The sequence below is a fragment of the Diadema antillarum genome, unplaced genomic scaffold (genome assembly GCF_040938485.1).
Source record: "Diadema antillarum isolate AM-2024a unplaced genomic scaffold, OU_Dant_1.0 scf00000032, whole genome shotgun sequence".
NCBI classification, from domain to species: Eukaryota; Metazoa; Echinodermata; class Echinoidea; order Diadematoida; family Diadematidae; genus Diadema; species Diadema antillarum.
Genome location: NW_027270921.1, coordinates 3,183,702 through 3,327,880, shown reverse-complemented (window position 1 = coordinate 3,327,880; position 144,179 = coordinate 3,183,702). Strand labels below are relative to the sequence as shown.

Sequence of the window (144,179 nt, the reverse complement as noted above, 5' to 3'; positions counted from 1 at the left end):
ATTTATGATTACTGGGAAGAATAGTATTCTCATGTATGCCAGTATTCTGTGCACGTCAGATCGTATAGCAGCGTACGTTTAGGTCAGAAAACTTTAACAAAAGATTCCGGAATGCCACCAGAGACGATGTCACGACATGCCATGATAACAAAAGTGAATCTTATCTAATGTTATATCAGCGACTTCTGCTTGGTAAAAAGACAGATATGAATAGTTTTAATGTATCAAATTCACTGGTTTGGCTGTCAATGGAGTACTCGGCACTACCGTGATAGAACATTTCATTTCACTGATTGCCTGTTTTCCCCGAGTATAATCAAAAGAAGACAGCATGCTGTAAAGCGGAAGTGGTTCAAGATGTGACCAAGAGGCATGTTGTTGTGCACTTTACGCTCAAAGAGTGAGTGACTCTATGAACACGACGTCGTCACTGAGAAGGGCGTCCAATCAGAGCGAAGTATTCCTGATGTAACCATTGTGTCACGTAATCAGATCGGGCGTAGATTTATATACAGTTTCGTAACAACAGATATCAGAGCGCAGTAAAAGGCTGTTGAGTCCATCCTGAGTACCCATTACATTTTAATACAATCAATTTCATAAACTGTGCAACGAAATGAAATACAATCAAACAATTAGAACGGCATAAGTTTTAACAAATACTTCAATAGAGAAAGTTCTCAGATATTCAAATTCAATCGTCTTCACAAGACAAATGATATCTGTAGCATTCGCATGCGCAAATGATATCATTTTATGATGCAATCACGTAATAATTATCCTATTGAGCTGCATACAAATTTTGATTTAATTTCTTTACGGGGGCGGGGTGGGGAGGCACGAAATCGTTAAAAAAAACCTTAGATATTGCCCTTGAAATTTTGCCGCGTTGCAATGGCCGAAACCAACGACGTATATAGAGGAGAATATTGATGGTTGTAGTTTTGATTATCGACCAAGACGTAGTTTTCGTAATGTTTTTTTTTTTCTTGAACGGAAAGTAATGGGCTTGATATAATAGTTCTGAATTTCCACGGACATCACTCTTCGACGGAAACGCGCAAAATCTTAAAATCCATAACTTTATGGGGTTTTTTTTATATTTCAAATCCAATTCTATGATGTTGAAACTTCCATGATTCTTTTAGTCTAATTTAATCCGTTAAAGTCACGGTGAGGATGATGTGAGATTCCAATAGCAGAAAACAACAACAATAATGCTTACGTGATGTGAATTTGGAATACGTAACCAGAAAGTTTTCGTTAGGTACTGATGACGTGCTGTGTGGATAGATGTGATATAATAGTAGCTTGACCCTTCCAAATTGGTCCGATGACACCGTATAATTATGACCGCCGTGACGCCTCATGAAGGTGGGCTGTCTCGGTGGAAGGCAAATGACACCTAATCGTGAGGTTTGAAGAGGCGGGTTATATTACACTCTAATTAAAAACCCCAATATCTGGTATGAAACCAAACCAAATAGCAGAGAAAATATCGCTGCCGTGACATTTCATGCGGTTAAGCCAATTGTCTGAACAAAAGCTGGTCAATATCGGCGGCTAATCCCCCGCATTCGGAGTCTGTTGGCAAAAGGATCTCATGTTTGCCTACGACGCTCTTATTAATTTCAGTGTGGACTGTCAGTCACGTGAGAACATGGTGTTATTTATCTGAAGTGGGTCTTGTTGGCCGCTTGTCTCAGGGATGTATATATATAACGTATAGGTGTGCGCATGCGTATAATCGCAGAAACTTTTTCGGCTACATTATCATGGACGTAAACTGTCATACCGAACAAAGAAGCATGTTTTTCTTTCCTTGAAACTGTTCTCATCAACACCGCTGCTGTTATTATCCTTGTCATCTTACACATGCATGATGCTGCTAGATACGGTATGTTTGAACTTACAGAACATTTCGCAACACCCTGATTTGATCGTAGTGTCATATATATATATATATATATATATATATATATATATATATATATATATATCTTTTCTGTTGTAGAGTCGGTTCCATGCGTTCAGGCAAGTGACTGAAATCTAAAAGCAAGGTCAAATTGTGATAATGAAACAGTTTGATACAACATCATGACTACGGACTCTTGACTAAATGTAGTAACACCTGCAGCTTATTTTCTCTTTTAGAGCAAGCCTACTAATACGCCTATTATCTATACATTAGTCCTATATAGCTTCTCTGAATCTATATACGCCTTGAGATATAAGGAAATTCTTCTTATGTACGTTCCTCATATTTTACATGTTCATGTACTGATTCTTTCAACAATTTTACACATTCAATTTCTCGATTTCTTTGTGATTTACTAGTAAAATCCTGAGTATTGAATTCTGAAACAACACATGCAAACAATACAAAAAATAAATGTTGTTTTATGTTTAAGTGATCGAAGTCCTTCGTGGATGCCGTACATTAATCGTTTGTCTTGAGATGAGTGTAGAATTGTACCTGTATAATATGCAGTACGTTATTCTTTGGAGCTCCAACCAACCATTTTTTCCTTAAACGGAATTTGAGTATCAATATTGGAGGAATTCGGTGTATCTGTAAACGATGAATTTCAAGAAAAATATCACTGCAGCCCCATCTTCACAGATTAAGCACACAAAAATCTGAGAAAAAAAAACACCCAAAGACATTGTCGGTGGACACTCATACAGCTTCATCCATTCTTTTTCTCCTCATCTCTACTTTCATATCATTAAATGGTACAGCATAAATCCAAACACGTTACAAGTTCATCAATGCGTCCCCAAAGAAAACAATTTCTTTCAAAACGTAGTCGGGGGCAATGACGTCATTTCCTCCAAAATTATTACCTTCCGACGTAATATTGAGCTGTATCTTGAAATAGCAACGCCTTAAAATCACTCGTATTCTTTATTTTTTCATCTGTGATTAGCCTTTATTTACTGTCGTAATAGATTTTTGATTTATTATTAGCTTTTGCTTGCTCATAGTTTGGCAGATATCGCTGTTGGACCAGCAGAGCGATAAATTAGAGCCATTGTACAACAGTACGAGTCACTTTGCACCGAACACGTCTTTGTGTGAGTGTGTGTGCGCGCGCCTTTATCTACTTCTTCTTCCGCCCTCTCTCTCTATGTCTCTCCGTCTCCCTCTCTTGCTCGATAGCAGTAAGGCTGTGTTATGATCATGCCTTCTCTATCTCTCTCTCTCTCTCTCTCTCTCACGTGCTCTGCATGTATTACTAGTATCTATTTTCGCTGCAAATGAAAGGATATTCCTGATTCCGTCACGTGACAGAGGTCATTTGCATGGTTATGACACACGAGGTATTATCATATTGAAAATGATGATACATAATTATGTACCACAACCACATTTGGTGTGTCTTTCAAGTAAAGCGTGGCCATGTCTTTCTCTTCGTCTGTTATATATATTTAATCTACATAGTCATCCAGTATTTCTGGTTATTCTTTAGAGAGCGTGGAGTCATTTTTTCTGTTACCTTCACTACAAGTCTTGTATTTTCGTTGTGTTATTCATAAACGATATTATTGAGGAATGAATTCCTGAGTTTGGTCTTTTACTTTAAAGATACGCTGAATAAGTTGGCACAGTGAATCCATTTGATATCTACATCGTATATGTCAGCAAATAAGCGCATCCTTGAATTCAGATAATTCAGAAGTTAGTCAGCTGGAGAAGAACCTTATACCTCGTCTAAAGATAGGTGGCGACCCATTGAAGAGCCATAGATACTTTACATGCAGTGCGATTTTGTGTCACATATATTGCTTGTTCCGGGGGTCAATCAATTATATATACACCATTAACGTCTGTTATTCTCCAGATTAACGGTTTCTGGAAGGAGACGATAATTATTGCATTAATGTCAGTGAATTACTGTCAGTGAAGGGTTCCATGTTTTAGCGTAAGCGTTTATCAAGTTAGTTTCATCTGTGGACTGTGCACACTCCGACTTGTCACGATTACAGTACTAGTCATAGTGGTGATCATGATAGCACTGTCAGTAATGAGCGGGGGAAAAACTGCTATACAGATGAAACCATGAAAATGATAATTATCATACATTTGAATTCATGACGACCAAAATGTTAATGATAGTTGTGATAATGTCAATGATATCACTGATCATGATAATGATAATGAGAACATTTGTGTTTATAGGCGAGTTTTTTTTTAAATTCCTTAATAACGTGGTAGGCCCTACTCAAAACGCTTTAAAACATACTGCTCTCGTGGTCTAGTCTCATGCAGTCTCTTCACACGTAGGGGAGTATTCCACTTAGGCTGCCACTTGATGGTCGGTGTGCGCATAATGATCAGTCCTCTTCTTAATACATGGTACAAATCCGTGCACCTGTTTGGAATAGAACGCTGTGGAGAACTTGTCTTGCTCGAGGATGCAAGTGCCGCGGCAAGATTTGAACCCTGATCCTTCTCGTTGAAAGCGCTGCGTTGCGCAGTCCACTGGACACACAAACTTTCATTGCAATGTTCCATTTTTGTTCATGACTGTTTGCAGCAGACCCCACGTGGGATAGCCGGGCCCACACTATCGGCCAGGCATGCCAGGGGCTGTGGAATGTTCGGAATAATGTCTTTAATAATTTTAAAGCCATCCTGCAAGCACACCCTAGTGTATTCTCCTCTTCCCCACCTCCTATTCTCCACCGTTATTGATACCAATCGATTACGGGCAGCAATTATTGGTCAGCGTCTTAGGAGACCCATTAGCTAATACTGATCGGGAAGTTTAATCTTTTGCTCGATAAGTGGCTGTCACACCTCCCTTTATCCAGTGTATCAATTACCACTAAAAAAAAGAAGTCTTTGCATCTTCTCTATTTTCCCTTCCTCATTCTTTTTATTTATTTTTACTGGAATGAAAAAGTGCACGTTTTCTTGCCCTAGCACCGCGCCCCGTAATGGGACGAAACCTATATCCACAATCGACTTGAAAAAGTGGACTTCGAAAGGTTACATCATACGATGCATGAGGTTTGATACTATCGTCTCTCATCTCACTTGCTCCATATACGGGAGACGGGTGCAAAGTTACATACTTTGTTGAATTGTTGTGTTGCTGTTAATTCATCTTCTGTGCGAAGTTAATAATTGTCTACTCAAATTCTCCATCATCAATATTCTTTTACCGGTGTAATGTTTTTTTTTTTTAAGTATTCTGCATGGATTCTTTTAGGTATAATATTTTTGAAGAGAAATAGAACATGAATTTGCTCTGTTTCGAAACCATAACACCATGGAGTTTAATTTTAGATTTACCATGTCATGCTCTCTGCAATCAGCAAACAAGCAAAGTGAACACCTTCCAACCTTCGTGACATTAGTCGTGTCTTATTTTTGCATTGCATGTCACTTGGAATGCATGATTTTTTATAAAAGAAAAACAAACAAAATTTTTCCTAGAAAGTTCAATCATTAATGCCAAAAAGTGACACTTTTCGAGATAATTGTTGATGATGATCAACAAAGTCCGAATGAGAAACATGACCAGAATCTGAACTGAATCAGAATAAGAAACAGATCTCGAATCAGAACCGAAATCAGAAGCATAATCAGAATTTCAAATATCAGAACCTGGATGTGAGTCAGGTCTACAAACATAATCAGAATGAGAAACGAAATCAAAATCTGAATTCAAATCAGAATTTGATTCATAAACGGAAACCGTATCAGGATCAGGGAAGCACCAGGGTTAATTTTGGACTCTTTCTTGATTAAATAGTAGTCTATGTAGTTGATAGTGTCACCTCTTGTGTGGCTCGTTCTTACAATTTCGCCAGAGGACGTGCTCTAGATGATTAAAAATTGTGTTGGCCAAATGATAAGAGGCACACTTACGGCATTCAATTCATATTTTGTGATTACATTCATATACATATTTTCACATGCAATATTCACTTGCTAGTACATTTTTCTACATCATGTGCATTAAGCATGTTCCGGGTTACTTCGTGAGAACGTCAGCAAACCGTGGGTATAGTCAACAACACAACTCTGACCCGTGCGAATAAGTCTTTCTTCCATCAATACCTAGAAATCTGGGCAGTTCAGCCTGTGACATTACGTTTGCATTGACAAGAACTCGTTGTTGTTGTTGTTGTTTTTGTTACTGGAATAGACTTCCTTTTTTATGTTATCCTACGTTTATAATCAATATAATTGTTTAAAAAAAGGAATCGATCCAGGTTTTGGTCAACTCTCACGGGTGCACGTCATGAGCTGGACACCCAGGATTCATACAGCCTACGAGCTAGACAGTAAGTGAACAAGGCCCATGAGCTCAACATCAAGTAAAATAGGCCCAAGAGCTATACCGTCCACCAGCTCGACACTATAGGCAAACTAGGCCCAATAGCTCGACACTATATAATATTATAAGCAGAAAAGGGGGTCCTACAACATGTACGAGACCGACATTAATTATACATCACTGGGCTTCATGTACGCAGTGTCGGTCTCGTAAACCTTTATTCGTCTATAGCGTCGAGCTTGTGGTCCTTATTTGCCTAGTGTCAAGCTCATGGGCCTCCTTTGCCTAGTGTCAGACTGGTGTGCCTTTTTGTCTAGCGTTGAGCTCTTGGACTATAATGACTCGTGGGCTCCAAAGTATGACTCGTGGACCTGTTTTCATTGTCAAACTCGTGGGATGACCCCCTCCCACAGCTCTCAGTAGACGGATGGACAAGATAAAGTAATAAAGAGGTATTAAAGTCAAAAGTCAAGTGCCATTTCGTAGATGACCATTCTTTCTTTTTTTTTAAATGAGAGAGTTGTTGATAATAATACACGTAATAATAAGGTCTTATTTATCAAGGGTAGCCTCTTCAGTGTTGCCATTGGTCTACCAGACGGCCCTGCCATTATTATAACCCTAGCGTTGCCAAGTACCCATTTGTACACCTGGGTCGAGAGGGACATGGTGGGTAAAAATATCTTGTCCAAGGACGTAAGCACTGGGCGGGATTCGAACTCGGGTCCTCCGATTGGGAGTCGGGAGTCGTATCCATGCCACAGCGCCCCCCCCCCCCCCCAACCAAAGATGAAAATCATACAAAACATTCTAGCTGAAAAAAAGTAGAGGCAATTGTCCTCCATCTGTTTTTATTGATATTAAAAACCGTTTTGATTTCTGCTTTTTAATAACGATGGATTTGCAAAACCAACTGTAGTGGCCGTCTCACATCGAGGTGGTGTTTGCCGTAAATATCTATGACGCGTGGTGTAGACCGCTAACTGACAGATACGTAAGTCATCCCACATCTGTTTGGTATAGCAGAGATTACTTTTCCATGAATTCATCTCAAAATATTCTGTGTACATTTCAATTATTTGCTCGTCTAGGAAAGTGAACGTTATCGGCCGCTATCCCACTGTCTGTTTATACCTTCCTTTATTTCTTGGTGGATACAGCTAGTTTCAATTAAACCAGCGGAAATTGTAATTTCTCACGTTTTATTTCGGCATAGATTGGACGGATCGTGTTGCCACAAAACGAGGGCGTGTAAGCATAACGTGACAATCACAATTTTATCCGCAGATCCCACACAAATAAATCTCCGTGAAACGATGATCGTATGTTCAACCTTCGACTTGGTGCTCTTATAGTGCACAACTGTTGATATAACCTATCAGCCCCGATCGTTGCCGAGTCCTTCTCGAGCGTGTCACGCGTAGACAGGAAGTGTTATTTCCTTCTCCTTCCGATTCGCGTCAGCTCGCGTCCCTTGCGACTTTTGACGCTTCGTGTATGCGTCCCGATTTGTGACAGTGGGAAGCTGCCATGCTCTCCGGCCGAACCATATTTCAGGTGCGCCTTTCAGTGAAACCAGCAGGGTGGAAGGACGGTGATCGATTTTCGTCAGGTTTCGTCAGTACAACTGTATTTCATGTTTTCCACTTTCCTTCTCTTTCCTTTTCTGTGTGTATGAGTATAAGTTTCTGTGTGTTCATGTATGTGTGTGGTGTCTGTGTATGTCTATGATGTCACGCACTATAACTTGGGCCATGGAAGCGTAGGGGATCGATCGTTATCAGTGAAAGTGATGACGATGAGGCGGCTCGGTGTAGGATTATTGGTTGTGACATCACGGCGTGTGAGTTGGAGTGGCAACTACTCCAGATGACGTCACAATACATTAATCATCTTGTTACATTTTCTCTACGAAGCACTTTTGTACCATGTTAACATCGTTTCTCAAGGCTCTGTATGAGTTTGTACCTTTTTCCATTCTTAATTTCGTGTTATCACTCCACATTTTGTAATATTTCCCTTCCCTCGGAAGCATTCTTTGTGTGTATGTGGTTATTTTCTTTTTACATCACCAGCGCTTCTGCGACGTAAGAAAAATTGGATATAATGTATTTTAGGTCTCCTTTTATTTACCTGGATGAAGAAAGGCATTGTCATTTTTTTTTCCCACTTTCATAAGTTGTCATTAACAAAATACTAGTGACGGCTGAACCTGAACCTACAAAATGTGCAGTCTAATTTCAATAATGATAAGCGCTTCTCAGCTTTTCGTGTCTTGCAATATTGCTTATTCTTTCGCTTTTGATTTCATCTATTATCTTCTTTCTTTCTTTCTTTTTTATGGTTAGCTTTGGAATTACACAGCTCTTCGGGTTATCTCTAAAAGTTTTGACCAAGTCATATAAAACAGCTTTCGTGTATGAATATCATACACGAAACATCAATATCGCACACACACACACACACACACACACACACACACACACACACACACTCATTCACATTCACACAAACCAAAAGGGAGCACACGTTGAAGATGAGTATTATAATTGATTAAAAGTTCGGATCATGTACCCGCGTATCAATATTTCATACTTTGTTTTGGTCAGCAAGGGAATTTGGTATTAATATTCTAATCAATAAACCAAAAATGATAATTTGCATTATCATTTGGTCAGCAAACGATAAGTTTTTCTAACGATCCTTGTTTTCTTCTAAAAAACTACCATATGAAATTAATTATTATGTATATATATGTTATATATATTCCCTCACAAATTTACGCCAATCGATTTCTTTATTCCTATTAATAATTTTCTCTCAATCAAATCGTGATATCCAAGCAAGCTAAAAAGAGGGACAAAAAAATGATGCATACATAAAAGCAGGTGCATTGCATCTGATTTGGGCAATATCTTATCTGTGATTGGTAATTATAGAGCTCGGCCAGCTTCCGAGTCTTAAAAACTACACAAATATCATAGACTGCAGGCAGGGACCTTGACTAAAATGAAGGAGGCTTTTGCTCATAGCAGATATTTGCTTTTTAGTTGATCGGGCTGGGAAAATTGCTATCGATCTTGTTTGCTTTATATCATGTTTCAGCAGGGCGTGAAACAGACAGAGGGTGATGAGAAAGACAGGGGTAGATGGAGAGGAGAGAGAGAGAGAGAGGAGTGGGGGGGGGGGGGAGGTTATTGCAGCATCCTTCCCAAGCCTATTACCGACTAATAAACATTCAGGACGTGTGCTTGGCATTCCTTTCATAGCCTTGTGTAAATGTTAATGATGAAGATGTTATGTTGTTTATGAACTTCGCTATGATTATGTGTACCAGAAGAGCCAATAGTTCAGGCAGTATATGCGTATTAACCGTGCATATCGATACGCCAAACCACGGCAAGCATAACTAGGGGTATATCAGATAGAGCACAATCACTTATGTAAGTTTAAATTGCAGGTCATCCGCTTTTAAAGGTTAACTTTATACGCTTACCATCTTTACCGAGCAAAATTGATGTATGCCATTATTGATATTTCGGGAATAGCGGTTAGCGAACGTTTTTCCCCCAATTGTCTGGCCGCTTGTTTTCTGGTCTTTGCCGAAAACAGATAATGAAAACAAAACAAAAACGTAAAAGCTGTTTTGTATTCTATCTGGCTTTGTGAGCTACTGACCGGTAAATGTCTCTTTTGATGTATGCACTCCAGTTATGCAATTTTTCTTTTCGCCGAAGTGGCGGCGTTCTACAATCGCAACACATGAAATGCCATATGCAACATAAGTTGGTTCGTCGCGCATTATAAGTTCTAAAGCTGTATTCAGCCAACGGCTATGGTTATACAGCTTTAAAGGCAAAGTTTTTTGTTTGTTTATTTTTGTTTGTTTGTTTGTTTGTGTGTTCTGTTTTGTTTTTATCTGTTGTTTTTGTTTTCCTGACAGTGACTTACAAGAGGAGATGAAGCTTGCTGCAGTAGAGCTTCATGTCAGAAGTTACCTCTTGATACATTCGCATATCGGCGGCATTTGATTTCATGCGATAATTTCCCGTTACCCACCTTTTCAAACACACACACACAAACACACACACACACACACACACACACACACACACACACACACACACACACAGAGCAACAGAGTGAAAGAGAGAGAGAAAGAAAGACAAGCAGACTGACAGACCGACAGAAAGAGACAGACAGACAGACAGAGACAGAGAGACAGGAAAAAAAATCACTCCTCGCAGATGGCGCCAAAACTCTTCCTGGCGTGGCGTAGCAACGTCTTGCAGCGCACACCCATAAGGTATACAGTGGGAAGCCCGCCCCGCGATCAACGTGAGACGTCAAACCTCAGGCGAAGCTAAGAACAGGAAACGATCTCGCGGAGGCCCACGCCCATTTATTTCACAACAAACTCCAATCTCCTTCTGGAGTAAGCCTTGCCTTTGTTTCCCTCATTTTCCTCGTCTGGTACTCTCTCTCTCTCTCTCTCTCCTTCTCTTTCTCCATATTACTGCCCTAGCTTTTACTAATTTAAGTGGGCGCTTGCACGCGCGTGTGTGTACGTTTGTTTCTCCGTACAAGCAAGCGGAGAACGCGCGCACTAGGGCAATGTTGAATAAGGATTTTTTTTTTTGCCTCTTGTCTTTTCTCCGCCACGGAAAGCTTACCACCGTGCAGCCCATTTGAAAGCCGTGTGCCGATTGTATGCGCTCTGCGCTGTTCAGGGGAAGTTTTGATCGAAACACCCAGATTTTGTGGAGGGCAGCCGATGGGAGGATCGGGTGAGTGGCAAAATTGTTCTCTTGCGGGAGTGAAATCGAAAAAGAAAGAGGACGTTATCAGATGGAATTACTTTCTTCATCGCGATTCGGTTTTTGGCTGTTAAGAGTGACTGACGGAGAATATCGATAAGTGCATAAACTTGAAATCGAATGTTTTAAAGTGGAAAGACAGAAATGACGGAATAACTGAGCGCTGTGTTCTTGGAACAAACGAAAATAGCGGATTCCTCTGTGTGGATATTAGAAAGTTAGAGTATCGCCAGTGAGGGGTAAGTCCTTTTTTTTTTTTAAACCAGATAGAGATATTGGTATTCCTCCTTCCCCGTCTTTTGACCTATCTACACTTTTAGAACAAAGGAAAAGATACAGTGTATTGTCTTTCAATAATACATTTTACTGCCGTTTTGTAACATTACGTCATTTTGTTTCAATCAAAATCACAGCTGAAAATAGTTGGGTATTGCTTTACTGTTGTGTCAGTGACGATTACAAAATCTCATGATTTCGTGATGGAAAGCTGAAATACGTTATTTCAACGAACTTATCACGCAGATTTTTGTTTTGTCCTGTTAGAAAATCGTAATTGCTCTTGTGTAAGTCGACTTTACATACATAAATTAATTCTTTTCAGTATGAACATGATATCGACGTGTTTGTGCCAGTGTGTGTCTATACGCCTGCAGAATATCATGTTTCATAACTCTAATTCACATTCTTTTATGACATATTCTCAATCAAGCAACTGATATTGGGTGATCTATACCAATTTTGTTGCTCTCATCTCTACAAAAAAAGAGTTACATTGACGCACGGATTATTGATAAGAGAAAGGCAGTGTTATTCACGACCCGCTAACGGCATTTTCATTAAAAAAAATCACAATCACTGGAAGTAACATGCACGGGGTGTCACGTGAAAAACTCGCTCACTTTATTTCAAACATCAATGACGTGTAGATGGATGTTCATCACTTGTTATCGAGGAACCATTATCCTTGTAATGGCAATCGTGTTTGTTTGAAAAGATTAATAATTGTGAATTATTGATTTCGCTGCATTCTCACGTCATGCGCATACCCTGTTATTTTTTGTTTGAAAAATGAAATGCATTTTGAATTGAATTGAATCGAATTGAATTGAATTGAATTGAGTTGAATTGATTTGAATTGATTTGAATGGTATGTTCAAAGATTTCACACAGGATGTCACAGAGCTGCCGTGGTCACAAATCAAATGTTGAAATGGAAGTAATTAACACGAAATACACAGATTATGAATTTTAATTCCAGTTAAGTGCATTGTTTTTTTTATATAAACAGCCTATTAATACATGCCGAGTTTAATGTGAAGTGGCCATCGATGTGCCATTGTTTTCGACTTTTTCATTTTCTTTTCTTCTGTGATTTGTATAAGAATGACTGTTTTTTTTTTAAAGCTGTATAGATTTTTGGTTGAAGTACCTCTTTTTTCGAGGAGGGGGGCATTCGTCAATTCGTCAAAGCTCTTTATGTCACTTGCAATCACCATCAAGGCGAACTGTTGCCTGACAAGCAAAGTTTTATAATGCGGGTTTGCTTCTTCTCTGCTTCGTTTAGTTCAATAGAATTCGCTTCAAATCTGTGTTTTACACGCGGTCACATCGTAGAGATATGCGCGTTTATGATATAAGTACGTATAAGTTACGTTATGTTTGTGGAGATGTGTATGCCATTGTATAATATTTATGTACTGATATCGATAAACGTATATATGAAGACCTTCAAAGCTGAAATACCTTCGTTTCGTTAGGCTCGTTCATTGTGCTCTGTTATTGAAACACTAAGAAAGAAAATGTCACTTGCTCATAGTATACCTTCGCGTCTATCCGCTGTTTGAATTTGTTTCAATGCTTAGTCGAGTAAAGTGTAATCTATGTGTGTTACGTGTGCTTTAATCAAGACTTTATCAATGACTTTATTTATGTAGGCTCTAATCAAAGTGGGCAGGAAACCATTGCACATCATTCAGCAGTATCAGTATGTGTTTGTTGCTTAGTTCATGTCGCTATAGCATTCCCACGAAATAAAGGGAAAATTTGATGATGAGATATTTATGCAACGTTCTGCGATCCGAAAAGTTATTTATTTTCTTTCCCTTTTGTCTATTCCTACTGGAAAAAAGAAGCACAGTTGTGTCGTCTTGTAGTGTGTTCACAATTAATTGTATTCACATAGTCGACTTTGTGAAAACGCTCGGATTTAACAGTGTAAAGAGGTTTTCACACTGTGGTGTGGTTTCTAACAGAGGGTATATAATTTTATAGTAATGTTTTTGTTTCACACCGTGAATCGATTATTCACAATGTGTTCACATTGTTTAAACGCTAGAGTTTAACAGTGTGAAGAGATTTCACACAGAGTTCAAAATATGTTCACACTGTGTTTCACAGTGTGTTTCACACTGTGAGATGCTGTGTTTTTTCCAGCAGGGATGGCTATACTTGTGTTGCTGTAGGTCCACATACCGATATTGATGATTATCGTTGTTAAGTAAGATCTCATTTTGCAAAGGAATTTCAAGCGAAAGGAAGGTATTGAGTCTCCGAGACATGAATATTCGACAAACGTGCATTGTTTCCGGTTCCAGACATATCGGTTATACGATCACGCCCACAAGAGAGATCGTGCAGCCCACACTCTACGTTCATGTACTTGAACTTGCCCTTAGGTAAAAAAGAGGTAGAGAAAAGAGAAAGGGAAGCTGAGGTAGGAGAAAAAAAAATCTGCGTAGTGCTGAGCTATTAACTCAATAACGCTCCAACCCGATAATCAGAACGGAACGGTGTGGGGACAATGCGAGCATATCATTTGGCTGCGAGCGTTTTCCCTCTAATTTTGTCGGAAAGATTGGATTTATCATAGCAGTCTGTTTGCGATCGCTCGAATTAAGGAGTATAAACATTGGGTGGAAAATGCTAAGGCTGGCCTAACTCGTTGACTGATAGCAGGGAGCAAGCGACAGATGTGCTGACAAAAAGATACACAAACGGGAAGGAGTCTCATGGAAGGGAAGAGGGGACTGGAGAAACGCGCCTGAAATGTTCCTTTCGGCTCACCCGATCTTTCTGTCAAATCAAATTGTTTTCTTTACGGTGAAACAAAAATCAGACCACTGGAGAGAAAGATTAAGAAAGCATTTCACGTCCCAGATATTCGATGAAATGAGACAATAAGAAGACAATCCTCATGTCTTCTAGGCAAAATGTCAGTTAACCTGGGAGTATGTGATATACTTTCATTGTATGTTTGAAATAGTTGTTCTTCAGACACTTAACGTTTTCCATAAGAACCTCAAAAATTTTCTCTCGCTTTATATAATGTCTGGTGTAATTAGACAAAATCAAATCAAATGTGTGCATATCATATATATATATATATATATATATATATATATACGTATATATGTATATATATATATTTATGTATTCCATCAAAAAGATGAAAATACACCCAGGGTACGTTTTGAGGTATGCAGTTAAGTATCCATTTGATACAAAATCTGCCAAGTTTTGACTGAAAGAATCGGTTCTAATTTGCTCTTATGTCAAAAGCTAAAGAAGCTAATCGCATGAATTAACTTGCAACTCAAATGTATGGGCATTGATAATCACCATATTTAGTTTAATTCGGACTGAATGAACATATATCGCATAATATATTCTTCTAGATCTAGATCCACATATCCTGGCGAATGTGACCTCTCACGAGCATTGATTAAAATCACTGTACCGTCTTTCAGTCATGGCCTAGAAAAATGACGAGCAATATAGCATATCTCCCCCCCCCCCATCCCACTTGCATCTTCGATAACCTACTGCCATTGACACTTGATTTATACCGTCATGATATCACAATTATGAACAATAATTATCGCCACAAAAATTATTATGGACCAAAAGTTTCATTACTCTGCTGTTGTGTCGAATTAGTATTGGATCTGAAACGGATGAGTGATTGGTAGATTGAAACCAATCTAAAGTTTGCTCGCCGAACTGAAACCCAGTCCGAATACAGGAGTAAACCACACCCATCGCAGTAGAATCAAGTGAAGGCACTCCCCCATAGGGTAATTTGCTACTCCGTAGTATTTATCGCACCGTCGACTCCTTTCTGCGTAACTAATAGGGCGAGGGTAATTGCACCATTAGTTCTGTCTTGGGAATAATATTGATTTATAAAATAGAACCACAATTCAGTTTTGATTAAGCAAAACGTTCATATAACCCTTAATATACCATCACTCAATTTATGCCTGATTCATATTCCACAAAATGCCCCGCGTCAGTTTAATAGTAAGATTTTCGAATACTGTATTCGACTTGCCTCTAGTTGCGTGAGATTCATTCCGAATTCAGTTGAAAACAAACATGTGTAAGCTCAGACACCAAGAGAGGTGTTATTTTAACATTTTGATGACATTTGGGTCTCATATAGGTTGCCAGAATTGAAAAGGAAATTTTGCGGAAGTTGTAGGCGTACGCTGCTGGCGAACAGTAAGTCGCTTGTTGAAAAAAAAAATGTTGATAGGCTACAGCAAATTGGATTCCATGAACGAATCTAACCTCGTGAATCAATCGCTGTGAATTCATGGCTATTTTCGTGGGTGTCACTGCACTCAAAACGAGCAATAAAGGCAGCATCACATCCAATGTGGCACTGTGTGTCTGCACGCAAAGTAACCGACACGTTACCAAACCCGAATGAACTCGTTTCGTTTGAGGTTCCGAAATCTCCGTAAACTTTATCATAGTATCTAGAAGCTTTGTACAGACTAGGGGCTAAGAATGTTGTACGCTGGAACATACACCGCATTTCCCGCCCCTTATTCATCGCCCCTGATATTACTGCGTCGCAAAAACAGAACCCTGCAATTGAGAGCATTTTCGTCTATTTCATCTATTTGTCGGTGAGAATAGCTGTGGTGATAAGTCATGAAACATAACACAACGTTAGGCGGTGTATCTTCCCTTAAAACATGTTTCTGTCCTCGACGGATGCTTTATTTTTCTTAAAGTCGTCACATTAACTGGATGTTATTCAACTCTATAAAGATGCCTTGTGGTGTTGACATAATCTCGTTGTTGAAACACGTCTATCTTGTGGTAGATATCAGGATGGAATACTCGAGTTTGCTTTCCTTACCAAGTCTAAATCCGTCTGTATCAATATTCAAACCACAATTTCAACCGACTAATCGTTGCGTTGAACCACTAAAAAAATCAACAAATGAAGATCAGAAATCTATCAGTATCTTTTGTTGGCTTTATTATGATTAAGATATATAGAAAAGACTATCACTACGTTCTTCCATTCAAATTACATTTTGTAGTACATGTAATTTCAAAACCAATATAATGTTATCCAAATTACCGTCAGAGCACTTGTAAGAAAGCAAAAGATGAAATTGTTATCAATTCCACATATAACGCAGAAATGAATAAAGAGAGGAAAAAAAAAACCTTTGTGGTTATTTCTTCTTCTTTATCCACATTACGATATTACAAAATTAAGTTTACTTACTGGGTCACCATGTGCACGTGTATACCTAAAACACCACTAACAGCAACAACGCCAAAATGGCAATTTAGTGACACAAATATATCCTTTTGCATTCATCTTTCTCAAAAGTCAGAAAACAAAACAATGGTCATACGCAGATGACAGGGTAGTGCTCATGTAGCTATGAATGGAAATTAAAGCTGCCCTTCTATCAAATTATATGCCATTAAGGGTTGGGGAACCTTGACGATGAGCTACCAAAAACATCAAGACTGCAACGATAATTGGCATCGCACAGCGCCGCTATGACATAGCAACTTATTGCTCCTCAGTCTGCCCTGACCTCAATTCTGGAGGAGGGAAAAACAATTTACTCCTTATTCTAAGCAGATTAGAGCACCGTGAGTCATAAATTTAGCCATATGACAACGTTGGCTACGAAAGTAACAATGCAGAATTATTGCAGATAGAATGTATATGTCTTCTTTCCTTTTTTTTCAGCAAATCGTTCACGGCGTGTAGTAATGCAAGGCGATTTTGTTCAACCTGCGTATAGGCACGTACTGATTCGTAGCTCTAAGATGTGTGTGTATTGCATCCCTTACACCCGTCTTGGCATGTTGAAGCTCGGGCGATTGATACTCATTTTAAGTATAATGATTTCCGGTGGGAACATGTTGGATATAAGAGGTGTGTGGACATAGCCACCGCCGTGTAACCTTTAGAAATGCCCATCTCTGGCTCTAGACCGTGATTGCAAAGTCTCAAGGTCAGACCTTGTTTTACTCCGATCAATCAAGACCAGATACAGTGACATCCCATATCATGTTCAAGTATTATGCATACAACGAACGACGTAAGACGAACAGAATGCTAGAACAAAAAAGAGAACTGTACAGCATTTTAAAAACAGAAACAGAGATTCATAGCATTTCAAAGTTCACATGTTTTCACCGAATTGTGATATTGGTGGTAAACACATTATGCATGCAGCTGAAGCTATGATGCCATCAGTTGGCAAATCTCTCATTGGTCTGTTCACACATACACACACATAAAAACACACACGTGCTCGCACACGCACGCACAGAGAGAGAGAGAGAGAGAGAGAGGGAGATATCGTTATGGTCAGTTATGCTATATCTATCAATACAACCATTTTCCCCAGAAAAGACACTCAGCATGGTTTATTACAACACAACAAACATTGAAAGGAAATGATTCAAGTTTGTTTGTCTTTTATTGCATTAAAAAAAAATAGTGAGGATTTGTGTATCGGTCCAAGGGGGTTTGTGAAACAATGACAGCTGTGCATGTTACTGCTATATTTGCATTTACTTCATTCACAAAAGAGTACTTAGATATTGTGTGAAATTGGAGATCATCCCACAAGTTCGACACCCACGAGTCATACGGCCTAGACATTGGCGTTGCTAGACATTGAAAAAAGGTTCATGAGTAATACACCCACGACTCATATACAGCCCATGAGATAGACAATAAATGAAATAGGCCCACTAGCTTGACACTTAAGTCAAAAAATGCCCACGAGCTAGGTACTACACTAGGCTCATGAACTTGACACGAGGCAAACAAAGCCCACGAGCTTGACACGACAAACACTAAACCTATGTGCACTGTCGTGCTTGTGGGCCTTTTTGTCTAGAGTCGAGCCCGTGAGTCTTATTTGGCTAGTGTCTAGATCGTGGACCGGAAAGCTCGTAGGCCTATTTTAGTTGATGTCTAGCTCAGGGGCCTTGTTCAATCAGTGTCTATATCGTAGGCTGTACGACTCGTGAGCTGTATAAGTCGTGGACCGTTTGACTCGTGGACTGTATAATTCATGGCTTGTACGACTCGTGGGTGTCGAGCTTGTGACCGCCACCCTTAAACTGCACCCTAAGATTCCCTACTGAAGTAAGTATAAAGTATATACACTATGCATAATTGATGGGATAAGAATGAGTTTGTTAAGATTATCTTATAACAATGAATTAGGACCAGGGTCCTGCTTTATGAAGAGTTATAATTGATTATATAGTTGATTTCTATGGTAAGTCTATGGCAGTCTGTGTGGTAAGGAAATTTATAATCGATTAGGCCCATATCTTTTGATAAAACGGGCCCATAGCAGAGTACAACCTTTCATAGACCTTTCTGTTTCTTTTCTATCAAGAATCCAAGCTTACTTTATGTGGTATATTATGAATAACTTTGGTAATGATTAAAATGGGAAAGAATGATCCACCCTGTGTTTTCTTTAAATTGATAGAAGAAAAGTGCTGCGACTGATAATTATTATAGGCTACTCCTGATCTTTTTCAGTCATGATGCTGTTTTAGTGCAGCAATACGATGTCATATTATAGATTTAAACATATCTAATGAAAATGTTACCATCTTTTGTGGAACAGATTTACCATGCCCATGTGCATGGCAGTTCGTGGCTCAGCCTTAAGTCTTTCTATCGTTGAACTCTCAATCTTTGTACCATTGTTTGTGAAGAGTTCAAATTATGGGAAGGGATACTTTCCTTTCTGAGACTACACAATTTCTGGTCATTCCACTCTTGAATACTTAGTCTCCACTGATGTTGTTTCACCCATGTGCCTGGAAATGAAATACAATTCAAAAAGGCAAAAGTCATCATATCAAAGCTATAATTGTGCAGGGGCAGGTTAAAATTACAACAGAAACAAAACACCCACAGTATTTACCTGCTATTGTTTCATATTCCACGTAACCAACATTGCTGCTCCTTCTGTCAACATGTTTATTTGAAACGCCGTGTGCAGTCAATCAGTATATATTTATGATTATATATTTCATTTATCAAATAAATAAGTTAAGGAAGTATTTTTTAGATTTGACTACATTATATCTACTTCGAAAATAAGTACGTCTTATCTCGATGGTTAATATAGAAGTGTGGGTGCATATTCAGTGTTTATATTTATATGAAAACTTGTGAAGTAAAAAAAAAAAAATCCGTTGAAAACTATTTTCAAACTTAAATTTACTAAGAGAGGATTCTGCTAAGGTACGTCAGTGACATCCATTCTCCCCCTGACGTCGTTTGAGTAAAACATTTGCTGTCGTCGTTGTTGTTGTTTAGCCGGTTACGTCAACATAATTTTCTCTCCCCCTTCCAGTGACAAAAAAAAAATGTTGCAAGTTCTCGGGAAGAATCATGTCTTATACTCTCGAAGCAAATCCTTTTGACTCACTATGAAAGGACCAGGCATCTCTAAATGTTTGCGACCATCTTTCTGAAAGCCATTCAACGCATCCGTTTACGATGCATCTGTTGTTATTGTTGTTGTCTTCAACCAGGGAAGGCCTAACCAATGCTTTAGTCTTCTTCTTCGCATCTTGTGAAATTAGAATGCGTACATTCTTCTTTTTTTTTTTTGAAGCCACAATCAAATACTCAGTGGCTTGGCTTGCAGACACGTGTTCGGCGTTGTCACTAATCCATCTTGGGCTGTTCAGCATTAATTTAGGTTGAAATGAGAAGAGCACGGTTTCTAGATTATAGACATAATATAGTTATAGGCAGACATTGTTGTAAGGCCAAGAGTGAATCTTTAATTATCTCTTTGGTAAGCTCGACAGACAATGCAAGAAGTAACATTGGGAATTGCATTTCCGCAGATTGCTCTTAACTCTCATTTCAAATGGAAGACAAAAAGTTCATTTCTCTATTAGGAAAACATAATCAGATTACGTGAGGATTTTTTTCCTTCCCTCGGATTCCCGAGAGATATTTCAGATGAGGCATATCGTATCGCATATGAATTTACATCTCTTGTTTGGTCGCGAAATCATGTCATCTTTTTTCGACGCTGACATTTTCTCATCCTCACACATCCAAGAGCAGATGGTCAAAATATTCCTACCACAGCGAACAAAAGAAAATTTCGTGAAGGTCGTACTACCATCAAAATTTCCTGGACCGTGTCATGTCATATTTACCTTAAAAAAGAAAAAAGATTCAAGTTTAAGAATTATGCACTTGTAAAGCATTCCTTGATAATTTGCATGAAGAGAGAAAAATTTTCTTTTCCCCAGGTGTTCTGCAGCCTTAGAAGCTACGAAATTTAATGTTTTTTTTTATTTATTCTCTTGACGAAATTCATCGTAATAACTCTATGCTCTCTCTCCAGTGAAAGTTGTTAAAGGGATGGTATTGTTTGGTTGAGGTGGGGATTCAGATTCTAGGTTTTTGCGAGATAACTAGAAACCACCTATGAAATGTTTAAGAGCATACAATTCTAAGAGGAATTCAAAGTTTATTTGATAAAAATCGGGTTTGAAACGACTGAGATGGGTCCTCTTAAAAGGTGGGTTCCATGTTTTATTAGGACCTCTTTGTTTTTGGATATCTCAGCCATGTAAAAACCAATTTTCATCGAGTAAACTTTTGATCCCTCTTAAAATTGTATGCATGCCTTTTCATATTTCACGAGAGGTTTCTCAATACCTCGCAAGCTGGAAACCTGAAGCCTCATCTCTACCAAATCTATACCATCCCTTTAAAGCATCTTAGCATTGCTGTCACACGGGTGTTATGATGTTATCATGTGCGTCATTTTGTGTTTAATTAAAAACTGTGCTTCACCATCTTTCATTCTGTTCCACTGATGATCTACATTTTCACAATGACTTTGATATAAGGCAAGAAAAGGAAATTTTTTTCAGAAATAGAATCAAAGTGCTGTGATAATGCCGCTTTCCATTTCCTAACTAACCTTGAATATTGTAAAAGTCATGATTTGTGAAATAAAACTATTCACCAAAACTGTTTATATTTCAATTTTTTTACCTCTCCCTGAGAAGGTGTCTTATCTTTTCATTTCACCGCAAATGAGATTCTAGTTAAACAAAGAGCTATTTTGATACTGCTGTTAATCACAGCTTATAATGTGTTAATTGACTTTGTGTTTAGAGACAGCGTTAGATGAATCAATGCATCACTTAGCATGCTACCTTCACTGTCTTAAACTCCTAGCATGCTTAAACTCAAATTGTCAACGCAGAAAGCACATTACAAATATGCCATTTAAGTCGGAATTAAGGGAACAGACAAACATAATTTATTGCATTCATTTTAGCCCAAAGAGAAATATATGACAATGAATTGGTTTTGGTCTGTTATCTCTGGGAGTATTAGTATAGTCGAACGTATCAATTGGTTAACACGGATCATTTAAGGACGCAATAGAATGCTCTTTCCATGCGTGATTAGACCTCCATTCTCCCTATTTATCACCGTTTAAGCGGCAGTTCACCGCTAATCACTGCCGATTTAACACTTGCCTTACTAGATTACCAACGATTGGCCCACTAAAATTTCGTTGCCGATTTGAAGAGGGCTCATCGATTCGTTCAACGGCGGAACATTAGAAGTGTCGGGCAAAACGCCTACTCGTTAACTCTGCGTACAGCTGAAATACGTCCGAAGGCTGCCGAGTCTGTGGCTATATGCATTCTCTGGCGAAAGTCCGGGCTTTTCCATTCTTAAGATCTCTACTCAGGAAATGGGCGACTGTTTTGAAACATGCGAATCCTTAAGTACGCATGGTCTCGTTTTCGTCGTGAGCATTTGATAAACAAGGCAACATTATCATCCAGTGTAGAACGTTGCGTCTGTTGTTAATAAGTCATAAGCGTTCTTACAGACAGATAACTTATTGTATGCTACATATATGTATTTCGTGATTGAACAAGTACGACAAATACCATATTGTGTGGCACAACTGGTAAAGAATGTATCGGAGAAGAATTCGATGACGGGGGGGGGGGGCAGAACTATCAAATCTGGAATTCTTGAAATTGAATCGAGAACTTTGCTGATTTGGGACTATACTGCAGCCTTTGAATCTCTGTTTTCTTCCAATTTGGTCAATGAAGTGTGCTTTACCGAAAAAAACAGCATAGCATGCATAACATCGCTCATTGCTCGCATAAATGCTCATGCGCACAAATGATGCTGTCCTGTAGAATGATGCTTCAAGTTTTAAAGACTTTGTCGTTCTTTCCTCTCCTGGTCTATAGCCTACCTCCCACCCCCTCCCCCACAGTATACCACCCACTTTTCCACGCTCGGTCACATTCGTAACGACGCACATCAATCATCATAATAACAATGATGATAAATGACGAAGGCATAATTACTATATAGATTATGGTGCCGTTGTCGCCATAATAATCATAAATAGCAGCATTAAAAATTGTGACCCAGGATGCTTGTTTCGGTCACTTGTGATTAATTTTCGTCCTAAAATGACTCTTAAAGTAATCGCATGAGCGCACTCAAAAACAACCATGACCTTTGACTTCTTAACAGATAAAAAACAAATACCAATCTAATTTCCACTTTATAGGGCGTATTCCCCAGGACAAATTTATTATGCTCATTTACAGATGGGCATCAGAGAAACAGAAGGACCTAACCCATCATTCATGACAAAAAAAAAATACTTATATGTTTTCTTCAAATCGATGTTGTCGTTGACATCATTGACTTACTGATGAGCAGTGATATACTTCATAGTAATCGACTTATTCATAGGAGGTGGGAGGTAATTTCTCATGTACTTGGGACTGGTCATTACAAAAACGTGACAACATTGTTAAACAGCAACTTCTTACTTTTAGTTTCTTACATATATCCAAGACCTTGAAGATCAAAGTGTCCCACTGAATCAAATGAAATTTGCACAAAACAGGGAAAATCGAATGGACACAGTGTTCAGAGAAAATCGACTATAAAAGAAAAAAGCGCCCACCTAAACGCAAGTCCGTTTGAACTCAAATCAATCCCGTTACATTATGTCATCCTTATAAGGGAAAGGGGAATTTCATAATGTCAAGATATTTCTCAGACTACGAAAAACAAAAGAGAGGTATCTAGGATATCACTTTTTTCGATTTTTTTTTTACAAATATGAACTCCCGTGTATTTTATCGAAATTGTCCTAATTTGCAGCTTTCTGGTGACGAATCATGATATTATGAATTCAGAGTGATTAATGCCTTTCACAATATTCGCGTATATTATACACTATCAAGACAAGTGGGAATATAGATTTTCTATGTTCAGGGTATTCTAAGTACATTGTATTTCAATCCGTTGAATTACATGCGATTATTGAATTGCGGAATACATTTCCTCCCACGTAGTGTGCGGCTGAGCTTTGAATAAGGATATTAGTTGGTTGGTGGCATCAGTGTTTAGATCTACGTGGGCACACTGGTGGGCTATCATAAAGTAATTGTATTTAGTTAAAATCCTGTGCTACAAATTGTCATAGTGATTCAGACAGTCTCATTCGGAGGAATCATTCACAGTAGGTCTGTCCAGCTATTTGCGATTCAGCCTGGGAGTGAGTTGTTTGATTTCCATATTCCAGTAAATAGAGCTATTTGCAAGTTTAAACGACATATAAAAGGGGAAATAATCGTCATAAATGAATACTGACATATTTAATGATATCAGTGAGAATCTGTGAGAATCTCAAAAAATATCAATGAAACCGATTTTGACAATTGTAAAAAAAAAAGTGCTTGTCACATGAAAGGACACATATTATTATGTAATGATTAAATCAAAGACCTGAAAGCTGCTGAACTTCAGTAAACTTTTGCTCCTCTAAACATGCTAAACAGGAAAGATTAGCAGCATTGCTCAAAAGGAGGCGTATAAGCATACCTCACTGAGGCAAAGCGCATAATCAAACAGCAAACTTGGGTTTCTGCTTGAACATCACCGACGTTCCTATGTCTGACGGAGGAGAGAGTATAGAATAAGAGAGAAAGAGAGATAGAGGAAAAGAGAGAGAGAAAGAAGAAGAGGAAGAGAGGGGGAGATAAGTAGAGAGGGAGAGAGAGAGGGAGGGAGAATAAAAGGCACAATCTTCATTCTATGGAGGCGTCCTCTTAAATATATTTAACTACCGGACGTACAAACATCGGCAAAATCGGACCACTTTGGGGAGCCCTGGGCATCCCTGGCTATTGGGCTAGAGATGGGATGGGTGAAGGGGGTTGTCGGGATTAGCGGATACACAGCGGGACACAAGTAGTCGGAAAAAGGAAGAAGCATCTCCCAGGTGATGGGAGAAAAACGCCGTAATGTTGTCCTATTCCACCAATCGTTTATGCACACTGGAAAAAGATAACCAGTGCAGATAGTGTTTCGAATCAACTGTATGCGTAATACCATGCACTGTACTCTCTCTGCGCAAGACAATGCTGCAAGATGTCGAATAATCTCTCAAAATGTGCCGTGCAAATGCGCATTTAAAAACGCGCGATATTATGAGACAATATTTTTGATTGGATATAATTTCGTCTGCTGAGAATTGCAACGTGTTGTTCTGTCACAGTATTAGAGTACCTGGCTCCTTAAATGAATAGGCTACTCTAACGTATTCATCGCGTACGAGTACATTTCATTACAACGCACGACAGATATTACAAGGGTTCGAATTAGAGCATACGGGATCAATAAGTCGTGGGCGTTATCGTTATTAAAACATGAACCATAATTGTAATGCCTCCAAATATGTATTCAAGATCATTGGATCATGCTACAGTATCATCAATTCTATTGACACTAATGAAATGCTCTGGTTTTTATATTCATGATCATAAGTTGTAGACATCTTCTTGTTTAAAATGTTTGAAGAGTAGTACATATATCGACAGCTCCATGTATAGATTTGTGGAATTTATTGTGGTCCTTGAGCAGAGAAACCAATCTTGAACAAATTACACTGAACAGTGTTGATGACATAGGAGCCTCACATATTTCAGACATGTAGCAGTGTAATTCCATTACAATACCGCTTGCTTAACAATTTTACCTGTGTAGAATTTAAGCATACCTTCTTCTTTTGTTCTGCTTCCTTGAGCCCCAACCCTTTCATTCTTATGGTGAGGCTGCCATGTCATCATCCTTGTTCATTGCAATTTGTTATAAATTTTGAAAACATTCTTATTCCTCATCCCAATCACTATGAATTCTGAAACTCTGTACTCACTAATTTATAGTTGTTCAAATGTAAAAGTGTGAAAATCGTCTGGAGGTCTCCTTTAAATAATATTTCCTTGATGGGAATATCCGTGTGGTGTCCATGAAGTGCTACCTCTGCTACTGTTCTTCTAGCATTGCTGCAGTGTATTACCATTGCTAATGCTATATACTACCATTAAAACTATACTTCTACTGCATAGCGATTTATTGTATTATTATTCATTTATTTGCATATACCGCTATCATACTTCTACCACAGCTATACCACTACTGATTCTACTACCTTTTCTACATACTGCATTTACTGCTTTATACTGTCGCTTGTACAATACTACTGCTACCCCTTTTGCAACGACGACAACAACTAATTCCATTTTTATTGCTGCTTATATCATTGCTACCATCAGTGACCATCATACCAATGCTACTGCCACTTCTATGGATATGGCAACAGCAGGTGTAGCTGCCATTTCCGCCACAACTATTAAACTTTAAGCTCTTCTTTGGGGATTTCTTCACTGTCTCCTGTTACCGTGTCTTTTTATCTTTATTTGAATCTATTTTTGTTATCATCCCTATACACCCTTTTTAATTCATTTTAACATTTTCTCCTCCCATTTTCTATCCCCTTTCTTTTTTTCCCGCTACTTATCTTCGTTTTTGTCATCTTCAACTCTTAAACTCTTCAACTCTTTTCTTCCTTATTTTTCTTTGTTTTGATGCCCTTCCGCTCCCCAGGTTTTGGAGCTATTCCACTTGCTTTCTGTATATTTCTTTCACACTAAAACGCATTGTACTATGGTTAGTGACATCGGCTAGAAGGCTGGAGATGTAATAGATGAAGACGCTAGTCACTGATCCAGGCAATCATTCGCCCGTTTCCAAAGATGGTATGTGACTCTTTGTACCACATTACGATGCCTCCCCTTTCTATTGATTTCCTCAAGTCGTACACAAACGTGTACTCTGCACTCGTAACTGATTCCATGTTACACAGCAGAGGAATTGGGAATTGAGAGAAAGAAGGAGAGGGAAAAAATAGGAAAGAAAGTAAAAAGCTGCTGGTCTGATTGAATGTATTCAAATGGAAAAGTTATTGTGCGTGTATGAAGCTTGATGCATCGGAAGCGGCAGTTATTGTCCAAGCTTTCCCCGTTTGATTGAGGCTGATTTTTACCATGCACACTAGCCTTGAGATGTACACTATAAACAATATCGCTGAGCTCTGGGCCAATATTCATGTCGGGCCCGCCACTCAGGTTTGGGCGCGCAAGTTTGCCTTCGGGTCGCTCGAACGTCCTTATGGAGTCTCGTCCACTATCTTTTACATACACTTCGTCTTGGCAGTTTGCTTTGCTCTGTAAGACACCGCCAGAATTCGTCGTAAGTTTGTTGGGCCGTCTCCTCAAAGCAGGCACTGGACATTTATGTCAAGCTATCCTAGCAGGAAAGATAGATGTAGACACAATCATGTGTAACACAGACACACCCTTTCTTTCACTTACAACGAGTACAGAGTTCAGAGTAACGAGAAAAAAAAAAGAAACTCCGAAAAGAAATATAGGTCCCCAGTGTTTTCTGATCAGCTTTCTAATAAAGGTTAAGAATTGTAATAAATTTGGAACGTATAAAAAGTTCTGATAATACCGAGAGGTCCGCAGATTCCAGCTTTTCATACAAGTGAGAATATCCTTATCTTTCAGGCCTGCGGATTTCCACATTAAATCAGACAAATACGCACGTGCGCACCCCCACCCAAACACCATCACACACATTCCATCAAATATATATATATACACTCAAACACACAACACATAAACAAATATGCACATAAGCAAGAAATGCAGTTGAAGAGGTCTAATCAATTAATGATGATGATGATAATAACGATGATAATGACAATAATAATAACAATAATGAATAACACTTATACAGCGCTTTATACCGGCGTTTCTAAGCACATTAGTACGGGAAAAATGAACTAAAATACAGCATATGATTGCCAATCATGTATGTTTGAATAAAAATGGCGTTCTGTGGACACCGGTCATTTTGTTTGCTATAATGGTCACAGATCATGACTGCTCTTTATTTCTAATAGGTTCTTCCATGAAATTACCATATCACATTCATAAATCACTTTTGTTATTGTTTTTATCAAGTGAGTGTATATATATATATATATATATATATATATATATATATATATATATATATGTGTGTGTGTGTGTGTGTGTGTGTGTGTGTGTGTGTTCGATTAATTTGGCTCCTATGTGTATGTATCACTCGCATCATTGTTTCGATGAAATCGATTGTTTGGTCGAACGTCATAAAGATCGTTTCATAGTAGTGTAAATCGCGAATAGATAATATATTGGGAACTATGAATCATTATAACTTAGAGAATTATTCTAGATGTTCATTGGCAACTTCTTCTCCTGGAAATCTGAGCAAGATATCGCAGCGTTGTCTCGCCGGAAAGATGGACAGCATCATTAAGATTCTCGGCCGCATGTCAGTGCATGTCGCACTTGATGGAAATGAAACCTCGGCGGGGAACTTGGCGATTCGACCAAATGATGTTTGCTCCCGCACAGGTGTTTTTTGAGGTGGGAATCCGACAATAACGCTGAGATGTAATTGATGCCCCCCGTGTGTCTTGGATAGGGACGAAGAAGCACTGATATGTGTGTGATGTGGAGTATTAAGAAAAGGGGGGGGGGATAGCTTGTTGCAAGTTTTTTTTCCTCTCTCTCTTCCTTGCTCTATTTACTCTCTGATTCATTCATGGACAGTTGTGAACTGATACCTGTTCACTTCAGTTATCTTGTTCGAGTATTTCTGTACAGTCATGAGCCGCCATGCACGAAAAGGAATCATTTCCAGTACTGCATCGGGACTGTATACTGTATCGTTTGTGACCATATGGTCACGTCTTTCCTTTCATCTCGAATATCCTGACGCTGCATTTGTTTTCATGTCAGTCATTGCCGGTTTTCTTCCCACTCCACATAAATCCCTGATAATTGCGAAATGTCATTTTATCTTGTCCTTTCTTCTGTTTAGCGATGAACCCAACATTTTCTTTTCGTATCGAAACCCCAAAGCCCTTTTAGGTGTAGTGAATAGAGAACTAATGTCAGTATACCAGTATGGATTGAAGAAAAACAAATTGTCTCCAATTGCTAATACGTTAAGTAGTAATTCTGTTATTCAACAGCCTAGCGGTATCAAAATGACTGATCATTTGAAAAAAAAAATCAAAGTTGAATAATCAAAATTAGTAGGCCTTCATCGTAGAAATTTCACATAGATTATTTGCTTTCAAGAAAAACTGGAATTTTAAACAAACTCACATCCAACACATTACTTTCCCAATCACATCTTGAAATGTTTTGTAGTCCACGTTTAACTTACCATATCTGAATTACGATATACTAGTACTTATTGCCAACAGGGAAACTTGAGCAAAATCACAGATCGAGAAAATATTCGAAATACAAAAATGGGCAAATAGATTCGTAAAATCAACCTAAAGGATTCTCTCCCTCATACTAATATTTTTTTCTTTGAAAATGAATAAGTTACTGATTTGTTTTCAAATAACTTAGGCACATTTACATATCCACTACGACTTGCCAGATATCAAGCATATGTTTCAGCAAAACTATATGCAATCCATGCTTTAAAAAAAAACTCACCTTGTCTGTACTCTTACTTTTAGCCCGCAAAACAATTGCAAGTTCATTCAGTCTTAAATATGGATATCGAAAAGCTAGGTGGCAGACAGGTATAAGCACAGCTTGAGAGATTGGGCCCAAGTTCTTGCAATGAACAGGATGTAATCAGATGTAATCAGTCAACCCACAGCACATGACATAATTGTGGTGGCATGCTTCATTAACCACGAGAAAGTTTCGAATTTCGAAATATAGGTTTTCCAATTTTTACCAATATTTTTTACCAATTTCAAATTTTCATTTTATGTGCATTCAAATTCGTATGTTTGAAGAGGTGCAATGACTTTGGTCAACCGATTCCACGTTTAATGCTTTCAAAATCGATTTTAGGCACCCAAATTAGAGGTCACAAGTTCAAATTCGAATATGAGCATCGAATTTCATGCCTGGGCACGGATTTCCAAATTTGTGCATTCAAATTAGTTCGAAGGGCTTGATGAGCACTTAAAAGCACTTTCAATTTTGTTTTTAAGCGAGCAATTTCACAATTGAGCATTCAATTTCGTAATGCACGTACACTTATGAACAGGCAAGAGTGATTACATCGTGTGTCCAGCGGTAGTCACTGAATGTGACTTTCACTGTCTAACTCACATTCCTTATTTTCATCAGCATTTGTTCAGTTGAACATCCAGATTGTTTCTTTTGCTAAACATGTTATGTAAACTCCCTCATTTCGTCATATCATCTCATGGCTGTCTTTATCTCTAAATTACATATCTTTATTTTCATTAAGATGACCATATTGTGTTCTTCATGTAACATCTTTATCTTACACGTCGTAAGTCATTATCTATTTGATCATCATGCAGCTTTCTGATCTTCATCTTATATACTTATTTGCATCATCATAACTTGTGTGATCCATACGTAGACGTTTTTTAACATTCAATTTCAAACATAATACAAGTAAAGGAATTTTTCAATAGACATTGTACAGGTTTAATTTGAATACTCCTTTTATGAACTTGTTTACCCATATTCGAATTTGAATACTCGGAATGAGCTGGCGACAGGTGGAGGCGAAGTTGAATGACTATTGCCGAAAATGTATGCGAAATCAATGAATTAGAATGCGTAAATTCGAAATCGATTGCCAAATTAGCCAATTTGAACGAAGAAAAAAACAATTTTAAATGACAGTATTTTGATGCCTGAGCAAATTTGACGAAAATGCTTCTAATATGAAATTGAATGACAAAACAATGAAACTGGCCGGGAAAACCTATATTATCAAACTCTGATGTCCGAAGAGGGTTATGTGAGATTTAATTCTTTAGGTTTGTGACGAATATCAATTTGTATCTTTTTCACCAAAGCACCTAATCTATTTCTCTCTCGGTTTGAGATCGAGGCTTTGTGAGGATGCAGTACAGAGTACTGTTCTCTTTGTATATATTTATTTTGTTTGTATGCATACACGAGTTATATGTTTATATAAAATGAATGCATATCATAAGTTATATGTTTATATAAAATGAATGCATATCATAAGTTATATGTTTATATAAAATGAATGCATATCATAAGTTATATGTTTATATAAAATGAATGCATATCATAAGTTATATGTTTATATAAAATGAATGCATATCATAAGTTATATGTTTATATAAAATGAATGCATATCATATACATACATATCATACACAAACGAACAGATGTATATAGACGAGTAGCCATCTATTTCATATATCAAGTTTTCATACATTATGTTTTCTAAGATTTGTTTTTCCCCCGAAATAAATCCTTTCTATTCTCCTTGGAAGACTCGCGATACAATTTGTTGCATATGACCGCGTAAATGAGCAAAAGTTTTGAAATCGGGACTCACCAACCCACGCAAGTATATTTCCCTGCGTGCAGCAACGTGCAGAGAAAACTATCGATCAAGACAGAAATCTTGCATCAGAGGGGGAAATGTTGTAAATACCCCAAACAAATTGTCAAGAGTATGTGTGCTCAAAAAGCAAGAAAAGGAAACCCTGAACGAAGGCAAAATGTGAGCAATTTCCTTTGGCATACCCCTTCAAGGAGCTAGAAAAGAATCTGAATGGGACAGAATTGATTCGTATATGAAAGATCACATGGATAGAAATTGTGGAGGGGGAAGACAGTGGAAGAAAGCGAGGGATACAGTGCATTTTCCGGTACGACAATTTGGGGGCGCCGTGCTCATAAATGGACGCAAATTGGCGCTTGATTGCACGTCCCATCTGAAGGGGAAACAGTGAGAACCACACAGTACATTGAGTGACGTCATTAGGCTTGAATTCACTGAAAGAAGTTCCTTTTTTTCTCTCTCGATCTTACTCTTTTCCCCCCGAAAGGATACAATTCCCATCGCTTTTCCTCCATTTTTCAAAGTCACTGGATTTACTATCATTTGCGGCTGCGTGGAGATGAGGTTGAAATCCCAGGCCCAAGCCACTAAAGTATCTCCGTAACACATCCCAGCTTGTAAAAATCCAGTCAATGTGTATGGATCATGACTATTTGCGTGATCTGAATGCCTTCTTCGACAGTGAACGAAATCAGGAAATATTATGTGTATGTTCAACTCTGCTATTCCATATTGAAGGTGAATCCGTGCGCAGAGCTGTATGGATAAATGTGCAAATACCTCGAAATCAGAAAACAACGTTTTGCAACTAAAGCGCAAGTAGAGAAGAGTTTATGAAAGCCGGAAAATAAATTGAAGACATTCTTTGCTTGGTCTACTATTGTAGTCTTTGTAACTAGTCAGAAGCAGGGCATAACATCGACAGATATACACAGAATCCAACATGATACAGAATCCAATATGATACAGAATCAATGTTTGTGTATGAGATTGTTGGTCAATTTGCATGTACCCATGTTATTGTGATATCGAAAAGATCATTACGATCGATATGAAACCGATGATACGCGATTACACAGTACTACAAGATTTAAAGCAAAGAGTTGCCCAGGCCTGGCATGCATGATAATGGTCGTATCGCCGGATGACATCAAAACTGTCATTGGTTTAACTTTGGAATAAATGATGATAAAGGTTTTAATGTCATTGATTGGAGGGCATGATTATCCACAACAAAAATACAACTTTAATTATACACTTATGCAATTCATATGCAACTTGTTTAAAACTATAATAGGTAGTATTATCATATTTTTAGCGTAATCAGCTATTTCGTGATCTCATTATTGAAACACAGAGCGCCTCTGAAACATAAAAACTAAACATAAGTTATGTATTAATGCTCATAAATCTCTTTTTGCCAAATTGGCAGCGCAATGTTCATTTGTGCATATTCTGATATTGTCCAGTTTGAAATGTTGACTTAGTGTTTGATTACCCATCTGCATTGAAAAAAAATGCAGATCATGTTGTGCCCTCTCTCCTTTCTCTCCCTCTCTCTCCTCCCACCTACTCTCAACTCGAAAAGATAAGATTGCGTAGGTGAAACCACGAGAATCAATACCCCCTCTCTTATAATAATGTCGTTTAGGTTCCTCCGAACATTTTTTTTTTGGTTGCACATCTGGTTAAATTGCTCATGTCTCGTAAATTCCCCGTTTGTTCGGTTCTATAGACAATTTCGATTGTCTGATCGGAGCAAACGAAAAGCATTACTAGTGTGACGTAAAAAAATCAATTGACCAAAACAATTGTTTTTCAGGTGCCCATAAAATATTGTGTTGCATAACAGCACAGTCACAAATGGAACAGTAGTATTATTTGTCCTGTTCGCTGCTAGCTACACTTGTCTGTTGCCCCCCCCCCCCCCACCTTAGCTCACACACACTATACTATGATATATGAAACTATTCCTGGAGCACAATTGGTAAGAAATATCCACACTCATGCCCAATTAATAGTTTTTGCAAAATAGTATCTGGTTGCCAAGGTGATGCAACTTTGCCGGTAGACTTTGGGGTGAAAGAGCGATAGGAGAGCTGAAGAACATGATACTTCGCTGAAGTGCCTAAAATCTCGAAGAATGAAGTCTAATGCTAATATTTGTAATCATTGTGTTTCAGCAGCATAATACTCTCTTCAATGCAAAGCAAAGTTAAGACTCATCAGCATTGTCCACGATAAAGGCAATCCCTTTGCCCTTTTCAGTGGGAAGTTCGCTCTTTATACATGTTTATTTTTGCTTCTCTTTTCCTTTCTTTTTTTACCCTTCACGTCGAAGTGATTTTTGTATGACATTTTCATTACCATGGACGTCTCAACAAGAAGGCGTAAGAGGTGATGCGAAATGACGTATGGAATACGATTTATTCGCCCCGCAAGATCGATGCATTCCTCTTGGTTTTTACGCTTTCATATAACTCTTTGTTGTTGTTGTTTGTTTCTCTTTCTCTTTCTGATAACGTTAACGGTTGCTGAGACATGTTTTGACAGTCCCTAAAATATCGAGCATATTTTGAAAACAAAATACTGTGCCTGTGTAATAAAGTGCAATACTATTTTAGAGATGTTCTCTTTCTCTCTCTTCTTTCTTTCTATAAAACAACAGCAACATGTTCTCTTTTTTTCGTATAGGGAACTCACAAGTTGTACACGTTATCTGGCTTTCACAAGCTAATCGTTTGTTTGAAAATCTAGTCAGAGAGAAAGAAAGGAGGGGTTGTTGAACTGCTTGAGATATTCATCTATGCACTCCATGTTTGGGGGCACAGCGGACACATTCTGTGCAATATTGTTCTCTAAAAAAAAAAAAAAAAAAAAAACCAACACATTTCACAACCCGCTTAAAACGAAAAGGCATTAAACACGTGATCTCTCTGCTGCCTATTCTCGTTCTGTTTGAGGCCCACCCCCTCCCCGCCCTCCATCGTTATGTCAGACATGTGTTGTAAACTGCATTTAATGTATTGTTGCGCTCATGTAGTGTGTGATACGGTGACTTTCAATGTCGACAGTTTCTGGCAAATATCATGAGAGATAAAGCTATGCGAAAACGGACTCGTTTAGAAGCTGTGATGACAAGAGGTAAAAAACAAGAATCCGGAGCATGTAAAGACAGACTGACATGACAGACTTATTGGTGGATTTTGGTCAATTTTTGGTGATATATTTATGTATGTACATGTATATTTATATATCATGATAATACATATACTTACTTATATAGGGGGTTACTGAAATACAAAGGTGTACATTTCAATCAACCGCTCATCCTTAAGTTCATACATTTATTCATTCGATGAAAGTCACCAGGACACGAGGATGACAAGGACAAGTCCAGCAGTGGGGATAGAAAGAGACAGACAGAGAGAGAGAGAGAGGGGGGGGAGGGAAGAAGAAGAAGACGAAGAAGAAGAAGAAGAGAATCAGGAATACGAGACAATCGCGCACTTTCCTTGTAGCACACATTGTGTAACCCCACGTGTAGGTCACTTCAATCAATGTAATCGAGCGCTGTTGGAAATGGACACCGGAGAGTTCTCCCCATCGTATTTGAGACAGAAAGCATCGCAATTCTACCTCAATTGGTGCAGCTTGGGCATTTCTGGGTTTTCGAAGTTTTTTTTCTCCTCTTTTTTTTTCTTCTCCTCCTTTGCCATATCTCGCTCCTGTCTGGCTGCTGATGAACAGAGAGGAAACCTATCAACTGAGATCGTAGCGTGGTTGCTATTAGGATTATACGTCACAATTCTGATGCAAAATGGAGAAAAAAGAGAAGAATATATAGATATATAAAACATGAAAGACAATTTTTGCCGGCACGAAAGCCGACCTACCCGCAGCCCGTGTCGATCGGGCGCCTTGTTTGTGGTTTTGTGAATATTATTGGAGGGCAAGTCATCACATCCAGAAGGGGTTCTTGAAAGACTAATGCCATTTTGACGTTTCATCACAGGCAGATAGACAGAGAGAGAGAGAGAGAAAAGAAACAACAGGATCAGGTTTTGAGATGCGGAAACGGAGTAGGCATAGTGACACAAAACCGAAATGTTGATGAGGGCTCAAAAGTCAAATATACATCGTCAACATATCATAATTATTGTGAAATGGATGATTTCGTCATCTTAGTTTGGGTCATTTTCCCTAAATCTTGTCATAGGCGTTGCTAATTGTGCCAACTGTAACTGTGCGACCACTGAAATGCAATTTACGGAGAATTCCGTCTGCAATTTCATTGTTTACAAGGAATCAAGTTTATCTTTCATTTGCGTCAGTGTGTTAGTTTATCTTTTATGAGAAATGGATTACATGTTTTGTTGCTGTACTTGTCAAAAAAAAAGTTGCAGAATTAACGAAGTGAATGAGTAGTCCCGCGCTCCCATAAACTGAGACATCAGAAGAATTAGAATTCGGTATTGCAGAGTCATAGCAGAGTCATAGCAAAATCGTAGCAGAATCATAGCAGAGTCATAGCAGAGTCATAGCAGAATCATGGATAAATCATGGTAGAATCTTCGCAGAACCATGATAGAATCATAGCAGAATCACAGTAAATGATAGTAAAATTATAGCAGAATTATAATAAACACATAGCACAGTCATAGCTGAATCACAGTAAATCATAGTAAAATCATAGTAGAATTATAAAAAAAACAATAGCATAAGTATTGAAGAGCCATAGCAGAGTCATAACCGAATCATAGCATAATCATGGCGAAATCAGGGCAGAATCAGCAGGATCATAGCAGAGTCATGGCAGAGTTATAGCAGAGTCATAGCCGAATCATGGCAGAATCGTGGCAGAATCAAAGCAGAACCATGACAGAATCCTGGTAAAATCATAGCAGAATCTTAGCAGCCTAAGCAGCATCATAGCAGAAATAAAGAAGAACCATGGCAGATATAAACGACAAAAGCTGCGTGACGTCTAGCTTAGATAATCGCCACTTCAAGGGAATCATGTTGTGTCTGGCTTGACAAAAACCCCCCCAGAAAATTGTACAATTTACTGCACTGAAACTGCACTAACGAAGAGACTCACAGCATTTGATTTAATTTATTTTGTAAATGTTGAATTGAAGCCATAATGCACGGACTTATGCAGCAGTAACAGAAAACATAGGTGAACGAAGTACGATGAAGGGTATTTGCCCAGGTCGGGAAACCCTACAACATTGTCTACGGTGTAACTCATGTAACGTCGTTTTACGCAGATGTCTCTCACGTCAATGTACAAGAGCGGAGAAAATGAGTCCCTTCATCTGACACACGCGTTCATAATGATACTAAACTTTGCCTGCAGAGAATCAATGATGATAGCCTCTTATTGGTACAACGTATTGCTTCTCTTTGCCGAAAATTTACGACACTGATGTGGCACATATTATATCTGCTCTGATCACATCTTGTGTCACGGCTGCTCGATATCGTGGAGTAAGGATTAGTTTGACGCCGTGAAAACACACACAATCTTGTCGTACGCATCCCGGATGTTTGAGCATCACGATCTTTTCTGCTTTTCCCCCTTTGTTTTGTCTTTTTTTCACTGTCATGCCGTCTAACAAGTTTTCAAATGACGGGTTTTACTTTAAAGGATTACTTAATCTCTGAGTAGTTTTGAAGAAAAAAATGATGTGACCCGATTTACAGAGGATTAATGCAAGTAGTTTAGAAATGCTAAGAATGCATGTAATTGAAATTGAAATTGAAATTTGAAATTGAAATTTGAAATTTGAAATTTGAAATTTGAAATTGAAATTTATTCATATTCCACATGGTGGACATTATATGATAGAATATACAGGGTATAACACATAGTGGACATTATATCAAAACTATACACAGTATGTTACATGTATATACAAGATATAGTGATATTCTGAGATAGAATAACACCATATACAAATGTGGAGGGGACTACTTAGAAGCACTGCTTGTTAAATGTAGTCCCCCTACAGATTATAGACAAAATGATATCAAAGATAAGGCTGAGTGAAATATAACAAAAACACCATAATTATATACACTATTTACAAGGGCACATGAACCGTACTATGGATATACAAACAAGTCATGTATATGTTACAAAGCATAAGTTTATGTATAAAGTGTTTACAGTGTACATTATATACAGTGTACCATTAGAATAATGAATGAAACAGAAGATGACCTTCCGAGTATACTTAATGAAGTACTTCTAGAAAACATTGATTTAAATATACATACGTTTAATTACCATAAAACTGTTTATTAATACTTATCAAGAAACACATTTTTGAGCTTATACTTAAAGCTATTCAAGCTCTGAGCTTGTTTTAGTGAACGATCAAAGGAATTCCAAAGCTTAGGACCAGTAAACATAAAGTTTCTGTTAGCAAAACTGGTTCTATTTTTAGGAAGATGATAATCATTCGCATACCTTGTTGAGTAATTATGTATAACATTATTTTTTCGAAACATTTCCTTAAATACAGCAGGAGTAGCGTTAATTTCTACATTGTACATAAAACAACCCAGCTGAAGACGATATAAATCAGTAATCTTAAGAATACGGTTTTCTTTAAACAAAACATCAGTGTGTGATCTATAAGCGGTATTGCATATCAAACGCATCGCTCTTTTCTGCAAGAGGAGCACCCTGTCCATTTTAGTTTGTATTGCATTTCCCCATGCCATTACGCCATAATTAAGGTAAGGAAGAATAAGAGTTGAATATAACATAAGAAGCACTGACTTGGGGAGAATCCGTTTAACGTGATTAATGATACCAATATTTCTTGAAACTATCTTACAAATATTATCAATATGACAATTCCAAGTTAACTTATTGTCAATTGTAATACCGAGAAATTTTGTAATCTTGACTTCTTTAATAACAGAATTATCAAATATCACTTGGTCAGGAAGTTGTTTAACAGAGTTACTGAATAACATGTAATTGGTTTTTTGTTTATTTAAAGATAATTTATTTGCTTTTATCCAATTTGTTACATGTGCAAGTTCTACATTTAAAACTTCTACTAACTTATTAGGATCACTGTGAGTATAGAATACGTTTGAATCATCAGCAAAAAGGATAAAAGAGAGAACACTCGAAGAACATCGAATATCATTTACATAAATAGAGAATAGCAGTGGACCAAGAAGGCTTCCTTGGGGAACTCCACACGTGATTGGTACCGTAGACGAATTATATCCATCAATGGTAACAAATTGCTTTCTTCCAGAAAGATAACTTTCGAACCATTCCAGAGCCTTACCTCTAATACCATAGTGCGCAAGTTTGTATAACAGAATGTCGTGATTTATAGTATCGAATGCTTTAGAAAAATCTAAGAACAAACCGATAGTATGACAGGATTTTTCGATTGAAGCTGATATGGTATTTATTAAACTTAGAATGGCATGAGTTGTGTTATGTTTTTCTCTAAAGCCAAATTGGGAGTCAGATATGATGTTGTGAGATTCAAGGAAGGTAGTTGTCCTTGAATGAACAATTTTCTCTAAGATTTTTGATAACGAAGTTAACAAAGATATTGGGCGATAGTTGCTGATACATAATTTGTCTCCTTTCTTAAATATTGGAGTCACCTTTGCGAGTTTCATTTTAGATGGTACTTGACCAGATTGTAATGAAAGGTTATATAAAAACAATAAAGGATGCAATGTATAATGTGTTTGATAAGGACATTGCCAATGTCATCATAGCCAGGGGCTTTGTTTGCTTTGAGCTGAAGTACAATTTTGATTAATTCTTGCCTGTCAATTGGTTTGAAAAAAATTGAGTGGTCGTTTGGTGAGGAAAGAAATTCGTAAAATGATTTATCACTTGGAGTAATAGTTTGTGCTAAGTTTGAACCTATCTTTGAAAAGTATGAGTTAAAAATCTCGGCAATTTCAGACTTGTCCTCAATGATAGTATTATCAACTTGAACTTTAGAAATGGGATTTACAGCCTTCCCTCTATTCAAAACGGTATTTATTACTTTCCAAGTGTGCTTGATATCACATTTGAATTGACTCAATTGGTCCGCAAAATATTGTTTTTTAGCTAATCTGAGTGTATTGGTAAGAATATTTTTGTACGAAATATATTTCATTCGAGAGGTTTCGTCACGGTTTTTGATAAAATTAACATATAAAGTACTCTTGCGATTTATTGAGCGTAAGAGTGTTTTGGAAACCCATGGTTGCTTGGGGATTCGTTTGTAATCCTGTGTACGACATTTCCTTAAGGGAATGCATGCATCTAGGCAATTATTCAAAAGATAAAGAAAGTTATCATATGCTTGGTCAATATTTTCATTTGCGTCATACACAATTGACCAGTCCACAGATTGAAGTTTTTCTTGAACGAGAGCGATATTTTCAGGGGTGAATTTACGACGAAATACATGCCTTCGAATTGTACTATGACTCCTTGGTCCAATATCAAGGTGACAAAATATCATAAAATGGTCTGATATATCGCTCACCACTATGCCAGATTTTGGAAAAGGTTTTAGGTTCGCAAAAATGTTATCAATAAGAGTAGCAGAATGACCAGTAATTCTTGTTGGTTTAGAAATAAGAGGCAGAAATGAGGCTTGTAAAATGTTATCAAGGAAGTTATCACAGGCAGCATTACTGCTTGACAAAAGATTTATATTGAAATCACCCATGATGATGCAATCCTTATTGTGGAATGCACCGTTTCGACAAATATCGTTCATAATATTCATAAAATCATCATAATTAGATTGAGGAGGTCTGTATATAACTCCAAGCAGAATGTTTTTGCCCTTACAGACAGAAATTTCAATAAATAATGATTCTATTACATCATTCATATATTTCAGTTCTTCCTTTATAGCGTAATCATATATTCGGGGAACATATATAGCTACTCCACCACCTGGTCTATTTGATCTGTTGTTAATGACAATATCATAACCAGCAAGAACATTAATTGGACCTGACGCTGGAGTTTCAGCAGACCACGTTTCAGAGAGGCCTATGATAGGCAACATGGGCAAATCAATATTATCAAGAAATAAGCGAAGCTTTTCAAAGTTTCGATTAGCACTTCTTATATTCAAATGGAAACAAAATAATTCAGCTCGTTCTAGCGTTCGTAAATATTCTCTAAGGGTAGCTTCTGTAAAGTATGGCGATTGAGCAAGTTGACACGCTTCATCGTGGCTGTTAAACTCAATGTTAAGTTCATCTAGATTGTCAGCTAAGATTCTAGTTGCAGTCCTATCAAACTTGGTGTTTCTAGCAGGTACATTTTGGTCTTTTTGAAATAAAGTAACAAAGTCATCATCTGTTAAGAGATTAAAAGGAAAAATATTGTTATCCAGCATTTAGAGGAAGGATCATAGTGGTAGACAACAAACAAAGGTAATACGTATATTTACTGTAGCTTTGACAAGTCCTCTTTCCTGTTGATGACACTGATGGCGCCTCCGTCGTTTTTCTTCACGTAGATTCGCCCGTTGTGGGTCCACAGGTATTTGTATCCGGCCAGCCTCCTTGCTCTGTTTGTTTCCTTCAGCAGCTCCCTGGTGGACGCAACAAGGTTTTCGTTGACATAGATCCTTCCGTTGCCCTTAGAGTTGCTGCGGAGCCCGAGATCTTTCGTGGTGAAGTGCTGTAGCTTTCTTCGGCCGTCGTAGATCATATTTCGCGAGCGTCGGTTGGTGAATCTCACGATAATCGGCCGTGGCCCCCGCTGATCATCCTCTTTTCCTATTCGATGAGCAATGTCGATGTCGCCAGCGCTCACATCTTCGGTGATCTTCTGAGCGATCTTTAAGACGATCTTTTCAGGGTTTTCACCCTTTTCTTCTGGCACGCCGGCAATTTCAAGGTTGACCCGACGGTGGTACTGGTAATGCATGTACATTGCAAAATACTTCTTTTTGGTATTTAATCCCAACCCACCTCTTGTATATCTAACACTAACACACACACACACACACACACACACACACACACACACACACACACACACATACACACACACACATACACACATACACACACACACATAGCATATATACATGTATATGTATACACATACATACTTATATATGATCCAGTTATCTTACGTCTTTAGACAAACTGTCAAACTCGTAATTGTGCCGAGATTTGCTGCCATCGCATGCAGAGAATGTTTATGATTTTATGACAAGTTTATGTCATTCTGCGTCATACGCAGATCGAATCACTGTGTCCATCACGTACTGGATGTTTGTCCAAGATCAAAACACCATCATTTCATCCACGCACCTGTCGGCCATGAACATGGCCAAAAAAAGCCCCCCACAAAAGTGTGTATGGATATAGTGCCAATTAATAGAAAACCATCTGCTGACGGACCTAGCTATACCATATACAATGTACAGCGAAAGTAGTTGGTGAAGAGACTGACGTCTCATATGAGCGCAGTCCCAATTTCCCTGTACTTCCGCTCAGCCTTTTCCCACCCCTCAGAGATGTGTTAGACGTACATAGAATCTTAAAGTAGTGTCTGGTCGTCACACTCTAAAGTAAGGGGTCATCCTACGAGCTCGGCACTCCCGAGTCATACTGCCCACGAGATAGACATTGAAAAAAAAAATCCGTATGTCATACAATCCCGAGTCATACAACCCACGAGCTAGACACCAAGTGAAATAGGCCAATTAACTAGACTAGCCAAATAAGGCCCATGAGCTCAACACTTATAGGCAAAGAAGGCCCACTATTTGGACACTTTTCTAGGCAAACAAGGCCCACGAGCTCGATACTATGCACATTAAGCCCCATGATGTAATGTCAAGCTTTTGGGCCTTGTTAACCTTGTGTCAAGCTCTTGGGCCCTAAAATAGTTGCCTATTTTCTAGTTAGTGGACCGTATACAGCTCGTGTCCCTATATGTTAGTTGATGTCGAGCTCGTGGGCCTTGTTCACTTAGTGTGTAGCTCGTAGGCTGTCTGACTCGTGAGCTGTATGACTCATGGGCTGCGTGACTCATGGGCTATATGACTCGAGGACGTGCACCCAAAAGTAGCAGGTGGTATCAGGACCCGTCGATTGTGACCAAGTTGTCGCCTAACTCCAGATATTGGCGGCTCCGTATACGCGATCTGGGCGACCTCCCCTGCACGAATACGAGTACATCACGACAGTAACTTGATAAAGTGTCAGTAAGGAACTAAATCCCAATATATGTTCTGCTTGCTGTTATTCAACTTGTTTAGGAGCTCTCCAAAACTCCGCTTTACCCTCGGCAAGAGATGGGTTTTTGTGCCACATTTGATATTCAAACTTAAGCTACAGGCTGACTTATCGAGGAAACATTAAATTCACTGACTATTCGCCTGTTATTCATTGAAAAGCTTGCAGCTTATTTCAATGAATCGAGTGCCCGATGTTTTGACCAAATGTTCAAGTAGAATCATGACTTCAACATTGCTTTCCATAATTTATGCCAGAGAACATCCAGTCCAATTCCTGTTTGAACCGCATGTTACAGCCGATATAGACGGGACTTCGTTCAAGTTAATCTTCAAAGACAAACTTTAAATTCTTCCATGAGCAATTGAACTCAACAACAACAATAACAACAGCAGCAGCAGCAGCAGCAATAACAACAACAACAACAATAACAACAGCAGCAGCAGCAGCAGCAACAACAACAACAACAACAACAACGACAACATCTATATGCCCTATTTTCCCCGTGTGTTTGGTATGCTGATATGCTTTACAGTTGGAATCATATGAATACATCGACTATTTCAGAATAAGGTGTAGCCTTGCTACAAGATACCTCATGTCGTGTTATTCAAAAACTCGAATGAGGTGACACAATCCGTTAAAGCCTTAAATCGGACTCCTATCCGAGATATGATTTTTTTTTAAAAGCCGAAGAGATTATCTTCTCAATGTGTCAGTGAGGTTTTCTATCCTGTGAAATTTCGATTTTCTCGAAACGTTGCTCGGAAAATTGCAACAGCTTTACAGAAATTGGACCACTAATCCCAACCTTAATTCAAGGAGTTTTGACGCGAACAAAGCTTTGCTGACCGGATTCTACAGTATAACCATTTCCAAATGTACTCAGATATGCAAAAAACTAGAGCTGTGCCAATCCTGTTAAAGCTACACAATTGTAGATTTTACTCTCCTGAATATTTTATCTTATACTGTTATTCATAGTCCGGCTTTCACCTCAGTGGCATTTTTTATACATTTTTTTTTCATCAATTATTGTTTTGTTTGTTTGCTGTTGTATGCTACCATATCCTCTACTGCGGTAGGTAATCTGGTCTAGTTTGTTTCGAAGAGTTGAAGTGACGAGTAATGAACTTTAGTATAATGGCGTCCAGTTCGTATTCTCTACTTCTTCTGCCTCTGCATGCAACGCTCCCCCCTTACTTTTCTCCAAAAGAAATAGAACTTTTTTAAAGGATGCAGAACACGATGTATGTGTACACACTATCAGTCTGTGTGTGCGTGCGTATGTGTGTGGTTTCTTTTTTCTTTAGCAAACAAGAAAGTTCAACCGCACGAAGCCTCATTTTGGCTATTAATCCCGAATCTTTATTGCTTTATATGAACAATCCATTTCATCTTAACCGCTCTTGATGTAGTTGCGCCAGATAGCGATAGCGAGAGATAGCGACCAAAGTCAGTAATCAGGGTAATGAAAAAGAAAACAACGCGAGATGAAAATAACGCTCAGAATTACTCACCGCCTGATTTGTAATAACATTTTCCCTGCAAACACGAGGAATAGAAGTAAATGCAGATAATATAAGAAAACATAAATTATGTAAGAATGGTACAAATATGACATGATCTACGTCAACAGTCGCTGCACATTCAGGCTGTTAATCATCAAACAAAAAGAACCACGAAAGTTTCCTTTTTTGGTAGTATCATGAGTTGAAAGTTCTGCCGTCTCGGTGTGAAGAGGACACACGTTGACTGTGTCGTTGTTTTACCGACTTAAAAATCCATCAACCTGAAAAACTGAAAAACCCCTGAAACCTCCTAAAAACCGAACACGCATCTGTGGAGGAGGTGACGAAAATTGTTTTCCAACCACTCTTGGCCATTTGCATTTCAAAAAATGTTCTTGTTATTGTCATTATTGTTTAATCATATTTGTTGATAGTAAATGAAAATATTTAGCGTCAGTAATGATAATAATGATGATAACTATTTCTTATTGAGCACTTTTACGGGGACCTGATCAAAGCGTTGTACAGTTAACATATATACGACATTCACAAAATATTAAAAAAAAATACATTGTAATTACTAGTAAACTTAAAATAGTTTATTCTTAAAGGGGAAACCCAGTCCAAATATAAGTTAGTCTGATAAGAAAGAGTAAAATATTACGAGTTCACAGGTAAAACTTTGATCGAAATCGGATGAAGAATAAGGAAGTTATAACATTTTGAAGTTTCGCTAATTTTAGAGGAAACAGTTCTTGAACGGTCAATATGAATATGCAAATGGAAAAGTAAGCATGTCATATCCTCACAACTGGCCATACAGCTTGTTCATAAAGCTTTGAAATTTCCATTTTTTTTTTCATTCAAACGCAATTATGCGCGAGGCTCAATTCCTGTAATATCTAACTGATCACTATTCTGAAGTTATTTAACCAGGAATAACAATATCATGTTTTAGACTTCAATGACAGAAACATTGAATTTTCGTCATTTTTGTACGCGATCACTAGAAAATTGTGAGGTTATGACATGGTCAGCTCACTCATTTGCATATTCATATCCACTGTACAAGAACTGTCTTGCAGAAATTAACAAAACTTCAACATTCATAGCTTCATTATTTTTCATCCGATTTCAGTCAAATTTTTACCATTGAACTCATAAGATTTTACTCTTTTTTATCAGACTAACTTATTTTTAGACTGGATTTCCCTTGTTTCCTTCTTAACATTTCTTCTGAAACACATAGGAGGAGTTGTTTTGGTCAAGTATTCCAGACGACAGATCCAGCATATGAAAATGTGCGGTCAAAAGCTTCGATTTTAGCATGTGAGACTTGTAGGATTGTTTTGTCATTTTGTGATCGGAGTTGACTGTGACGTCCGTCGGTGTCAATGCATGGAGCAATATAAGTGTATGCAATTCATTTTGCGTTTACTAAATGAGTGTTCGGACTTATCATTTGTACTGTTTACTATCTGTCTCCGCACTATCGTTATCACAGAATTATCAACGTATGGCTGCGAGCATCTATCGCTTCTCCGTCATCTCGTGCCGGTTACCAAGGCTGAGGCCAAAGTTGTCGTCACAAGGTTATCTCTGATACAATAGACCAATCAGCGGTAAGAATGATTTTACCTCCCACATCCAGTCTTCATAAACACCACCCTAAATCAGTATCAGCAAAGCTCAAACCTTATAGGTTAGAAATTTGAGAGCTATTTGCTATTTGCCACTATCCTCAAGCCAAAATTCGTAAGATCATCAGCAAAAGTGAAAGCTATATGAAATCGACGCTGTGGGTTTTCTTTTCAATTAGGCTGACGATGTCAGTTCGATCCAAATCGCAAAACAATAGAAGTAGCGTTAATACTGTACTGATAACGTATATACCTACAAACACACAGAAGACATAAACACAGACAGGCAGACAGACAGACAGATAGATAGACAGATAGATAGATAGATGGATGGATGGATGGATAGGTAGGTAGATAGGTAGATAGATAGATGGATAGGTAGATAGGTAGATAGATAGATAGACAGATAGATAGATAGATGGATGGATGGATAGGTAGGTAAAGGAGATGAAATTCGAGTGGAAAGCACAATGTTTTGTTGTTTTGTACACTCTCTACAGTTTTTGTTTTTGTTTTGCTTTTGTTTTCATTTTGTGGCTTTCAATCTCTTGGGGAAGAGGAAGAATTATGCAACCACTCAGCACTCAGCATGGCAGTTTTCGTTATAAGTCATTTTACTTGTAATATTGTTACCTAAATACTCTCAACGGGCCCCCTCCACTAAGAACTCCCCTCAACATGTTAATGCAAGAATGGAACTCGTGACTGCGTGCCAGTTGGCATTGGTTTTTCTCCCGCTCTATATAATATTATGTATTAGCAGCGAAAAAAAGGGTCATATTTCGTATTTCCTCGTTTTCTTTGTCCCTGCGTGTCCTGTAATACATTTCTCTACTCCGTTCTGCCCCTCCCCCCAAGGGAATCTCAAATGGAAGTCCAATAGTATTTATCTCGCAATCGCATCGCGAAAGATGGCGAATTCGCACAGTTACGTGGGTATTAGAGGGTCGCCGACAGTGCAGTGCAACGACTCAGCGTGCCACACTCAATATATAGTTTGAAATATATTATAACAGAGATATAAATTTTGATCGGGTAACATCAAACATGCACGAAAAAAAAAAACACTGCTCAACCGTGTTCATCCATTAGCCGAAATTGATAGCGTAATTTGATAGGTATGCATGCCGCTGGCGCATGAGTCGTTTTGTCCTGTGCATGACGAACGTTTCGAATTCTCACTTTTTTTAAGCATATCGTGTAGATATACACTTACTAATAGAATGATGAGATGCATAAATTAAATAACTTAACATAACACAGAAAATAATAACAATTCATTCATGCATTTAATTTGATTTCTTCACGACAACTTATATCAGCCAGGGCTATGTACTCTTGAGTTAGTCCGTGCAACAGAAACAAATCCATAGATCGGTGAAATGAAACTGAAACAAAATCATAAAAGCCACACAAGTTAGTTTACATACTAGACAAGGTGTTGTAAACTCAGGCAAGATACAGATATAAAGCAACAACAAAAATGCATTTCTATCGAAAATTTTTAAAGTAGAAAATATCCAGATACAGCAAAAAAAAAAACAAAAAAAAAAGTTGATGCGAAAGAAAGTTATATTGTACCAACGAACTCAAGTAACATTCAATATACACTTCAAAATAGATACAGATACATGTACTGGCTATATACTAAGTTTACAACTTTATTGTAACAACGAACTTTGATGCCTACAAACTGTCATTGTTTTGAAGTCATTCAAGCACACGCACAAACAAACAAAAACACACATGTAAAACAAAAACCCGTGTGGTTTATAAGAGGGGGTGTTTACTGAATACTGAGCCCTCAAAGTCAAGCAACCGGGAACTCAGATACATGTGGGAAGAGTAGAAAATTTGTCTGCCTGTGATATGATTTTACGACGTAGAGGGCGCTAAGCTGAATTTTCCATCCAGTGGCCGTATACCGCACTGTTTTCATCTACCATCCCAGGGGACTTGTGCCAGTGGTCGATATCGCGTCGTTCAAATAATGCCATCGATACTGGTTTCATTCTCAGTGTCTCCTTGAGTGTTTATGACACCATAGGGGAAGAAATTAAATCGATCAACTTATGGTATGCTGTGTGTGTCTTTAACAATATTTCATCTTCCAAATGATAGTGAAAATTTTGGAGATTTTTACATGCCGCCATTCATATTATACAAAATAAGATAAAGGACGAAGGATTTTTTTTCTTCTGTATAACGTAAAACATCTTCTGGATATCAGCGTGATCACGCTCTTAGCACTTGTTTGCCGGGGGATGGGGGGTGGGGGGGGGGGGGGGGAGACGCTTTGCAAACTCTGAGTTAAAAGTAAGACCGTTGTGTCCTTGCATTACAAACCGACAAAAGGTCGCCAGATATGAACTCCGTTCAAAATTTGGTATCACGAACCCTCTGCAGTAAGTGACTGAAATATAACCTCTAAGAATGTCACTTGGAAAGGGGACTTTGAAAATAATAGTATAGGAAAGTGCACTGACTCAAACGGCGTTGAGAGTGGAACAGTAAGGACATTTCAACTGCATGGCAACCGCTCTGAAGGAATTATTGAAACGTGTTTTGTTTTTGTTTTTTCGTATTTCTTATTTCGCGTTTTCATGTACGGAAACAGAAAAAAAAAAAGATTTATCATGTGAAACCAGCAAAAACTATGTACACGCAGATTTTCACACACTACTGAAAGCGTATACTTTCAAACTTCATACTTTTTATTGCTTTTATCTTGCGTACGTGTATATAGGATATGAACATACACAAGCATACATTACGTTTGCATGTAATTATGCCTACATTTTTCCAAATTTGTTATATTGTATTGACAAAGGAAAGCAAAAATAACAGTGAACTAGACTGAAGTGCAGGACTTGTTGTTTCTTACTTGCATACACAGGGACGGCAGAACGGGGGTTGGGGGTTGGGTGGTGGGGGGGGGGGGGGATGGGGGTGGCCTCGGGGGCTCGGGCCTCCCGCCCCCACACTTTAAAGAAAATATATATATATACAATACATAGGAATACAAAGGGTGTAACCACTTTGGTCCCCACACGTTTTTGACCCCGGAAGTGTCACCCGAAAAAAAAAGAATGTGGTAAAGTTTTCGCCGATTCAGCCGATGAAACCTTGAAGTAGGAGCGCGTTTGCTTCGTTTTGTTTTGTTTTTTTGTAATCAGAAAGTTGCGGTGAATGTTTTTTTTTTCTTGCTTGCTAGCTGATGAAACCCGGAAGTGGTAGCAGAAGTTACCCTGAAGGGTTTATTGTTTTGTTTTCTTTTGTTTTTGTTTTTGTTTTGTTTTTTGCTTGCTTGTTAGCTGATGAAACCCGGAAGTGGTAGCAGAAGTTACCCTGAAGGGTTTATTGTTTTGTTTTCTTTTGTTTTTGTTTTTGTTTTGTTTTTTGCTTGCTTGTTAGCTGATGAAACTCGGAAGTGGCACCAAAAATATATACTGGCCTCCCCCCCCCCCCCCCCAACATACACACACACTTTTGAAAACGTGACGCCGGCCTTCGTGCACATACACGCACGCACACACACACACACACACACACACAAACATGCACAAAACAAGATCATATCGAGGTCACTATTAATTTACCTTCTCCGTCGAACGATGTCACAAAACATGATTAATTTTTTAACCCTCTCGTGCGCGGACATGATTATTAACATTGCGTGGGTCACGTGGGCGTAAGAGGCAGAAAGTGAAATGAGCATATACCGAGCTGGCCTTAGCTGTAAAAAGCGCAGCACCTGGCAAACATATTGGAGTGCTAGCAGCAGCAGCAGCAGCAGCAGTAGTAGTCGTGGTAGTAGTAGTCGTGGTAGTAGTCGTAACGTGGTTGTAGCAAAGATCCTACACATAGTAGTATAGTACTTGTTGTAGTTGTAGTAGTAGAAGTAGTAGTGATAGTAAGGTAATAATAATAATGATACTTATACTACTACTAATAATAATAACGATAACAATCATATCAATGAAAATAATTATGTCTTTTTTGACGTACAAAGAAAAAAAATTATCGAAACACATATTACAATGATTATGCATTTGCAGCAAATGATAAATAAGTAGTAGTTGGGGAGCCTAAATCAGCACCACAGCTTATATAACTTAGGCCCCAAGATATGAATCACATCTAAATAAAACGATGAAATAAACACATAAGAACAACAGAGTGTATACTATAATGGTATCAAGAACTACACCAACTAAAACTGAAACTGAAGCTCCTTATGATGACAGAAAGATAGGATGAGAGGATAGGAAACAAAAGGAATAGATGAAACAAGTTGAGATAAGAGGGGAAGGAAGAGATGGAGAGGGAAGCGGATATCGAGCAGGATTGATAATTTCAAACAGAATATCCTTGTCTTAATCTATTTTTAAGTTTTCTCTTAAATCGATCAGAATATATATTTCTTTTAAACTTGCGTCAAATAAATATCAGAGTTTAGGCCTAGTGAATGCAAAAAAAAAATAACCAAATAACGTTCTATTCAAAAGTAAATGCAGTGAGTTAGACTGTCTTGTTGGGCATGTTGGGTAATCATGAACAGAACTGTTTCTGATAAACATCTCAGATAATATCATTGGAAGATCTTTATAATTGAATTCATGCATGAGCTGTCCTAATTGAAAATCATATGAATTATTAATTGTGATAATTTCATATTCGCGAAACAAAGGATTGGTGTGTGAATTAAAGTCAGTGTTACAAATAATACGGAGGAAGATCAGTTCTTTCAGTCAGAAGTTTACCCGAGTTACCCCAGGCTAAAAGTCCATAATGTGAACAAGGAAGAATTGAAGTAGAAATAAATCTAAAAAACACGGAACGAGGAAAAATACTTTTTAGTAGATTTTTGACTCCAGAATTTCTAGATTAGATTTAAATGATACTATCGATATGTTCTTTCCAGGATACATCAACTATTAAGCCTAGAAATTTGGTGGACTTGATCATGTAGATAGTTGTCAAAGCAAATGTTATCTGGAAGAGTGGAAATAGTGTTACTTAATAATATGTATTTAGGTTTTTTTTGCACATTCAAAGATAACTTATAGTTTTCAACCAAGTCGCAACATTTTGTGATTCATCGTTTATTAGTTGAGCTACGGTTCTATATTGCATACGTTCCATTTATCGCCCTTTTTGAATATTAACTTAAACTATTTTCACCTTACTCTGTACAATACCTGATGAAAGTGACAAAATAAAGATAAACGTAAAAGGATTAAGAATTTACAATATAATATTTTTACAAACAAACTGTCAATATCATCTTATCCAGTACTTTTTTTTATTTGGAAATTCATTAACATGTTTTTAATAATTTATTGTTATCATCTGTTGGGGATTTAGAAAAGAACTGGATTAGGTTATATTAAAAAAAAGGAATCCCGTAAAGAGATTCGTATTTTTTCGAGGAAAGTCAGATCCGATTATGGTAAAATATGATTTGAAAATTTCACAAATAATGATAAAAAATTATGAAAATCTTGGTTTTCTTCATCTACTGTAGGACTCTTCATCTACTGTAGGACTCTTCAGTGTTGACACTGTTCTGCCAGAGGGCCCGGCTAATATTACTACCCTAATGTCGCCAGGTACCCATTTATACGCCTGGGAAGAAAAGGACTTAGTGGAAAAAAAACACACAAAAACATAGTGTCCAATGAAGTAGGCACTCGACCAGATTCGAACTCGGAACTTCGACTGAAAGTCAAATGTCTTATGAACTGGTAAATTCACCCATCCCCTTCACGGTACAAACTCGTATAAGCTAGTACGAGTTTTATTCGAATGGATAGTCTGATTTCGAATAGCACTTTTTGTTCTTTATCGGCACTGGAGGGCAAAATGGTGACTCCATGTGGTACGAAAAGAAAAAAAAATGTTATCGTAAACATGGAAAATTCATGAAGCAAGGAGATACAGAAAGCTAATATATCTACAGAACAAAAAAAAAAAAAAAAAACCACCCTCAAAAACACCGCAACCCTTAGACCTTCCCACTCACCAGCCCAATCCCTCCCCCCCCCCCCCCCCCCGGTACTCCTCCTCCTTCTCCTCCTCCTCTCCAGGTTCCATTAAAAAAAAATACAAATGCCTACTACAACTTTCGGTAGAATTGCGTAGTACAGATCGCATGATGGCGCTATTCACTCGACGACAGATTGAGTCGGGTGCCCTTACACAAAGTGAGCACATCTGTTTCTCCACTGCTCAATTAAGGGCAACCGCATCCTCGACCGTTTGTGCTTTCTGGTGGGGATAAAGGATGTCCTTTGATTACCCATTTCAATGCCCTCTATTGATCCCTCTATCAATTGAGACTTTATGTCACGTTTCTTGTCTTTTGTCGATATTGTTCTCCATTCAAATTGTGTCAATGTCAATCGCGCATTGCATTCTCGGGATCAACCGCAGTTAACCGCATCATGGCCTTCAAAGTAAAGTAATGTTGAATGTTCATCGAATGGTTTCAAAACTTAATTCACCTCTCAATCTTTACTGGTGACTAATTCGACATGTCAGAATTGCGCTCATTATATGACAATTTTGCCTGGAATTTGTCTCCTCATGATATAACATGAAACAGAATTGTCATTATTATGATACGATATTTGTGCAAAATCAGACATAATCATAAATTAGTTTTTTGAATATTAGAAGAATCACTTGACATAATAGCATACTGTCAAGCAACCAGAAAGTCATCACAACCCAGTGCGACTGCATACGTACTATATTTCTTATGTAAGAAAGAAAAAAAGCGGAAAACGAATAACTATGAATACATTGAAATTGTAGAAAACGATCACAAAATACAAAATAAATATAGGTAAGCTTTATGGAAAGGACAATTAACGTATTCATTCAAATAATGACGAACAAGAAATTTGTGATTGAATTCACATACCAGAGGATCAAAAAGAAAATTATCACTATTATTCTCAACCACAGGTGTGTTCAGAATTTACTGAAATGCTGAAAAGAACACAAAAAGATATAGGCATAACTCCAAGAGGTCACTTTTGAAATCAACCCTACGTCATTATTATGTCACAGTGACCTCTTACAACTGTGCCCTCATTTTCTCTTGCATTTCTGTGTGACCTACACTTGAGCGGGTGGTGCTGCTGTTGTAGTTGAGTTCAACTATTGTACATCCGAGGGTGTTTCATAAAGCTGTTCTTAAAGTTACGAATGACTTAAGAACGACTGGTGATCGGTTCTTGTGCTGATTTATAGAAATTCTGATAAGTATAGCACATCAGAACATGTTCCAGTCGTTCGTAACTTTAAGAACACCTTTATGAAACACCCCCGGGTCTTACAAATCATCATCTTATGGATAAAACGTTCAAAATTATTAAACATTGTTTTCAATACAAGTAATATCTTCATATCATCTCGCAGCGTTGTTCAATTATTATGCATTCAATCGAAGTGATTAGTTGTGTTGTTGTTCTTGTTGTTGTTTTGCATCTATGCACTATATACCACCATAATTTTTTTCTCATATTTTTTCCCTCTCAGTGAGTGGTGATTCGATTATCCCTTTAATTTGTATTATTGCATACGTATTTCTGATGTTATTTTCTTCGTCAAACGTTGGCTTATGTATGATGATAATCATGCATTTGTTTTTTATTATAGTTTCTTCGCTGGACTCGTCTTCATACTGTTGTACTATCATGGATTGTTGTACATTTTAGCTCATCATTTATCTGTTTCCACTATTGCAGTTAAACACTACTCTACACTTAAAAATCTATGTATGAAATAGAAATATAAAAATAAGATCAGTCAAATCATCGATGAAATAATTATTTCTGATAATTTGTGCACATATCACTTTTTGTTTGTTTGGCTGTATTGCTTTGTTCTTACTTGTTCAAGTCCACGATAGCCTTCTAATGAAATTACAGGTTAATTGTGAAGTGAGAGTGTGACTTCCTTCCATTTAGGATCAACTTTTTGGATACTAAACAAAATGTTTGACGTAAAGTTGCGTGATAGTTGGCTGTGCAGATTGTCGTAATTCGCCCCCGCCCATATGTTTACGGGCGCTGTGTTCTTAGATTAGCCTCACGATTGTCGTGTTCTCCTGCAGGCGTAGCGGTCAATTAAAACAGATTATATTCAATATTTGCATTCAGTAATGTCTTGTACTTTGGTTTGTGCCCACAGGCGATACTGTTTTATCGGCACCCACTTTCACGACCTCGCGACGAGCGATTCCCTCCGGGCACGAAAGCTGAAACCGTCTCTCCAGCCACTCGCTTTCAGCTCTCCGGATTATCTGACATTATCAAATTCATGAAGATTTTATCACGGCGCCTACTCATAAGTTACAACAAGCTCAATGCATTTGACTAAAACGTGATCATTTCGTTGTCACTGTTGGAGAGACATACGAGATAAGCCAAGATGGAAACTGGCGAGCCGAACACTTTTTCGATTCGGTTAGTCAAGAGACCGCCGCATGGTCTCGGATTCTTAGTGCGAAAGCGCAAGTGCAATCCTCCGGTTTTGATATCGGATTTGATATCCGGTGGAGTGGCGGAGAACTCGGGACTGGTACGCATAGGAGACATTCTTCTGGCTGTCAATGGCGTTCAACTCACAGACGTGCCTTACAACACCGCTCTTGAGGTTCTTCGCAGTGTGCCCATGGATACGCCTTGCGTGATCGTCCTGAAAGGACCAGATGGCTATCGCACTCGGTTAGAAACCGTAATGTCACCAGATGGATTGGTCAATATTGTGCGGGTATCCGAACCAGAACAATCGGATGAGGCTCCCAGCACCAAGACATCGCCGGGCATTGGGCCGAAGAAACAGCGACGCTCAAGCCGTGACAGTTCGCGCAGCCCAACTCGTACGCCGTCAGCGACGTGGCCGCGCAACGCGCACGTCCCAAATTATGACGTCAACATCTACAATCAAGCGCAATTGCATAATGGGATCCTGGTCCATGGTAGTCATCAGCCGCCCCGACCACGAACTCACACCCCGGAGAGTAGCCCCTATCGATACGGAAGTCCGGCTCGACGGTCAAGACGCGATCGCGATAACAGTCGTTCTCCAGCCCGAGGTAGTCTACCTACCAGCCCTGTCCGAAATTTTAGCTACCGCGAACCATCTCCTTGCTGCTGTAATCGTCACGGCACTCCTGAATTTCAGAACGTGTTTGCCTGGAATGGAACCTACCCTCGGGACGTCTATCAACTAAAAATACATCAGCATGAGGACTTCTATTACGATAGCCCTCGTACCTCTGTAGATTATGAGCTGGATGGAGAGCGTGCACGCAATCAGGGGATGTCCCTTATCGAAGAGTCGCGCGAGTATCAGACCGAGAGCAAAGGGATTCAGTGTCCCGAACGCGTGATAACGGTTCGCAGCCCCGGATTCGCCTCACCGGAAAAGGACAACCGCGAGATTTACGTCAACTTCGCGAATGAGTCACGTGACTGCCAGACAGAGGTCAATAGCGAAGCCCCGTCACAGCACCCACAACAGGCCGGAGGGGAACAGCAGGACCAGGCCAACCCCCACAACAGGCAGGAGTTCAGTCAACAAACGCCGCCCGAGGAGACCGCACCGCGTAGCGTGAACCATCCCAAGGAAACACTCGTCAACGGCATCGGACCAGACAACCACTCGACTCATAACGAACCTCTCGTCAACGGAGACGCCAAAATGGGAGCCGGGTGCTCGGCAAACGGCGTCGTCACCGTACCGGAGGGCGTGAAACAAGCTGGCAGTTACTCGATTAAAAATGGTCCGTCGACCAAGCAGAACGGAGGACACCTGGTCAACGGAAGACTGAATGGCCTCCAGGCCGAACCGGCCCGCGTAAGCGTGTCCACTTCAGAGATCTGCATCCAGACGGATCCTCTACCTGCTTTTCAGGTCCAGGAGAATTCGCCCAAGACAACGGCGCAGCAGAATGGGGAGGCACCCCCACCTCCAGCGAATGGGCCGGTGCATGCTGGCCCTGTCTGCCCCTTCACCAAGAAGCAAGCCAAGTACATCAGATTACATAACGTGGCCGATGGAAAACAATTTACAGACACGTTGCATCAGAAAGTCTTCGTGGTAAGTTTTTATCAGTTGGTTCTTACTAATTTTCAGTGGCATATACTTCATTGTCATTCGTTTTAAAATTGCGTTAGTCATCTTTGCACAGTAACTCTCTTTGGAAATTGATGAGAAAGTATGAACATAACACTGATAACAACATTCATGAGAGTAACAAAATTATTACTACAACATAAAGACTAATGACAGGATTAATACTGATGATAATGAAAAAGGAGATGATGATTATGATGACGCACTGACCATGAAACTAATTTTTGTTGAAAATAAACTAAATTAACAGCGAGAAGGTAAACAAGGTGACGAAGATCGAGATATACAGTAGTGCCAATGCAAGTCAAGAGCAGTGAAGACGCAAAGCAATACTAAATCCTCCATACTTTGGCTCACTTTTTTTGTCAATTTCATATTTAAAAAGGGGAAGAACTAACTGAAATAAACCAACAATTAAGGAGCAACCTTTTTTTTTTCATTAGTGGTGAAGCGCTGTTGTGTGTTAGCATTTTCATTCTGTAGAGTGACACTTATGTCACGTTCATGTAACTGCTCCAAAAATGTTTCCAGTGATTAGAAGTGATATTAACCGTTTCCCTTTAACTTGTGTATATGCACTTTGAGTTGCCTTAAGTTTTATTTGGTCTGTGTGTGACTGTCTTTATGTTTGTCCGTTTGTTATGCTCTGCTTCGTCTCGTCATAATATTATCTGTAACAGGTGAAAATATCACTACCCGCCTCTCTATCATTACCCTTTACCGGCGGGTGAACCTAGTCAGAGTGGCTTGTTGAATGAATGGCCCGTATATACTGATCTATTCCCTAGCTGCAATCATACTCCCGTGTTTGTATAAGTGATTCTCTCCCGACTTGTTATCCAATCTCAGCGCTTGAAACAAAGTCCTTGTGTCAATATTGTGACTTTGTTCGCCAATGGCGACACTTCTGTCCCGTTTTAATTGATTTTTTTTTCGGTATGCACGCGTCTGAACTCGAACAAACTTTTAGTGGCTCGGTCATATAATAGCTTTATGTAAAAAAAAATAATTAAGAAACCCAACAGCAACAGGAAAACAAAACTAAATAAAGACGAAAGAAAAAGTACAATTTGTTCATGGTTTGGACGGAATTGGGGTAGTGTAGAGAGTGACAGAAAGCGAGTGAGAACGAAAGATTAAGATAGAGAAGTGATTCTCATGAAGTTTGGGAAGTGCATGTAAGTTCCCCAATGCAAAGTTTTATCTTGAACCTCTTATTTCATAAAAACCGGAGAAAGGGTGATTAACGGTGGGATAGAGAAAGAAAATCAAAATAAAGCTAGAATCTTAGACTAAATCAGAAGACGTATAAAGGATAAGAATGATGTATTTTGCTAATTGTCTATCTGATGATTTAATAGTGGAGTTTGTAAGCAATTTCAACTATATTTTTAATCGTCTCTTTGAGTTTGTTTGTTTGTTTTTTTGCGGCAAAACTTCCTTGTTGTACACGAGCGTGCAAATTGGTTGAAAGACCTAACCGAGAACTTGAACTTTCCCGAGCAAATGAAATCCTGCGAATTCACTGGAAATGATGAGGCAAAATATTGTTTGTCGTTACCGCGTGTGTTTGATACACCATCTCTTGATGTTTGTGCTATAACGATGTATTATCATTGCCACGTCTATGCATCCATTCATCTTGTAGTCGCATTCATTTTCAGTTTGTGTTAAATAAAAAACCCTTCTGAATATTTGGTACCAACGGAAGAAATTGCTAAATATGACTGAAGGAAAACAAAAGAACGAAAAATAAAGCACTACAGGTGAAAATGATAGTCAGTTTGTTTCACGTCAAGCGTCGTTATGACAGAGTATAAATGACATTCAAAATAACGTATGCATAATGCACAGTAAAATAACTTGAAACAAGATACGGAAAACAGAGATTTCTCGAAACTTATATAATATGTACCAAGTCTCGACACTAACTTTTGTCTTTTCGAGCTACTTAAATCTTTGAATTCTACATTTTCAGTCCGAAAAAAAAAATCCATTTAAATCTTATTGGGCCACCAAAAGATAACCTTTTTGGTAATTTGGTGGCCCGACATCCATTTTTAGGGGCCCTGGACCACCGGGGCATGGCAAATGTCGAGCCCTGTATATACGTACATACTTATGGTTTCAGACACATGAGGCTCCGATGAAAGAAATGAATCCTATCAGACCCATACGCATTGTCATACAGAGCGTGACAGTGCACGTGCTTTTGTCGAAGTACGTTCTGTTTACCGGGACTCATAATCCCTTCACTCAATGGCCGTAAAAGATCAGAAAGTTCAATCTAGTAGTTATCTAGACTAGTGAATCTTTATTCTTACAAAACAATGAAAAGTGGGATGTATTGTACTCCGTGAACTTGGCGGGCAAACTTGCATCCCTAATCCCTAATGTTCCTTTTATGTGCTCGGGTGAGCCCGTGAGACAATAGTGAGCCTACTTTTCTTACTATTCTAGAATTAAGGAGCTGCTTATTCATTTGACCCACCCGCCATCCCTTCTTTTCGTTTCGTAGCCCGCCTCATTTTAACTACCAAACAAGGTAGATAAGGTTGGATGCTAAGCCTGTTTGCCGTTGCCTAGCAATAGCAGGTGGACATCCTCGTCGTCTTAACAAGTTCAAGCCATACACAGTTAGGTTACAGCCAAACGTGGCGTTGTGCACACGCAAAGAGATGGTCGACAAATAGGCTGAGTTTGCTCAACAGATAAAAGTACTTGACAGACAAATCCATCATTGTGCCGAGCCTTTCAGTAACTAAGTTTGCAGTTGTGAGATGTCTGTACTTTTTGATTTAGTCAGTTTTCCTTCGGCAGGTCTTTCTTATGTAGGATTTAGTGATATCATTCCCTGGGGTTATCCGATTTTAGGTGTATTTCTTTGATTGATTGAGGCTCTTTCCTTTTCTTTTTTTTTCTGTTGGTCTGTTTGCGGTCACAAAATCCAATTTGGCGTTGAAGGGAATCTTATCATTATACGTCCTGAAATACTTTATATATTGGCTGACTTTACTGGGTATTACCGCACCTGTGTTGATTTTTCAGTGGTGTTCATTTTTTTTTCCAACAAAGGCAGCGCGAACCTAGAGTATGGCATCTTCGTGCATATCATAATACCTAATCCATCTGAGCATAGGTGAATGCCTGCCGTCAGGTACTTATGGCATTATGATTATGCACATAAACAGAAGATAAACAGTAGTGACTTGCGTTATTCTGGGTTTTTTTTCTTCAACTTCAAATCACGCCAGTTAAGCGAAAGAAAGATCCACTTCACTTATGTCAAAAGTACATTTGAATCTTGGAAGCGATTTTCGAAGGAACGCTGCCACGAAAAACGTTGAAGATTTTGCTTCTTTTTGTCTTATTTTGTTAGAGGGGATAGGTTCGAGGGATTGGGTTAATCAACTCGATTTTAGTTTAGGAGCGGGACCATTCTCCATTCTCTTCATGAAATTCCTCCCCCAAAGAAATCCTGATTATGGACTGATCTGCTTGACTACTAGTATTTAAAATCACTGTAACGACACTCAAATGCTGAAGTGAATGGAACCAAATTCTGCACCCGTGATAGTTTCTTGTGAAAAGGTGTCAGAAGAAAGACTCCAACTTTCCCGAAGTGGTTGCAGCTGTAAATTGATACACTCGTGCACAGATTCACATGTTAGCACGGCACATCATTTCATGTGTCATTAAGATTGTGACTGAAGTTATCATGATGGTCCAGCCAAAATTACGCTTCCATTTCTGTTTAAACAATATGCTGGAAATTGTTTTCATACTCAATGTTGCTGGATCGCGATTGCAAAGATTTCAAAATTGACGTTTGAACTTTCTTCAATTTGTCTCCCTCTACAAATGATATTTGCGATCGTACAAATTTTATTTGTAGAGGGTGGCAAATTGAACAAAATTTACACCTCAACCTTCACCCCTCTGCTTAATAATCTCTTGTTTTCTTTTCAAAAAGTGTTAGTATTTTCTTCTTCGTCATCTTCTTTTCCATTTCTTCATCTTTTCTCCTTCTTTTACTTTCTTTTTTCCTTCGTCTCCATCTTCTTTATCATCTTTTTATTTTTCTATATTTTCTATTTTCTTCTTCTTTTCTTTTTCTTCATCTCATACGTCTTCTAGCTTTGCCGATATAACCCCGTTTGATTTATGTTCTGGACTTGCCGTGAAGGCGGTGACTGCAGTTGACTTAAGTTTCTGACAGACTTATACCAGTCTAACCCAGTCCTTTAGACAGATCTACAGATAACAGCTGCGATCTGTGAGATTATCTGGGCTACGAGCAGTAACGAACGTGCCCACACACAGAGAAATTAGGGTTCTATTAGGGTTCTTATTTTCACCCTACGAGCAAATCTAACTAAGTGGCACCTTATAGGGTTCGGGATGGATGTAGGGGTGCAAATCCGAACCCTAAAGGGAGCCAAGTCTTAAGGGTTCGAATTTGGAACCATTCCATAGTCTTTCCCGAAAGCTGACAAGTGGGTGTCGAATGGTGTTTGCTTAAAATGCCACACTATTTTTGGATATTATCGTATATTTTTATTTGAAAATATAACTACACGTTGTTAAAGAGTAACAGTGTCATCAGTAATACTGTACTAAAAAAAATACTACTTGAATTAAACATTTGTTTTTTCTTCTCGCACCGGGATCAAGAATATCATTTCAATGACGTTATCATAGAGAGAAAGCAAACGAGTACAAGTACACGTATTATGCGTGCACGCGTGGACCGTTGAGCACTAGCACTTGGTCAATGGCAAAGCTAAAATCGCATGCGCACGCCACGCCGTAGGTCGCGCGGTATACGTACGTGCATACTACTGACGTTCCTCGTTTGGAATGGACAGACGACCGTGAAGTTGGGATGATGAACTAATCTTTTTGATGAGCCAAACGTTGTGAGTAGATAATTGTACTGTAATTCCGTTGAAAATATTTCACAGTAATCGATGATGACGTGTGAATTATGCTCATAGAATGCTGAGTGGTGAAAACTGATGCGAAAGAGTTGTATCGAGGTACATGTGTACTAACATGTCAGAATTAGTGCGATCATACATAATACAGTAAAGCATAGCGAATAAGTGAACGAAAGTGCACGGTAATACGGAAAGCCTCCACCAAGGTACTAACTACGACCATCAGCCCCATACGCATAGCGTAATTACGCTATGCGTATGGGGCTGCTGGACGCAGTTACCAAGGTACGTACGTAAATAGGTGACCGGATATAGTCGCATCATTTTCGTTAATGGGAATTATTACGTTTGAGCCGAGTTGAGGCTCAATTGGATATTGGTTTCTGTGAAGTTGACAGAAAGAACGATGTAGGCATGTATGATGTGCCTAATGAAGACATATAGTGTTCCTGGTTCATTTAGGAGAATTTAAGACATGTATGAAGATTGAAGTCAGAAAATTTAGGTTGGCCTTGACTCCTTGTTGTCTATCAATGAAAATAGAATGTGTGTTATAAATTAGCAATGCCATAGTCACAGAGCATAAGCAATGATATACGATATCGTCTGTTGAGAATGAGAAGGGCTTTAAGTCTTCTCGAACACTATGGGTTTTGTGGTCACTTAACGCCCTTATCATTCTCAACCGACGATATGTGAATTTAGATAATATCCACTGGAGATGTTGCATGTGCTAGACATGACATAAAATAAGTCACACAAACAAGGTATGTAAACGGTAAATCACTTCAGAAGTACAACTACTTGATCCCATACTTTAGCAGGTAGATATTTCAATATTGGTTGTATGTTGAACTTTGTTTTATTCAATTACAGGTTGAACCTTGCTGATCCATGCTGATGCATGGTGTTAGCTTGGTCTCATACTGGGCCAAAGGGACCTGTGTTTGATTGATTATTTATCATCGAGTTCACTATGCATCAAGTTCAATAATGGTCTTCAGGATGAGTGATGCAGGTCAACCTCAAGAGACTGGTGAGCCATATAGGATGCCAGAGCTGGAGAGGGAAGATGTTCAGGATGTCAATCCTGGTTCCTCGTTGAGTCAGTGTGGAAGCCATGCCAGTTCTTCTGAGAGTGATGGCCAGAAGGGCATGGCAGCTGAAGCAGCTGCTATAGAAACGCATCAAAAACTAGAGCTTGAGGAGTTTCGACTTATGCAGCGTAAGACGAGATTAGCTTGAAGACCAAGCTGCAGGTTGCTGAAGCAGAGGAGCAGATATACCTTGACTACGAGAACAAGAAGTTGGGAGTTGGCTTTCCTGTGAAAGCAGAGGATGAAACCTTGCTGTACCCAACTGAATGCGCCAACCAACCAGTACACACGAGTACACCGATTTCCCTGACTAGAGAAGTAGCAAAAAAGTTATTTTCAAATTTTCTTTGACTTTTAGCAGATATAGTCCAAAAGCCAATAAGATCATCAGCATCATGTAGTATCCTGAACCAGGTTTGATGAAAGCCCATCAAACAGACCGGGAGACAGACAGGCAACCTGAAAACATATGCCTCCGGCACCATTCAGGGCGGAGGCATAATAATGAGACTCCTATATGTCATGTATGTTTAAACCATATAAAATTTGAGACGGGTCACATTGAATCCCCCCCCCCCCCATTAGAATTGCTAAACACCATGGCTCTAGAAACATCTTTCCATTTTAATCCAGAAAGTAATCACCTCCCTGTTTTTAACCGAGGGTGAGCATAAAGCCACTCCATGAAATGAAGATTAGCATTTTTTTTTTGGCATAATATATGTGAAAATGTCTAATTTCATAGATAACGATAACTATTTATTCTGTCTTCTAAACTGTTGTCAGGTTATTCCCTTTCTTAGAATGCACTGGCCTTGAATATTTACAAGAATACTCTAAAGAAATATATAATAGAAAAATACAAGAGAACGAACTTGCAAATTACAAATTTCAACACAACCTAAAGAGAACTTGACTTCTGTTCACTTTTATCTTTTCTTCTTTTTTTTTTTTGGGGGGGGGGGAGGGTGGATTATTGATGAAAATATGAATCTGCTAATGGATATGAAATACTCAAAGTATGTTTTCCATTATATTTCATACTAGATGGGGTTAGTTTGTATTGTTCATATTTTAGTTATTTCTTCACCGTCGATAGCCTCAGTGCTTCAACAACACATGCACACTTTGAATTGATTGTTTAAGTAGGGAACAAAAAAAAAAAATAAGTCACCTGCTGTTTTTTGTAGTAGACAGCCACACAATGTATGTCAATTTTGGGCAATCTCTGGCAATGCAATGTCATAAGTGGAGTAGCTTTGTGACACTTGACAAAAGCATGATTTTCTCACAAACCCTCTATGTATATAAGGATTGAAAAATAGAGTTTGTTCCAAAACCTGAGAAAACTCAACATAACTGTATCTACTTTTTTTTTGCATATAAAAGAACACTGGACTTCACTCTTTAAGAAGGCAGAAACTATTATCATTGCCCTTACATACGTCAGTGACTTGTCGAGGAAATTTGCATGTTTTTCCTAAAAGAAAAAAAAATGTGAAATTCTCTTTAAGTTTTCCTTGAATTGTTCTACGCATGTGACATCATAAACTCTTCTCACTCTGCTGCGACTGCACAAATGATTTAAAGATTATTAACTTTTGAACTGAATGTCCGCTTTTCAATTTTTTTACTGATGTGTTCTAATAGTATAAGCCAGTTCGGGGTACCAGTTTGAGCATGTGCAGAAAAAGGTTATTTGTACCGAGAGACAGGTTGGTTTTTTAATTTCACTGAGATAAGCATCTGTAATGCTAGGATTATTCATGGAGTCCTTATAAATGGTGCCTGCCAGTACATCCACTTGACAGCAAGCCTGGTATTTGGCAATATTAACACACACAAAAAGTTTGTTAACATATTCAAAACGGCACTTAATAAAATAGATGATTCCCTAAGTGTTGATTGACGAACCATACTGGTCACTTCATCTACACTGGTTAGGTTCATTCTTTGTTTGAATATGAGTTCCAAAAATGGCTATGGTGGGCAAGCTGCTACATTATGTCACTTTGAATTGAGTGAAGTGCCTAACCAACCGAGAAAAATGAAAGGTCATTTGTACCTATGTGCACATGAGCTATCTCCGGACTTGCTTATTGCTGCGCATTCACTCAATCCACATGTAGGTCTATAAGAAGGTGGACTTGCCCTCTAACTCTGATTATAATTTTAAGCTTTCTTTAAGTAGGTTGTATAAAATGCTGATATATTTGTGTAAGGTTTGGTGAAAATTAAGTGTTAGAATGATTGGAAGAGTTGTGAGACTGTAACATCAACACTTGAGGTATTTCTCATGCATGATCATAAATCTCTGTAAGATATTGATGGTAATAGTAATAATGATAATAATGATGATGATAATAATAATAGTAATATTAATGATGATAATAGTAATAATAATATATTTTGCTCCTGATCATTATGCTTGTGATGGTGCCAATACCAATACCTGCTTTATAAATGTGAAAAATCGGACTGCTCTTTACAATATTTTGAATGTTGGGGCTAAACTGCATACATTGTGTAATTATATTTATGGTCTACTGAGTGCAATGTGCTTCTTGTTTCCATCGCTTGAAAAAAAAATGTATAAAAAAAATTGTTTTTAAACTTGTCTCACAAGACATATTCCTTCCTCTTTATGTCCAGTTTGTCATACCACTGATTGGTTAACCTTATTTTCCCTTTCTGAGGTAACATTTTCTGTGGAATTGTTAATGTTAATTTGATGCAATGAAAAGTGTTTTCAGATGTGCTATTCTGCCCGAGATTTATAACTGGGACATATCTTCAGCTGTGTGCATAAAAAATTAACCAAATTTAGATGTGCATTCTTCATTTTTTGATTCTTTTTTCACCTTTCTTATCATTGGTGTAATTGTATATGAAAAACAAAATGTGAAGTATACTAATTGTATAATGGGGCACATTCGCAAGCTCTCAAGCTTGGAATTGGATGGAATATGTCAGTACAAGTAGTGAGTTTCAAATATATATGACAGAACTTTGCCATACCCTTCATTGTTTTGGCAATAACTTGTGTACGAGAAATCAGAGTTGACATATCGCTGTTAATGTCTAAGAGCGTCATAAAGGTGCTTTTGATTACCGTAAGATGTACCGGTAAATTCAAGGTACATATCTATGATCCATTCTAGAAGTAGAAGGACAATGTGAAAGATATTTGTCACATAGTTTACTATTACTCTGCACAAGCTTCAGGGATTTTTTAAATAAAAAGAATTAGTGCTTTTTGTCAATGTGGTAACTTCCTTTAAAAGAAGAAAAAGTAATCATTTGATGGAAAGAACGAATATTTTTCTTCTTATTTAATGTACTGACCAAATTTCATGCATTTTTGATTTACATTGCCCTTTTTATGACAAAATATGCTTCTCGTATGAGAATTTGTAGAAATACAATGTATATTTGATGTTCACTTTAAAGTAAACCATGAAAAAGAAAATCGCTGTTAACTTGTCCCTCTTCCATGTGACATATTAAAATGTTAATAATTTATATGTAAGTATGCACTGTATTCATCATGTTTATGTTCTATTTGTTGTTGAATTGAAGTCTCTGACTTCAGTTTTCGAAAGATTGTGGATTTAATTGACTGAGAAACTGTGTGTAAATCTATGCATGCTATTTTGCTTCATGTCTGGAGTGTTACCTTAGGTAATTGTTTGTGAAGTCAGTGAAGGCATCCAGTATATAATTATTTTGGTTTTAAAAAAAGGTTATAATTTTCACCATATGGGGTGCAGAAAGGTAACCCTATATAGAGACGTGTGCAAATTGTATTGCATCCTATATTGCGGTGACTTTATCACCCCATAGGGTGCAAAATTACAACAATAACGGTATGAACCATAATGGGTGCAGGTATGAGGTGCAGAAGGGGAACCCTGTATAGAGGTCCATATTTGCACCATATATGGTGTTGAATATAGGGTGCTAAATAAGAACCCCCAAAATAGAACCCTAAATGGAGCCGCTGGTGTTACAACGATATGAACCAGAAAGGGTGCAAATTTGCACCTGAATTTTTGTTCACCCTATGGGGTGCAGAAAGGGAACCCAATGGAGGGGTGCAAATATGCACCATATATGGTGTTAAATATAGGGTGCTAAATAAGCACCCCCCAAAATAGAACCCTAAATGGAGCCGCAGGTGTTACAACGATATGAACCCTATTGGGTGCAGAAAGGGAACCCAATGGAGGGGTGCAAATATGCACCATATATGGTGTTGAATATAGGGTGCTAAATAAGCACCCCCAAAAATAGAACCCTAAATGGAGCCGCTGGTGTTACAACGATATGCTCCCTCTAGGGTGCAAATTAGAACCGTAATTTCTCTGTGTGCAGATCGATAGCACCGTGATCTCTTTTTCGTGGAATATTGCGACGTGCAAAAAACTGGAAAGTCTACATCTTTTTTTTTTACCGGCATTGACTCAATCGACGTCATCTACAGTTGCCTTTAAAGAGAGAAAAGTCTAATCCTAAATAGTCTAATCCCAAATGTATACCTCACCCTCGAAACGTAAGTTCTGATGTAAGTGATGGAATAATAGTCGGGGAGCTAAATTCAGGCGTGTGTTTTTTTCCTGTGGGAGGAATAGCTGGACCTGGGTGTGGTTGTCCCGGGACGGTCGGCCAATGACTTCTCTCCGCGCATTTTACTTCTCAAAGAACAGTGTACCTTGTTCAAAGGAGGTTATTTACTGTCGCAGGCTTCAGCTGTACTACTGTAGATCCAAAAATACTTTTCCCTTTTTTCTGAGTCGTCATTAAACATGCTACCTACGTCATGATTTCTGATCACACAAGATAATCTGTTGATACCACTCCAACAGAAGCCATCCATGTCCTGTTTTCGGTTTCATTTTCTGGAAAAGAAAGGATTCGCCATCTACATTATATCCAGAGAGGACGCGCGATGTGTCCCCACACTGGCGTCGCTATGGCAACGGCATAAAGACAATGTCACTATCATCTCAATCAGACCCTGCGTGATACAGATTCTCGCTCTGGTCAAATATCCTCCTGGCGCCAATTTTATTATGGAATCACAACTTTTGTGCTTTTCTATCTTTTTTTCTTGTTCTTGTTTAAATTTTCTTGTCGTGCAAGTCTTCAAATGCTGTCCTTTGTTTGTTAGTCACGTTTTGTTTTTTGTTTGTTTGAGTTGTCAGTCAGCCAGTGGTACTTCACGACAGAACAAAAGAGCTTTCCTCCATGAAACAAAGGGAATGATGAAGCGTGAGAGGTCGACGAACTCTGTTCGTCGATAGGAAAGTGGGAGGTGACGGAATCCGATCTTTGCTTGGTTTTCGCTGCGTTATATTTTTTTACCTTCCTTTCTTTGTATAGAATATGAAATGACAAGGTTGGGGCTCCCGATCCAAGAGATAAACACATCCCAGAGAGAAAGGAAAAAAATGGTTGCTATTGTTCTTGTGGAATCCATCAGTTCAAAGATATTTAGATTTCATGTTGTTTCACAACACCTCATGCAGTGTCTTGGTGTGGAAATTTCAGCGCCTATTATTAGTCATCTTTGTTTGTTTTCGATAATGCATTCGAGGTGAATGACGGGAAGGAAAAGTACAATGATACTCTTCAACTCAATTGGAGTTATGCCAAACGTTCAAAGTGTGCTTCTGGGACACATTCTCTAAGAAAAGTCATCGAACGAAGATGAAATTACTACGCCTTCCTGTATTCTTTGTTCGTGCTATCGCCGATCTTTTCGTTCGTAACAAAGTGTTGATTTAAATGATAAGTAAAGTGAGAATTTCAGTGTTATAGCCTTGGCAGAAATCACTTAATTAATGTCTTTAGGTAGACTCATCCGTACTTTGCGTCAATAGAGTACATTTTCGCACGTACCCTCCGTGCTGAGTGCAATCCTGATTGTCAGTCCCTGGACTGACTCGACGGGTTTTAGCATAGAGATTAGTTGTCACTGCTTATGATGCAGTTGTTCTTGATCTTGTTCTTATTCCTTTACTACTTTCTATATTCCTTCTTCTTCTTCTGCTGCTGCTGCTGCTGCTTCTTCTTCCTCTCCTCCTCCTCCTCCTCCTCCTCCTTCCCCTTCTACGTCTACTCTCCTTCTCTTCATTCTGCTACTTCTTGGCATTTTTTTGAAGCCTGTGGCGCATAATATTAGTTAAACGAGACCCCGGTGCTGGTGGTCGAACTCGGAATGTCACCACTGGGTTCCCTGACAGGTAGTGGCTGAGTGAAGAATTCATGTGTTGCGTTCTTGTTTATAATCCGACTTGATGATGCGTTCGTGATTACTTTTTCTTGTCGAATTGGACAAGTGAGCATTAGGCAACGACGCCAATGATCTGCACAGTATTTTGGAGCGCGTTGAGCATAACTTTTTTGTTCGCATGCAAAAGTTGTTGCGTTGCTGATTGGAATATAGCAAATCTATCTATCTATCTATCTATCTATCTATCTATCTGTCTGTCTGTCTATCTATCTATCTATCTATCTATCTATTTTTTCTATTCTTTAATCTATCAATATATTCTTTGCAATCTTCATATCTATTTGTGTCCATGATGTCTTTCTATCTGCATGAATACCCTGCCAACAGATCACTACATGCGAGGGAAGGGGGGGGGGGGTAATAGCAAAGGCTTGTGTCCCCTTGAGATGTTGAAATTATGTCTTGTATACAACGATCACTATGTACTTTAAATAGTGATATAGAAATGTAATAAAACGGTTACAAAATCTCAGATACAAGAAAAGATTGTGCCCTCTTTTAATCTAAAGAAATGTGAACAAGGCAGAAGTATTCGAACCTTGCAAATTAGATTAATGGTCAATTTCTCATTTTTTTAGTGGAAATATTCTTGAATTATATAGTCACCATCTACTTTGGCCGTGATGTCATCTCATGTATATACCCTCATATAGTATTGGTTGGGTAGTTATTCCGGCTTTAGACAGTTCGTCGGGTTTTTCTTTTTTATTTCGTGCATGAAACTTGCAGCCCAAGGATGATATCTTTGGGAAAATAATCAGTGGTCCTGTCGCAGCGTTACTTTCCTTGAAATCAGGAACGTTTGTTCAGCTTAGGGTTGACAATGAAAATTGCTCGAAAAACAAACTTTTATGGAATGAATTACCAACATGCTTCTTCCTACATCAAATAAAGCAGAATGAAAGTGTTTAAAATGCCTGTGTTCCCAGCATTTCCTTTAAAAAGTTTGTCTATGTTTTGATTTCTTTCAAGCAATCATGTAGGCCCGAACGTACAATTATCAAGTAAATTTCTCGAGCAACGGATGTCAGTTACCAAACTACACTGCGGCTTCAATAATCGCGCGTAACATGGTTGGACTGAAAACATGAGTGCAGCTAATATTTGCCGAGGACAGCAAACAGCAGATCGATAAAATGGTAGCAAATCTCGTGGGCAAAGACCAATCATGATAGTCACAGAACATTTAGGTACCAAACTATAGACATATGTGCACATTTTTATCGCAACAAACCAAGTTCTTACGCAACACCCCCGCAGGGTTACCAAGGTCACGATGGAAGATTACATGACATCAAGTGGCTTAATACTGGTGATCTCTAAACAACATTATCTCTTCTTACTTCTGCGAGGTGGATGAGATACCAATGTACTTGCACGGACTTTAAACATGAAAAAGAAAATGACAGACGGTATAGTATCCAAAGGCTGTATTCATAATGTGATATGTGTGAAGAGACAGGACATTGATTAGAGAAGAGAAACCCAATAAGCAGACTGATAGAATTCAGATTGCCCCAAATCATTCGAGGTTTTGACACATGTGACCAAAGATATGGTTGAAAGTGAAAACACATCACTTCGAAGTCCTTGGAGAATTGTCTTAAAGTTCACGGCGCGACTAAAAAGTGCATCCCCTATAAAATCGATAGTCGTCATCCGAGTATTGTTCCCGTTTGATCGTATTTATCCTGGGTGTAATCCCTCAAACACACACCCACGGAAAGGCATCCGTCATCACTCGGGGAATTAGAGAAGAGCCGACGGAAAAAGAGATGATAATACTTGAATCATTTTCGATCGTAACTCGAAGTTCATCTGTAGACGAAATTCGCAAGGGGAGGGGGATAGGGGGTCGGATCTCTGCTCGACACCCTCCGAAGTTACGGGAGAGGAGGAAGGAAGAGCAGTGGTCTGTTTGGCTGCTGGAGAGGCAGCAACAGTAAGGCGAGAGGGTCTTTACACCGAGTCTATGCATGGTGTCGCTTTTCACACCATATTTTACCAAAGATATTTTCTACAAACAGATCTGTGTGTTGATGACATTGTACACCCTTGGTATGCATCACCGGAGACAGGACTCTTGCTGTAATATGTCCATTCTTCTTCGGCATTACACGAAATGAAAACAACACAAGCAACCCAAAAAGACAGAAAAGATTGCGAGTTCTTCGTCTGACAATAGTGTTAGTGATAACATCTTTGCTTCCCGTTGATCTTGATGTTGGTGCACTATCAGTGGAATATGATGGTGCTATTTTAACCCTTTATGGACCACCGAGTTAAGGAGTTATAGACACTGTGCACGAATAGGTTAACGATGGCTGTCAACTGACTCAAAAGAACGCTATTCGCATCAATCCTTCCGGGGCCCCCTTTTCAAAGATAGGCGTGTTCATGTTTTGACCCGGGATGGGTACAATATAAATCAAACATTTGAACCTCCTGTGTACATCGCATTTTCATCCGGCTTTAGAATCTGGAGAGCCTCATAAAAAGATGAATGTGACAAATGTTCTGTTTTCGGGGATAAGATGTTATAAGACCGTGTACGTCGAACATTATTGGGATATTCTATCTCTCAACGAGCATGTCAACCTCCTATTGTTATATGTATTGGGGCATAACCGTGACCTATTGATGTCATGATGACGTCATATGAGGTTCATGTGTAAACAGAACGTGCATTTCTTCACACCGACTTATCTGGAAAAGGCCTATACCTATGTGACTAAACACACTAAACAACCCATTGTGCATATAACAGCTGCAGTTATATGAAACAATAACCTCATTCCGATGATAATGGATCGATTTTCATATGAACCGCGGTGAACTATACTTTGCAAGTTCCGTAACTCTGTTTTATGGGCCTTAAAGTGACACATAAGTTGTTGGAAATGCTGATGTACAAGAGGGTCAATGACATGAGATTTCTGTGTAGGCCTAGTTGCAGTGGAAAAAAACAGACAAGAAAAGGAAGTGGAAACTGCATGAATAAAAGGAAAGCAGTCCAAGGACAATGCTGAAATTTCAGTTTTTCTTTAATTCATTTATCTATGTTTCATTTCAAAAGAATATGAATGTACATTATACAAACGAAAAAAATAGGAAAGTTGGAAAACTAACTTATTGTGTCATGTGCCTTTGTACCGGAATAAACCCCTCGTCAACAAGGGTTGACATGCCCCAGATTGTGAAGCAGAATATACATGTAGCTTACAAAAGAATTGAAGCTGAGTTGATCAATTCAAATGCACTTCCGAAGCTTACATAAGAAAAGGAACATGGCAGTCGATGGAAAAGAAATGGCATCACACTGCATGCATTTCCCTCACACCATGCACACTAAGCTCTCCTCAGCGAAATACTGCTCTAGAGGCACTTAAGCATTGTTAATGGTCGACAAGTTACGTTATAAAAGGAACATATCGATCCAATTGTACTTTACCAAACCAGGCGCTTGACATTGATTGTCGGTGGCACTTGTTGTACATAATATGGCAAGGTAAGTGGTTCAGGAGGCCTTTGTATTTTTTGCAAAGGTGATTCTATAGGTAGTAACGTCCGACTCGTATTTATGTGCATTGCTGGATGGGAATATATGCGTGGGCAAGATGACTAAAAAGAGCTAAACTGGCAAGTATCATGAACAGTGTGCACAAATGGTGACGATCCAACGTATGTCTCTCACCTAAAGTTTACGTCTCTGTGTCGCCAGAACTGGAACATAAAAGTCTATTCAATCATATTATCATCCTCTCTAACCAGCCGGACATAAGTGATGGGTAGCACTGCAATACACGCACACGATACCAAAATACCAGGCGACCTGAATGTATAAAAAGCTCCTCCTCGCTTCTAATCGTCGTGTATGAACGAAATATAAATGGCATCAGAACCAACCGATATCTTTGTCATTACCTCGAAGTGCAGTGAGGTTAAAAGGCCGAAGACCGAATAGTCCTGAGATCGTAAATTTGTGAACACGTATTTTTTCTTCGTCTCTGTAAAGAGTTATTCCAGTTTTCGTTTGATACTGGAAACTAGACCTTTTCTGACCTCAATAACAAACACATATCTGAGGAAAAGACAGCAACGGACAAGCCAACCATACGGTGTCCACTTTCAAAGGGTCAGATACACCACGAAGTTTGTTTTGCTTGGCATATTTTGTACCCTCTTGTGTGCCAATGCCTGTGAGGTATTGGGCCACCTTTCAAAGTGCACTTTTGCAATAACTACAACTTGCGAAACTGGAAGTAACCAGGGGAGCAGCTTTAATAGAGTCAACAACCAATCAGCTACAAGCGTGCAACTTGTTGCCGTGGTAACCTTTGGAGACCTTTGTTTAAGGTACCGAAGCCTGCACTCTTTTTTTCCCCAAGTCTGCCCTAGAAGGCCAGCAATAACCGTGGCCATGGTAAATCTGTTTACTGTCGTTATGAACAAGATATTCCGTACAGTTTTCGCTGATACGCGTAAACAGGGAGTCCTTGTTTTGGTTGTGGCTTCATTTGAATCGAACAAGAAAGAGATTCATTATGTTCCGTCTGTGTAAATGCAATTTTGGCATTGAGACTGAGCTATTCTAGAATGACAAACGATTTGAGCAGAATTAATGACATTATAGAATTGTGTGCGTTAAAGGTACAAATATCTCTTCCTCTCTCTCTTTCTCCCTCTCACTCTAAATCAGCCAGAGCATGCTGACAATGCGTTCCTCTTATTCATTGTAATATCAAATGGACCCTGCACCACAAAACACACAAAAAGTCGCCAGACATAGATTTTCAGTTAAGGGCAGATTCTGAAAGAGCAGACTCTAAGCTTTAAAATGATGTGTAACTCAATTCAAATGGATTCTCCTAACCTATATAAATATTGGAAAGAAAGCACACACTCTGGAAAAGTTTGAACTGAGAAAAGAGGCTGTGAAGTACAGGGTTTATTCAAGTGCCCAATCTCTACTAAGCTGTGCTACCCGTACCATGAATGGGACAAGAAAAAACTCGATGTAAACCACTGTAGCAACAACAATGAAGAGGTTATCAGATTAAGCTGAAATAAAGCATGCTTGCTTAACTTATTCTGTTCATAATAAATGTCAACTTTCAAGGCAGTAGCATCATCCTTTCAAAACTTATTAGAGTTCAAAGTGAAGAGTGTGCAAAGGTTTTAAAGAAATTAAAAGGGGCCTCTACGAAAAACCTGATCACACTACTCTACCGCAAAAGGGGTTGTAGAAAAACTGCTGAAAACCCACTTTCCCATTCAATTTATGATCCCAAACCTAGGGATAATGTAGAAGAAGGATAGCCCTTTCAGAAAATATGGAAAACTCAAAACTGACTCGGTGGACCCGTTTCACCATGTCCTCACATAAAATCAAGGGATGCGACTTTTTGTTTGTTTTGTGATGCACGATCACAAATAGACAATCAGTGGACATTAAACTGATATAATAATCACAGGGTTGAGCAGGGCCAAATAAGATATTCCATGTCATACGATGTGTCTGTTCCCAATCTGTGAGAACGTTGAAGTTCATACAGTGAAAGGATACCATGGACTTTAACCCTCTGTGTGTCACATTAATTACCTGTACACATAGGTTTGAGTGTGAGATTTGTGCACATTTGACTTTTTGGCACAGAAAGAGTTAATCGAGGGACCCGGGATAGGTTTTCTCCGCATTACTTTCCGTGTCGTCTTCCGACAACATGCATCATCTTCCTTCCCGGGTGCTGTTCGTTATTCCGAAGCTTCGTTATTCCGAAGGTTCGTTTATCCGAAACACACAAATTTCCTATACCTAGAGGTCCGTTTTCTATAATCCGAAATTAATGAAAAAGGTTCCGTTAATCCAAACATTTGTGGCGTTATTCCGAAGGCTCGTTATTCCGAAAGTTCGTTAATCCGAAAATGAAATAGGGTTCGTTATTGCGAAAGTTCGTTGATCCGAAGTGAAGGGTCCGTAATGAACCTTCGGAACAACGAGCTTTGTTTCATTTTCAGAATAACGAACCTTCGGAATTACGAGCTGTAACAATATTCCCGAGGTAGGAGTTCAATCATTGATTGATACCGTGCGACGTTTGCGCCGTTTAACTCTTTCAGTGCCAGGGACTGTGGACAATGTGTACATCAATGCTACGAGGGATGTACGTGTGTGCGTGCCAATCCCCACTCAAAGCGCACAAGGGGTTAACAAATTTCGATTGGCTCCAGGGACCTAAGTACCACCATTGATGAGACTGCCCCTGGGTCGAAACGAAAAAGAGAATAATCATGATGATAATGTAATACAAAATAAAAGACACCATCACCATGGACTCGCTGTACGGCTAAGTTTTGAGTTAGACCGGGAATTGTGATGGCATGGTACGAGCCATAGATACATCGTGATAAACTTCTGTACGCCACCTGCTAAATACAATATGTACCACCAAATGATCGTTGATATGACAAAGATACATATCACTCGGATCCATAATTCACGTCCCTTTCAGGTCATCTCATGATCTGCACAATATGCCGGATTTTTTTTTTTTTCAAATCAACGTAGTATGGATGTTTCCGTATAGTTACTTATCTCTGATCAACCTAAGGCGAAGAACTGTTGGCATTAGCCAAGATTTTGTGTGTGTGTGTGTTTGTTTGTTTGTTTTTTGCTAAGATGATTATATTTTTTCTTTTCTGTGCTGTTTTATTTTTGTGTTTTGTTGATTGTTTATCTATACACTGTGTGTTTGTGTTTGTTTTTATCGTTGGGTTGTTAATTTTGTCTTCGTCTTTTTCCGTCCTTTTTTTAGCCAGTTATGTCTGTCAAATAGAAAAGTGCTCAATATGAAAATAAGTTTCATTTGCTAAACCTGTTGTTCTTTCCGTTTCATGTCAAATTCAGAACACGCAATGTTCGGAAAAGAGATGTATGGGTTCGATCATGTTCCCGCCACGAGACAAGGCGCGACCAAAGGAGGAGCTCCTCTTGCACGCAGAGGATTTCATCAACCAGTACTTCACCCACATCAAGAGGTAACCATAGCAACCATAAAATCCCTGCACAGTATGAAAGTTATATTTTGACCCTCCATGACTCAGATGAAGTGAGATTAAAGTTTTGGCGAAAACCAGTTTATGGTCAGCTGCTTTATATTACATCGTATTAAATTTACTGCATGAGAATTTTTGACGCAACCACAGAAGAAAATAGATACATATAAAATCAACAGCTAATACAAAGACAGTCTAGTCAGATGCCAAGATTCCCTCATTCAAAGTTCTTCAAATATCAAACTAGTGATACGCCATCCGTTATATAATAGCGTTTCTGACTTCTGTTTGACTTCTTGACCAAACTCGGTAACAGTATATGAAAACAAGCAAATAAACAAACAATACCAAATATAAAGTTACGGTATATGTTATACATACAACCATGAAGGTTTACGAATCAAGTAACCTTTCTACCTGATACCTCCAAACTATGATATTCGATATTTCACCGATCATAAACCAACTGAGTCTGAAAGTAAATTGCTCAGCGACAATGTTATAAGAGGTTCTTTCTCTCCTCCTCACAGGGCGGACACCCCGACCCACAAGAAGCGACTTGCCGCCGTGCGGGAGGCGATAGAAAAGACAGGCTCATACCAGCTGACAGAGACCGAGCTCATCCTCGGGGCCAAGACGGCGTGGAGGAATGCTCCGCGCTGCATCGGCCGCATCCAGTGGACCAAACTACAGGTAAGGAAACAAGCGACAACATCAAATTTTCATTATGAAGTAATAAAATCAAACTAAAAGGTACAAACGATGCACAGAAATTATCTGCATCAAGCCTCGCGGAAGTTTAAGAGGAACTATGCATGTAAAAATGCATGTTGACTTGCATTGAGCAGTTTTCTTGAGGTTACTTCGATGCACCCACAAAACAAACAAAAAAATCACAACAATCTCATTGGTTTTACCGTTATATTCATATAACCAGATGTTAAAAAGACTGCCGTATTTTCGAAACTGTTCATACGACGCCTTTTGGCCCCATTACTCAAAGAACGCTCGAAGATTGCAAGCAGCGAGGTGACGATACTCGATCCACGTGATACTGATGGCATTTTAAATATTTTCTTCCAACAGGTGTTCGACGCAAGGAATGCCAATTCTCCGCAGGAAATGTTCCAGGCAATCTGTAATCACATGAGCTACGCCACGAACAAAGGAAACCTGAGGTTTGTACCGCCCCGCCAAATATTTGTTCTGACCTTTTGACGATTCAACTACCTCTACTTTGCTCATTAGCATCCATTAAAACTTGGGAGTCCCCCTTCGCACCCGCCCCCATAGTATCAGATAGCTCAAATATTATTCGGGGTTTCCTATCACTATTGAATACTGTATCCATCACAGATCATTTCCCAATGGCATCGTGATCGACCAATTCGGTTTAGGTACTGTTTTTTTTTAATGATAATTTCTAACTTGTGGGCTTTATTCCAGATAATTCAGGCCATGACATAGCGACGCACCTGGCTCATTGCCTAACCCATTGTAAGTGTCTTTGATCTTCTTTGGAAGTCCCTTGTTATGGCCGCCATATGTTACAGTGTTCTGAAGTCGGATTCATCTATAATCTCCTCTCTCGAAACATTTGAATTTAACCTAGTAGGATTCTTCAATTTGACCAAGTGAAGCACATATCACTGCTGAAATACAGTGCTTTTTTAACGATTTTTTGGGGGGGAAAGTAATAGATGGGAGAATTTTGAATCCACATGTGATCACAAAAATAGTTCCACAAGCTTCAGGCACTGTTTGCTTCAGCAACACCTAAAGCGCGTATAAAACGAAATTAAGTCATATCCACATTAAATACAGCGAGCAGTCCTTGTTCGCGCTAAATGAACAACGATCTCTGTGTCATGATTTGACGCAGATGTAATTTGCATGCAGGCACCGTTGAATTCTAACAAAATAAAGATGATAGAAACTGTTCGTCTTGTTTTTCTTTGTTTTCTCGAGAGTATTTCGTTAACCAATCACGTGTCACACCGTCCGCTGTAGTGTCGCGTCGCATGATGTTGCATGGGACCAAGCTTGCTTGAGTCGTCTATCCAACTGAGATATTGTAACAAACCTGTCGCTACGAATTACAACCGTTTCATATCACGCACCCCTCCTGTGTACCCTGTATTCCTTACAAGAAGGACGCAAATACCGATCCTTTCTATCCAACCAGACTTTGTTCACTTATTTCCTTATTGCACACCTAGTTCAATTGTCTAACTATTTATTTTCATTTTACACCATCATTTTTAAGCCTTCGGCGAAACAGGAGTAAGTGTGCTCTGGTTTTGCGTCATTTTTGGGACTGGAAATCCGTAATGTTTCCCTCTGTAAAGGTCCCGTCAACCCCATTCCAATAAGAAAGGGGAATAGATAACTAAATGAAATAGAAAATAAACACACCGACAGGCATCTATTTTCTTAAGCATTTAGCAATATTAATCCGAATATAGGTTTCGAATCTCCCAAGCTGAAAGGGAATTTATAAAAACAGACCGATAATGAACGATAGACAGACATTGCGTGCGTTATGTGATTTTTCGTCTCATACAAACGACGAAATAACGAGACTTTACATTTAACAGGTTGGCAGAAGAAAGAGGGTCAAAAACAGAACACTCACAGACGTCTGTTTCAGATTAGATTTTCTCCAGGAGGAATATACACTGCTACGACGGGCTAGTGACTTTTTTCATCATTTCTGCTGGCAAAAACGAGCGTAATTCATAGCGGGGGTTAAAGAGGTTAACACTTTACGAGTCCCGAGGGAGCGGGGAATTATCGCGTTTACGTCGTGCCGCGCGTAACACTGAACTTGACCAGGCCCCGATGATTCGATTGGGTCAGAGCGCGGCGGGATATATCATCTCATCGTGTCAGACACAAAATCATGTTTTTCAGCTGATTTGACATCATTTATCTCCTTTGTCGAATGTCTTTTTATAAAGGGGGACTTTTACAACCGGAGAATAATGTTTTGATGGATTTGAAAGTAAAATAATTTCTTATTTAGGAGAACAGAATATGTGCAACAACAGGGGAATGTAGTTCCGCCCATCTAAACAGAGTAGTAAAAAGCACATAATACATAGTCTTGCTTTTCATACCGCTGAAAAATATGAGCTTTGTGTTCGCCTAATCGAGTTTGCAAGGTCGCAGTTTTGTTGTGAATAAAACCACAAATGATGGCATTTAAGGCTTGACAATAACAGAGGCCATGGAAGCACCAAATAACCGCTGACAATAATAGAGCTAACAGTCAGGTATAAACATGCGACAAAACCGTCATGGATTGCATTTCAAGGAGAAAGAAATAGACAGACAGACAGACAGACAGACAGACAGACAGAAATAGGAACGGAGGGAGGAAGAAGGAAAGAAAAAAAGAATAGTTATCTAGGATGAGTAATAGCGATTTTAAAAGGCAAAACAGTTTTAAGCAGCAGATAAGGCACAAATTATTTTTTAAAAATCCAGCTGAAAACAATGCCGTACCAGATCTCTACATCATGTCATGACCGCCAAGTTTGGCTTTACTCATTCAAACCATTCTTTATAACTTCTGACATATGATACAACATGAAGTATGTCTCATGAATAACATGAAAGTGAAGTAACATGTCCTGTACAAGTTGCTACAAATCTGCCTTTCCACAGAGGCTGCCCACAAATATCAAATTCAGGGTACAAGTTCCCCAAAGCCCGACATGTGTCTGAGACTTGTTTTGTCTTGACAATTGAGATGCAAAACAACTACTGTATATACCACTGAATGAAGACAGGGTAAAGTATGTGAAGAGTCAGACATGTGTTCGTCAAAGAGTCGTTGCCGAAAACTCGGCCAAGATGTTCTCCAACTTCTCCAACTTGTTTTTCCTTTCATTCACGAGGAAAGAACTATTGAAAGATACGGAGAACACGTGGCAGACGCCACGATGTCAAGACCAAGGCCGCATCCACGGCTAGTTTGAGGTCGACGGCAAGATGTCCCGCCTCCCCGTGACGTAGATCCGCTATTCCACGCCCATACAGACGCCAGATGAAAGTTCGGCGGAGGGCACGCGCTATATAGAGTTCTTCTCATAGATGAAGATGTGTGAAGTCGGAGACAAAATGTCAATTCGACATTACAGAGCAAATTCACTGTTTTTCAGGAAATGCCTGTAAAAAAATGAACCGTGTTGATTGCATCTTAAGTCACTGGCTTTGTTGTTTGATGTTTGTAAAAATTTCCAATTTCGATGTAGAGACAAGCAGGATTAAACATACTAAGGCAATTGATACTGAGGCAACTGATTTATGCGGTTATGTGTACCTTAGCTTACGTTATACAAGGTTTACTTCTGTGTTATCTTTCGAATGTATAATGTTCCCTCTGCCTCTGCCAAATTTCGAACACGATGAGGTATTTCACAGAAGGATCTTTCACGCTTCCTTTCGCCAGTGTCACATTAATCATAATTATGCATGACATAAAATATAATTCGATTTCATATCGTGTTGCTAAAAGTGCGTCGAGAATTTTGATTTTCCGTTGTTTCGCAAGATATGTCCATGATGCGGCAGTGAGCTGTTTTGTTCTATTCAGTTATGCCAGTAATTCTGTGATGATACGGCTAGCAGAAATTTTGATGATTGTGATATACAAGATGAAAATGATAAATCTTAAACTTCGCTGAGAGGTGCAAGATATTGGAGCAGGTCGAACGTGCCTTATCGCGCCATGTCCTCTGTCGCTGTTCGGCAAAGTTTGAAGACATTTTATTTTTTGCCCCCCCCCCCCCCAAATAAAGAGGTCATCATTATTTTGCAGCTGCATTTGTGTCTTACCTCGAAATACTTTACCCCCAGCATTCTACACGCCACGCCAAACAGTCGAGGCACGTTTTGAACATTGCGGGGTGGGGATGACTTTCTCATTTTCTCGAGATATCAGGTTTGAACGAACCAAAGAATGTCTGTGGGTTTGTGAATTTTCCTGATTCTGTTTAACACTGCGACCTTCCCTCAAGGTTCTTCAACTCTAGTTTGCGTAGGTTAATAGCTGCAAAAGCTGCTATATACTGCTTTTTATTAAACCGACCCCGCCCATTCCCCGAAGTAATGGGATTACTAGTTTTCATGTGTATACGCCCTCACATTTTTCTTTCGTATTTTTTTATTCGCAAATCTATTATTGGCATATCCCCTCATCGCATGTCAGAACAGGTGGATGTCGTTTGGAATAGTCGCCGGTCTTGGAAGCATTATGATCTAGTCTGGAGGGGATCGGCCGACTATCTCGAACTTGACCTTATGACCTGTATCTAACTGGCCCGGCTTATGCCACATTTCCAAGCAGAGGGCATGATATAAAAACATGGTATTTGAACGCCAAATTAAGCGCGCTAAAATGCACTTTGTCATCACAATTTGTCGATTTGCGCCGATTTCCTCCCAGGAATTCCGCCGTCACATTGCAGATTTGTTATTTGATTTGATAAATCGAAATAGCAATATCCTAACATTCTTCACCTCAGGACATTCCAATGATTATACCTGTTAATACTACATCTTTATCACCATTATCATTACATCTTTATCTTCATCCACACCAGTAACGTCATTGTTACAGCTGTTTTCGTAGCTATCATTCGCGTCATGAACATTCCCGCCAGACTTCTTGTGTATTTTCTTCTGAACTCGTGTTGTGTTACGCGTCGTCACATTTTCTCAGGAACTCTGATACCACCTGTTCTGAAAAGTCATGAATAAATAATGACGGTGACTGTGAGAAGCTGAAACATAAAGCCAAATGGGCAGATTTATAATCATAATATTACCTCGTTCAAAGTGAACTGCAGAAGTGTCAGCAACCAAACCGACTTTGTCGCACCTTAAAAAAAGGGGAATTTAGAAGTTTTGTCCCCGGACACTCAAGTTTAGAGAATAATTATTTATCGCGTTATTAACGTTTTAATGTTCTTGCTCTTCCCCTCCTTGTCCCCCCCCCCCCCTCTCTCTCTCTCTCTCTCTCTCTATCTACCTCTCGTATATTTCTTCTAAGAATGATTTGGAAATTGAGTTAAGAGCTGTGACCTGTGTAGCTGGACACTATGGTTATGTGAGATTTTGACCGGTTGACTGATAGGGGTAAATATAAACACCCGTTCTCACGTCACGCTAATAAAATCACAAACATACAGCTGCGTAAACTGAAATTGATGTGGTTGAAACATAATGAAAGTAAAATATTTGTTTAAACTTCGCATATTTGATATCTTTATCGTCTTTCGTCTCAAAGACAAGAATGCCTTGAATTTTGATGTCTCTTTTATTTCATGATAGCTATCATACAAGAGGCACCAGATTCTCAGCCATTACTGCTAAGATCGCTCGAAGTTTAGTTGTTCAGACTTTTTTTGACAATAGATGCATGGCCGCCATGTTTTTTTTTTTCATTATTGGAAGAAAGAGAGATGAGTTTGTTCAAATTTGCAAGTATACACTTCATGAATATATATGGCGTGAACTTTAAAAAAAATTGAAACTCAGTCTTGAGTCCGTCAATGATATACCCTTGTTCCAAAATGTGTGTAAATGTCTAACAGTCACACACGAACAAACGCAAGAATATACATTGTATATAATAGGGCTCGACACTAACGGTGGCCCGGTGGCCCGGGGCCACCAAAAATGAAAGTCGGGCCACCAAATTTCAAAAAAGGGCAAATTTGGTGGCCCGCCTCGGGCCACCAAAATTTTTTGAAAAGTATGTCAATAAATTCGTAACTTTTTGCGCCGGAAATTAGCAGTTAAATTTGTTTAAAGGATGGATCAAAAGGACTGAATGAGTGCTTGAGAGTGAGTGTTGCAAGTTTGTTGAAGTTTATTTATGAGTAGATATGTCCAACTTCTAATTCTTACTATCATAAAACTTAAATATTTGACTCATTAAAACAAAGGACTTTTAATGTTTTTTATTGTTTTTTCGGGACACCAAATTTTTCTCTCGGGCCACCAAAAATTTGAAATTTAGGATTTTGGTGGCCCCATCGGGCCACCAAACAAAAAAGTTAGTGTCGAGCCATGTATATAATAATGTATATTTACATGTACATAGTAATTGTCTATAAAAAAGGCAGATAGATGAATTTATATATGCGACACTTATTGAAGGGACACTTGAATACTGTAAAACCAGAAATTTTTGCGAGCATGAAACTTTGGCGAATTTCGCTAGGAGCCAAGATTCGCGAAAGTGAAATGCGCGCGAAAGTTTTTGTTTAAAACATGTAGCACCAGTATACTTATAGATTTTTCATGGTCGCCAATTCTCGAAAATTTCATGCCGCAAATGTTTCTGGTGTTACATTTATTAATGCTAGTTGATGTATCCTTTCTTTTTGTTCCGTTCGTGTCGACAGGTCCGCCATCACGATCTTTCCCCAGCGGACAGACCCGCAGAAGGACTTCAGAGTGTGGAACAGACAGCTTCTGGGCTACGCGGGGTACAAGCAGCCCGATGGCTCGATCATCGGCGATCCTGCAGGGGTCGAGTTCACAGAGGTAGGCATACTTAGCTGTTTAACCTGCGAGATGATTATAACATCATGCAGAGGACACAAGGTATCCATAGGCATTGGAATAGAATGCAGATTGTCTCCATGATTGATAGATGTTATTGTTTAGATCGATAGAATAAGATAAAACACGCATGACATAACTAGTAGTAAAGTAGCTGTCGGTCCTTTTTTTTTTTGGTTGTTTCGTAAAAAAAGTAGTAGTGTTATTGGCATAATCATTAACCTTGTGCTATGGTCGATTTGTGGTCAATTGTCATCCTATCTACAAATCTATTTGTAAGATTTACATATCGGAAAAAGGAACCAGTACGATTCGGACCTGTCATATAGCCTACTGCTTTCCGAGCTGTGACACTACCACCAGACTATCCCTGGTTGCCGACAGTGACACGATAAACATGGATCAAATAACCAGGCCCCGATATTCCGGCATTGTCATGTTAACTATTCTTTTAAAGGCCGACATGTTTTTAAAAGTGTACATCAGCAATACGATCTTACAAATGCATTTGTACAAAGGGCTACAATTGATTAAAAAAACAAACAATGATGAAATAAGTCTCTGTACCAGTCCCGCTTCGGAATTGTAACAACTTCAATACCTTCAAATCTGAACTGAAGACTTATCTTTCAAAGCAACTTTTTATAATGATGTGTGACGCATTGTGGGAGCCAGGCGCCTTTCGAACGTTTCTAAAGATAAATGGCGCTATATAAATGCTGTTTCATCATCATCATCATCATCATCATCATCACCACCATAGCACGATCTTCACCATCTGAATTGATAATCTCCTTTTTTATCATTAACATTGTACTTTTAATGTCTTCACTATCACTTTTTTATTACTATCACCATCTAGGTATGTCAGAAGCTCGGCTGGAAAGGAAGCGGGGGAGCGTTTGACGTTCTTCCGCTCGTGCTGCAAGCTAACGGCGAAGACCCTGAGATGTACGACATCCCGCCCGATCTCGTGCTCGAAGTCCCGCTCGAGCATCCCAAGTAAGTTTGACTATGATAAAGAGCTGTCATTGTCTGTAATAAGGAGGATATATTTGTTCCCACAAGTTAATGCCGAGATCATGTCTGTCGTTTCTTATACGTGTGAGTATTAATGATACATGTACTTGTAGGACTTTATGTGTGTATGTCGATCGGTATAATTTTCTCCAGGTAAATATGCATGGATGCAGGTATAAAAATATACATGTGTGTGCTGTATGTATGTATGTATGTATTTTTTGTATAATATGTTTGTTTGCATCCAATATGCCTGTTTTGTAGAACTAACAAGCTTGTATGTCTATGATAATTTGTGGGTGTATCTATCGTAGCTGTGGGCGATACTTATGTACGAACGCTTTGTGTACGAACGTTTTGTCTTTTTTTAATAGTATGCGGGTCCAATGACATTTCCACCTCTCCTTAGATGTCTGCAAAATATATCATAACTGCATTTGGTCCGATGTGGCTATTAGTTCTTATGGTTGTCAGACCGCAAACAACAAATGCAAACATTCTCCAAGAAACCACCCCAAACCCAAATTGTCTGTAGATGAGAATCGTTAGAGGTTGCGGTTTTACAACGAAGTACAGTATGTCGCAACAAATTATTTCCGGTAAGGGGAAACGGATGCACAATGGTTTTTCTCAGGAGGGCAATTGGATATGTGAAAGGGTTTTACACAGCTTACCTTCGTTACTCACTTTAGTATGTAAGAGTCTCGTATAATAAGAAACCTATTCAACAGGAATTCCGGCATTTGTATTGAAGAGTCTTTGTCCAAGAAAAAAAATGTCCTGTATACGTGCACATGTCTTATTCTGTCATCGACAAAAGCTACATATTTTGTCACTTCACAGTAAGGGAAACCTAAACAATAAAATTAATCAAATTCTAATCTTGCACACATCATTCTCATGAGTTTTGGGAAATTGAACTTCCCAATAAAGGATTAATGACCATCTGAATTTATACCAGCACAGCATGTGACGTAGATGCAATACAGTCGACTCCCGTTATAACAAAGTCATCGGGACCGGCAGTTTGCTTTCATTATATCAAAATTTCGTGACAACCGAACAAATGAACAAGAGAAAATGTATAGCTGATAATGTTGGGGCCTGAATTTTAACTTCGTTGTAATCGGAATTTCGTTATAACCGTCTTCGTTATGACAGGAGTGCACTGTATATGACTTGCAACAATAAGTGCAGTTTGACGTTATGAGCAACCCAGTGTGATGGGAAATGAACTCCGAAATACTGAGAATAAAAATCATGAAAGAAAAGATGAGTTTAAAACGGAGCAATATCTTACACATAATGTGAAATCTACAACCACTTGGCTGTCATATATACATGACACCCCATGAACTCAGCAAAGTGATCTTTTTCCTAAAACTGTGATGTCCCCGGAGTAGATATTCTCGATGTTCTAATAACAAACACACAACGATATAATACATGTGAATATTATAATTGTACAAGAGAATATATCGTTTCTTCGCAAAGACGCGTGATTCTGGCTCTCATGGGAAGTTACCACAAACGGTTTACTGTTACTTGATTATTTTCTGCGAAAGAAATGCATTATTTTCACAATTTGCTAGCTTTTTCTCTAACCTGATCATTCAAGAGCAGTGCATTACATTATTTGTGTTATGGTTGTTGTTGTTGCTGTCGTCGTCTTCGTCATCGTCGTAGTTGTTGTCATTGCTTTTGTTGTTGTTGTTGTTGTTGTTGTTGTTGTTGTTATTGAACATGTGGATTAACTTTTTGATAAAACTCTGAGTTAAAGCAAGAAGTTGGAGAGAATCTGACATCTAGCACACAATCGGAGAAGATGATTCGCTAGCTGTCAGTTGGGTCGCTTTATGTTCCGATCACATTACACGATCCTCCCGTTTAGTGCAGTTGTTGTAACTCCACGACACGCTCGACTAATGCTAGTTGACATCCGTTGCTATCTCGTATCAGTTTCGGATACAGAAAGCTCGAGAAAGTAAGGCAATACCCCCGATGTTTATTTTGCCATACCCCATGTGTGTCATCAAAAAATCGTGTGAAAATCAACTCCACAGCGATGATTTCTCGTCTCTTTTATCGTCCTTGTTGTTCGAAAACTCTGTACACGTTGATTGCTCCCTGGGCGTGTTGATTCTGAGTTTCGTCTGCAAGAAAGCGAAAGGCGGGAGTTCAGGGTTGCAGTCCAAGTTGTGTAGTCCATGGGGAGATCAACCTCAGACAAGAGGTCACGGGGTGATGTCAAAGACATATCCTCAAAGACTATTGTCAAGGCTCGCGTTACGTGTTGACATTGTGACAGGCCACACATCAATTTACACCCTTGGATCTTGGCACTGATCTTGTATCGATCAGCGCCAAGATCAGCTATCGATCAACCATCACTGAAGGTGTATTGTAGTCTCGTCTTGTGGTAGTTCTGAGCCATTTCTTTCCTATTTTCCTAGAAAGAGAGAGAGAGAGAGAATAAAACTCATAATAGTAATAGATAAAACCAACCCACCAATCAAAACCAAACAAAGCAAAAGATGTATGAGAGTAACATTCATATTGAATACAACCAAATTGTATCGGTGGATGACAAAAATGCTGAACAGCATTAATTAACAAATATTCATATTTGCCCCTGTGAAAATTATGTTCATTTTAGATAAATAGTGAGATAAGTGTTAATTAAAATCAATGTTTTAGTGCAATACCGTAGACTTCCTGACTTTAGATGTGGAAGGTTGTAGTTGACTATCAACCACAAAGCATATATTATTTTCGTTGAAAAAGATAAGGTGCAGAATTGTGAAGTGACGGCATCACCACATTGCCTTATTTTCATATTAATTTGTTGCTACCAATATAATTGTTTTGTGAAAGCAATACGAAACCTTAAATTCCACCACTTTTATATGATTGACTTTGATGAATTACCATTTTTATCTGTTTGCCTTTGCTCTATTATCAAAGCCAATGTGAAAATGCATCAACTGTAAGGGATGGTATAGTATTAGTTTTGGTGAGGATTCAGCTTTTAACTTTGTGCAAGATACTTAGAAACCACTTTATGAAATATTAAAGAGCATACAATCTTAAGAGGAATTCAAAGTTTAATTGATGGAAATTGGTTTTGAAACGGCTGAGGTATACCATCCAAAAACAAAGTAAAACAAAGTGATCCTAAAAAAAGGTGGGTCCCATCTTTTATTATGATCTCTTTGTTTTGGATATCTCAGCCATTTCAAAACCAATTTCTATCAAATAAACTTTGAATTCCACTTAGAATTGTATCCTCTATTATATTGCAGAAGAGGTTTCTCATTATCTCAAATAATAATCATTAAAAAGTATTGGAAATCTGTAGCCCCATCTCAACCGAAACTGTACCCTCCCTTAATTATGGGATGAACTGAGCTTTCCTGTTCTCTCGGGTAACACGTTTGATAATCTAGACCTTACTGTACATAAATAAGTGACAGCTCGTCATTTTTGTGCAATACACGTGGTTTTGACATCTGACAGTAAATTTCCAAGACTACTCGAAAATATATATCTATACCGTATGTCCCAAAAATAATTACAACGGGGCCCTACGCAATGATATCTTTAAAAGTATTCCATCGATCTAAATACAAATTTAGGGTATGAAACTATAACTCATTGCCCACATCTTACAGAAAACCCAATTCGATTTGCTTCAGTGGTCAAAAAGAAATGAGGAATTTTGTAGAGGATGTCGGGAATCTCTTTTGTCCAAGTTCTGTCTATTGTGCACACACAAAATCATCGAAGTGCTTAACTTGGAAGAATCAGACTCATGACATGCTTTACTACAATCCACATTTCTCTGTGACCGCTTAACCAAATCGAATGGGGATTTCTGCAAAATAGAGCTAAGATGTTATATTTTAAGACTCTGAAGTAGCATTGAAAAAAAAATCATTTTGGATGTTATCAATGCAAAAATCTGATTGTAATTTTTGTGGGACATACTGCAGTATGTCCCCCCAAAATTACAATCAAATTTTCGAATTGATAACATCCAAAATGATCGACCTGTCTAAGTGCTACTTCAGGGTCCTAAAAAATAACATCTTAGCTCTATTTTGCAGAAAACCCCATTCAATTTGGTTAAGCGGTCACAGAGAAATGTAGATTGTTGTAAAGCATGTCATGAGTCTGATTTTTCCGATTTTAGCAATTCAATGCTCTAGTGCGTGAATAATAGACAGAACTTGGACGAAAGAGATTCCCGACATCCTCTACAAAATTCCTCATTTCTCTTTGACCAGTGAAGCAAATCGAATGGGGTTTTCTGTAAGATGTGGTCATTGAGTTATAGTTTCATACCCTGAATTTGTATTTAGATTGATTCACTATTTTTTAAAGATATCATTGCGGGGGGTCCCGTTGTAATTTTTTTGGGACATACTGTATACATATGTGTATGTGTGTGTGTGTGCGTGTGTGTGTGAATTTGCATTGTTTAAATTGGGTTGTTTGATGATTGTTTTTTTTTTCCTGGTGGATAATGTCTTTCGATGCATAATGATCATGCCTGCAATTTAAGTCGTGATAGTACAATTATGTTTGATGCTTGTCCTTGGGTGAGTGCTAAGAGACGATGGGCCACTCTTTTTGCAAATGAAATCACTTTTACCCTTTGGGTGTGTTGTTAGACCGTCTGTTTTCGACTGTAGGAGGTCCTGTACAATTTCGTCTTCGTTTGTTTGGGCGTGATACCGATGCCTCTCCATCCCGACGAGAAAAGAAGATGGCGCCAAATGTATACATTAAAGTCTGTGAAGAACAGCATAACTTGTTTTGCTTGTCTTCTCTTCCAGGTACCCCTGGTTCAAGGAGCTGGGGTTGAAGTGGTACGCCCTCCCCGCCGTGTCCAGCCTCATGTTAGATCTCGGGGGCCTCGAGTTCCCCGCCTGCCCCTTCAACGGCTGGTACATGGTCACAGAAATCGGCGCCAGGGATATCTGCGACAGCAACAGACTCAATCTTATCGAGGTATGATTTGGAAAAAACAAACTAACGAACAAACAAAGTGATAACATATCAAGCAATGACAAGTTTACATTGTTGTTTTGTTTTGTTTTGTTTATTTGTTTGTTTGTTTGTTTAGCATGTATAAAGTATGCCTGTTGTTTGCAATCTTCTGGGTGAGTGAGCTCCATTATGTTTATGAACAGAATCCTGGGACACGGCAAGTCTAGCATTATTATGACATAACAAACCGGTATAAGGCGAATCTTATAGTTAAAGGAATGCTTGTCACCAGCTAAAGATCTATTTGGTTCAAGAACTAATTGGTGCGAAACTCAAGGGAAGAATGCATCCGAAATGATTCACTCTATTGGTATATACTTGAAACATTTCTAAGAGTTCTCTGAAGGAAGTGAAGAAGAATGAAGAGTATAATTGAAATAATGTCCTAGGAAACCTTATAATCTGCGAAAAAGTGTTAAATACTTAGGCAGATGTTATGCTCATCAAATATTGTCACACATACAAGTAAAAAAAAAACCCGCCTATCATCGGATTATAATTACATAAAGCTTCACTGGGGTAGATGTTTATGAAAATCGGCTTTGCGGTAGATTGCTTAATGGCCGAAGAGAGGATTTCTTGTTATTATCACAAAACCGATATATTCTTCGTGGATTACTGACGCACGAATCCTAGCAACCAGTACACACAATTTTATCCGCATGGTTGTGACATTACGCATTCCTTTAGTACTATAGACTGCGCAACAAAGACCAGTTCTTTTTTTTTTTAGGGGGGGGGGGGACGGGGTTTTTTCCGCAGAAACCATATAGATTTTTTCTTTCATTGATGATTCTATCTGAAACTTGATGCCCGAGGCGTATAATCTTTCGACTACAGGTGTTCTATTATATCGCTTTGAAACGAAATTCACTGCACAAAATATCCAATCGAATGAGAGTATGACCCCGTAGGTCGGCTGGTGACCCAGGTACGTACATCACCACCTAGAGGCTTGCCCGCCAAAGCGAGCAATGCTACAAACCTTCGAAAGAAATTGCTGGTTACTTTTTAGTACATTGCTTCGAGCATCCTTTATCAATCAAGTAATACTCTGAGAAACGGGAGTGGCCGTTGGTACAAAGGCAACTTACGACACGAAAATGGTATAGAGAGAGCATTGCTTTGCTTAAAGGATGTCATAATGAATGTATGGAAAAAATCACGTTGCTTTGCCTATTTCACAGAAGACCTTGACGATACAATAAGAGCTCATTTCGAAATACTATATAAATAAAAGAAATGAAATATTTTCGCAATAATTGGACACTGTTATTCCCATTAATCGTCTTAACTGCGAAGAGTTTCATCATTATGCATGTAATCTCTACGTTCAACGTTATTTATAATTAGACTTGCTTTTTCATCCATTTTAATTCTATCAGCAAAGGTATTACCAATGTCAATCGATAAGTGCCAACAAAGAAAAGAATGAGTAAATCAGCGTAAATTAAGAGAGATAATCTACGTGTGCGTCATTGGTTACTAATTTGGGCAACAATTTGTGGTACTGATAACTCGCACAGCAATGTGTGAGAAGGAGAATTACGTCATGAATCACCCAAATCTTATGATTATAGATATCACCTTTGACATTGTGACACCCTCAGTGATCAAATCAAGGATTACACAGGTTCAAATGCCGATGCACCAACTCACGTTTTGCACAGTCACTGGTATGTACGCTCGTCACCATCAGTCTTAATGTTTACTCGCTTCTCTCTGCCGAACGTGTCATCAATTGGTTTTTTGACACTTTGGTGCGAAGTTACCGCGCGCGAAAGACCGGTATGTGCATTTACGCCCTGCTATAAGATCGACAGCCGAGATTAAGGCAAGCAAGGTTTATGCCTGATCTTGTATTCTGTTATCTTAAATATATGTGGCTTTTAATCACTATCGTAATTTTACAGAATTAATGGTCCGTCATATCCTGGTTGAAGCTATTGACAAGCGTAAGGAAGCATAGATGGGCTTAAAATGTGTAATGTTCTAGTGAACTATTCTTGTTTTTACAGTGTATCTGAACAGTTTTATAATGATTGTATAAGATCTGTCAGTTACATAACGGAATATATAAACATATATACATAAAAAATTGGTTGTTGCAGAGTTTCTACATCAAATTCGTCTTTTTTTACCTTCTATGATATCATCCCATAAGGCGTTAGATCACAAACTGTCCCAAGAGCGGACAAGCCACTTTGACTCTGAAAGACCCCTTTCTGTTTTTCTTGCATGTCGGTATTCTCTCTTTCATTCGATTCTTACTGATATCAAAATGCTCTTCGTGGCTACATTATGATCAGGGGGGCATTTCATGAAGCGTTTTGGTCGGATATTTTTCTGACAAACTGTTACAAGCTACTGAAATCCGTGCATCTGATTGGCTGAGAGCAAATTGTCCGACAACTTTGTCGGACAAAATGCTTCATGAAATGCCCCCAGGTTAATGTGAAAACCGGGATTAGGTGAAAGTTGGCGATTTGAATTATGGCGTTATCTAATGGCTTTGGCTTTTTAACAAATAAAAACTCTCCATATAGAACTCTAAAAATGTGATCATGGATTTTGTGTTTTTCAGCAAGGCGGGGGCTGAGTAATAGAAGAGTAGATGACATGGCCCTATCTAAAGAAGACAAAAAAAAAACCCCACATACTTGAAGTATGAATTCGATCCCTCTGGAGTTGAAGGTTAGAAGATTAGATAAGGAAGTGTCGTGGGGGTTTGGTACACATCATTATCTCGCGACTGGTGTAAAACGGGTGTCATCAAATTTGTTTGGTTGGGAATCCAGGAGCGGATTACAAGATAAACGTGCAGATCTTCATTAGTAGGCCTGACCAATTCTACTTCTATTTGGAATATTCTGCCACCTTCAAGAACAGGGCATTGCTGGTCTAGCCACAGTTCCGGCTTAGTCAGATCTCATTTTGTTTCTTTCTTTTTATTTTTTTTGTCCCTCATGTACACCCCTCTCCTTAACGATCTTTAATGAAATCTTTATCTTATAGTTGATCATGTCTGCGAAAGGTGCAGTCAAGTGTAGGTGTGACATTTTTTTCCCCCGCTACTGTTTGGCATGATCTTTACTAACCTGAATCACCTGTCTAATGATAAGAGGTATAAAAAATGACGAAAGAGAGAAGAAGAAATAAAGTCGTCAGTCCATGAGTCATGTGGCACCGGCGACTCCTCCAACCTTCTGAAAGCATTTGGATTTTAGCTGTCACGCAATGAGCGCTCTGTATCATAGCATAATACTGTAACGATAGGATTTGCCATCGTAGCATACATACTCCATGTTGGTCTATCGAGAACTTCTAAGAATTATGACTAGAGTTGAAATCGTTAGAAGCTCGATGAGACGTCACTTTATGTATCCTCATTGGAATATTCCTCACAGTGGAAATAAAGTTTCATGCCTATGAAATGATAGCCAAATGCTAAATACGGAAGATCGCGCAGTTTAACAACACCCTCAGCCGAGGATAATATCTAATCTTTGCCGCATGATGCATCAATCCATAATATGATAAAAACGACATTGCTGGTATCGCCTTTTCAAAATTCACATAATGGACTCAATTCATTGAATTATGGGGTTATAGACTTCAGGGTTTGTGGTAACAGTTGACCTTGCACACGGTTCTGTAAAGACGCAAAATAATAGTTGATTTAAAGTCAGTCATTTAAGTTAAAGTGGAATACAGATATATAAATGGAACTGATCCTTGTAAAGCTTGTAAAAAGTTGATTGGTGTATGATTTAACTGATAATACAAAATAATGATCAGAATTGTCAAAATGCATGCTGTATATTTTTAAAGACCTATGTGCACAGAAGGGAACAAAAGAGCCCAAGCTGCAATAGAACTTGCAACGGTGAGAGGTGACTAATTAAATTTTCCTCGATTGCGTTCTTTCGAATAAAAACGAATTAGGCCTATTAATCACATAAATGATAATCTTTAATGTCTATCATATTTCAAGAGGGGCAGAAGGCAGGTCTATGTCAAATCCTTTACATGAAGCCGATGTCGAAAACCGTTTATCAGTTTTCGTCATGGGGGTTTGCCAACGACAATGGTCGGGACAATGTCTAGCATCACCGTGCAATGTAGGTAAGTCATGCTTCACGTCACGTGACAGAACAGACCCACAGATAGACGATATGATTGTTCGTTAGGTCGCTCACAAAGCGAAAATATGCCATAACCCTCGGTCATGTACTCTTAGTGGGAGTCGAAAGTCCTTCGGGCCAGTACAACAAAACTCCAGTGACGACCTATAACATGTTATTTCAGTTCAATAGTTTCAATTAAATAGATTATTTATTTCCATCTATTGATTTAAACCCGGCTTTAAAAAACATTTACGTATAGTTCATTACAGTTTTAAAAAAGATAATCGTAGAGTGAAATATCAATGTATAACGGCAATGTATAAACGAACACGTTCTCTCTTCCTTTAATAGTTTTAGCTGATTATGACAAGTCAAAATTCTTGGATATGATATCGTCAACATATTTGACATTTTTGACCTCCCACTAGATGTGGCCCAATTAAAACATCTGCAAGGTTGTCGTCCTATCCCATCTGGGCAGCACGTTTCTCCTCGTCATATCGAAAACCTAGTTCTCAGCAGTGGAAGGCATAATAAAGACTCCATGGCTTTCTTTCAAAATCATGTTCACAGATCCTAATCGAGCCAATCATAGCTGACAAATATGCCTAATGCAAACAGAGACTCCAGTTAAAATTATTAACACCGAGGTTGCAGGAATAGCACTATTTTCTGCTGCTTCTTAAATATAGTGCTCAGATTTCTTTCACCGACGAATCAATATTCTTTTTTTTTTAATCATGAGTGCGATGGTTCCGAATGTTACATGAGCGTGCAAGTTTAACCGTTCTATTCAACGACACGAAGCGGAATTGAATAGAACTATTGCACGACTGGCTCACTTGATTTACCGTTCAGTAGACGTCTATTGCACTGCCATTGAGAGTGAGCGTGGGATAGCTGATTCTCCTGAATGTCATGTGATCCACATTCATCCAATCAGATGGCAAGGATCTATACATATGTTGTATAATGCAGGATAATGTATTCGTCTAATATCCTACAATGATTCCTAAAAGTAATTGTTGAAATGAAAACTTTACACATTTCTGCGCAGGCGACCAGTGTCGGTGATTTACACAATTGTCTATTAGGCTGATTACTATACAGCACTTTACACAAGCTATACCGATAGCAAACCATTGATCGATAGCATCGTATTAAGCACTTATATCCCATGAATGACGTCACGGTATTGCACATAATATCTCTTCATTGACATTTTGTTCTCAACATCACCGTCATTATAGCATTGTTATGTTTTGGTCACATGACAATATGTACACCAACCACGAGACAGGATCTCACTAATGAGGGATGTAATATATCTTGCAGAATATCCATGTAGAGTAGGCCTATGTCCTACTAAAGACGTATACAGTCGATATAAGCACGGATAAGGGATCATTTTGATAGTGCATCTATTTCAATTTGTTCATTTATCTCATTAATTAATTCTTTCTCTAATCACAATTTGTTGTTTGGATAAAATTAAAAAAGAAAGAAAGTAAAGTTCCAGAAGCTCTTCTTGATTCCATGAGTGTTCTAAGGATGAAGTGGGGAGAACTTGACGCATTATAACACTAAAACTTGTCACAAACCGCTAGCAGTCAGTATTCCCAGAAAGCAAAGATAGATTGGTTGCTAGCTGTTTTGGGCGTTATTTGTTCACATTACAAACAGATTTCAGCAGGTAATCGTTACACTTCCGACATCAAATTGATGTTGCAATATACTCCCACATTTAGTAATTCAGAATTACATTGAGGTCTCATTCCTGCGTGACCACCCCCCCCCCCCCCCACACACACACACGTACAGACCGCACAACGCTGTGCAAATAGGAACCATAGATTATGATTAGAGAAAACACCCCTACAATCTGATGATCTAAAGCCTTGAAAATGTGTGCAACTTATTCCCCTCAATTATTGATCTCACACGACCAAGGTTTAGCGTACATAGTAACGGTGCTATTTCGCATCGCACGGTAGAACATCAAACTTTGCGGGTCCATTTCACAACGTTTTCTTGTTATCTTTGTAATGAGCTAACTCCAGCAAATTTTAGTGAGGCGAACGAGGGAAAAAAGAGCCGATGCGATATCGACAATCGGTGGATGCATTTTACCTTGGTGTTATGTTTAGTCACGGGAATTCGACACTGCATAACACATACACACAATATCCAGAGTTTAGAATGTTGTTTCTCAGAAAGAGAATAGTCAGGCGGTCGAGCATGTGATTTTCCAAGTTTTTATTTTGTGTGAGCATATATTTGATTGTTTCAGGATTTACGCCTAATCATGAGAATAATATACATCCAAACATTGTTCTCACACACATGTGAATACACTTGAGAACACAGTCATTACCTTGTATTTTCCTCTTTTTTTTTTTTTTTTTTTTTTTTTTTTGGTCGTCTGCGCGTCCACCTATGAATTTGCCTGTGCAACAGAAGGGCGCCCTCTTATGTCACACAAAGTAGTAAATGGTGCTTTTTGCTCTTCCTTTTTTTTATACGAAGTCAACTACTTTCAGTAATTGATTATAGTTATAAACAAAGCTTACATTGCCGTTTCCTCTGATGAAGATATCTCACGTTTTGCATTCCGTAGTCATGGTCTTGTCCCGTTATTTTCATTTCCTCGTTCCAAACTCGATTGTATATTATGATTTGTTTTTTTTCATCATCATTATAGTGTCATTCATTTTCTAGTGCATGTTTGTGTAAGGATTTTTGTACTTCATTACTCACTTTTTCTACTGCGCCTTGAGCACGTTATTTATGTGGAATTGGCGCATTATAAGTACCCTGTATTATTATTGTTGTTGTTGTTATTATTATTATTATCACTATTATCATCATTGTTATTATTATTATTATTATTATTATTATTATTATTATTATTATTACTATTACTATTATTATTATTATTATTGTCGCGCACTGTTTGCTTTGCAGTTTGCAGTTTGAACACACATCTTTATAGATACTCTCAGTTAATATGCCCATCTATAGAGATCAGGGCCCTGTTGCATAAAACCCTTACCGCTGGACTTACCGCTCCTTTCTAGCGGTAAGTCTTCAAATTAGCGGTAAATTTTATAATCCTTGATGCTGATTGGCTGTGACGCCTAATTTTGACGGTAGTTACCATTGAAATTCAACGGTAAGTTTTATGCAACGGGCCACAGAATTGCTTCATCACGGTGAATTATAGAAACATGGCGAATCAACTCAGAAATATCAATATCACTTCTTTCAAATACAAGGAATACCTGTTATCAGACTGTTATATCAGGACTCGATTTTGTCCTTACATTTCACAATCACAGTGATTTTTACCCTCACTTTATTGCCTAATTCTCGTCTAGGCACTCCATGTGTAATTTGCACAAAGATTTAAGCCTAACGCAGCGTTAATTTACTGGTCAAAAGCTGTAGGCCTATCGCAAACAGTCAGATAATCTGCTGGTATCTTTAAAAACATCCTAAACAACAGAGTTCCCGATGGTTTATCCAAACGCTTTCACCTCTGTTATTTCTTTTTTAAGCCTTGAGTAGGTTAAAGTACCCATGAGAATGTTTGACCGAACGTACTTGAACCATTGTCTGTATAAATTCAACGTCTTACGGTTTCCAAACTAGTGGTCAGAGTCAACATCTGCTGTGTGTTCGGGGGAGAGCATAAAATGGGAGTAGCTTTAATTGATAGTGCTTGACCAACTTGCAGCTTTGTCGCGATGTCTACTTACCTGAAGGCAACAAGTCAACATCGTAGAGTTCCTTAACACTGTTTAGTACAGTCTATCTACGTGATAGGCGTATGAAGAGACTGTACAAACCGGGAAAAAACATTTCCAAAGGGCATTTAGGATAATAATCATTGGTAAGCTTGTTCCTAAATGGCCATGGTAGGCTTAACTAACTCGGGGACCTGGTAGGGTTTTATGGGACGCTGTGTTGAAACAGCTCTTCTTAAGGATAATACAAACATCTTTACCGCGGCTGAATGGCCCGTGTCTTTCGACAGGTTCGATTAGAGGAGTATTTGTGTAATAGTGGTATCACCGCTTCTTACGAGTACCGGTATTACCACTGATTCGTATAAGAATTTTGTCAGCACCCTACACACATGCACACGAGCAGAATTATGTACAATAAAATATATAATAACAATATGACTAATACGTGTGGGCGTATGTATTGATGTATAATGTCCAGAGAAAGAGAGGGGGTGGCTGACAGACAGAACGGGCATCATTTTTTATTTTCGATATTTTTTATTTATGAGGGGAATTGATCATTTCAAAGTATAATTGCAAATATCGTATCGTTAAATAATCATTTGTAAACAAAAGCCGTGCATTTAAATCTCATTTGAATATGCAAAAGTAACATTGTACTTTACTTTGTTTATGTACAAATGTCAATTGTATACTTCCGTCGCAAATGAAATGAAATGAAACAATTCTAACCTAGTTAGTCTTTTGTCAACATGATTCTAGACTGATTAGCGAAGAACATTAATATAGTTTTCATATCTTGTCCATGTGTTTGCACAGTCCATTGGATGTAAAATGGGACTGGATATCAGCACGAATTCCACCCTTTGGAAGGACCAGGCTTTGGTGGAGGCTAATGTGGCCGTGCTGCACAGCTACCAGGTGTGTATCCTTCACATAATTCCATGTTTTTAGTAGTTGTCTTGTGAGTAATGAAATTTCATGTATCAAAATATGAACTTAGATACTAAGCAGATACTACAGATATTATATCCATCTTTATCAAATTGAGATATTTGAGATTTAATCTGCTGGAAAACACAGAAAATACTGGAAATATATGTAATGTTTTTAGCAATATCTTCATAAATAATCTTTCTTGATCTGGAACGAGTGCAGTGTTATTTAATCTATTTCATTTTTTCCTATTTGATGATGACCGTATTTGAACAGAATTGAAATGACCTTTATCTGTTTTTGCATTTAAACTCTTGGCGTATAGGCCTATATAGAGAGAAATATCCAGGAAAGGAAGAGAAAAGTAAAACCGAATTGTAGTAAATATCACACTCCAAGAGTGATTTCAATACAACATTCTCGTAAACTAACTTTTGATAGCTATGTTTTACCTTTATTTACATGTGCACTCATATAAAGTCTACTTTTGTACATCATAAAGAAATGAATGAATGAATAGAGAACAATATTCATTTATCAATTGGTGTATTTATTGATGTATTCATTTAAACTATGTATAAAAATGTAATTTTGTATTACGGTATTCCATCTTTATGAAAATATAATGGTTAACTGGTTATGGTAATGATTTATACCTCTTTTCTGGGGTAAGAAAATGAACGTGACCATCACGGACCACCACTCAGCGTCCGAGTCCTTCATGAAGCACATGGAGAACGAGCAGCGGCTTCGCGGCGGCTGTCCGGCCGACTGGGTGTGGATCGTGCCGCCGATATCGGGGAGCATCACGCCCGTGTTCCACCAGGAGATGCTGAACTACCAGCTGAAGCCTTCCTACGAATACCAGGTGAGTGAATACCAGTCCGACATATCGATACGTGTGGGAGGGAGAATGGAAGAGACTCACGGTCTGGAAGATTTCGAATAGGAGGGAAAAGGAGGTCTAGGAATAATGCTGCGACTGAACAACAAATTGCCCTACATCGAGGTAAATAAGCACCGATTCTTAAATGTTTTATTAGTAGCCATGATACAAAAAAAGAAAAGAAATCTTGGGCATACATTTCCGGGTTGGCGCTTATTCACTTCGATAAAGTATAATTGCTTATTTGTCAATCAGCTGGAATAAACATAGCTCGACGGAAGAATTTGTTAAATTGAAGAGTGATATTGTCTCGGCTGTATTCAAACTAAATCCTTTGCATTTAGAGTACATTGTGCATACAAGAGTGTTTATATGGCGACGATTATCGGTGAAGATAGGAAGACAATCAGAGTGATAGATGGATGGATAGATAGATAGATAGATAGATAGATAGATAGATAGATACTACAAATAGGTAGATTGTATGCTGTATGTTCTCTAATGCTGAATCATAAATGGAGGGTGTAGAGAGTGGTACCTTCATTCTGCCTGGGCCTCACTGTGACCGCATAATTTTACATGGTCGCTTAATGTGAGGGGCGTTTTGTTGATGCATATCAACATTATCATTTTGATTTGCATCCAATAGGATGATCCGTGGAATACACACGTGTGGAAGACCAACACACCAGGAGCGGAGAACAAGAAACGCAGACGGAAACTTCTCACCTTCAAGGAGGTTGCCAAGTGAGGGCGCACTCATTTTGTTCTCGTTCTCATTTTCTCCTTAGTCAAATTTACTAATTTCGCTTTTATTGAACAACACACACACACACACACACCAAGAAAAAACACTGTTTTTCTGTCATAGATTATTATGTCACTTTATTTTCAACTCGTATGCAAATATAAATTCTTCTCATTATCATTCCAGCATTAGAGAGTTTACACACGTTACACGTTTGTCAATTTGACAGATTTTTAAAGCCACCAATAATGATCTTGGGATTTTGTGTGTGTGTGTTTTTGTCGGTGTTTTGTGCCGATTTTCCTTTTGAGGGCTTGGGCTGGGGGTAAGGGGGAACTTGTTACGGTGCTGTTTTGTTCTTTTGGGGTGCACTAAAGAAACAATGCTTTGACAATTCTGGAAGTCCCTATAATTTGCGATCTTATTCTCCTTTTGAAAAAGAACAAGAGACAAAACCATAACACTTCTTATACACAAATATCCGCTTTAATATTGTATCTTCCAGGGCAGTGAAGTTCTCTACGAAGATGATGGGCAAAGCCCTGGCTAAGCGCATCAAGGCGACCATCCTCTATGCCACAGAGACCGGAAAGTCGGAGAAGTACGCCAAGACTCTGTGCGAAATATTTAAGCACGCCTTCGATGCCAAGGTGAGTCATAATGATTATGGCACGACCATACATAATCACTTACATTATTCGTTAAACTCATCTCACTGTCTCTTTTTTGTATCAATTCTCACTAAATATGATCTGAGAATCATGATCTCGAATAAGGGAATTCACGTTTACCACATAACTTATCGATTGACCCCGACACCACAGACTTCCAAAATCATGCAATGAAGCATTCTTTTTGAAGCATGCCATCTTTGTAATCAACGCAAATATGCAGTGGATAACATAAAACAGTTGTGTAAATACTGGGCTTGAATAATGCTCGACGTGTACATCCGTGGGCAAGCTACCCTCTTTGAACAGTGCGGACTAACTGTTATCATAAATATTGTTATTATCATTTTTCTTGAAAGAACAACTCACTCCTCTACTCTCATTAACTCACAGGTGTTGTGTATGGATGCTTATGACGTCGCCAACATCGAGCACGAGTCCCTGCTGATGGTTGTCACCAGTACTTTCGGGAATGGAGACCCACCAGAGAACGGAGAGGTAGGTGACGAAACCCCACCCCACGGTACCTTTGATCGCTGTTTCTTCGGACTTTGATCTGTTTAATTTGATGTGATTTGATATATTGTTTGCCTTTTCATCATCGTCATAATCATTAAAAATAAAACAAATGGACAGGTGTTCATGTGATTCTTAAAAAGATATAATACAAGTTCGTTATCGGTATATTGTAACAGTATATAGGTGAATGTAACAAAAATAGAGTAATAGATTAAATATACAGAAGAGATAATGGCTTCTAGCACGGCTTGGTGTTGCTTACAACCCTTCAGACAAAATAAAAATGTATCATACCCAAGCTGTATGTGAGTGAGTGGTTTGAGATAGAAGAGGGGAAGAACGTTCGTTACAGTGATAGCATACAAGGAAGCTAAGAATAAATGTGCGTTATTGATTGAGGCGCTATGTTAGGCCGGTTCATAGCTGATTCGCACAAATTGGTTTCATTCAAAGATTTCGTGAAGTCTCCACTGACTCTGCCTCAGAAGGTAGAAATAATGTTAGAATAAAGTACAGCATGCATGGAGTTGTAGCTCCAAGACATAACTGGTTCCTTTACGTTGTTTTGTTTTTCTTTCCACAACCAGGAATTCGGAAACTACTTGCTTGAGCTGTCCAGAGATGACAGTACGGGAGAAGGACCAACAAGGTATTTTTTCATCATGTTTTTGCTGTGTTGGTTTGTATTTTGTTTGTTGCTATATTCATATCCCATTTATTTTCACACCAACCAAATTGTGTTTTCACCTACACCGTCAAGAACCTTCCTCGTAAAAGTGACTTATGGTAGATAGATGGTAGGGTCACACTGATGGGAAAATCAAATGCAACATGGTGAATGGTGAATGCCGTCTCCCGTTCCTTACCACTGACTTAAATTCAGCCCCATCATTGGATTTTGTTTTTTAACCCGGTGTCTCCGGCAAAACGGTGCTTTGTACCCTTCGTTTTTCAGTCTTGATTTTCAACCCTCGTCATTCCTGCAACCTTGTAGGAAGCATCGTGAAATCGCACTTGAATCTGCTTTTAGTGTGAATGCTATACACAACACAGTTCGCCAGGAAAACACGCTGAATGCATTTGTTGGCAAGAAGGTTAGAACTGCACCAATCGTGACACCAGGTGACGATGATCACGTGACTGTCAATAGAACACCCGTGATGTGTGCACACAAGTCTTTCGAAAGCAATGCTTTTAGTTGTCAATGTCAGTCACGTGACTATCATATGACGGTTTACGAAATAGATAATTATCTTTCTCACCCAATCCAGAAGGTTATTAGCTGATGTTGTATTCTCAGTTTTCTAATTTTTCCTGAATATGTTTCGCTCACCAAAGTCAAACAAATAACCAAACAATAAATAAACAAATATCAGCAGAACTACTCGACAGAAAAACTCTGATATGATAGTGGTTACCTCACCTATACATAGTGTGGAAATGTTTTTGTCTTAATTATGTCTCTCATTAATCACATAGGGAATACGTACGGAAGTTGGTTGTTGATTTTGCTTTCTCGAGAACTGCTTTGCTTAAAATATCGTGTTCCTGCTTGGCCTGTCGTACTGTCCTCATCTGATGGGGCTTTTTACGTACCGTCATCTTTGTAGGGTAATAGAGAGATACCAAGTTGAGATGTTTTGATGAAATACTGAGATGTGAAACCTTAAGATGACCATTAAAAAACGGCTATATCATGGCTTTTGAATTAATGCCCATGCTTATGCAGTTCTAACCCAGCGTTCTCCACTGTATATACATTACACATTTGTAAATTCTTCGACGAGATTAATGTACGTTCGTCAGCCTCACCGAGTAATAGTCTCATTAATTGTGATATCATTGTTGGTAAGTTTCAAACAAAACTAATAATGAATTTAATGCGCCATCATGTAATTAATCTTAACATGTGACGTTTGCTTATTTAGATTTAAAAAACTACCGCTTATCTTCACGAACTGGCGTTCAGATTAGCGTTCAATATTTCAAATCTTTACTACAGTTCATAAATTGTAGTGTCATCCAAAAGATTGATAGAATAAAGGCGAAAAATGAATAGAACATTTATCTTTCATGAAGTTTGCTGTACTGATGTTGAATTTGTTTTTAGTTTAATTCAACATAACAAGATGGCGAACGTAAATCGTGTGTCCACCTTACGAGTGGTGAAATATGAGTCGAGGCTAGAATTTTACTGTTGTGAGATTTATCAGGATATATCAGGAAATATCATACTAAGAATGTATATCGTGTTATCATCATACTCTCAAAGTTAGCTACCATAATTATTGATGCAGTCTAGCATGTTAATCTCATATTGCTATACATAATTCCGGTTGCCAATATCCTATCACACTGACAGTTTCGAACAAAGAGTCTGTATTAAAGATATCGAATGTATTATTTGCTTGCACTGCCATGGTTTGATGTTTTGTGCCTCCGCTCCCTCCATATACTGTCATAAAACACCCCTTTATAGAGTGGACCGACCCAAGCACTGGTGTTACAGACCTTATCCTCCGTGTGTTCACCAAAGAGATTTTCCCCAGTGACTGGTGGGTAGGAGAAAAATCTCTTTGGTGTTCACTCAGTACCCACAAGCCCCTCACTTCCCCCATGCTCTTGATTTCAACTCCCGGATTTTTGTTTCCCGTCATTTTGTTTGATTTTTGAAAACGGTAATTTTTGTGTGCAGCGCAGTGAAAGGCGAAGTTAGGCAGCCCGAGGATAACGATTCTGTACGTGGAAGGTAACAAGTTATAAAAATATCGTGATTTGCTTGACTAAAAATGTGTGCTTCTTCCTGCGGTCGATGTGCATAACACCCACCCACACACAAAGACACACATGTATATACACACAAATCGAAACCGTGCAAGAAAGCGTCGTATAATTTTTCCAAATACACGCCTGTATCATACTTCTTCCTTTCTGGCGTATGTATACGCTTCAATAGAAAAGGGTTGTTTTGATGATTTTCTTTTTCGTTTCTTCAGACTAGTTATGCAAATGAATTGCTACGTAAAACAATGATGATAAAAAACCAAAGTCCCTTTCTTGCACGGTCCGCTGTATTGTGAGCACCCTGCTGCTGCATGACCCATGAAGCTGTGCCAAACTCAAAGCTTACTTGCAATTCTGCATGATGTATACCTTGTACCTGCAGCACTGTTCAGTCTTTAGACAAGACTAGCACCGATGTTTTGTTGGTTACGTTGCATATACAGTGGACTCCCCTTGTATCGAAGTCCTCGAGACCTGCAGTTATCTTTCGTTATATCGAAATTTTCGTCGTAAACGAAAAAAATAAGCAATGAATAAACATAGAGCCGATAATTTTGCGACCTGGATTTTTATTTTCGTTGTAACCGGAATTTTGTTGTAACCGTATTCGTTATAACGGGAGTGCACTGTATTTACTGTGGAGAATGTTTCAAGCTGAATTTTGCCAAGATTATCCATTTCTTTCAAGTAATTTCCTCGATTACATCCTGAAGCTAATCATTAAATAAAAATTCCAATTCTCATTGCGTCGCTCATTTGGGTACGACGCTGATGGGTGAGTTCCCGGTTAGGTTTGTAGTGGCTCAGAGAAACTCGAGTAAAGTTACCTTCTTTAAGGTGGAAAATGGGCAAAGAAAATGAGATTTCATCGAGATATAGTTATGATATAGTTATGATATAGTTATTACCTAATGATTGCACTAACTCATTGTATACTGACCAGTAATTACCGCTGCCGATTTGTTAGAAATCTTGACCTCCCAATGATTAGCTTTGAGAGCAGCAGCAAATGAAAGAAATTTCCTAAAAGTGAAAGTAACAGCACGAAATAAGAAAAACAAAACACAACACCTTAACATCTTTTGAGTGTGTATAGTTTATTAAATTGGTGTTCGACGTAGCTATTTGTGGATGTTTGTGCGAAAATAATTCAACTTACATTTTAACCTGCAACAACTAATATTGTCCACTGAACGAAAGGTGTGAAGAGCACAATGCTATTCTTAAAGTTCGTTGGGTTTTCATTTAATTTTAATTCGTTTCCTTTTTGAAGAAAGATAAGCAAGATGATGTATTTATTGATTGGGAAACAAGAGTTTATTCTGCTCCTGGATGCTAAGAAGGGGTCTTGTCCCTGTAATGACAGCTAGATGCAATGTCATCATCATAACTATATCATACGCTCTGCCAATCATATAGCTTCATGGTCGAAAGTACCAGCTGTTTAGAGGATCCTCTTCTGTCATTCTTGCTCTACAGGTATATTATATTACGTACATCTCACTATCGCTAAAGTTGCCATGATGAATGTTTCTGTGTCGTCTGATTCTGTCGCTTCTCTCTTTACTCGGCAGGAATCGACTTTTGCATATTAGAGACAACCTATACATTGTACCAGCCCTTTCGATCTGGACCAGACAAACTGTCTTTGTACAAATCTTGATAAAAGAACAGGAAAATTGGTGGTTCTCACTTTCCCGTTTAGGATGATTTTCTAAAGGTCAATTGATTTTGTGTATCTTTTTTGTTCAGCAACTCGACGTATCAAGCAAAATGGGAATCACATTTAGTTTCAATTCAGGAGAGCCGCGATCCCTATTGATAGTGTTTGCGATTCTCTTGCATTTCTGTGCAGATCTTTTATTATCGTCGTATACACTTTCTATGTTGATTATGTTTATTTATTTATTTATTTATTTTGCTCTTCGGGGTTGCCAACGATATTAGAGTGATTTACATATTGGAGGATGACAGCATATATATAGGCCTACGTGCCAAATATTTTCACCTTTAATACCAGTAATTCAAGCAAAAACGAAAACATCCACATCGCCAAATGTGTTTTCTTCAGTTAAACAAACTTCTTACCATGCGTATACAATTGCTTTCATTATTGTTGTTCCACATTTTTTTCTTCGTTGTCTGTATTGTAATTTACTGCAATCTATGCTGTTCGGAGTATCTCTATCTGCTTTAGCTAGGTAAATTTCTTTCATTCACCAGCCATTACTGTACTTTTTGATGATGTAAGTTCCTGCTATATTGTTTCAATTCTACTTTACAACATTCTGAGCGACGAGCAAAACATTGTAAACTTGGGGTCAGCCCACGAGACGGGACACCCACGAGTCACACAGCCCACGAGTTCGACACTAAACAAATAAGGTCCATTAGTTCGACATTAGGTAAAAAAATAGGTTAAAAAAAACTGAGTTCAAAATTACAAGGCGGGGCTTAATGTGTCGGTCTCGTGGGTCTTGTTTGTTTGGTGTCGAAGTCATGGGCTGTATTAATCGTGGGCTGTATGACTCGTGGGTGTCGGTCTCGTGACGTGCATCACGCTACATATGTATAGACGTGAAATTAGTCGCAACCACTTGACTTCTGGATCGTAAGGATGGTAAAGAATGCGTTTGGTCCGAGTTGACGAAAGGTAAACAGTCTATGTGTATTTGGCGAGTCTGTAAGGGTGGATTGGGCCAACGATGTTTTCTCTACATCGTAGATTTTAGCTTAAACCATTTTTTTCTCTCTGAGAGCAATTGTATGCGTCCACGAGAGTGTTTTTATTATTTGTGAGCTTTTCACAGAGTGTATATCATGTCGAGCCATAATCAGATTAATTGATTATATTATCACACCATTCCATAATCAACAAATAATGTGTCAATATTATCCGGGAGTACCATGTGACATGCATCACAAGATGGTTAAACTTACACTCAACGGTTGTCAAATGTCAAATCGAACAACATTTACAGTGTAGAAGAAATGATCCCAGATGTCTATAGCACATTAACATCCAAAAAAAAAAAAAAAAATCAAAAAAAGTATAACAGAGAGTAATTGTATACATACATAACGACTTTTCCCCCTGCTCTTAGTCTTCGCTCAATCCGCTTTGACAACAAGCCCAACAAGCCGGTTCATCGGGCCAGCTCTCTGGCGAGGCTGGACGAAAGCTCGGGAGTGCTCGCCAATGTCAGGTACGTTATTCGTCTTTTCAGGCACTTAGAATGGAACTTTGTGGAAATAAGCCTCGCAAGGGATTTGTCAACTCGTGTTTTTTTTTTTATTACTACATCGAAAGAAATAACGAAATACCTTGTTACCGTTAATAGAAGAATTAGAAGGAGGATAATGGTGTAAGATATTCATCAAGTTGACGAAGTAGAAATGCGAAGTAAATTTAATTTTTAACCATGTCAAACGAAAGTATGTTACTTAGTAGATAATAGCGGAAAAGAAAGAACATTACTAAAATGTATCAAAAGATAAAACGTAAGAATGATATCGCTGTGTGATTGTGTGGCACGTAATTGGGGCCATTTTTTCAGCATTCTTTGTTTAGATATGATTTGTTATTAGTGCCGCTTTGCTAATTATGTAAACTACTGGTAGGTAAAACATGTCGGTCAAAATATTTTTACGTGTTTTTCCTCAAGGTTTTCGGTCTTTGGCCTGGGTTCACGCGCCTACCCACATTTCTGCGCGTACGCACGCACAGTGGACCAGCTGATCACCAACTTGGGCGGGGAGCGGATCAACCCCATGGGTGAAGGTGACGAGCTCGGCGGCCAAGAGGAAGCTTTCCGGAAATGGGCCAAGGACGTCTTCAAGGTAAAAAGGTCATAGGTTTTGCTTCCTCTGTCATTTGCAATTGACCACCGCTACTGCGGGTTTGCCATTATCAAAAATGGCAATGGGACGGACCAGCCCCCACACAAAATACAATTATCTTGATTTTTGTGCAATAGTTCGCGTAAAGAATGATCTATATAATATTGAGTTTCAATCTTGAAAGGACGATTTCAGTGCGATTTCCAGCTCGGAGATTTTTCATTTGGTAACGATTTTAGTAATTTTAGTATGAAAGATATCTTGTGTTGATTATCGTTGTAGTTCTATTGACTTACAGATAGACGGATAAAAAGATAAGTAAAAAATGATAAATAGTCTAATGTATGGCGAGATTTATAAGTGAACATTTTCACTTAAGGGCATCACACTGATAGAAAACTATTTGATGTCGTTCTTTAATGTATCACACCATTCGTGTGTGTTTAAATAATGCCCGGTCCACATACAGGCTGCCTGCGAGGTCTTCTGCGTTGGTGACGGTGTGAACATCAACGAGGCGAACGCAGCGCTGAACCAGAACGAGAACAGCTGGAACCCCCAGAGGTTCCGGCTGTCCATCGGGGAGGAGACGGCGCTGAAAGCAGAGGATCTGATGAATGGCCTCACCAGCCTACACGGCAAGACTGTTTTACCTTGCCTCCTGACGGAACGCCTGGAACTACAGGCCAAACATTCCGAGTAAGCTTGAACTGTGATTTGTTTTAAACGAAGGTACTGCACATAAAAAAGAAACGCTAGATTTCATTTGAATTCGATTCGACAGCTTTTTACAATCGCGTGTCTTACTTCAGAAAACAATCTCTCTTCATTGGTCGGTGTAGTACCGCAGAGCCCGTCGAATCACAATGATATCGTTAAGTCATTCGTATACTAGGATGCGATCCTCTTTTAATTTTCATGTCTATTGATTGGCTGTACTTGCATAGTCACAAATTGTATGAACGATGCTCACCTAAAATCCTGCAAACAGAGACAAAAAAAGTCTCTAGCATTATTTTGTTTAGATGCTCTATGTCTGCAAAACGGTAATGATGATTGCAGTTTAGTAGAAATAGTAATTCACGGAAAATATCACACCCGATTTTATCATGACAGAAATATTGTTCCTCCATTCTCGTTACACAGGCCTTATGTAAATATTAGATGAGGCTCAGCTAATAAAACAAACATATAAATTGTTTTGCTACCGCAAAACTGTAATGTACAATAAAAGATATCCAGTCAATATGCGTGAAACTCAAGATGTCCAGTGGTTTCTTATTTACATGTAACATGGTCGAGATTATCTGGAAAGAAGAAATAGTGATGAAATAAAATCATACAAAGACAGCTCTGGTTGATGATTTGTGATATGTTCGAAATAATACCATTGATCCCCAAGCTTCAATTATGTGTGTTTTTCCTCTTTCAGGCGATCGACAATCTTCGTCCGCCTGGACACCCAGGGTGCCTCGGAGCTCCTGTACGAGCCAGGTGACCACGTGGCCATTTGTCCGTCAAATGACGCGGAGCTGGTGGACCGGACGCTGAAGTTCATCTCGGCCGAGCATTCCCCGGACACCGTGGTGAGGGTCGAGTTCCAGCAGCAGAAGCAGACGGCTCTCGGTACGTTTTGCAAGTTGGCGCCAAATTTCTCTGACAAAGATTTTTCTTTCTTCTTGAGAGCGTCCTTATATGTATGCAAAAACGCAAGTCGAAGAAAAGAAACGAAGGCAAAACCAGATATGTATTATTAACCCATTCTATACAGGATACTGGTGGTCTGTGTATTAAGTGTAAGTGGATTTCAGTATTCAGTATGGAACAGGTTAATTGAATTAGATGATTCATTGATTGAATGATAAGTCGACGAATTGATAAATCCTCTTATTAACTAAATTTTTGATTATTGATATAATGTGGCAGCCATTCCAACATTTCTTTGTGTTAATGAAAACGAGAGAAATGTATAAATGTTGGTTCTTGGTTGAATATATCAGTTTATTGAGTTGGAATGATGGAGTCCATAAAAAAGCTTTTTGTTGGCTAAAAAGCTAGGGAAGCTGTTGAGTAATGAGTGATTAGTAGATCAAGTTCTTTTGGTTCATTTCTCAAAGTTCTTATGGCTCATTCTCAATCAGTTTTAGGATATCAAACAGAAATTGGCCATCAGTTAGTGAAAAGCTTATACGTTAGAAGAGACAGTGAAAAATAAAACGAGACTAGTATCCAGCCAGTTCAAACTTTTCATAGCGCCACCGCAATATGATTTTACATTATGAGGTCAATCAAGATGTTGTAATATTTTATGGGAATACAAGAAATCATTTCATCATTCCATGCGGGAATCTTAGTGTGTGTGTGACATATATGTCGTCGTGTTGCGTGCAGGCAATCTGTAGGTAGATTAGCAAAAGATTTCTGTTAGTGACATAGGGTAGATATTATAAGTGAGTGGTATTAGCTAAATTCCGTTAACAGTTCGGCTTGCGGTTCGGCATTTGTTAATTCTGTCATTTCGTTTTTCATCAAATGCATAACGCTCTTTTTTCATTACGATGTACTCGATTTTATTTGACATACATCCCTCTTTTTTAGACATTAGTTTCGGGCCCATTCTCGGGAGATTCATGTCACAAAATAGACATTTATCCAAGCAATATATTTGCCATCACATTACTACTTTGCTGTAATCTTGCTAGTCATACTGTTTGTGCACATCCTAATAATGCTTGTCAGAATTATTCAGGAATGTCAATTTTTTTACATCTTATTTTTTTCTTCAATATGGACATCTGGTTTCAATATCGTGTCACGTTTTCAAATTACATTCCGAGAGTATCACTGAATATCATTTTTGAAAGAAAACATGAATATAGGCTGCCATAGTGTGTTGTTCTTTTTTTAAGTTAGTCAACTTCCGTTAATATCTAGCCGTAAACTATTTTAATAGCATGAGAGCATGAAGCGCATGTCTGTCCTAGTGTGAGAAAATGTCCCAATATAGCGGGTAGTTAATTCGTATATGACCAATCGACATTGAGACCACACTCCTAAGAGCCTTTTCCAATCTCCATGGTGACCCAACATCATTCAAACAAAGACTTTATATAAATATCACACTGTACAGGGATGTTTTTCGACCCAGATGTCGAAGACGGTGAGTCTTTGTGGACTAGCTACGAGGGAAATAAAAACTGGAAGTATTTTCTTCTCCAATCTACATCTCACCCCGTCGCATTATTACCATCTCTGTTCTTATACACAATGATTATATAATTTTTCATATATCCAGTAGTCTAGTCGACTCCACAGATGATGAGATATGAAGCAATTCAAATGTTATCGCTGTAATTTTCTTTAAAGTTTCTTTAAGATATTGTTTAAAAAATGATTAAGTCCATTGTCATATTCTCGTCGTCATTGTCATGCATAACGCAGTCATCGTAGCTCATGTATTGTGGTAATTTCATTCAGTCTGTGCGTAGTATATTGACAGTGAAATCAAGAGTAAGCCAAATAACGGGTTTATGAATACTTGTATAATAAATATGTTACTTCAGTAAACGTGTAGTTTAAAAGGATGGTACAGTATTGGTGGAGAGGAGAATTAGGCTTTTAACTTTTTGCAAGATACCAAGAAAACACTTATGAAATAGTACAGAGCATACCATTTTAAGAGGAATTCAAAGTGTATTTGATGAAAATCGGGTTTGGAATGACTGAAACATCCAAAAACAAAGTATAAGAAAGTGATCGTAATAAAATGTGGGTCCCACACTTTATTAGAATTGCTCTGTTGTGGATATTTCAGCCATTTCAAAACCAATTTTCATCAAACAAACGTTGAATTCCTCATGGAATTACATGCTCTTTCATGTTTCATAAGAGGTTTTTCACTGTCTCACCAAAAAATGTTAGAAACCTGAAAATATGTCTCAACCAAAACTATACGATCCCTACGAAATTAAGGTTGGTATAAACATTCATATGATATTTCAGATCATTAGAGATTCATCATTCACACCGATGCATGCTGAATTTACATTTGTACCGTGTCAAGTATGTAATGTAATCACACATTTTCTTTATCAATTTTTTATTTTGAGGAAGGTTGATACCACCCGTTTCGACCATGGAAATATTATGTTCGTTTCTTCTACTTCAAATATAATTTGGTGAATCATGCTTTTGTATACATGGACCCAAAGTTTTATGGTAATATTTCTATATCTTTACAACAAACACCTTCTATTATTGCTTTCAAATTAAGCCTTACGACCTATAAATACGTCTTATCTTCCATTCATAGTGCTTACATATACTCTATAATGAATATGTTACTGATATGTTCTTTTGTATGTTCAATTGATAACGTATCATAAATTCTAGCAATTTCTGGTTTCTACAGCGCCAGGAGTATACTTTTTAGGTAGAAAGAGTGCTTTGTATGACTCCACTGTTAATGATAATGATGATGATGATGATGATGATAATAGTAATAGTAATAATGATAATGATGATAATAATAATAATAATGATGATAATAATAATGATAATAATGATAGTAATAGAAATAATATGATAATAATAAAAGTATTATTTTTATAGTTATTATCATTAGCATTATCGTCATCATTATTAACTTTGATATTGATAATTAGCAAGCAATTGATAAGTTACATTGTTAAGATTTTAATTATGCAAGGCATCAGCAAACCCTTTTGTCCAGTCACAGCAGGATTCAAACATTGTCAAAAATCCGAAGGACTCAATTTTGTTGCTATGACACCCTCCATCAATATCACATTTATAATGTTGTGTAAATTACAGCATTCATCCCATGCATGCGAACACAATAATTCCATTTTTGATGTTCCTGAGATAATTTTTATACCATTCCCTCACATGCAATTATTTAACTGGACATGCTTTACACGATTTGTCTCCTCACATACATGGACACACCGACTCACAGACACCTACAAACACACAACACACCTATATCTACACGACCAATTCGCCATTTTCACAAGTACATTACACTGTGGACATTGATGTTGCATGCACTCATAATTGGTATGCGTAGTTATTCGATGATAACCAAGCTGATAACAACTGCATACAAATACAAATCAGTTCTGTTCGAATGCCTTCGAAAATTAGCGATAGATATTGTTGGTTGAAGAACGTGTATGATGGGTTTATAAGACCGTGCTACAAAACCTATCACGTTAACAAAATAGTATCGTGATCCTTTATAAATCAAAGCTTGTAAAGCTTAATCTGCAAATCAGCGCTTGTAATCTAGGAAAAGCAGTGTACATTGCTTGCTGCTGGATGCATGCTTATTCGATTTCGAAATCAAGAGTAAAATTATTGTGTTAATTTCTTTACAGGGTTATAATGTTATATAATTTGTATTTACTACAATAGTGATAGCCAGAATGATCAAACCATTTCACAAAGTTTGTATGATTGTAAAATGAAAGAAAAATAATAGAATGTGCATTGAGTTAATCTACATTCCTTGAAGAAAAAAAGCACACATCAGATTGAAACTCTTTCGACTAATACAAAAATTGAATGATTTGCAACAGGTAACTTCTCTTTTCCAATTACTATCAAAATATTGGTTTCCTTTTCGAGACCAGCTCGAGAGTATGGATTACATGTGAACTACATATCATTACCTTCTACACAACAACTTTTTATTGATCATTTCCCTTCATTTTGTTGATAGTCAGCCGTCATAACAATTATAACAAGGCAAAAACTACGGCTTGATAGTTAAACTGATATAATATACGTACAGTTATAGTACTTTTTTTGTCTTTTGTTAAAACGGTCCCAAAGCTCCAAGTAATCTGATATTCTTCTCTTTGTGTTTTTTTCTCTCGATTCTTTTATCCATCTTTCTTCTCTTCGTAATTCTTTTTTGCCCCTTTCGTTGTTTGTGTCTGGCTTTCTGTCTGTCTGTCTGTCTGTCTCTCTCTCTCTCTCTCTCTCTCTCTGCCTCCCTCCTTCTATCCATCTCTCACTCAATCTATCTGTCTATCTATCTATCTATTAATCTATCGAACTATATCAATCCATTTACCTACCTACCTCTCTGTCTATCTATCAATCTCCCTACCTATCTATCTATCTATCTATCTACCTACCTATCAATCTTTCTATATACCTATCTGTCTATCTATCTATCTATTCATCAATCTATCTACCTATCTGTCTACCAATCTGTCTACCTTTTTATCTATCTATCTATCCATCCATACATCTATAATCTATCTACCTATTAATCTATATATCTATCTATCTGTCTATCTACCTATTATTCTATCTCATATACCCCAACTACACGCTAGGTGTGGTCAAGGCGTGGCACCCGACGGAACGCATTCCTCAGTGTTCAGTTCGTGCTGCTCTCACCAACTACCTGGACATTACCAGCCCACCGACCCCGGACTTCCTGCGTCTCTTGTCGACACAGGCCACGGACAAGAAGGAGGAGAACGAACTTGCTCTCCTTGGAAAGGTAAGCAGTAGGGACGTTTCCACTGTATTCATGGCTCTTTTCCATGGAGCATAAACATCTATATCTTTTCCATAGAGAGTATAAACCTCTGTGGCTTTTCCATAGAATATAAACCTCTATCAGTCTATGGATTTTGAAACTTCGCACGATCCGACGTGTTTATCGTCACCAAACAAAACAAGACACATTTTCAAACCAAGCTTTGCCGAAAACTTGTAAAAAGGAAAGAGTGAACCACACTGCAAGGTATTCTGTGCTCGAGTTTTCGGAATACATGCTTGTTCATGACAAAAATTCCTCCAAATCCCGACCAGGAGACTGCTGCCTTGCATGACGGTGGATTTGCCTTACCTTGATTTTTCCTACAATGACATCAGCATCTTGTTGAACGTTTAACAAATACATCCGGTCTTGGCTTCTAAAAACATGTGAACATTCTCACACATAGAGTCTCGAGCAACCAGTTCTTGTGAAGTATCTGAAGTAGTTATACTAACCTTGCAGGTGATATCCGAAAATGTCAGAAAAGTCATGGAACTTTACATTCTGGTTCTGGGTAACTACAGAAAACGTAACCTGCACAAACTCACCACTTGTGGAGACCCTACTATTTGTCGATTGAATGACACAATAAAAAGCATTATGCGTAATGCGCCATATTATAAGCACAGTTAATTATCAATTATCACTATTATTCTGTGTTGTCCACAGGGAGGCAACCACTACGAGGTGTGGAAGTACGATCGCAGCCCGAACCTGCCCGAGGTCTTCGAAGAGTTCCCGTCAGTCAAGGTCAGCCCCAGCTTCCTAATGACAGAGCTGGCCATTCTAAAGCCGCGTTACTACTCCATCTCCTCCAGTCCCAAGATGTACCCGGGAGAGATCCACGCCACCGTCGCCGTGGTCGAGTACCGAGTCAGAGGTTCGTATTGATCACCGTATACAGGCGAGCCACAAAAAAGACCACGAAATACAACAACAGCAAAAACGGCAACATGAAGTTTTGCTGTTTTGATGACAGTGTCTGGTTTTGCCTCATGTTACCACTTGTGCGTTTGTGTGGGTGTGGGTACGGTATGTGTTTGCGCGCGCGTGTGTATATATATATATATATATATATATATATATATATATGTGTGTGTGTGTGTGTGTGTGTGTGTGTGTGTGTTTGAACAGGGAACAGACAAAAGTAACCATTGTGTCAACACAAATGTACAATTCTCTGTGGTTATTTGCACTTGAAATGCTGAAGAACCTGGAACCTGGACAGTGGATGGATCTGCATGTCGCACTTTTTAGTAATTGAGTTGGGAAAAAGGAGGTTGGCATCCGATGCATCCGTCTAATGAGGGCAGGTTTGTCAATGGTGTTTTCATTCGTTCTTATCATTATATCTACGGAACGACAATGGGACAGGAGGTAATATATTTGGGGAAGCTATGAATTACATTTGGTGTTCTTTAACTGATGTGATTTGTTTTGAAATCTATTCATCATTGCTTTGGAGTATGTTTCCAATAAGTGACTGCATGATTCAATATAACGATCAGCTATTCCGAAAGAAGGCGCACAGGCGCGTTTCAAGAAGTCGTCTTATCTCCGCACGAAGATATGCATTGTGAAAAATGTTGGCAAGAGTATGGACTCTCACTCAACCAGGTTGATGAGAATATGTCAGCCATGACCTTTTGTTTTGTTTTTACTTCCAAAGGGAGCTCTGGTCCTATGCATCGTGGCGTGTGCTCCTCCTGGCTCAACAAGCTGCCGATCACCAAGGTCGCTCCCTGCTTCATCAGACAGTAAGTACCCTTCTTTCACAAACAAATACCTGTAACACCAATAATTATCGCACTGCATCACTGGAACACTGTAGGCCTACGACGTGCATTTTTACTGCTTGCCTTTTTAACTCGTTGCAACGGGTGTTATATACAATGTAGGCAAAATTGTGCCATTGCTGTTCTTGTTAATGACATTTGTTCGATTCCATTTTCCACCTGATCGGATTTTCCGGGTATCTCCCATATTCAGCTGCACTAGCTAGGCTTCCATAGGGTCCAGTTGCGAGTACTTGGAGCTGAACACTTCATGAGTTATGCACCCTGCACTTATACCTACATTCTGCGACAATGTTTCTTTTCCTTTGTATTCCCATGTCTCCAGGGCCCCGACCTTCCACATGCCCGAAGACCGAGCCAGGCCTTTCATTATGGTGGGGCCGGGTACCGGCATCGCACCCTTCCGCTCCTTCTGGCAGCAGCGCCAGATCGAGCTCCGCTTCACCAAGCCGGAAGCGGAAGACGGGCGCAAGATCCTCGGCGACATCACTCTCATCTTTGGCTGCCGGGGGTCAAGGGTTGACGACATCTACCAGGACGAGAAGGCGCAAGCGGCCAAGGAGAGAGCCATCACGCACAACCTGACGGCCTACTCGCGGGAACCGAGCAAGAAGAAGGTAAAGCACATTTGCGTCAAATTCCCCACACTGCGTGAAAAGGAGTCGCTTTGTTGTAGCTGACCCTGTGCATGGCAATTATTTTGTTGCAGTGATGACCGATAATTGCGTAGCGTGGACCTCTACCAAAAAAAAGATAGTCTGTTTAAACCTGGATCATCTTGCAACACCCCCGAGATCTGATGTGTTATTATTTCAAACACTCATATCATACTGGAAGTAATAAATGATAACCGATGAAGTTGGCATCATTCAATGTTCATCGATCATACTGTAAGAAAATCACAATTGACACATCTTTAGTTTATCAAGTTCCAATTCTGATATTCCGGGTTGCCTGACAGTTAACATACATCAACATTTCAAAAAGGGTTATGCCCATAAATTTACTGGCAAGAATACGTGTGTGGTGTGTTTGAAAAGACAAATTTCCATATTAAGAAAATGAAGACGAATCAATCATTCTAATTTGGCATTCAGACGACACAGAAAGCATAAGGTGACGTCATGGTCACAGTCTGTCCATGACCCGTCGAAATTCCTTGTCCTATGAACATAAATCGATGAATACATTTCCTAAATGCAGTAGCCTAGCTGCTAACTGAAGTGCCAAGTCCAGTGTATGATATGATAAACCTACATTAAACCTTACATTCGTCTCGGATGTTTCAACCGGTAAACTCAGTAACGGTATAAACGCTCGCAGCAAATCGTTATTTGATTGGCTGAAAGCATAGTATTGCAATATCCATATCGCCACGCCCTTATCTCGACAGGTCTACGTCCAGGACATGATGCACCAGAACGGCAAACTCGTCTACCAGACCGTCTGCAAGGACGAGGGCCACTTCTACGTCTGCGGCGACGTCTCGATGGCGGCCGACGTCGGCACCAAGCTCGAGGTCATCCTCGCTGAGCAGGGCAAAATGACTCTGTCGGAGGCACACGACTTCGTGGCCAAAATGAAGGTAGATGCAACTGATGATAGATTGATGCTTGCACACAAATATTCGTCACAGTAAAAGAGACTTTAATGTCTGCAGTCTCACCAGCTTGGAAGCGGATAGGCCGTGTACACAACAAAACATTATCCATTTACTATTGACAAAAACAGGAAATTTTTGTTAGTGAGGATTTGTTTGTTTGTTTTTATTTTTCATACGACAAGCTGGCTGGATAGCCGACAGTAAGCTGCACTAAGCTGGTTTTCCGTGGGGTTGAGTTGTGAGTACTTTGGCGGATAATTTCACTGGGTTAAACATTGTTAAGTGCACACTTGTCTTTGCGACGAATGGATGAAGCAGAATCTTTGACGTGCGTGGGCTGTGTCTCTCTCACAAACAAAACCTTCATTTCATGTCCTATCCGAAGAACAGGGTGCTTTGCCTCTACTAGAGTGGATGGCATGATAACACACAGCATTGCCCTTGATCAGTAAGACTCAGTTGGGTTCGAACCCGCGCCCAAACCCAAGCCGTGGAATTGAAATGCAAAGACGTTACCGACTGTGCCACCTCGCCGCCAGCGATTTCAATCACAGTTGTCGGACACGTCTCTCTTTGCCATTATTTTGAGCAGCAGAATGAATGCCAATGTAATCTTTGTTTTCTTAACTTAGTGAAATAACGAAGAAATATGCCTGCCTCATAGCATTACCTTATTCACCATGTAATCAGTGAATATAAGTAAGTTATTGTAAGTACTTTTATGAATACGAGAGAATAAGGTGATTTAGGAACTCCCAATCGAAACAAAGGAGGTAGTTGTGTGAATGACAACTGTATTTGAAACTTCATAATGTGTATCCCTTTTGAAACACCTGCAAGATTTTTATGGAAACAATTGTACAGTAAGATTTCCCAGCTTCTTTTATCATATGAATTACATTTTCAAGGAAACATTGAGACCTATTTGAAAGAGTTCACCAGCAGAAAAAAAAAATGGTTCAATGATCAAATCTTTCCCCTTTATGAACGTTATTGTTAGCCATTTGTAGAAGGGAGCAAACGAGTATTTAAAAACGTAAGCCGATAGTTTGATCCAGCTGCCATACTGATTGATCACAAGCACTCACATTCAATGTTACGCAACATGCACCCTTGTTCCTCTAGGACACGAACCGCTACCACGAGGACATCTTCGGGGTCACCATTCGAACGGCAGAAATCCAGACGAAGATGCAGAGCGCCGCCAGGCGGGCTCAAGTGCTCATCACCGGAAGTAGCAATAAGCTCACGCCCGCCATCAAGCCGTTGGAGAATGGCAACGGGTCGCTGGCGGCACGGAGCACTGAGGATGTCCGCTCACTGAACAAGGTAGGAGGGGCCAAGTAGACAAAAAAGAGAGATTTCGCCGCCTCCACTGACTCACAAAAACAAAGCAAAAATGACAGACATAGAAATGATGTGCTTCTCTTCTGACTCTCGACAACGGAATGAACTCTGGCGTCTCTTATCTATCGCTGTCTCTCTTGTGCATGACTGGACTCGAGTTGCCTGCAAGTTGTTAACACTTGTGATAGTTGTGTATACTGTGGTTGTCTTTACAGCATCAACTTATTATTTTCATGTATAAATAGTAAGCACTGTCGTATCACTGATGGTCTGATTGAATGGACCATGTAAATGAATTCGAAAAGCTTGTACATCACATTATGGAATTTGAACCTTTTGACGCGGGAGGCGCCAAACTGTGGTGCTATACCACTAATGTTGTAAATCACATCAACTTCACGATGTCTGTAAATTTCTATTGCATGTTGTCGTTGTGTCACGGTGCTTAGAATATCTGTACTGGTTTAGCCTTTTAAGCAACCATTGCTACCGGAATCATAGGAGCACAAGACACCTGTATGCTATATGTATCATAGAACTTCACCTTCTTAACGGGAGGCATTGTAAATGGAGTTTATAATATCATATATTATAATATATCGTATATGAAATTTTAACTGAAGAAATAATCATGTCCTAAGTTGCACGAAGTTTTCGTAGAGATGAGGGGAAAAAAGCAAAAACAAAATGCAAAGTGTATTGAATGCCGATGCATGAGCGTTGATAGACAGTGTCAATCGATGTCAGTCCAAGTCTGGGGGAAGGCTCGCTGTGCTGAAGCCACTTCGACTTGTCCTGCAGTTTGTTTCGGCCGTGTAGATGATCATTGTTATGGAATGTTTGTGGAATGCCTGTGAAAATGACATATTGCTCTGTTGAGAATGCTAACAAATTATGTAACGACCAGGGCAAACCACGGCACCAGCCTGGGTGAATCGGAGACAAAAAATTGAAAACATTTTTGTCCGTTTTTTTTTAGAAAATGCATCAAACCTATAAAATAGCATTCACACACACAAAAAAAGAAATAGTTAGTTTCGTGCTGAACACTTTTTGTCACTGATCAAAAATCCTAACGAATATTTGCTTAAAATGTCAAGAAAGTAGACGATAAGAGAATCAGAGTTTGGTTTTGCATGCTCCTTGTACCTCATATCAAATCCATCACAAAACGAGCATCCCAAACTGTTCATCACTTCCATTCATTTCCACGGAAACACTGATTCCAGTCACACCATTTTGATGTCTTTGTTAAGCATGATTTTCGTGACATTATTAAGTGGTCCAAGCATTTTCTGTTGACGGACGGTATAGCAGGAAGACGTGTTGATTCACCAAGCAGTATTCGTGGTTTGTTTGGATTCGAATGATCATGTGATTTCTAATCTGATTACAATGTAGTTGTAGACGAATCTAGAAAAAAGCTTCTTTTCAATTGCACCCTGAAGAAATTACCTCGTTGTTGTTGTCATATCAAACGACTTTTTAAGAACATAAACAAAGAAGTGGCGAAGGAAGTCTTCGTGTGTATACGCTGTACATGCAATTTAAAAAAAAAAACTGTCCTTTTGAAAGTCAGACTGCAAGGTGGCGACACCACTTTACTCGACCAATCACATGACAGTAAAATGCATGCATGTAATTGGGCATGGCACAATAGACACCCTTGAACATGTTGTTGCAATCTGCAGAAAGCAAAATAGTGCATGTAGTAATTTACTAACTTTTTCCGTTACTGACCTATTGGTTAGTATCATTCCGTATGCAAACTTTTAAAATTAGTGCAAATTGAGTGTAACGATAATTATGTACGTCGTTTGATTTGCCACCACAAAAGCAACTATTTTCCTATACCAAGTGCTCTTGCATCTCTTACCTAATTTCGCTCAACTTAGATTCCTTTTTTCCGTTTGTAGTTTTGGGGAAATCTTGTTTCACCTTGAGTCACTACAAGCCTTCAAACTGACGTTATGGCGTGATATATTTTTCAAACAATGCAGCATGTCTAGAACGATGTCTTACTAACACAAGAAATCGACTTTTTCGGCATGAATGTATCTATGTTTCTTACCTGTAGGACAGAAGGCTCAGTGACTCTAACCTTTTGTAGATGAACTCGAATGATTAATTACCTTTATGCTATCGGTATGTATCGTAGTAAGGAATATGCGCACCTCTGTAGCCTTGCATATAATTACCTTATTTCTTTTAAACTATCTCTGTATGGTTTGAGAACTAATGCATCTTGTTATGGTTACTTTGTCATTAATTTCTAATTATGTTCCTGTTTTTCTTTTCCAATCTTTTTTTTCCGTCAAACAAACAAAATACTAGCATGCTCGCATATACTCCTCTCTCCTGTCCCTACTCAGTAGCTGCCAAGAGGTATTTATACGTGCATTTAACTTGCATTTTTGTTCTTAACTTTCAAAGCGTAGATTGTATGATAGTGATTTAGAGAAGGCACTTTATGCAGGAAAAAAAGGGCAGAATAGCTGCTGATTTCTTGCATGTTTATAATACCAACACGCCGTCTTTCCTTTTTTTTTTTCTTGTCGCGCCTACAATTCTTGACAAAGAAAAACTCTACACTTCACCTGCTCACTCTCTGCAATTTTTTTCGCTCGTGCAAATTGGCAACCTTTTATCTGTGCTCACAAAGATCTTCTCTTCGTTCGATGCATGGCCTCTTAGTGTGTTGGATGAAGAGTGAGAGACACGCGTCTTCAGGTGCGAAAATCGTCGCCATTGTGTTGTGTGGTGCGAACTTGACTGCGACTGCACGAATTCCAGCGCACCGCTTGTGTTGTACTACTGTGCCACGTTGAAAAAAAAAAGGAATGAAAGAAAATCGATTTAAGATTAAACATGCCATGGACGTACGATTTCTATATATCCAAGGAAAATGCCGGAGGCCTGTCGGCTCAGAGTGCGGAGACGGCGAAGGGGCGGAGGACGACGCGGAGATCTATCACGGCCACGGTGCTGATGTCGGATGAGGAACTGACGAACCTGAGAATGATGGCGGAAGCTGAAGAAAAAACGAGGTGAGAATTGATTGATATTGGCATCCCAAGTTATATGTAATGATTTAAGAATGTCTGTGTTAATGTATTATTCATTGTTAGTTATTCAATATCTGTGCATTTATTCATTTGCACATTATCATTAGGGAGCTTTAGATTTTAGACGCGCGGACGTTCAAAGGAAAAAAACATGTTCTGAGCTTGCGCAGTAGCGCGCGTTGAAAGTTGAAAGTTTGAAAGTTGAAAGTTGAAAGTTGAAAGTTTATTTACTCACAACCCAAACTCTGGGTATCGGAGTCCAATGAAAAACATATAGCACATTATAATATCAATAAATAATAATTGCAAATAACTCTGAAAAATGTACAAAACAACTATAACAAACAAAATAAGAATGAAATGCGATTGATGAAAAGAAAAAAAATGTACAGAAATATACAATATATACACGATATATAGTGAAAAAAAAACAAAGAAAGGGAAATATGACGAGAGAGAGAGAGGAGAGAGAAAGAAGGGATATATGGAGGTGAAGAGGGAGAGTGAGAAGGACACAAGACTGGTGAATTAACAAAGGATATACGAGTGACTTTTGGTTCAGGAAAAAAAGAAAAAAAAACAGAAAAAAAGAAAACACACAAAGACATATGGAAATGAATTCATACGCTAAGTGAACAAGAAGGAAGGAAATATGGACGAGAAGAAGAAGAAGTAGAGAGGGGAAGAAAAAAGGAGGAGAGAATGAAAAGACAAATAAGTTACAAATCAATTGTAAAGAAGGCACAGCCTGTAAAAAAGGCATGTAGTATTTGCAAAAAGGATAAAAAATACTAATAATCTAAACATGTGTCATTATATAATTACAAAACTTGGATAAATTGGAAAGGACTGTTTTCTTTTGACAATTAAATAATTGACCCATCTTCATAGTGTTGGGGTATTTCCAGTAATATTTTTTTAAGTATTTCTTTCGTTGTTCATTAAAGAGTCTACACTGAAAAAGGTAGTGAAATTCATCACCAATTTTCTCTTCATTACAATGGGTACAAAATCTTTCGTTTCTTGGAATCTGATTGTATCTTCCAGAAACAATTGGCAGTTTATGATTAGCGCAACGGAATTTACATAAAATTTTTGCCTGTGAATCATTAAGGTGTCGAAAATACTTCTCAAAATGAAGATCCTGCTTAAAAATTCGATAATTTAAACATTGAGAATTTTTGTCTACATTACTATGCCACTCTTGTTTATAAATATCATTTAATCTGGTACTAACTAAACTTTTGAAGCCAGCTAAAGTGAGATGTGCTGCTTGGCTGTTCCAAATTGCAGTTAGACCTAAGTTGTTAAATATTTCTTTTATCCTAATTACCCATGTCATCGAATTTTCTTGCCTCGCCGATAAAACATATTGAAAATTATACAAAATATGCGCTATCTTTGACATATTACTGTTAACAAGTTTAAACCAAAACATTAACATCCGAAGGGTCACTGTTTTTTGTAATCTATCTTTACCTATTTCTCCGTAAACCATACAATTCGGAGTTCGCTTATGTAATCCAAGAAGTTCCTTACAATATCTACAAAAGAAAGTTTCAATTTGGGCGAGGTCTTCAAAACCCCAAATTTCACTGCCGTAAAGCAAAATAGGCATGATCAAACGTTCAAATAGCTCTAGTTTTACGTCGATTGGAAGGAGGAGAGGTAAAATTTTACTTTTCATAGAATACAACGCTCTTTTGGCTTGGGTTACTTGTTTGTTTATAGCTTTCTTAAAATTATTATTATAATTGAACGTCGTTCCTAAGTAAACATAATCATCGCAGACACAAATTTTGTCATCTCCGAAAAGAAAGGTAGGAGCTGTTCTAACTTTTCCACGGGAAAAAATAACTATCTTAGTCTTAGCAGTATTAACGGTCAGATGCCACAATTGGCAATAATCAAATAAAGCATCAAGAGCTAACTGGAGTTCCTCAGCATTTTCAGCCAACACAATCGTATCATCTGCATATAGTAATGTGAATAAATCAACAAACATATTCACTTCTTCGGTAGAACACGTTTCATTGATACCTGACGAAAGAAAATCCAGGCCAGGGTATCTCTGAGACAGAAATGACGAAAAATCGTTTAAATACAACGAAAATAATATTGGTGATAAATTCTCACCTTGTTTTACACCTATGTTACTCTTAAAAAAATCTGATTTAGAATTGTTATAAAAAACGCAGGATTTTGACTTTCTATAGATATCCTTAACGACCCGAAGTAATTTACCATTAATTCCATGGTCAAACAATTTCAACCACAGTGAAGATCTGTCAACCAAATCGAATGCTTTTTTGTAATCAACAAAAGCTGTATACACCCTTTTCCTTCTCTGTAAATAAAAATCAAGAATAGCATGTAATGAAAATACATGGTCCATAGTTGAATATCAACTAAAGTCAATCTATTTTTAGCTTGCGTCGCCTGAGTTGTTTACTACGCGTACTGGGCTATTTTCACGTCCGCACAGTTTGCGACGTAGAGAGCTTCTTCATGCACTGATCATATGGGGGCGCGATTTTATTTTTTATACGTTGCGTCCCAGCGTAATCTAAAGCTACCTTTCCACACGACGCAGGGAGAGGAGAACGTCCAGCGCAAGCGTCGGCTCAAACGTCCGCGCGTCAAAATCTAAAGCTCCCTATTGTCATGAGGAGGACGGGTTGCTGTATCTTTGAACGTGACTAGTTGCGCTGTTCAGGATGAATTGCATGCATAACCATTTTAAATCGGCCCCATCGTTTACAATAGTAGTTCTTGTTCGTTATCCTGGAGGTTCCTTACTCTAGAAATTCGCTGTTCCGAAGGTTCGTCAATCCGAAAGTAATAAAATAGGACCTAAGGGTCTTATTCCAATGGTTCGTTAATTGGAAAACGAAATAAGGTTCATGATTCTGAAGTTTCGTTTAAGTACGCACAGAGCTTTTTTTTTTTTTCATTTTTGGATTAACAAACCTTCGGAATAACAAACCGTTTTCATTTTCGGTTTATGAACCTTCGGAATAACGAGCCTTATTTCATTTCCGGACTAATTAACATTCGGAATATCACACGTCACCAATGCTCGGATAAAGGAACCCCTTTTCATTTTTGGATTATCAATCCGAAAATGAAAAAAGGGTTTTTTATTCTGGACAGTGGTAATAACGAATGTCTACGTACACGGAATTCGTGTGTTTCGGAATAACGAACCTTCAGAATAACAGACCATGCCCCAAATAATGGCAGCTTCATGAATATTATACAGTAATTCATATTTGTTTTTATGCGTGTAGATCTCGTTTTCTAACTGCGCACTTGTTACATTAATTTTGTCACACACTGCCTGTCCTATCAACATTGAAGCTGTGAAATTATAGAGTTTTTGAAATCACAGTTCTTTATAAAGAGTTGATTGATAATTCAACCGCTTGACTTAGTCATGGTACACAATGCTGGAGGAAGATTCCTTAAAATACACTGTACTGAACACTTTCAGATGTTCCGCACCTTGCCACTGTCGCCCACAAAGAACGATGTACGCACCACACGGAGTGTGTCGAAAGCACACGTCTTTGAAAACAAGTGATTGTGACAATGTTATGTAGATAGCTTTTGATCTGCGACGCGAACGCTAAGACGGTTGCGTTGACCGTTTTCCTCTCTCCCTGCGTCGTGTTGCAAAGTAGCTTTAGATTCCGTGAAGACGCAGCGTATATAAAGTAAAATAGCGCCCCTACTTCTTGTTCGTGGTGTGTGAAATTTCTCCTAATCAAAACAGCTAGCTGACGTCATAATGGCATCAAGTTGCTCTCTACGTCATGAAAATGAGCGGATGCTAAATTGACCGACAACCGTCGCAAAAACGCGACATTTTGATAAGCGGTCTTGCGCATGCGCAGAACAGGGTTTTTTTTTCTTCTCTCTCTCTCTCTCTCTCTCTCTCTCTCTTAACGTCCGCGTCGCAGATCTAAAGCTTCCTATTGTCTGGTTACGCGGTACAACGTGATTCTGTTGGTCTGGTTGGTAACGTTCGTTCCACATCATGTTCATGAGTTTGATGTCACTTTTGCCAAAGGGCATGCAATGAATATATTTTCAAAATACCATATTAATAGGCCTACATCGTAAACGGTGGCACTACAGCTGGAATATGGCAGGGATAGTTGTAAATCCTCGACGAGAGTATGGGGTACGTCAACAGTTACCTGACAGTATTCGTCATCTAAAAGAGGAAACATTGCACATTACGAAAACCTCGTCATCAAGAACAGCCTTTGACCCTTCAAGTCAAATAACATTGTTATCATAATGAGGAATAGCCTTTAGTAACGTTCTGAAATATGTACGTGTACATTAATTTGTAAACTTCGAAATTCTGATTTTCTTTGCGCTGGTTATTCACCTTGTGGCACAATATTAATTTTACATGACAACATTTTCTGGGCTGCCAACATTCACACATTAAAGTCAGGGAGATTCTACAGAGCATTGTGCTTTACATGCATCTCAATATGGGCAAGACTGCTTTCGGAATCAGGGAAATTTTCATAGTCTCTTTAATCTTCAGATATGCAAAGATATTGAAGTTTTCATGGAAGCCTGCAGAAGTACGATTTCATGAATGATTACTGGAATTATACTGGTGTTGTTAAAGTACAATACTAATTTTTGCTTTCTTAACAAGTGCATATCTGTACACACAAAATCAACACTGGTATCCATACGCATTTGTAAGTCGGTATATGCATGTTGTCAAGTAAATAGATGCATCGTTTTGTAGACTGTTACCTTTTTTTTACAAGTAAATTTCGGGCCAAAACTGCTCATTAGGATTAGATTTTGCTCCACGCTGTTTATCATGCAAGTGAAGTGTTTTTGTTATAGCAGTATGATGGCAATGGTCAGCGAAATCGATTATTTGTGAAAACTGCGGTCTCTTGTCTTGTCTTACCAGATTGGCGTCCGATCGAGCATTATAATTTCATATCATCACTTAACTGGAAATATAATGACAAAGATTTCTAATGTTTGCATGCTGCAACCTCAAAAAGAGCTAAGATTAAATGAATTGAAGTCAGCAGCAGATCGGAGGAAGATGTTTCAGTTTCAATTTCTGTTTGTTTCATTTCTCCAAACTGTACAAATGAAATCATTTTGACAACTCAACAACGCTCAACCTCAAGAAGAGCTAAGATTAATTGAATTGAAGTCAGCAGCAGATCGGAGGAAGATGTTTCAGTTTCAATTTCAGTTTGTTTTATTTTTCCAATTGTACAATTACAAATGAAATCATTATGACAACTGAACAACATCGTTCTTACAAAGATATAAATAGGGGTACTTAAAGCAATAAATAGAATTACACGTATCAAAGAACATCTTTGGTGGGGGAGACTGTTTTCAATAAACAGTTTGCTTGACTGGTATAACGACCTTGGAGTGATCTTGTATTTCTCTTTATTTCTAACTGAAGGAACAAACAAACACACACACACACTTTTTTGTTTTATGATATTCTTTATGTGAATTTCATTCGATATCAGGTCCATGTTAACAACGAAATTGATATGAACAAAAAATAAACAACTGTATTCTTCTCTCTTGTGCTGCTAAATCATTTTTCCAACATACAGTACAATTTATCTTGGAGTTTTTTGTTCAAATCATACCATGTTTATACAAAAGAAATGACATGAAATTCCGCATGACTCTCAGAAAAATCTATCTTGATCAACGTAATCAAGCCAATCCACATCTGCCTCATTACACAAAAATGTGTGTTGCTGAATCACCTTTTTTCACGTACCTTTTTTTTTTTTTTTTTTTTGCAGAGCATACCTTATATACAAAAATTATATCAAATTCAGCATAACTCTTTGAGAAAAAAAAAACTATCATGGTCAACTTGATCAAATTAATCAATATCTGTAATATCTACACACACACACACGCACACACATGCACAAGAGGAATAACTTCCAGTATATTTCGAAGCCAAAAATGATTTCACGGGAACCAGACAGGACGAGTACGAGGGGTATAGAAGGAGACATCTGAATAGGAAGTTGAGGGAAGAGAAAGGATAGTAGCAGAAGAAATTTTGGACATGTTCAAAATTGCTTTGCGACAAGAAAAAGTATTTAAGACAATAAGAACTGTTTGCGAATTTGACTGCAACAGTTTACGACCCCTACCAAACCAAAATAGAATTACATTGTTGTAAAGAGTAAACAAAACTACACTAGCTTAATTATTGGTTCGCAAACATTCACCGCTCAAGGAGATATCTCTTTTGTATCGTTGGACTTTCGTGACGTCGCAAATGTAGTAGTCTTCTCATCAAGCGATGGAAGCACCAGAACTTTAAAGATTCATTACTTTTGAACGGATTGTCGGTTTTTTCCTCCAACTTCACGGATGTGCTCTACTATAAATTGCTGCATTCGATCCCTCGATCCACATACACATTTGAGTTTCATCCTATAATGTTTGGGGTATTGACTGGGAACTATTCACAAATTGTCTTGACATTTAGCAGCCGTATGACGGCAGATTTTTTGTAATTACAAGGTTAAGTGAATTAGGAATTAGTGAATGCTGCTACATAATAAAATGTTCATTTACAGAACTTTCTCTCACCTTCTTTGATACAGGAAGAGTAATGAGGAAGAGTTACCAAATGGAAACGCCACCAAGCACTGAAACGGAGGCAGACGTGTCAATTACGTTAGTCCTTCAGTCACCGGATTGATATCAATGGACGATAATGTTATGTTATCCGGAAGCTTTTAGAAAGCAAACTATCGCGATGCATTATGGTGCGGAGGAACAGCGAATTGGAATTTTTCGCTTTGTCGATGCAGCAAGAGTTGAGCGTGTTATCATGCTATTCAGCGCTAGTCGTTCGCATGAGAGAGGAGCAGCAAAAATTAACATTTTCTCATCAAAGTTTTCTCACTTGTTTTCTTCTCTTTCCCTCTATTTGACATTTTACCTTGTGTCAAGTAAACATGCATTTATAATGTTGTTGTTTTTTTCATCGACAGTATTTACTTACATAACATACAATGTTATTGTATACATGCAATAGATTTGAAAACTTTTTTATACTAGTACTACGTCGAAACATTCTATTGGATGTCGTTTATGTAAAGTTATAACTTAAGCGTGTGAAATCGTATTGGATAGTGTGATATGAGTATGTGATAGATACTGACAGCGACAATGACTGAAACAACAGAACAAAATAGAGTCTAGGTACCTAACTCGATGATATCTTTGAAAAAGGCTATAGTAAACTTTCCTTGACAGTCTGTTTTAGAAGGTGATTCTGAATGTGTATGAAGGTGGTAAAATCACGATGAACATTCTTATCGGGGACCATAGGGAATGACTTATTAATGTAGACTGCATGATAGCGTTTTAAGGAAGGTCATACCAGGTTGTTTCGCCATTTAATAGTGGAACCGTTGTACATACAATTCTATATAATTATGTAGTATTTCTTACACACCGACGTTTTCACAATGCTGTTACGGAGGATGCTCTAGGGTTTGTGCAGGTCTCTGTAAACATTCATGTACGTACATTTAGCATGCACAGATTGTTGTAAGTAGTTTGACATAAAAGGATTTCTTTTTTTTTTTACCTGTTCAAGCATTATCGGAGAAAACGAACTGCAGGCCCGTTGTTTCATTTTGCACTTCTCGTAGGTTTAGCAACGTGTTCAGAAATGTACTGTGTTGCATTATAATCAGAGACAACGTCATTTCATTTACATATCATTTTTTAATTGTGCTCGCAAGCTTGACAGTTTTGAAAGACTGTTACTGGAATGAGGATTTTACATTATGTGTATAAGATCATCATACTTCAAGACTTGTGGATGTATGTATGACAACGGATGTTTTTAAGTTTGAATTTCCACATAACCTTGTGTAAGAGCTGCGCGGAGACATTGGTTCAATCATTCCGCTATATGCAAAATATTTACGATTTGTATTTGTATTAATTTTGATTTTTTTTTCATTAAATACTAGTACATTAAGTTGGATTGATTACATCAAGAAATTGTATATTTTAATTTACATATCTTTTCTTGTGATACTGCCCGATGGCACGTCTATTAAGTGTTTGATTTCTAGACATACATTCGTAAATGTAAGAATTTTTGTTTGTTTGTTTGTTTTTTCATATTATGTTGATGGACCGTATACGGAGAAAGAAATTCCCTAACAGCAGGCTAATGAAAGCTTATACTATGTTCGAAACGTTTATTGCGATGTTGTTTATAGTATGTATATTGTTTTATTCTTGCAGTGCTATGTGACTCATAACCTTAAAACATGTGTTATGCTTATATAAATCTGTATGCATCATGAGTTATTCGCAGTATATGCATTGTGTACATACTTCCAAGAAAAACAAATCAAATACGGTTGATGGATCGTCTTTTTACTGCAATCAATTTATTATGTTTTGCCTTTTCAGTTAATTGGTGGGCGCAGTCTGTATCAGTCTGGAATGAGTAGCGTATTGGGGCAAAGTGTGTGCAAATGCTTTAAAACGTTAAGTAAGGATTGGAACATGTTAAGTGCAATATCCACGTTGAGTTTTACGTGCAGAGTAGGAATTAGGAAAATAGTATATAGAGGTATTAACAATAAAAGAAATATTTATAGATTAATTATTCAATCGCAACGCTATAGATTGATTATATACAATCACCCAGTGCGTTTGACTGTAAGTCATGCTGGATTTCTGGGTGCGTGTGCGTTGTGTGTTAATGTGAGCGTATGTTATATGTTATATGCAACAAAAATATATCGTTTATCATTCATGTATGAATCCTTGTAGAATTCAATGATTTTGCTAGTAGCATCTATGTTTTCGTATCGACGCAAAGTGACTCTGGATCAGAAGGCGGATGGTGTATACAGTATAGGCACGGTCTTGATTTATATGGTGACCAATTTTCCTTCTAACGTCATACACGTACGTTATGTACCTGTAAGAATTTTTACTACAAGTTTTTTATGAATGCACTTAACCATTCACATAATCACCCGTGAAATTTCAGCTAGCTGAGACAAGGTCTTGACTGGAAAAGTAGGCTAGGGTTGGTAGTTGTTGATATCTTGTTTTAACAACTTCCATTAAATTTAATCGATCAGAATATTGCGTAGTGCACAGTTCTTATCTAATATCCTATGTATGTCTGTATCCCTCTCTAAAAAGTAACAAGTGAAATTACAATATATTAAGGGTTAGCCTTGGTTGCGTTCAACAATGCGAAAAACAAAATTTTACTTCAGAACGTTGCGTCTTTCAAGGGTCAAAGTGGTTATGACTTTAACTCTACAGGAAAAAAAAACTGTTTCGAATGCTTAACTTTGAGTGAATCCTGTGTACTGTTCATTTTCATTGTCTCACATGTACTGGGAATGGACCAATGTTCCGTATTATTGTGTGTTAGTGTGTTCTTTATCATAGAGTAAATTTCAACGTAAGGTTTACAATATGCTATATGGTGATGCGTCAAGGATATAATCCGAATTTCAACAGAGCGAAGGAAGTAGATGTATACCTATAGTTAAAGCGTAGTTGTCACAGACTTGTTACGGCCACAGTAGACAGTGACTCGTTGTATTTGGTAGAAACTACTCAAAATGGAATATTTGCGACGTGACGAAGGTAAGCGTAAGTAATTTCAAGCATAGAGGAAGGTCAGCTGTAAATTGAAATGTTCGTGGTTTCTTATGCATTGATAGTAAGGTATACATACCTGGTATATGCGGCGATGTGACTCACTGGGTGGAGTTGTAAACGAGAATGATTTGATGACGTAATGAGAAAGGGAACGGTGTTTAACATTACGAATGAGATCAAAGAGTCAGTGTCTTATTTGTTCCTGAGCTTTATTTCTTTACTTTTGCTTTCACTCTATTTTCCTATGTACGTTTCGACGATACATGCTTGTAAACATCATTGAGATATTAATATGTTTTCATTATACGTGACGATTGTATACATATAGATTTTTTAATTCACCTCATACAAAATCTAATTATGAAATCCTCTCTTATTTATTGTAAATTTTCTTATCATGGAAATTGGCATTTCCAGGTATCTTTTGACCATGGCGTTAGATGATATATACCGCTATTGGACGAATTGAGCTTGTGCTGGGTGATTAATCAAAATGTACAAACGAGAGCATTGAGTCACGACCGATCGAGGCCCTGCCACTGCCATGGACACGCCAAAAACTCCGAACTCCGAACCGAAGAGATGGTAATGATGATGGTAATGGTAATGATGGTAATGATATTCGGATTCTGAACGGATTCTTATTTACGTGTATTATACAAATCATTTTTACTCATTTCTCCTTCAATTTTTGTATACCTAATGGAAGAGCGTCACTATTGTATATGAAGATAAAATAATATACAAGTTAGCTCTCAACTCAAGTCAGATTTACACGGCTCAGACGTCCTGTCGATAGTACCAATTTGATAATGCCAGGGAACTACTGCCACAGCAAAGTATTCTTCGGAACATTGTGGTGTTTCCTCCTACAGGCAGTCAAGACATTACTTCGATTTAACCCTTTGTGTGATTTGTGATGTTTGGCAAATAGAACCCCACAGCATCGTTCACACTGTCCAATTTCCCTGGTAGAGAAAGGCTTTATGATTGCGTAGGTCATCCTCATTCCAACTTGTCTCTTTCCCGATACAGAACATCGAATGTCTACTTTTTTTTTGGCAAGTACCTCGTGTATATTACCTACAATTTTCAGTAGAAGACAAAATTAGATTCAAAATTTACCGAACTAAGGACCTTTCTGTCTGTCTCACTCAAACGGACCAGGTAAAAATTTTGATGCCATGTTGATTGCAAGGGACGGCGATTTAAAAAAAATGGTTGATAATGGCCGTACAATATTATTGCAAGTTAGAACGAGATGTCAAATATTTTCCATGTATTATCTTTTCCTCTCCCTTCTCTCCCATATATTTATTTATGTATATTGGCTAGGATGTACGAGGTTCATAGTTGTATAGATCAAGAGAGTAACGACAGATCCCATTAATGATTGACTCTGTTATAAAACAAAGCTTCATATGAAAATGGATCAGGAAGAGTGTTAGGATTGGTTCATTTTTTAATGTATATTGGTGGTGTTATTTTTTTCTTTTCTTTTCCTGCGGTGAGGAACATATTCAATTAAAATATTTCTGTGATATCTAGAACTGCAAGCATGCGTATGTTTCCATGGAAATGCTATTTGGTGTGTGATTTTTTTTTTTAGAGTGAGCGATTTCTGTGAATGATTACGTCAACAACAAAAAAAGGCTGCATGAATTCCGGTTACGTGTGTTGCAACTTTTCCATGACATAATCTTTAACAGTAGCACGTGCTTTACAAAGTGATCTATATGGCTACTAAAGGAGGTATATATTTCACATGAAAGCCTGTTTCGAGCAGAGACAAATCTTGTAGACGAAAAAAAAGGAGAAACAGCATTGTCCTGGATATCAGTTGTTGTTGTTTTTGTAGTCCATATTTATGTACTTTGTTCATTCTGGAAAGATTAATGTTAAGATTTATTTAGATAGATACCTGTGATACAAAGAACACTTACTCAGACAGTATGTACGATTTACTGATACTATCTTTTTATCAGAATTATTATCATAACTGTTATTGTTATCGTCATTAAACATGGTATTTTATTTGTCCATTCTATTTGTACAAGTTTAAAGAGGATTCTAAAAAATAATCAGTATCTTGAGAGCTGTTTGAAATCGATATCCTGTAAACCATGGCAAATCCGGGGGATTGATAACAAGGTTAGAAGCTGAAGTTGTTGAAAAAAAACAACAAAGAGAAATACATGAATAGAAATTAAAGCACGTTCAAATATGAGGCTGTTAAACCAATCAAAGAGAGAGAGAGAGAGAGAGAGAGAGAGAGGTGTTCTGAGGGTGTATGTCCTTTTGTTTGGTGCATTTGTCTTAAGAATTGAGAAGATGCTTTTCATCGCAGATTCAAATTTAATGTTTGCTTTTCGACTACTTTGCTCTAATGCACGACTGATGTGCCAGTCATGGAGTGCGTTGGGAAAAAAGTAAGTCATGTGACACAACTTACGCCTATATTTACGATACTAGAGACTGAGAGACGTGCGCTGAATGAGAGGAACCATCATGCCGGGGGTCATTTCATGATGAAGGGTTACGAACACTGATCTCCATGGGAGGTATCTATAGATATCTCATTGGCCTGTTCACGCTGTACAAACAAGTGAAGCCGCAGCACCGCCATCTTACCAGGCACGATCTTTGGCCTGGGGATTTGCACACATTTTCCAGCAGAGACTGTCACCAAGATCACATGATGACGTGAACGTCGTACGCAGATGTGTGGGCGATGTGCCAGGTAAGATGGCGGTGCGGTGGCTTCAAAAAGATTGGCCAATGAGACGTCCACACCTCCAGTAAAGATCAGTGGTTTCCATTAGCTACCCCTTGACGTTGGACTCAAAGGATGATCAGCGACAGAAGTGTGACAGGTAGCGAGATGCAATATTGCACTTGTCGTACCATTAATATCGAGTTTTAGATCTGCGACGCGAACGCAAAGATGACGCTGTTTAGGCCAATAATGGTCTTCTGCACATGCGCGAGACATTGTTCAACCCGGGAAGCTGCGTCGGCTTAGCGTTCGCGAAGCAGATCTAAATCTCGCTAATGCTAAAAACTACATAACCTTTAATCACCAGTCATATACGTAATAGTCCCCTGCATGGTAGCCTCTACTTCTCGAGCAAAAGTATGTCACGTCAATAGTCATAGAAATGAGGTAGTGCCATCAACGGTATAGTATCAGTGCTTTTAACCTGAGTATTACTGGTAGCATTGGTGGTGGGTCAGCAATGTGAAGTATATCAGTTTTTCTTTCAATATACACAAAAATTATCTCGTGTACGTCACCCATCTGCAGAAGATTGTTACTAGAATAAAGATTAAAAAAAACACAAATGACCATAGATGACAATTTTTCTTGGTTGGCATATAATGGTTGCAAGTCCATGTACACGTAATGTCAATATTGAAAAGCGACTATCACGAATTAAATCAAGAAAGTTCAAAGAGATGTGTCTAGTGATCTTTGAATATCTTACGTGGACTTCTGTTAAAGTACCCAGAAGTTTCTATATTCGAAAGGCAAACTTGACAGTAATTCCACCTTAAAATGATTCTCCAAACTCATGCAATATCACTGACTCCTTCAATGAGCGAAACTGCCTTCCGTAATTGGTTTCTTGTTCACCGTTGCGTACATCGCTTCAAGAATTGGTGGATTAGGATTGGAACCTCCCTGCTCTTGGTCAACGTTCGAATCAGTCCCATGATGCACCGCGCAGTCACGAAGGGGATCCAGGAAGTTGCTACAGGTCCTATCCTCGTGTGTTTCTCTACTTGGTTGGCCCCGGACGGCATTACTGTAAGCACATTCATTTGCATCATGCTGAAAGCAAAATACTTCTTCGTTTGCTATTGATGGGAGGCGCGGGTTGGGGATGGTATCGGGAGTTTCGCACCCAGGGTAAACTCCACTCTCCAATGTAGGACTGGAATTTGAGAGAGGTTGGGCGATTGCTCGCATTCGTTCGTCTTCGCCATACCTCTCTCTATCAGAGCAGTTGATATTTCCATAGTCGCAATCGGTAGGAGTAAGCCTACGTCTTTGTCGAGGGCGCTCATTGCCATTCCATATTTTCTGAAGCCCTTTTCCATCAGCTATGTCTATGCTTCTTGTTGTATCAAGTTTCGGCTTACTCCGGTACGGACTGACCATTTTCTCGCGGGGGACGACTTGAGCGGTGCCACATGTCGCGGCAAAGTCGAGAACATCATATTCAGAGTCATTAAACAATTCTGAGCGCCCTATTCTCTCGCAAGTACCTGTGCTCCTACCCTTGCTTCTAAGTTGACAGTGAATGTCCATATTTCCATCCCCTTCAACTTGCCCCTCCGATTGCTCTTGCCATGTTGCCTGTTTGCGGGCGCTCTCATGAGAAGGCGTCCTGTTGGCTCCGCCCACTGGGATGGTTGTGAGGCAATCCGTGCTGCGGCTTTTAGGCAGGTCGCTTGGCGCTGATTCTACCTGTCCCTCTCTCATTCGAGATTGTCGTTCAGTTCCTGAAGCACCATGGTCGACTGCTTCGTTATTAGGTCCGTTCGATGACCGGGATGACACGACCTCGAGACTGATGGGCGTGTCGATCGCTGGATCAGTGGTCCACGGCGAATTCAAGATCGTCGGGGAGAAGACGCCCATGGTTGACATTTGTAAATGTTCATTGGACGTACTAGAATCTTGTTGATTCGCGCTTTTTGAAGTCAGGCACCTAAACAAAAAAAAAGGGGAATACGTTGAGTACAATGAATACGATAAGCGACAATAGGGTAATAAACTGCCGTATGCGCTTAATGTAATGCGTTTCCGCGTTATGCTACTAATAGATACACATATTTTCTATGATAATTTGTCACCATAGGTACATTTCATGCAAATTTAACTTTGCGTCATTATCAAACTCAACGTCGAATGAAAATCAAATAGACAACTCGTGAACATGATATCTTTTAGTGTGGAACAAAGTGAAATGGAATCATACTTTTGTGCCGACAGATTAACGTCGAAATAATGTATTTTGGCCCACTGACCCAAACTTGAGTGTTCCAATAAGTAGAACGATATAAAAACACTGATCTTGGAAGATGAAAACACAATGGCAAATAGAAGCAAAACAAGCAAACAAACTCACCAAGCAATAGCCAAGCAATATACTACAACCCATGAACACATGCAGTATTTCATCTAAATAAGCATTCTCTTAAAGGAATGAGGCATACCATATTGATGATGATTATTTACCTTTGCCTTTGCCGATGAAAGATACATTGACCGACAATCGTGAGAGCGAGGACTAAGCATATGGCTGTCAAAATGGCGGTCGCATTTTCCTCAAAGAAGCCCTGATGTTCTGCTCCTGGTTTGGTTAAATCTTTACGAAAAAAGATAACGATAAAGCAAATTACATATAGTCACTCAGTGACAGTATATCTGAAATCAATTTGTCTGTATCATATCACAGTGAGCATTGTTTAAGTGGTTTACACCATTGAAAAAACCCATAAAAACCACCAGCCAAACAATAATTACAACTGACTGTAAAAGAAATGAATTGTTCTGAGAACGGAACCGGAAAGGAACCATATCAAACGTGTGGAATCTACCCTTGTCGGTGTTGTAAGTTTAAAGCATTAATGTTGAATGCAGCAGTTTCTGGTGTTTTTTTTTTTAAATCTACGTGTGTGTGTATGCGTGTGTGTGTGTGTGTGTGTGTGTTTGATTCAATCGTCTTCGAAGTTTTCGAAATCCTTGGCAATGCCATTTAAAGGCATAATTCACCATTTGCAGATGAAACAAAAACCCAGTATTAGTGCTTCAAAATAGTTCTAAAATGTGATTTAGGGATAGAAACAATGCAAAAATTTGAACCAGTATAATCGATGTTAAGTATCGTTAAATATACAAAATGTGAACAATAGTTGTAATAAAAATGCTTCCAGACTAAACCGTCAACAGTTATGGTTTAATGAGAAAAACGCTGATATCTCCTTATCATTCTTAGGATTTATTGCAGAAATTTTATATGGTAGGATGTTTTGTGATACAACTGATCTACACATATGCATCAAAAGTGATATCTTGGACATTTTTAAATCACTGCTCCAAAAGGTAAACAGGACCTTTAAGTATGAAATATAGTCCGCACATAAGTACATAGCTAGTGTGTCAACAACTGCTTTGTAAGCATGCAGTGAAATAGTTCATACTCGATAAGATACCCTTTCAAGCTTAGACAAAACAAATTCCGATGAAATATAAAATTACACAAACCTGACGAAAAAAAAGAAGTGTCACAAGGGTAAGGATAAAATCATCGAACTATTGTTTTCAGAACAATGTCCAGACAGCCATATTATGTTGAAAGTGCGGTGTGAACTATATTTCAGTATCAATGTACACTTGGTTTGCCTAAAGCTAAGTGCTTAAGTTACATGTTTAATATTTCCGATTGAGAACCGCTTTCAATGCCTACAAAAGTACAATTAAGCTTTTATCGCATATCACTTTTCACAGTGACTTAGAAGTCGCACTGAAACCCATGACTTAATGTAACACGACCGAATCAGGTATAAAGGCATGTATAGGGGCCTATATGCATTTGTTCAACGGGCCTGACCGAAAAAAAAAACAATATCAAAAAAGTTCAAATAGACAAACGCAGTTTCCTCGTGTATAATAGTTTTGTCAAAAGCGAACATTTTTTTTTTTTCAAATCAATGATTTCTGTGTTGAGATGTTTAATTGCATTATAATAAATATTCTGGTTGGGATTCTAGTGGATATGATACCTAGCAATCGTGGGTTGGAATTCCACTTGAGTATGTATGCCCATGATTTTTATCATGACTCAAACTCAAAACACTGGGTAATAGATGCTACCATGGGGCCGAGTACTATCACAGGCTATCGCGCGGAAGCACGGAAGTCGCGTGGATATGACGCCTATATCTACTAAGCAGGAAGTTATAGGTTCGAATCCCTCCTGTATATTTTTATGCCAATAATTTTCACTGCTATAGCTAAAAAATATGAATTACCGGTGTTTGATTAGTTGCAATAAAAAGCATTTTCTTGTCATATGAAAACAATAAGAAACGAGAAGCTCATTTTCACCACGAACGAGGTATGGGGTGTGTGTGTGTGTGTGTGTGTGTGTGTGTGTGTGTGTGTGTGTGTGTGTTTGTTTGATTGTTGGTGGTGGTGGTGGTTGGTTTTTGTTTTTTGTTTTTGTCTATTAATTGCGACTGAGCACCACAGTCCCGTAGCATCAATTCTTACTCAATTCGCAGTTGGTGCCCGCAAAGCCAGGTTGGCAAGTACATGTATAGTAATCTGTTTTGTCACTACATGTTCCACCGTTCCTACACGGATTGGATGAGCACTCGTTAATATCTGTTGGCAACAAGAAAAACAAATTTGATTATTCACGATAATAGCTCTAAATTTCTATACTGAGATACACCCTACACCAGTACTCAATTGTTGATATGATGATAATGGTCGCAGTAACGGCAGTATTAATGGCTACAGATTGTTATTCCGAAGGTTCGTAATACCGAAAATGAAATAAGGTTCGTTATTCCGAAGGTTCGTAATACCGAAAATGAAATAAGGTTCGCTATTCCATATAACGGTTAAAGCTGATCCGAATATGGAATAAGGTTTCTTTATCCGAAGGTTCGTCAAAGCGAAAACGCAACAAGCTGCATAATTACGAAAGTTCGTTAATGCGCAGCATCTGCTTTTTTCATTTTTGGATTAACGAATTTTATTTCATTTTTCATTTCCTCTATTTCTAAATTCTCATTACAATGCAAAAAAAAAATCAGACTTACGAACTTTCGGAATAATGAATCTTCGGAAAAACGTCACAAAATTAATGTTAAGATTAATGAACCCTATTTCACATATCGGATAAACGATCATGAGTATACGTAATTTGTGCGTTCGGAATAACGTACCTTTAATAGGAATAAAGAAAGTTATTTCATTTTCAGATTACCTACATTTTGGATTACAACGAACTTAATTTCTTTTTCAGATTAACGAACCTTCGGAATAACGTACATCATCCGTATGAATAAAACAGGAAATGATTACGAAATCATAACAATTATATCGTAAATGTACTATAGCAATGCAATTCTTGTACAGTTTTTTAAATCATTAGCATAACCATCAACCTTTTTTATCATCGCTATCAGAGGTGAAATTATGAAAATTGCTATAACGACTGCTGAATGATTCGGAACTTACTCGTTTCACAGTGTGTTCCCTGGAAGCCTGGTAGACACGTACAGTTATAATGATCAAACCCAGACCGACACCATCCGTTCTCACCACAAGGCGAACTTAAGCATTCGTCAATGTCTGTGAAAACAATTCAGAAGTTTTTATGAACTAATCGTCAACAAACATCGTAAAGATGGTCTCTCATCCGTATAATAAAAAAAAGAATAGAAATTACTGATCACAATATTTTGATTTTGATTTAGGCAGTGACGGTCTGACTTGGAAATTGGAGAACAAGGCGATAGATAGATTTTACATAGTGGTTAAGTAATAGAGCTATTTAGATTTTGTAGATTACATTGAATGACAGCTGTAAATTTGCATAACAACAATATAAAAAATTCTCTCATGTGGTATTTTGAACGAAATATTGGACAATTACCAGAAAAAAAACAACACTATCCGCTTTGACTATCACTCCCGCCACCTAACAATAACAATAGTAGGGCTTAATGAAATAATAGCAATGATAATAATGATAATAATGATAATAATGAAAATTAATATCATATAAACATATATACATATATATACCATAACCACCCCCCCCCCCAAAAAAAAGAAGAATATATATATATATATATATATATATATATATATACGGTACCCTTCGCAACAATAGCTTTAAAAATTGTGAATCAATCCAAATACAAATTCAGGGTATGAAACTATAACTCATTGCCCACATCTTACAGAAAACCCCATTCGATTTGCGTCAGTAGTCAAAGAGAAATTAAGAATTTTCCGGAGCATGTCAGAAATCTCTTCCCTCCAAGTTCTGTCTATTGTGTTCACACATTAATATGCATTTCCAAGAGCATCCAGTGCTATGAAACTTGGAAGAATCAGACTCATGACATGCTTTACAACAATCCACATTTCTCTTTGACTGCTTAACCAAATTGAATAAGGTTTTCTTCAAAATAGAGCTGAGATGTTATATTTTAAGACCCTGAAGTAGCATTTACAAGGTTTAATCATATTGGGTTTTATCAATGCGAAAAGTGGATTGTGATTTTTGGAGGGACATACTATATATATTTATATATATATATATATATATATATATATATATATATATATATATATATGTATGATTCATATACATATATATATATATATTCAGTTGAACACAAAGAGTATAAAGAGAGCAAAAGTTTTACTTCAAGACATTGCATATTTCACATTTTAGATGTCTCATGTCTTCTATAGGTGATGATAGACATTGCGTCTGAATGACTACTTTACAAAAGTTGAAGAATGCCAATAACAAACAAATTTACTGCCTACCTTCATAGCAGGACGCTCTGAATGTAATATTTCCGGTGATTACGAGTTTTCTACCAGTCATGAAAAGTTTCAAGTTATTTCCCCGCGTTAGGAAAGAGAAGTCCGTAGAATTCCTCAGTCTCACATAGTGGCTCGTACTTATAACGGTGTCAGTGCTTTCCACCAGTTCAATGTTCAAATCGTCTCTGTTAATAGAACGAACAGATAAACGTATCCGCCAGCGGTAGGGTACAAAGATTTTAAAACTAATTTCGCTGACACGTCTTCCTTCACCCGCCATAACCTCACGGGAGAACGATCCAAACGGACAGTGCAGTGTATGGTCTGAAATAATGAACAAAAACATTGCAAAGTCTGAACAAAAACAGCCCAGCATTGGTTCTAAGATATAATGAGAAGACAACCGGGTATAGAATCGATAAAGTTAGATATCTTCTTTTTTTTCCACTGAAGTCAACATTTTTGCCTTTCAAGCAAAGCAAAAGTCATTAACATCCTATAAGGCAGAGCCCTCTGGAAGAACAGTGAGTACACCGGACAGACGTAAGCAAAATATTATTGATAGCATTATCATCATTTAATTCAATTCAAACTTTATTTAATTTTTTCGAAAAGAACATAAAAATTTTCACTTTCATTTTTACTATCATTTTGAACATTATAATAATCCATATTGCTTTTCATTGTTTTGGTTAAGTTATTACCATTATTAGCATTAGTAGTGTTAACATTATGCACAGTAGTTATCAGTCTTTCTGCAGTTATTGTTATTGCATAATTATCATTGTCATTATCGTCATTATTATTGTCATTATCATCACAACCGCAACAATATTGTCATTCTACAGACTGTACTCTAAGGGAATGTATTCATGTAAATTTCAAACGAAAAAAAAAGAAAAAAGAACTGCGCAATTCCATGCGCAAAATATGCAGATAAAATCAACCCCACGCAATTAGAACCGTTACAGTTCGTTATTCCGAAGGATCTTTATTCCGAAGGTTCGTTATTTCAAAGGTTCAGTAATACGAAAATGAAATGAGGTGTGTTGTTCCGAAGGTTCATTGATCCGAAAATGAAATAAGGTTCATTATTCCGAAGGTTCCTTAATCCGAAATGAAATAAGGCTGCTTATTCCGAAGGTTCGTTACGGACCCTATTTCATTTTCGCATCAACGAACCTCGGAATAACGCACCCTATTTTATTTTCTTATTAACGAACCTTCTTAATAGCGCCACAAATGTTCGGATTAACGAACCCTTTTTCATTTTCGGATTAACGAACCTCTAGGTATAGGGAATTTGTGTTTCGGATTAACGAACCTTCAGAATAACAAACCTTCGAAATAACGAACAGCATCCATTAGGACAACTAGATTTGAGTTGTTCAAAGTGATGAATTCTTGCGTCGAATTGTTTCTGTCGCAGCTGATTGACAAATTGCCTTTCATTGAGGTAAATAAGCAAAGAATATAACAGTGCTGTAGTAATAACCATGATAACAAAATTATCATGGGCATGGCATACATACGCAGGCTGGATTCGAATCAACCAACGATTCCTGATCACCGAGAGGTGCTGTATCCATTATAGACTATCGAGCTTCCTCCCAACAGTCATTGCTGGTTCTATTCCTTATAACATTCAGTGAGTTCTGCGTCTTTATTCAGATTAATTATTTCTTGCATCGAGTTGTCGTTGGAACTGTTTGACTTTTTTTTTTGGTAATCATGACTATCCCACTACATTGAATAATCTATGCCTATATTGCGTGGACGAAGGGCAGTTTGTTAACCATGCAGTTGCAATGATTTGAGTTATCATTGGATGATTGGACAGATAACTTGCTGGTCGTTCATGCAGCCACTATACTTTTGGAAATGAAGAATAGTACTATCTAATTTTCTCCTTTTCTCAAAATTACGTTATCAATTGTAACATTGTTTCACTAAATCAAAATGAACGTGAGATTAATTTTTTTTTTAAATGTTGACTGCTATAACCAAAGTATGAATTTCCATGTAGGCCTATACAGTTTGCTATACAATATACAATACAAAGACACACACACAATAGACAAGATATACTCACTGGTTGTCACGCATGACGTCACAATGAGATGGTGTAAAACGCATGTCAATATCATGTATTTGTTCAAGTTTGTCATGACGATGGAAGTCAAGGACTCAAGAGGCTCTTCCTCACCTTCCGGGCTCACCGCACGAGCTATGCATGAACTCTTATCAGAAGATAACTGTCCTGCGAAAGTAACCGCAATCACCGATCTCTCCGTAGGCGTCCAATCTATTATGAGTCAGTTATGTCTTGTGTCGATACCAACATCGTCAAATTATAGCTCATTTATTATGACACTGTCCTCGGATTGCGTTCGATGCTGCAGTCCCGGGCTTTACAGCAAAGGAGGGGGAGGGGATGTATCTCACCACCCCCGTATTTTGAGATGTATGGTTTATCCTGTATTTATAATACACACGCACGCACACACACACACACACACACATACACACACATTCATGTATATTATATATAAGTAGAGGAAAAACTCTCTCGGGCCAATATACATGATATAGGCTGTATAATGTGTGTGTGTATCCGGTATAGGTCCTAGTTGTCGTTTAGATGAATGATTTCTCTTGGATCCTTCGATTCTTGTGCTCAAAAATGACCTTGCTCGAATTTCAAAAGTAATTCTGTGGCCGTTTGCCTCTTTTGTTTGTATTCTTTGGTGGCCGGAAAAGGGCATGTCAGTAACCTGATTCGAGATACTTTATCATTACTTTAGTTTTGATTCAGAGCAATCTTCTTATCATAAATTACTTTCCCTTCGTATGATAGAGAAAATATGAATGAATAAGGAAGAAAAGATGTGTGGTTTATAAGTAGACACATAAAAACTAAGTTCGACATTTCTTTCCTGCTTGTTTTCGACTCGTCACTTGAATGATTTACTTGAATATGGGGTATGGGGTATTGGGGTTTAGATGCCTTTATTAACTATACTCAATGAGGTCGGTTTGTGCTTTTAGAAGGAAGAGAATTATTCAAATCACGACGTGAAGGGGTTCTTCCCTTCAATATCTCTGCTCATTGATCGGATCACCATTTACTCGATTCAGTGCGTGAATTTGCGGCAAGTTAATCACGTCCTGCAGAAATCGAAACCTTAGACATGACAGATGACACGAGTGTTCTTGAATGAAATGCAGTGTGTGATGTGATAATACAGATCCCGTGTGCCAACACCACTCTGAAGTGGGTACAGCAGAAGCGACAGTGGTAAATACCAGGGATGATGACGCCATCGCGCTGTAATCATGTCGGTGAATATTGATAGAGGTGCAGTGATAACAGTGACACTTGTACGATGCATAAAC

The 144,179-nt window shown here is 38.4% G+C and overlaps 2 protein-coding genes across 2 annotated transcripts; one reads left to right on the top strand and one right to left on the bottom strand.

Annotated features, from left to right (window-relative positions):
- Window positions 1–40,370: 40,370 nt before the first annotated feature.
- Window positions 40,371–41,178, bottom strand: LOC139742470 (uncharacterized). The gene has a single exon (XM_071653012.1). The coding sequence runs from the start codon at window positions 41,176–41,178 to the stop codon at window positions 40,693–40,695; it is 486 nt and encodes a 161-aa protein (XP_071509113.1). The 3' UTR covers window positions 40,371–40,692.
- Window positions 41,179–54,093: 12,915 nt separating this feature from the next.
- On the top strand, window positions 54,094–128,706 carry LOC139742035 (nitric oxide synthase, salivary gland-like). The gene is made up of 27 exons (XM_071652600.1): window positions 54,094–55,767; window positions 75,043–75,173; window positions 75,722–75,884; window positions 76,278–76,369; window positions 82,610–82,751; window positions 83,632–83,771; window positions 88,628–88,802; window positions 97,537–97,638; window positions 98,327–98,521; window positions 99,189–99,286; window positions 99,793–99,937; window positions 100,352–100,456; window positions 101,065–101,126; window positions 106,366–106,467; window positions 106,927–107,101; window positions 107,571–107,800; window positions 108,534–108,727; window positions 110,232–110,261; window positions 113,470–113,639; window positions 114,351–114,561; window positions 115,351–115,438; window positions 115,803–116,094; window positions 116,871–117,062; window positions 118,206–118,409; window positions 120,762–120,812; window positions 121,329–121,474; window positions 128,143–128,706. Exons 1-27 carry the CDS (start codon window positions 54,094–54,096, stop codon window positions 128,189–128,191), a joined length of 5,358 nt encoding a protein of 1,785 aa, XP_071508701.1. The 3' UTR covers window positions 128,192–128,706.
- Window positions 128,707–144,179: the final 15,473 nt, after the last annotated feature.

Bases quoted from the DNA above. Each gene is read 5' to 3' on its own strand.
- LOC139742470 (XM_071653012.1), bottom strand. From the start codon at position 41,178: ATGCATTACCAGTACCACCGTCGGGTCAACCTTGAAATTGCCGGCGTG.
- LOC139742035 (XM_071652600.1), top strand. From the start codon at position 54,094: ATGGAAACTGGCGAGCCGAACACTTTTTCGATTCGGTTAGTCAAGAGA. The intron at 97,639-98,326 runs GTGTGTATCCTT...TTCTGGGGTAAG, and splicing joins CCGTGCTGCACAGCTACCAG to AAAATGAACGTGACCATCAC. The intron at 121,475-128,142 runs GTGAGAATTGAT...TCTTTGATACAG, and splicing joins GAAGCTGAAGAAAAAACGAG to GAAGAGTAATGAGGAAGAGT.